We start from the raw sequence: 144,179 nt of genomic DNA on the forward strand, positions 1-144,179 counted from the left end.
AGTAATTATGTTCACTGTAAAAAGCAGCTAGATTTCAAAATGCTGCAAAGATTTAGTACAAATTGTGACATTTATATACAAATATCTATAAATTTTTGATTTAGAGGTTTTGAATGTTATATATTTATTAGTGTTACATTAATTTATGAGTGTCCACTTAGCGTTAATTTTCAAGTGTAAAATGCTTTGATAAATTACTTATAAGATTGATTTTATGCAAGAACAATGTGAAACAACTATTCTAAACATGAAAGCTGTTACATTATTACATTTACATATACATTTATTGACAAGTGTAAGCTGTAACACTGATCAGTTTTTGTGTGGTGTTAATATACAAGAACTGTAGTGTAAGTGGATGTTTTACGAGTTTAAGCACAGAATATCACACCGTGACCGTATACTTTAACAATTCTTTATTTGAAAATGATCTGTAAAAGGTTTCAGATTCATGTAATGTAATTGCTATATATTGAAATATGTCCTCAACAATGATAAACTTGGTGTATTAATCTAACGTTAACTCTTCAAATGGATGAGTTATTAATGGGAAAAGTATTTATTCAGCATGGCTCTTTTAATAGAAGAATAATATCATTTGTATAAGTAGAGTGTGTTTAATGTTTCCTCAACAACAGCTGTGTTGACAGTGTGATATTATTATTGTTATTATAAGGTTACTTAATGATCTGACCCTATTTATTTATGATATAACATTATACTTCCTCCACTGTTTCTATTGATAAGAACAAAAGTTCTTGGACTCTCTAGATCACCATTCTATTGATAAGAACAAAAGTTCTTGGACTCTCTAGATCACCATTCTATTGATAAGAACAAAAGTTCTTGGACTCTCTAGATCACCATTCTATTGATAAGAACAAAAGTTCTTGGACTCTCTAGATCACCATTCTATACACAGAGTCCACATTGTGTTACATTAATTCATATATGTTGATGTTGTGAAGGCCTTATTAATCACATTAAGGGATGCATGTATATATTGATAGATTTTATGATCTTGTGTAAGCTTAATCAAGTGGACAGGATTTCGTCTCTCGGACAAGCACTGATCAGTGATACCAATTCAATCCTTAGACATCTCTTTATCTGATCTTATGATCCATGCCTGTCCACAAGACATGATTGTAGTCAAATTCTTCAATCCAAGTCCTGTATCAATGGCTCATTAACCTGTCCAGTTTTTGGATTTTATTGTTCACTTTTTCGATTACAACGCCCTGACTGTTTGCTTCTCGACTGATCCTTTTTTAACTTTAGCCTCTTTTTTTTTTTTTTTACAAAAATGAAGTATTTTCTTTTCTTTTTCATGAGTACGACATGTACATGTACTTACATTTTATTTTTGTCAATGATGACATGTTTACAATTTATTGATCTGAGTGTAAAACCCCTCATCCCAGTGCCAGTATTCACATACTAGACCATGTACATATATAGACCATGTACATTATATAGAAGGTGTATATTATATAGACCATGTACATTATATAGAAGGTGTACATTATATAGAAGGTGTACATTATATAGACCGTGTACATTATATAGAACGTGTACATTATATAGAACTTGTACAGAGAACAGTACTGTTGTTAATGAACAAACTCAACAGTCACATGGTTTGAAGGGCTTAGATTATTTTGTTGATGGTTTGGGTTTATTTTTTATTTACCAGTATTTTAGTGTGTTGTTTCTAGTCAGATCATTCGAATACAATGTGTACAAGTCTGTCATCCTAGAACACTGCACAGGTCTTGTAATCTAACTTATATGTACTAGGTCATAATAGGAGAGTTAAGTCATTGCATTGCTTTCAGGTTATCCTAGTGCAGTGTTTGTATAAGTCATTCAAGTTATCGAGCACAGTGTATAAGTCATTCAAGTCATCTAGCACAGTGTATAAGTCATTCAAGTCATCTAGTACAGTGTATAAGTCATTCAAGTCATCTAGTACAGTGTATAAGTCATTCAAGTCATCTAGTACAGTGTATAAGTCGATCAAGTCACCTAGTACAGTGTATTTAAGTCATTCAAGTCACCTAGTACTGCATATATGATGTTAGAGTCATCTTGTACAGTGTATAAAGTTGATCAAGTCATCCTAGCTTAGTGTGTAAGGTTGTCAAGTAATCCATATACTATGTTTAAATCAGTCATGATCAAGTCATCCTAGTACAGTGTACAAGTCTATTAGCCCAGTACATTGTGTACAAGTCTGGTCATCTAAGTGGTGTATGTAATGTACTATAATGTCAGTCATAGTGGGAGAGCAAAGTCATCATAATGCATTCAGGTTATCCTAGTGCATTGTTTAAGTCATTCAAGTCATCTGGTATAGTGATTTTGGCACAAAGCAGTTTCTGCTTATTTGAGAATTTAGTATATGTATAATTATCAATAAATGATAAATTAGTTACTGCCAGATTTTGTCTATGGGGATGACCCTTGTGAGGGCTTTATATGACTGGATAATAATATTATCAGATAATAATTATCCTTTGTCATTGAAATTTTAATTTTGAATATGACCTACACTATATAACTTGCTAATCACAATCAACTTTTGTTTGTTATATCAATACCCATTGTTAATGGAAATGCATGGATCGGGGAGGGGGGGTGTGTCTTTTTGTGTTTGATGTTTGTTGTGTATGTTAAACCTTTTATATCAAATGCTTATACTACTGGGCCTTTTGAAGGACAATTATATACCTTAATTAGTTTTGAATGCATTTGGATCAAGTATTGCTCCACTTGGCTATTTTTGAGTCAGGTGATATACTTTGTCTTAATTGTAATCACAAACCAGCTTCAACAATTGTAAAGAAATCATTCTCCAGTATTTGTAATATAAATTGTATAATATATAATTTTATATTTACATACAAGACATGTTAGTATGACGGCCAAATAGAATCACTTTAACAGAACTTGACTCATTGTTGCCGCTTTGAATTTTTTATCAAAGCTAAAAAAAAATTGTGTTTGGTGTCTTGTATGTGTATTTGTTTCCAATGTATAATTAGTAAGTTTATATAAGTAACCTTAAAAGATCATGCTGTTGCCCCTGTATTGTCCAACCCTTACACTAATGCATTCCATTCTAACAGCTTTTATTTGACTTCTCCCAGAAAAAAAATTTTTTACTAGAACATGTATCCTTATTTTGATTCAGTTTTGGAAACATTTACTCCAGGCTGCCAAGCAGCTTTCCTTGGAGTTACAGAGAATCTGTCAATTTGTTTACATTGTGTAAATGTAATGCTGGATGAATGATACATTGAATTCAAAAGAAATAAATCATAAAAAATATATCATCTATCATTTTCTTATCAATTTATTTGTGTACCAGCATTTTTATTGTATATACTGATTTTTTATCCTTCAAAGAATATATAGGACTTGGTACACCACTTGGTACCCCACCAAAAGTCTGACTAAGTTAATATGTTTGTGTTTGTGTGTTTATCAAAGATAAACCTTTTCATAACAATATGCAGAGAAATTAGTGAACTAGGAATAAATTCAAAATTAGTAAATTTAATCAAGGATGAAAAAAAAATACCATGTAAACAACCCATAGATCATTCATGTATACACATAAATAATGAGAGACAAACCATTGAGTGATTATATTATTTATTATATTTATAATATATATATAGTGTGTGTGTATATTTAAAAGCTAAGCTTAAATAATTAAAACAGTTTGGCATAGAAAATATAAAATGCAGGTAGTTTTTTTTTATATTAAAAAAACCTTACGAAGGTGGAAAAATTCGCGTTGTCGGCAGGATTCGAACCTGCGCGGGGAGACCCCAATGGATTTCTAGTCCATCGCCTTAACCACTCGGCCACGACAACTCATACTAGAGGAAGTGATAAATTCTTAATAGTTGAGTAAGTAGGTTACCGAGGGCATTTAGAAATACTTGTGTGTTAAAGATCGATAGAGGAAACAAATTCTTTATTAAGTGTGTATAAGATTTATTACTTTATTTCATAAACCGTTTACTAGAAGATAAAAATAAGATTACAAAACACAAACCGTGGTGCAATGACCTAACAATGCATATTCATATCCCTAATATACATATCAACGATTAAAGGTATTATGCATATGCATACTTTAAAACCCCAAGCACCTGTGTTTATTAGGAGACAATTTTGTGTTTTATTTCATAATCTCTTTTATTAAGAGTTATCTTAATTTATTGACCATGCATTCTGTCAAAATAAATTAAGCATTATAGTAATGATTTACATATATACATTGTATCCCCTTCGAAGAGCGGCTTCGTTAAAAATATTAACATACTGTTTAAATCAAACCCTTGGGCATTTTACTCTATTTATAGGTAATTGTAATACATATGTTGATAAACAGACGCAGACACTTGGGGTAATTTAAGTTGTGGTTTTGTAAACAGTGATGAATTTATGAATTTATGAATAGTCTTCTCAGTACCTACAGGTACCTGTTATAAATACCTTCACCTAGCTGTGGCTAAGGAATGTATAGCTTTATAAAAAAAAAAACTTCGAGTATTTGACCAGGAAGGGATCAAAATTTTGACGTGCAAATAAAACCCTCTCTAGATCTACGTGTACATGTATAAAGTGATTTTTTTTTCTTCAGGGGGGGGGGGGGGGGGGTCCAGGCCCGACCCCCTCTCCTTCTCGAAATTTACAACTTTTCGAAATCGTAAAAATCTTAATCCGTGGAGGGAGGCCGATTTCATCTTTATTCACTTTTTTATGTAAATTTAAGAAAAATGTTTGCTGCGAGAAAAATTATCCCTACCCTCCCTTCTGTTGCTACGTGCCTGTTAGAGGTAGAATTTAATGCACTCATCATCTGAGTATTTATTGATATTTATTGATATCAAATGTACACACTGGTACGTGGCATATGAGCGGAATATTTTAATAAAAACATTCGCGTTGTCGGCAGGATTCGAACCTGCGCGGGGAGACCCCAATGGATTTCGAGTCCATCGCTTTAACCACTCGGCCACGACAACTGCTATTTACTTCCATTGGTGGCATTAGTCAGAATATATATTTTAAAAATATATAACAATGAAATAATACGGTTGAAGCTGTTGGAGTAATATATTCAGGGGTTGTCGAAGACCTTTAAAATCTCAAGTAAATATATATGTAAACAACTAGTTGGCACTCTGTTTCAATTCAATAATATATGAAATTTATATAAGGGATGATAGATCTGCAAATCATTTGTTTAGAATACGTATTTTTTAATTGCTCAATAGGGTCAGAAACACGTTCTAACAACTTATTAGTTCTTCTCCTTAAAAATCATTTAATATTCTTAGCCTGTTTGATTCAACGGAGTAAATACCGCGATATTTTTAAATACAAAGTGTGGCGTCTTTGTCGATTTTGTTATGACTTCAAATTGACCCTTCCCATTTATTAACCGATTTCTATGTTTACGTGTTCTTACATGTACTGATGTATTCTATGCTCTTATTTATTCAATTCTTATATATTTTTACAGATAAGTGATAAATTCTTAATAGTTGAGTAAGTAAGTTACCGAGGGCATTTAGAAATACTTGTGTGTTAAAGATCGATAGAGGAAACAAATTCTTTATTAAGTGTGTATAAGATTTATTACTTTATTTCATAAACCGTTTACTAGAAGATAAAAATAAGATTACAAAACACAAACCGTGGTGCAATGACCTAACAATGCATATTCATATCCCTAATATACATATCAACGATTAAAGGTATTATGCATATGCATACTTTAAAACCCCAAGCACCTGTGTTTATTAGGAGACAATTTTGTGTTTTATTTCATAATCTCTTTTATTAAGAGTTATCTTAATTTATTGACCATGCATTCTGTCAAAATAAATTAAGCATTATAGTAATGATTTACATATATACATTGTATCCCCTTCGAAGAGCGGCTTCGTTAAAAATATTAACATACTGTTTAAATCAAACCCTTGGGCATTTTACTCTATTTATAGGTAATTGTAATACATATGTTGATAAACAGACGCAGACACTTGGGGTAATTTAAGTTGTGGTTTTGTAAACAGTGATGAATTTATGAATTTATGAATAGTCTTCTCAGTACCTACAGGTACCTGTTATAAATACCTTCACCTAGCTGTGGCTAAGGAATGTATAGCTTTATAAAAAAAAAAACTTCGAGTATTTGACCAGGAAGGGATCAAAATTTTGACGTGCAAATAAAACCCTCTCTAGATCTACGTGTACATGTATAAAGTGATTTTTTTTTCTTCAGGGGGGGGGGGGTGTCCAGGCCCGACCCCCTCTCCTTCTCGAAATTTACAACTTTTCGAAATCGTAAAAATCTTAATCCGTGGAGGGCGGCCGATTTCATCTTTATTCACTTTTTTATGTAAATTTAAGAAAAATGTTTGCTGCGAGAAAAATTATCCCTACCCTCCCTTCTGTTGCTACGTGCCTGTTAGAGGTAGAATTTAATCCACTCATCATCTGAGTATTTATTGATATTTATTGATATCAAATGTACACACTGGTACGTGGCATATGAGCGGAATATTTTAATAAAAACATTCGCGTTGTCGGCAGGATTCGAACCTGCGCGGGGAGACCCCAATGGATTTCTAGTCCATCGCTTTAACCACTCGGCCACGACAACTGCTATTTACTTCCATTGGTGGCATTAGTCAGAATATATATTTTAAAAATATATAACAATGAAATAATACGGTTGAAGCTGTTGGAGTAATATATTCAGGGGTTGTCGAGGACCTTTAAAATCTCAAGTAAATATATATGTAAACAACTAGTTGGCACTCTGTTTCAATTCAATAATATATGAAATTTATATAAGGGATGATAGATCTGCAAATCATTTGTTTGGAATACGTATTTTTTAATTGCTCAATAGGGTCAGAAACACGTTCTAACAACTTATTAGTTCTTCTCCTTAAAAATCATTTAATATTCTTAGCCTGTTTGATTCAACGGAGTAAATACCGCGATATTTTTAAATACAAAGTGTGGCGTCTTTGTCGATTTTGTTATGACTTCAAATTGACCCTTCCCATTTATTAACCGATTTCTATGTTTACGTGTTCTTACATGTACTGATGTATTCTATGCTCTTATTTATTCAATTCTTATATATTTTTACAGATAAAGAACTGCAAAATAGAGCGCAAATGAATGGAAAACATCGCAAGGAAATAGAGAATTAGTATGTACATATGGAACATATCTAAAGGAAACCAATGGTGTCAATGACCCATTAAACACCCCCACCCCCCGAAAAATACATCGATAAAAAACACAACAAAAAACAAATAAATATAGATGTTTTACAAAATATTAGATTCCCTGTACAATATTTAATAGTGCAAAACTTCAAAACCTAAATGCAGCAATTTTATCAATATTTTACAATATATAAAGTGAAATCCATTTTTACTATCATTTATGATACTCATAGTTTTTTGGTAAATGAAATAAAAAGAGAAAATGTTTTTTTTATCAAATCAATGTTAAAAACTGGGTTTTTTTTTAATTATCAAGAATTCATAATGTATCAATTCAAAAAAAATAATTATTAATTTTTCCAGTTTCAAAAAAGCTGTACTTATATAACCTCAGGCATGCAGAGAAGGTATGTATCTAATTTAAATTTTGCTTTGCATTTTAAATTCATAAAACCGCACGAAAATACACTTTCGACTGTCACTTTATAAAACCGTATAGCAATCCCCCATTTTCAACTTTTCTATGAGTTGTCGTGGCCGAGTGGTTAAGGCGATGGACTAGAAATCCATTGGGGTCTCCCCGCGCAGGTTCGAATCCTGCCGACAACGTATAATTTTATCATAAAAATAAATATTTTAGAATATTTTATCAAATACATAAAGAAATGGATTAATGTTGTGTAAAAGTTAATTTCAATCCAAGGCAGAAAAAAATTGAGGTACAGCATATTTTATAGTTTTGAAACCTACATTTGAATGGTGTTCATTTTTTTTTTTTTTTTTTTTTTTTGCAATTTAGCCTTATCATTATAAAAATGTGTAACTTTAGTGTGTTTCGTTCATAGTAATTTTCGCCTCCGTCAAAATATATACTAAATGTAAAACCAACATTAAAATTTTCATTATTTTGATATACATTGCATTTTCAAAAGTACTAAGTATGTGGCTATGACAATAATGCAATTTTAAATTTTATTTATATGTGAATTAAGTATTTCAAATTTTTGTTTGAAAAGAGAATTTACAAGCGCTAGTTTTACATTATATTTTATCAAAAATTACCATGTGTTATCAGTTAGAATTCATTTCAGTGCATCTCTTTATGTAACAAAAGGGCTCCCGTTTAAATAGCAGCACAAATTTATGTAGTATCGTGAAAAGTAACCTTAATTACAAGATTGGTAAATCAGATTCTAAGAATGGCTATTTCATTTAACAATCCACTGAAGGGAAATTCAAATACATATAGTAGGTTTGCATATTTTACATATTTAGATTTCATTCCAAAGAACAACTGATTAAATTTTCAGATAAATTGAATAGTAGAAAATTCTTAGCTTATCGATCTGTTATGTACTTCCTTATGGTGTTTCGTTCATGATGAAATCATATCATTAATGGCCAGGATTCTGGTCATCAGTGCAACTTCCTATTTTTAATTAGTGCCGGTTAATCCATAGCTTCTTTGTATTCAGTACAATGTTCATATGCTTACAATCAATGATTATCTTATCTGTGAATTTCTTTAATGTTTAAGCAAAACTTATAGTAACAAGCGAGATGCAAAGCTCGCGATTCTTTGTAATGTAAGCCAAAAAGCTCGTGTTAGGTACACATGTACATTGTTCAATATCATAATTTCATAATATTTTGATACGTGTTTCTCTTTTTATTTGACCTTAAAAAGGGCAGTTGTTATATGTTGATTATACATGGGATCAATTTTTTCACTTTTTAAAAACATATAATTATCTGTCCCAATGTCACTACGCCATTTTGTGATAAGTTCCTTTGATCCCCCCCCCCCCCCCTCGCCGGCCGGTGTATTCCTTAGAGATAATCCGCCCGGACCGCCGATCGCCTTTTTTGGCACCTGCTGGAATTATCTTTATCGGAATGTGATAGGGTTCCTACCGATGTTTACGTAGCACCGCCTGCAACTGCTCAGAGAGTGGAAACATCTACTGCCGAAACACCGAAGATACCTGAACAATTTGTAGATCTGGCGAGTTATTTATAGCTAACTTTTTTCTCCTCCTCCAGTTCTCCCCAAATTGTGACCTTGTGCAACGGTTCTAACGAATGTAGGAAAATCCCAAAGTTTACGCGGAGTTTGTGGGGTTTAGGAATATTCGGTTCATTTGACTTTTTTTATCAGTGTTTTATTGTTTTACTCTGTCAAAAAATGGCTACGATGAACATTCAGCTGAACAAACAAAATGTTGGGGAGCCGTGGGGATTCAGGCTTCAGGGGGGTCAGGACTTCCGCCAGCAGCTCATGATAAAAAAGGTAAGTGACTTACAGACCCGGGGATGGGGGGGGGGGGTGGGGGGTGGGGGGCAGGCATCTGCTTTACACCTGAATATGAGATGTCTTACGAAAGTTCAACTGGGTTTATTTCCGAATTTTTTGTTTAATTTTTTTGTTTAAATCAAAATGTTTTATGTTATACAAATCTTTATGAAAATTTTTAAGTTCTGCATGTAGTCATTGTTTCACAGATTGCAAGAAACCCTAACAACAATACTTGACCTTTCTGAAAAAGTTTTTACGTACACGAGAACAATTGTATGTTCGCTCCGCATTTTCAATTAGCGATTGTGCTTGAGCATAACCTCCAACGAGAAATAGAAAAAGTAGAAGAGTTGCGATTCCATCTTCTTAACCGAAATATATGCCCGGGACAGATACTGATTAGGGGTATTAGTGATTAACAATGTGAGATTACGTCACACCTCAGTTAGACCCCATGTGTGACGAGGTTTATACCCATAAACATGTACTTTTGATTAGGCTGTTCTATTTCACGTGTGATATCTGACATTCCGTCGAGCTGTGTTTCTGTCTTCCAATCAGTAATGTGCTCTGTACCGCTGTGTTAACAAACTGTGCTTACTGAAGCATGACCTGTGTACGTTATCTTCATCAATCACATAGAAAGTCAGTCAGAGCCCCACCCCAGCCGAGTACACACAGCCATCAGGCACGCAAAGTACCCCCCCCCCCTAAAGCGTGTAAAGCGGACGACCAAGCAGCGTCCCCCTAGCCGAGTACACATGCACGCGAGCAGGCACACGACGAGCGCCTGCCTGTAGATTATCAGTACATTGATTACTAAATGTTATCAGCAGAACGGTGGATTTATCCGACTCTTGAGCAAATTTTATTGAACTGGGTGTACTCTACACTTGGGAAGAGATAACTGAACAAGTATCAAAGACACATGCTTTGTCAAATATTTCGGGTTTTTTTGACACACATATATTTTGATTATGTGTTTTGAACCCTCGTTCCCGGGGAATATTATATAAATAGTGCCTGTTTGGGAGGGTAACAGCTGAAATTGACACCCCGAGAAAACCATTGTCAACCTCCACTTCGCGTCGGTTGACTGTAGAATTCACGTTATTCCTATATAAAAGCAGTAAAATTTTCTTAAAAATTAAGACATTCAGCATAACAAAATAAATAGTGCCTGTTTGGGAGGATAACAGTTGAAACTGACACCCCGAGAAAATCATTGTCAACCGACGCGAAGCGGAGGTTGACAATGGTTTACCCTCCCAAACAGGCACTATTTACTAGTATATACTAGTAAATGGACATTGAAATAACAAAAAAGGCAAGGTTTTAGGCGCTTCACGGAGAAGAAAGGACGAGTAAACATAGAACCATTTGCTGCGCTTTGTGTGGTGCAAAATTAATAAAATCATTCATTATTACGATGAGTGATGGTGAAATTCCACCGAGGGGACAAGGTTCACGGTCTAGGACGAGGCTCTTCCGAGTCCTAGACCGTGATTCTTGGCCCCGAGGATAGTGAAATTCCACCGAGGGGACAAGGTTCACGGTCTAGGACGAGGCTCCTCCGAGTCCTAGACCGTGAATCTTGGTCCTAGACCGTGAATCTTGGCCCCGAGGGTAGTGAAATTCCACCGTGGGGACAAGATTCACGGTCTAGGACGAGGCTCTCCCGAGGTGGAATTTTACTATCCCACAGGAGTATATAATGAATGATTATTTTTCTCGCATTATTTTATATAAAAAAAACCCAATGTCCGACAACTTTCTCTTACGTCGTTCAAAATTTATTTGCGATTTATTCTTCCGCGCGTAACAAATAGATCGACATAATATTTTAATCAGAAAATGCTAGAATGTAATCGGGTTAGCAAACAATTGTTTAACTGGTTTGCTTATTCTATAATTTTTTATTTCCTTACAACAGACGATGCTTGTTTAAGTTTTACAGCGGCGTAGTAATACACAGTGTAAGACAGAAAAAAATCCGGCTCACATTTGTGTCTCACACCGGACAGACCGATCTCACACCGGTCATAATGCGAGAAACAAAATTAACAGAAACAACAGTTCGATGACGTCTTCTATAGTTTGTACGTGCGTCACATGCAACGTGAAACTTTAGGATTTGGCTCCGTGCCGTGCCGTTTTCTTTTCTTCCGAACGCGTGTATTATTATAAAGAATATATCAACAGATCTATAAATAAACAGAACCAAGTCTTATCATGCTTTTGCATTGTCTGATGTATACGCAGTAATTGACGCGTGCATTATCCCACGCCGTGGATCTCGGGCGGTTAATTCCTTTCATCGAGTACCAATATAACAAGGGTCAGTCGCGATCATATCCGTGTAGAACTGTAAGGGATTGGAATTTCCATTGTATGGTGGCATAGATCTGCCACCACTTGTCAGATAATTATGTCGACTTGTCAGATGAATATGTCGACTTGTCAGATATTTATGTCAACTTGTCAGATCTTAATGTTGACTTGTCAAAAAAACACCATATTGACTAGAAACTCAATATTTTGTTCTTAAAGAGTGTTAGTGCCACTAACCGCCAGTTACTTGGCATCATAATATCTGACAGGTCGACATAAAGATCAGACAAGTTAACATAATTATTTGACAGAAAAAAATAATATGGCCACCAGTTTAAAGAAAATTATCATTCATATTATAAGTCGAGGTGTCAGATAATGATGTTGACTTGTCAGATATTATGTCGTCTTGTCAAATAATTATGTCGAATTGTCTGATAATTATGTCGACTTGTCAAATGATTATGTCCACTTAAAAGATGCTTATGTCGACTTGTCAGATTCTTATGTCAACTTGTCAGAAATTATTATTTCAACTGGATGGCACAAATTTGGCGTGGAAAGGTTATCACGTGGATAAGTGACAAGTCGACTTAAAGAACTGACAAGTCAACATAATTATCGGACAAGTCGACATCAAGATCTGTCAAGTCGACATAATTATCTGGCAAGTGGTGGCATATCTATGCCACCATACTATTGCTACTGGATAATTCAGCTACTATATTCTGATTTAGCTGAGTTTTTGCCATTTTACTTTCTTCGGGGATCTTGCTACATATCGATTCATAATAAGTTTATTGTCACATCAGTTGACATTTCTTAAGTTATAGTCTGTCTGATGAAATTTATCAAATAATAAATAAATAAACTGAAAAGATCAAAACAAGGGTTGGTTTAAAATTGTGTATAAACGGATTAAACTCTAACTTCAAGAATGTAATAGATGGTTTAGTTCGTGTGTTACATGTACATCTCATTCTATAAAAGTTCGTATGTTACATCTCACTTTAGAGTAATTCGCGTCTTACCTGTCACTTTGTAGAGGTTCGTGTTACCTGTCACTTTATCTGTTTATGTAGCTCGTGTGTTACCTGTAACTGTATGTACGTTACGTGTTACCTTTGACTATGTAGTGATTCGTTTTTTGGGAGTTGATTTTAATCAACTCTCCTATGCAGTTACTCTAACAAACCGAAAGTGAAACAGTGTTTGGACCAAAGCACAAATCATCGCCGCTGACAAGAATTAGTTCTTGAGAATAATTGATAAATCCGAAATAATGTATGCCGAAGCATTGTTCTTAAAGGAAACATATTCATAAATACCTTTTAAATGGTACGAACAATTTAGATATTTTTTGTAATTGTATGTATTCTTACGCCAGAGTTCAATATAGTCTCGTTCAACTGGACGCTCGGCTGTCTCCGTAAATCTCCGACAAGCAGAGAGTCTCTCTTGTTTGTCGGAGATTAACGGCGACAGCCGAGCATTTGGTTAAACGAGACGAGAGTTCAATATTGCTTGGATCCATAAATTTTCCAGATTATTATAAAAATGTGCGTAATTCAAATACAGATTAGAAACTACCTGTATAAATAACCGTCGATAAAATCAACTCCCGTCAGTTCTTCGGTACTTTGATTTCTTTATGTAGGTAATATAAAACTTGTAACCGTAATGTAGTTCGCGTGTTACCTTACCTGTCACTCTATGAAAGTCCCGCTAACCTTGTCACTGTAAAGTTGCTAGTCATGTGTCACATGATAGTCATACAAAGCTTGTCATTGTTATGTAATCTGTACCGTGGCTACCTGTCAAGATTACACATTAAGTTTTTAGATATTTTGCAAATATATGAACTCTCAAAGTAACAATTGATGATGAGATTTGTATTATTTAATTCCAGGTACAAGCTAACAGTCCATGCGCTGGTCGTCTATCGCCAGGTGACGCTGTTGTAGGAATTAACAACTACAATGCCAGGGAATTGACGCATGCGCAGGCACAGAACTTAATCCGACAAAGCGGAAATAACCTTCAATTAACGGTTCTCAGGTGATTGGTTGTTTTTTTTCAAGTTTCAATAAATGAAATGACAGGGATGGTTAGCTATAGGCAAGATTGAAATATAAACCACCAAGTTCGTTATTGAATCACCCATAGTAACTCCAGTTGTTCTAAAAGCCGAGGAGTGCATAAGCCGAAGTTTTTATATTTAAAAAAAACACTTCGAGACCGAAAAGGTTATTCTGTAACATTCACGATAACAAGAACTTTATTTCTGTTCTACTAACAGCTCAGATTTCCAATTTCTCGTTTCTCCTGTAGAGAGACGATCTATGTTGTTTAGAGGGCTGTTCCGTATAACCCCAACGGTTTTTTGACCGCCAGTTCGAATGAAATGCGGGCGACATTCTTTTGCGTTAGGTTTTCATTAATAAATGAACTTTACTTATGTATAGAATATCATTTGAATTTTAAGGGTAATATAATACCATTATTGATATCACACGCTATTTGAGCTATGTAAAAGCACGCAGGGTAAATGTGTTAGGAACGTCCTTGGGACAGCCTTACGTATATACGGAGCTCTTGGAAACAAACATGTGAGACAATATATATGTACAGATGGTTTTGACCGGAACTAAGACATAAGAATGGCCATTGACAATCGCAACTTCTCGGGCCTTTCCGGCAGGCTCGGAAAAACACCTCGAATGTATTTACATCACCGGATGTTAGAATTTTATACAAAATGGAGTCGCTTCCCATTAAATTAAGTATCGGCTAGACAGTCTTGTATGTCGCTTTTGTGTTATACTTTAGTGTATATCGTTTACTTTAATGAAATATAGCTCACATCTCAACAGATCGTGAAATGTGTTGTATTTATACATGTTATATCAAGTTTTATAAAAAAGGGGGGTTGTCATGGACGCCTGGGTAATACATTCGAGGTGTTTTTCCTAGCCTGCCGGAAAGGCCCGAGAAGTTGCGATTGTGGCCATTGAATGATAAATTCTTAGTTTAAGATAATAAGTCCTCAAAGATCTATAAACAAAAAAAACTTCTGTAAAATTAGGGAAAAATTAGGTAGGCAATTTTTCGGTTTGTAGGAAAGAGTTTATAATGGTAGTACCTTTTATTTCCTTAAAGACCAGTTGTCAGCTTGGTCCTCTCACATCACATGAAATCACGTATGAACATGATTTCCAGGTATTTGGACATTTTACCTACATCAGGAAACTTTAGGTGAACGTTCTTGAAATAAGACTGTTATAACCAGTCCAATTAGACAAATTAATGTGATATCAACCTTTTAAATGAGTCTTATCTCATATTCAAATAACTGATTTCTGTTAGCAGTCAAAGGTTGGAAGAAATATTCTCACATTTATTGCCATCACGGTTATCGGCAAATCAATTAGCGATATCAATTTATTATGGTATAATTGTTTAAAGTAGACCAATATCTGCATTTACCCCTGATCGTTGTGAAGAGTGAACTATGATAAATTGGTAGTCTTCAAGTACCAATGATAATTGAAATATATAAAACAAAACACGGTACTCTTCCGATTTCTCGGTATTAAAGCCAAAAAATTCGAGTCTTTTATTTTAATATAGTAGTATAGATGAAATATTTTTCAGTAAGGTATCATTAGTTAACAAGTCCCAAGATTTGAAAATCATGCATCGTAGCGAGGCGGGATGTATTAATTAACACGCAACGATGATGAAACGGGTTGCCCTTTCTACCCACAGTCCTCTGCGTCTCCGCACACAGCCAATGAACTTTGAAGGAAGTTTGATGTGTTCCCAACTTAGCAAATGACTTCATTTTAATGTTGACATGTGGAAACAGTCATGCTCATATACAATATGCTGATAATCCTTAGAAAGCACGAAGATCGGAGGGTCCTGATTAATTCTGTCTGATCCCGACTCCCTATGATCTCCCACTCCATTAATTTCCTCAATAAGATACGTCTTTCCTTAGTAAAAAATAATCGGATTAGAGAGATAATAAGAGGTAATGATAAATTAAATTTTTTGATAAATAATATGATTTTTACCTAAGTAACACACATATAAAGAAACAGTACAAACATTGATTATTTCATGTAGTCTTTCAGTTTAATATATCATCCATGGATTGTATTTATTTCAAAAATTAGATTTTCTCAGAAGGGTTAGACGAGGGAGAGACAGAAAAAAAATCACAATTCACGGAAATTGTTTCCAAAAGATTGCTGGGTGCCGTGGAGATTATTGATGAAAGGATATGGTCTCTAAGGGAACCAGAACAAACGAGAGTTATATATTAACGCGTGTCTATCTTTGTTACAGAAACCAAGGAAGTGGACTTGACAGAATTGAGTCGCTCAAACCAAAAGGACCTGTGAAATTTTCTCCGTGGAGGCAACAGTAGATACTGGACACCTGTGCACGGGGTGGTTCCTGTATACAGTGAAGTAGCGTGATTCACGTTCTGTGTCTATCGTGCACGAGATCTTGCCGGATGGATTACAGTGATATTATTTTGAATTCGCCATTTGTTTTAAAAGACCTGCTTATTTTACATGGGATATACAAAGTTCATTTAGTGTCTGTGCTTTTAATTCTAGTATTTTAATTTATTGATTTTTTTCTCAATTTAAAAGCATTTGCCTATAAAGTCTGAAAATCTATTAGCTCTGTGTGAAAAAACCTTTAAAGTATTCCCCGTTTTATTTCATTATTTCTCACATTTTAAAAAATTATTTTGCTTTTTTTTTTGCTTTATTTGACGTTTCCAAAATGCTACATTTCTTGCCTTTAACTCCATTGCATTATTGTATCGTTCAAATGTTGATGATGACGAAATTATGACGTAATGAAACGTCATTTGTGATGATTGTCATGGACAGTAAAATGTTTTGACTGTTAGATAATCAGGCCGAGAGGTGCAATATGGTCAGGTGTTGTCAATATTCATAGAGTGTTTCTGAGTTGTTTTATTTGTCTTATTATAACAGTTTGTAAATACTGATGATTGATCATCTAAAGGAGAGTTTTTTTTTTAAATAAAACGAGATACATATTTTTAATTTGGAACTCTTGATGAGACTTTGACGCTGAAACACGATATCTGAACAATGTTGGAAGATTCATCGCTATCAGACGTTATAAATGGTGCCTTTCTCAGGTGCTGATGACATTCACAACTGAGGAGACATTTCTCAATAAATCTACTAATCAAACGCCCAGCCTTCGAACATACGCAGCATATATAAATCAGCGGATGTGTTGAACCTTTGTCTTTGACTAACACGCGCTACTCATCCTTCTACATTGTATAACATTTCTTAATTTTCTGACTGTAAATATTATCAAAGCCATTACGTTTCTGTGATTTAAGTTCATTAACGTATCGGGCCGCGGGGTAATGGATTGAATATCCGGTCCCCTCATTAAGCCGCCGTACAGCTTGGAAAAATAGCAATAGTTCTATAAGTGATGGAGAGCAAGGATATTTTCCAGCTGTTTGTGTCTCTGCCAGCCCTGGTTATCAACATCATAGCTCTCGTAGTGTTACTCAAAAGCCGAAAACTTCCCTACCAAATAAGGATTCTCTCCCTTAATCTCTGCAGCGCGGATTGTCTCTCTAGTCTGTTCCTATGTATAGACCGGCGGGCGTTCGAAATCATTTCTGGAAAAATACTGGAAAAATATTTCTTAATTTTGATATACGCGCAAACTTCTCTAATTTTTATCACCTACTTTAATCTGGACCGATTTCTAGCCTTCATGTTTGCGATGAAATACTACAACTTTTTATCAGCGACAAAAGTGAAGATCGCATGTGCCCTCGCCTGGGTAGTGGGTCCCCTTATGACAAGCCTGCAATTCTGCGCCATGTCCTATGTAGATTTCTGTGACAAAGTGTACACTGGAGTCGCAAGTGCGATTTCTGAATACTTTTTCTTTGCCATATTCAGTTCCAACTTGTTCATGTTCGCTTACATCGTCTACAAAATAAGGGTGTGCATGTTTCGAGTGGGACCTACACGACTCAGCGCCTTCAAGCCCCAGTCTCGGCCGCTCTGTCATCAGTTAGCGGGTCAGAGAACGTTTAGGAAGATCGTTGTCATCACGGGTACCTTTTTGAGTCTGTACGCGCCAGGTATGGGGTGGACACTGATTAAACCCTTCGTTTCCAATTCCAAGGTCGTACTCTACATGAACATGTGCACAGGTATTTTCTTTACAATCTCCACTATTCTAAATCCGATTTTTTACGTTCTTCGTTTTTCTGAATGTCGATTTCAGATTCTTCTATTTCGACACTTGTGTAATAGAGAAAAATACGAAGAAGTTCTAAGAGAGCGCAACAAACACTATGCTACATACAGCATTGATCACTCATTATCGCAACCCGAGCAACCAGATATCTCAGCAAATCGCCACTCGTCGACGCACCTTTGATAACGCACGCAGCGATCTTACAAACTTAGCAACCGACAACACTGTCAGCACAAACAACTATTATGACTATTGCGATGTGATATCACGACCTCAGCAACCGGACATTACGATAGTGATATCACAATTTGTGCGATTTAAAAATGCAACACAGTGTTAGTACATGTAAGTGCAACTTTGACAAGGTGCGCGGCAATATGACGACATAGGCGCCTGACAATGCAGTGATATAACAATTTGTTTGAAGTTTGGCGAGACGCGCAAAAATATCATAATCCTAGCAGCCGTATACAATGCACTAATATCATGCCCTGGACATCTTTGACAAGGGGTGCAACAACATCAGAATATAAGCAATCTGACGACGCAGCGATATGATATCTGAATTCAAGTATCCATTCAATACTGCATGTGATTCTAGTAATCACGCAGTGATATCTGAATATTCAAACAGCCTTTCAATACTGTGATTCAAGTAATCATGCAGCGATATCTGAATTCAAACAGCCTTTTAATACTGCGATTCTAGTAATCATGCAGCGATATCTGAATTCAAACAGCCTTTCAATACTGTGATTCTAGTAATCACGCCGCGATATCTGAATATTCAAACAGCCTTTCAATAATGTGATATCCTGATCTGATCAACTTTGACAAGGTACGTACCAATATCAGAATCCTAACAATTTGACAACACAGTGATATTACAGCTTGTGCATCTTTGAGCATGCGGAGCGTTATCCAGGCCCTAAATCTGTCACTCCGTGATAGCGCGTCCGGTCTTGGAAATTGCGAGTGTACTATTTCGTCGGAAATCTCACGACAAATATCAACGTTCTCTAAACAAAATTACAATGAACGATGAATGCTTGAAGAAAATACTGATGACCAAACAACCCATGAGTCGAGCAGCAGTTGGTTCACAATTCTTAATCACGTTGAGAACGACGTCGCACGGCGATGCTAGTCACAAGTTACATCAAGTTATGACAGACAAACAAACGGACCTCAGAAACAAGACTTGAGCTATACATCCCGCGGTATGGAGTATGAATAAACAGAGGAACGCAGTCTTCTTGTGATTTTGGAATCTGCATTTCTTTATGTGTTTAACACAGGACATAAATAATTCGACAGTAAAACTTTCGCTTTTGTGAGTGTTAAATTGTTTTTAATCTTAATAAAGAAATAGATCAATGGAAAAAAATATTTATATTCTCCCTCACTGCGTTCGTCCGAATATAAAACAATAAAGTGCTAAATGAATAAAAATCAAGTACTACATAGGTACGCTGCTCACTAGCGTTATTTTATTTACACAAAAACCGTAAACACGTAGCAACAACAATCTGCCAGCCCAAAATCAGCGCATTCCATATCATCCGCCATTTTACCTTACTTAAATCACAACTAGCGAGCGAGCTTAGAGTGCCCCGCCAACGCATGGTCCTATGATGTAATATTACCTGATCACGTGACCCGAAACCTATTCGAGTACGTATGAAAACTAATCACGCACATAATTCTAATTATCAAATGTAAATAACCAGCAGACAAGAATTTAATGTAATTACTGGTCAAAGATAAAGAGAATAGCGTAAACAATGCCAAATAATCACAACAACCATAAAAAACGAACAGTTTTCATACCATTACCTAGTTTCTCTTACAGCGGCGTTGACCTCCTACAGTCCCTGTCCCGCCAAAATGGATACACGGGCGTTTTAAAAAGGATCCCCCCAACCCCCATCCACCCCACAGATTAAAACCCCAATAAATAAACCCATAATGTATGGTTGACTTTCCTTTTGATAGATGTTCCTTTAAAGGATAGCACACCATGTCCCTTTTCTAATATCTAAAAATTAAAGGAAAATTTTATATTTATGTAACAGCCCAACACACTCTTACATATTAAAAGAGGTTGGAGATAGTTTTACATAAATTGCTATGGCGTCGAAATCAAATTGAAAGTGGAGGGAGGTCAGACTTATCAAAAATCTTGTCAAGCAAAAAAAAAAAAAAAAAGAAAAGAAAGAAAAAATTTTAAAAAATGAAAAAAAGAATCATCATAATGGCGAGAGTTTTCCGTGTCTAACTTTGTCTAAAAAAGGTGAGGGGGGGGGGGGTATAAATCGTTGACTGACAGTTAAAAAACAGATAATAAGGTGGAAGGGGTCCTGTGATTGACTTAATTCAAAAGTTGTTCAGATGTGAAATAGGGTTTTACCTGAATATCTCAAAAAGTACTTAGGCAATCGCAGTGGAGTTTTCATAACAATGTTTTTAATTTTTACATTGATTTTTAGTCTGTTTTCGTGGCTTTATTAGCGATTTTGATATTTTACTTGATATTTTACTTGACAGTAAAACCGTGAAAAACGACAGATTTTCCTGGCAAGTAAAATATCAAAATCGTTAGAATAAATGCCAGGAAAACGTCAGATATTTCGGACTATTAGAACAGAACTCACATTTTCATCCAATCAGCAGTCGCTAAACATTCTATTAAGAGAACTTCACAGCGACGTCATGTTTACAATTGAGAGATGAAAATTATTTGATAGGCGCAGAACTTTTTATCAGCCAATGAAAAAGTGGATTATGTTCAAAGTAAGTTAGATCATATTAGGGTCTTCGAGCCTCAGCTTCGCTCCCTTCGCCCACTTCTTAATTGCGTAACTTTTACTTAATATGATCCAATTATTACACAGATCTCCATAATATAAAAATTTGACCGACATTTATCCGTTATTGCCACATGCACGATGTCCCGCATGACCGTCACGTGTAGCGTTCTACCCGGTGAGTAAGCGACACGTTGGTAGCAAGGGGTAAATAAAATCAAAGTACTGAAGAACTGACGGGAGTTGATTTTGTCGATTTTTATATATTTTAAAATCAATGATATGTTATTTAGCATGACAAGTACATGAAGTCTCTACTTTGTATTTGAATTACGCACATTTTTATGATATGAATTTTTTGACTTTTTCGACAGGAATGTCGAGAAACCCCCATATGAATAATGTTAAATAATATTTAAAGATAAAATTAATTCAATCAAACTATGTATCAGTAATAGAATTATTTCTCGAAAATTGTATGAATCCAAGCAATATTGAACTCTAGTCTCGTTCAACCAAACGCTCGGCTGACACCGTAAATCTCCGACAAGCAAGAGACTCTCTGCTTTTCTGAGATTTACAGAGACAGCCGAGCATCGAGTTACTCTGACGTAGGAATACATACGACTACAAAACATATCTAAATTGTTCGTACCATTTAAAATCTGACTATTTTCAAGGTATTTATAAATATGTTTTATTGAAAAACAATGCTTTAGCATACATTACATCGAATTTATCAATTATTTTCAAGAACTAAAGTCTTGTCAGCAGTGATGATTTGTGCTGAGGCAATCGCAACTTCTCGGGCCTCTCCGGTAGGCTCGGAAAAACACTTCCGAGCCTGCCGGAAAGGCCCAAGAAGTTGCGATTGGTGCTTAGGTCCAAACACTGTTTCACTTTCGATTTGTCCGAGTAACTGCATAGGAGAGCTGATTAAAATCAACTCCCAAAAATGCTTTGAGTATCATGAAGGGATGATTTTGGTCAGGATATGGCCAAATCCAATAAAGCCTTTTGGTTAATTGTTGTCCTATACTCTGTCCCGAGTTTTTGCTTCCACCACTTTTTGCTAGATATTTCGATAATCATAAATACCTCTGTGCTCAAACTACGTTCACCCATATAAAAAATGTCCAGATTATCCGTTTTGAAACGCCCCCTCTACCTCTTCAGGTTTCAATACGCATCCAAAAGTAGAAAGTCGACGGGGATTTTGCATTGCATCAGCCATTAATAAGCCCGGATGATAACGTTGAAAAATTGCGCGAGGTATCCCGAGTATTTCCGAATGGAGAAAAATGTAAACATTTCCCATTATAAATCTCCGTAAGAAATTTGTTTTCGTTCATGTGAACTTTTATGAGCAAAAAATGATAATTGTTTAATGAAGATATATTGGACATATTCCCTTTTATCGATTTCAACTGTATTTCTTTCACAGGTATGTGTATTTTTATTTAGAATCATCAAAAAGTGGTGGAAGCAATAACTTGGGACAGACTATAATCCAACTAATGTTAACGTTTTCAATTTAAAATGCTTAGCGTTAGCAAATAATGTATTTTTTATCTGCAATGATCGCTACCTTTATAACCGGTACCCGCATTAGACTCATCAAAGAAAGCATAACGTAGTTGAAGTTTGCCGGTTTCTTTCAATCACAGTTTTCTGTAATACAAAGGAATTAAATGATTTTTATTAGAATTAATCATTTAATTACATTGTATGCTTATCCTTGTTTTGTTTTTTTTAAGTAAGCGTGGAATGAAAATTCACTGGGGCGGGATATGATGAAAAATATGACGATGACAGCAGAGACATACATGACTGGTCCTCTGTCTCTATCGTACGAAAGAGACAGAAGACCAGTATATCGCGCATATCAGACAGGCATTGCCAGTCTAAGGTATAATAAGATAGTATATGCTCTTATTTGTGCGTGCGCAAGTTCTGTAAATACACTACCACCTCATGTTATACATATGTTATACATATGTTATACTGATAAGCTGACGTCAGGCAAAGAAGTATTGAAATTGAAATTGAGTCCGACATTTTCATGCATGGTTATTTCGTGTCGTCAGTGGTTTTTCCTACAATTATGTTGATTAATGAAGAATTGGACCAATCGATAAAATGGGTCGTGTGGATTTCAGTCCTGTCTGTTTATTCAGAGCTATGAATTACAGTCAATTTCCATAAGAAATAGAGGAAATCATATACTTGGTAGATGTAAATATTTTACATGTATGTAGGCCTATAGCCTGTACTGTACATGTACAGATAGAAATTGCCCTGTCTCGCCATATGCCATGTATCTCTAAAAAAAAAAACTAAATTGACAATCAATATATATCTATGTATTTGAAAATTTTCTTATGAAGATGGGGAATAAGATGGCGCAACTTCCCATTTGGTTTAGTCGTAAAATACAATTTCAAAGTTAACATTTTTTTTTCAATTAAATATATTTGATATGTTATAATACAAGATTACAAAAGGGAAATTTCTAACTATATTTGGTTTGAAATATTTCAAAAAACGATAAGAAATTAATAAATGCTAAAGTTTTGGTGGTACCAAACCCCCAACCTAAAAATTCAAGTAATTAACATAAAGTTGCAAAATGTCTGGTGCTCTATCCACTGATCGAGCCATTTCATTTACAACAAAGTTCATTGTTTAAATGCTTTATTAGACGTTGGCCACGAATTTACGGACGTATTACTTTTCTAAAACGTTCAATTGTTGGCGTACAAAATGACATTTTTAAAGTATAGTGGGTCATCTCTCCACATTTTTGTTAATCAAAATCGGTTTAAATTCCATTAAACCGCATTTAGACTATGACAAAAATATGGAGCTACTAAACCAAACTTTAAGTTTTTGTAAAAACTACTTATGCAAGCGGAATGTGTGCGCACGTGGAAGCATTTGCCGGATGCCTCATATGGACACAACAGTGATCGGCCGAAGCCGATCACAACAAGGACACAACAGTGATCGGCCGAAGCCGATCACAACAAGCATTCTGAGAGTATTGCATAAGCAAATTGTGAAAACAATGCACTGTTATGCAGAATATCGAACCCGAACATTAAAAAATTGGAATATAAAAAATTAATTTTCTAGAAAATATGTCAACCAGACGCTACAAAAGTGTAAACTTGATCTGTAGTTTGACATTTTGAAGCTGTTCAGCAAATTTCAAATTATTCCTCAAACCCATAAAGAAAAAAAGTGTGGAAAACTGAAGTGGGACAGACAGACGGACGGACAGACGGACTGACGGACGCAGAGGAAAGCTATAGTCCCCTCCGGTGAAAACCGGTAGGGGACTATAATAACACTATTTTTGTATGATTTGACACGCATACGCCAGTTTGAACAACCTATTAGAAGTATTTTAAATATCATAAGGGTTACAAACCGATGTTACATTGAATAAACATTTTCATTCCTCAAATGGGCATTTTACACGCCTTATTCACCCATCTTCTTCCTTTATGATAACTCCACACATGGATTTTCGTGTTCAGTCTAAAACAACAGAGGCTTGTGTAAACCCCCCCCCCCCAAAAAAAAACACCAAAAAACAAAAAACAAAAAAGAAAAAAAACATCGTTAAAATGTGGGTACATTGGAGGGAAAATGTTATTTTTCCTCCTTCGCTAGCCAAGGGGCACAGGCACTTGTTTCTGAGAAATATTTTTACCCTATAGTATAATAATATTATACTATAGGGTAAAAATATTTCTCAGAAACAAGTGCCTGTGCCAAGGGGTTTCGGTCCACTTCTGTTCCCCCATTAACCCTTTTTTCACACACCTGTGGTAAAACGTACTCTTTGACTTTGTAAACTTTTTCAAACCATGACAGTAAACTACTGCGACTAAAAAAAACCTTATGCCAAGAATTATTACAAGATATGATGACAGGTTTAAATGAGATCCGCTCCACTGAATCAGATCTAAATGGTCACATGACAACAAGATGTCGGTATACAGCGCTGTGCTGCTGTTTAGTTTCATTTCAACAGGCGCTGCTGTACTAACCACCAGTTTGAACGGAGTATGGACTTTGACGGAAAAAGAAGGCATTTATAAATATTTATAACCTTTTTTAATAATAATTATCTTACTAGGATAAACTGTCACCTGGTCACGTCCCAATAATCTGATAATCTCAGACTCGGCTCGACTTGATATTTGGAATGACTCCAGTCTCACCTCAAACGTGAACATCACCGGGCTCAAACTTTCACATAAACATCCCATTTCCTGTGTGAAAATTTTTTTAATTCATTGTCATTGAACCAAGAGATATTCACCTGTCAGCCCAAATCGTTCTTTGATCTATCAACATGGTGTCATCCTTTGTTACTTCATTAACTTTATATTGACTTCTTTGTCATAAGATATGTTTTTCATGATGATTTATTTGTATTTTATACTGAATACAGAACACAACATCAGCATCACCGGGCAAGTTCCTGGCAGCATGTACACCGCTCTGATGGATCATAAAATAATCCAGGATCCGTATTACCGTGACAACGACATCCGCTACCGCTGGATTGGTCAGGCTGACTGGACGTACAGCCGGGTATTCAATGGTAGGGAGGCTGGTCACTGAGGATGTAGCTACATGTATGTGTGGTCTCCAGTGAAGGCTTTTTAAAAAAAATTATGGATGGAGTTAGGTTTTTGATACTCAAGAAATGGGGGAATGAAAATGATAATGATGAACCAGTGTTGGTAATTGTTTAAGGAATAAGGAGTATTATGAGGTGATAATGTTGGTTTGGGCATGATCAAATCCAATAAAGCCCGGCGGGCGTTACGTTAGATTTAATAACACCCTGACAGAAATTATTACCTCTTAATATTCAAAGAATGATTCCTTATTACTTATATCTATATAATTTTCAGTAGTTGTAGGATTAGAATTAGAATGAATGAATGAAAAAGTATGCAAACCGTGTTTGTGCCCTGACATACTTCATTTGAATTTTATATTGAAATGTATAGTACAAAATCGATTCGTAGTGTTATCACAGACAAAGACACTGGAAAATGTAAATATATAAATATAAATCGTCAAGTACAGTACTCCCAAAATAGGTGTCCAGTGTTGCATGCCTATACAATTAACTGAAAAGTAATTTCCATTGATTTTTAGGGATTTTACTCAAATCAATAGTATAGACTGTCATTGGAAGATAGCACACTAATTTGAATCAAGCAGCTCTGCTACTTTATTTTGGTGAAAAAAAAAAACTATGAAGAAGTGATGAACTGTACATGACTGTTTATGACATGTTTATGATAAGTTATCTCTGAATTTGAGTTTTGTTTTTCCCTCTCTGTGTCAGTCTCATCACAAATGATGTCAATGGCGAACATAAAACTGGTGTGTGAGGGGCTGGACACATTCGCCACGGTAACCATAAATGGACACTTAGTGGCAGAGACCAACAACATGTTCGTGAAATATGTGATGGACATAAAACCCTATGTAAAGGTACGTCACACTATGTTAATGTAAGTCACACTACATTAAGGTAAGTCACACTATGTTAAGGTCAGTCACACTATGTTAATGTAAGTCACACTATGTTAAGATAAGTCACACTATGTTAAGGTAAGTCACATTATGTTAAGGTAAGTCACACTATGTTACAGTAAGTCACACTATGTTAAGGTTAGTCACATTATGTTAAGGTAAGTGACATTATGTTAAGGTAAGTCACACCAATGTTTAAGTAATTCATAACAAGAGAATTAGGAGAAGAAGTATCAGGAAACGATCAGATTACTAAGTAATCTAAAGAAGGAGAGGACTTCTGCCTTCTTGTCCACACTTAATAATGGAAACCATTTGATCATACAAACTATTTTATACACTATTAATCTTTTTACTTGCATCTTTAGTCTATTGATTTAGCAAAATACTTTTATATATAATAATTGGTTTCAATTTTAAAAGCTTGTTTCTTTTCATTTAATTAAAGGATATGTTAAATGAAATATGCTAGAGATACGTAATTAAAGTTTAGGTATTTTAGATGCATTGAACTTGAATAAAATAAGAAATGTAGAGGAAGAAAATAAAGTTACTCCCCTTGTATGATATTTCAATAGATGTCACTCTTCCACAGCTAGGAGAGAACAGTATCAGTGTGTCCTTCAAGTCGGCGGTCAAGCAAGCAGCGATTCTGGCCAGCAACCACAGCTACTTGATCCCGCCCGCTTGTCCAGTCCCTCAGTACAAGGGGGAGTGTCACGTCAACATGGTCAGGAAGGAGCAGTGCTCCTTTAGCTGGGACTGGGGGCCGTCATTCCCCACCCAGGGGATATGGTAGGTACAGTCAGATATACAGGTCAGGAGATTACCTGGCAAGTTTTTGTTTTTAGAGGAATGCTTTCAAAAGAGATAGCTCATGGTCTAAATTAGGCCAAATAATCAGTGTTTTATTGTCTCTTAGGTTAAGAATATCAAAATATAATGTGACAGGCAAGCATTTTATTTCATGATATAACTGGTTAAAGCTGAACACAGCTTGTAAATAGGCACCGTCACACAGGTATAGGTAACTCTTGATGGCTCGAAATGCAATCGCTTTAAGTTCATGAACTCTCGAAGTGAATCAAGGGTCCCAAATTTTTTCCCTATATAAACACCCGGTAGGAAAATATACTCTTGATTTCTCGAACTTTTGATCTCTCGAAGCCTTTGATCCCTTGAAGTTAAATTGTAGTCTCATTATTCCTAATCTGTTGTTTTTACTATTGATACCTATAAGTGGCTGTGTATAGACAAATGTTACCTAACTAACACCTTCTTGGTCAGTTAAATGGCGTTAGACACCGGACCCGAGTAACAGGTGTTTTTATTCAGGCGACACTTCTCTTGCCTGCAAGGTGATAAGTGTTCAATGATTGACCATACAGTTACCTAAGGCCTAAAAAAGTAATAAATAATGGCGTGTTTCCGCTTTCATGCTGAAAAAAAGTAGGACAGTTATGACAAGGAATTTAATATTAATAAGTAGGTTGAAAAAGGACTATACCGGTATATGATAAGGGCCTAAAATGGCCCCCTAAAATGAACATCATCATTTTACTATCATTCCTTGTTTTCTTAGTACAGATATGTATGTGATGTGCTTACATAATATTCATTTTGGTTCAAGTGCCCACAATTTAGAAATACCGTATGACATTGTAAAGACAACCTTTTCCCGCCATTTTTGCATTTTTAGCGTAAAACAGCTTGTTTTCAAGCAGTTTTTCCTTCCGAAAACATAGAGCACATTCTTGAACAAATAAAATATTTTAATCAGAGATGTATCTAGCCAAGACTAATAAGTGACAAAAAAATGTTCCTTATTCAAGCATGCACTCTATATTTCCCATTCGTAAATAGAAAAGAAAAATGTCAATTTTTGGCTGATTTTGATTGAATTATAGAAATGGCGTCACTTCTGACGTCATATACTGCCAGTGAGTGCAAATAAATCAAATAAATAGATGAAAAATATATTTTATATCAACTCTTCTAAAAAAATTAGTTAACATTTTATTTTACCGAAACACTTAAAAAAATGGCGAATTATGGGGGCCAAATTTAACTCTTATCATATATAGTTCTTTGTTTATATCTTTTTCAAGTGATTAATTTTTCCTTTATTGGAGTATGTATTGAGCAGTATCAATATGTGCCTGTTAGATACTGACAATGCTGAACGTTAAAAATGAGAAATGTTTTAATATCTTCCCTGACTATTAAGCTGACCTAAAGAAAACAAAAATGATGATTTATATTATTCAGACACTTCCTCTGCCAGTGATGAGAGCATCATTATTATCTACAACACACATAAACACACAGCCATTTTGAAACAAAATGTGTGAGTTACTTAGCTTTGAAAAGAGAAACTGCTACAAGCATTTTTGTGACCAAATCGTATAAAAATGGAAAATAAAGGATTACCTGTCAAAAATCCTTTTTAAAAAGTCTTAAGTCAGGGTTAAAAGCTAGGGTTGGTCAGGAAAGCGGCAACAAACCAATTTTTTTCTTAGACCTTAAACCTATGATTAACATCAGCCATATGAGAATATAATTTGGAGACGCAGTGAAAATGAGAAATTGAGACGATAATTTTTAGCCATAGTCAAAATTTATGAATTATGAAATTGTAGAAGTTATGGATATTAGCATCATTGTCATGAAATGATTATTGCTGAACAAGTTCTTACAGCTGGTGAAGGACTCGTACAGTGGGTACAGTGGGTACAGTGGGTGATACTCAGTTATCAATGTTACAACATGTCAATGCAGTTAGGTACATTTAGTACTTAGCAATCTAGTCAAAATATGATGCTTAGAATAAATAGTTATCGTGACTTTATTCTATATCTGTTTTTATTTAGTTTAAAAACATCCAGATATTTATATTTAACATGTGCCTAAGGTAAGTACTAAATAAATAGCTTTATTATAACATCTAGTAAGACTAATTTTAAAACCCGTCGGTCATCCTGGAAAATTCCAACTCATAAAAAATGGAACTTTTGATCCCTCGAAGTTTTTCCTTGGTCCCATCGACTTTGAGCCATTGATAGTCACCTGTATATAAACTGTTCAATTTCGTTACACCCTATTGCATACCTAAAACTGGTAGTTTACCTGTGGTATTCCTTGGATTTCATGCATGTTTTTTTTATTTATGTGCATATTCTGTTTGTAAATAATGCATTGACCTGTTTAAGTATTCTCCCGGCTTAAAAGAGTGCATAAGATTTAACAATTAATTGTGACCTTATAACACGGTGAGGCAAGATGCAAGTCCACGCAGGTAAGACCTCTACAGAGTAATATTTTAAACTGTTAAGAGGTCTGCGGCTTTTGTAAGGGTTGTAAGGATAGTGGTGATGAAAGAGAAATATTGTGGACAGTGCCTATTTATGAGCGGTGTTCAGCTTTAAGGGAAAGAAATTGAAAAATTGCATTATTTTCCTTCACATGACTGTTCAATAAAAATGCATTAAAAGCATGTAAGAAATTTAAGAAGTCATTATTTGCATTTCTTTTACTTAATTTGTGTCTGTATCAGTAAATGTTCAGTGTAGTATGCTCAGTATGTTTCATTTCTCATTTGTACATAGGCGAGATATTTACATAGAGTCATTCAACACGACAGCCATTCGTAGCTTCACTGCTGAAACACTGAAAGGTATCAGAAAGATCTATATTGTAGATATTGAAGATCTAGGATAGTAGATCTAGGTATCAGAAAGATCTAGACATTGTAGTTCTAGGATAGTAGATCTAGGTATCAGACAGATCTAGATATTGTAGATTATTATGCCTTCTGTCAGTTTGTCACTATATATTCAATACTCATCTATTTTCGCATAGTATCAAAGGATTTATATGGCGTAAGCATACTATGCCGAAATAGAGCACGGCGAATATTTTCCACGAAAATCTTTCAAGCGCCGACAGCGGGAATCGAACTCACGACGCTAAAATCATTGATTCTAGCATGAAGCCCAACGCGTTACCGCTACGCTAAATTAGCCGTTATTACGAATACCGGTATTTAGGTATATAAAAACTACATATATACGACTGACATCAAGCAATTAAAATTATTCATTTTTCCAAAAAAAAACTTCATTATTGACGGTATTTTTAAAGTTAAAGTTTCCTATAAACTTTTGAACAAATTGATTGAACATTTTTCAAAGAAATTCTACATGAGAATCACAAAAACGCTTTTTTAAATGACGCTTGATAAAGAATGTTCAAGAAAAAAATTCACTGAGATTTCGTCTGCTAAACATTTCGAGTTTTCTCGGTAAGGCAAAACGTCTCTCTATTTCTTAAAAAGAACATAAACCTTTGTTGACTTTTTATTGTACAACAACTTGTTGATTAAATAAACAATCAAATCAATTGATTACCGTACACGTAATTTGAAAACAACAACAAACGCTTGCTTTTCCGGTGATTATTTTAAGGGACTTGTCAACACTCGAACGTCAGAGCTACTTATAGCAAAGCACGTCAGTATATTTAACAGTCGGCATAATAATAACAATAGTGTTGTGTTGTGCATGTACTATGCCTAAATAGTAGTCAGGGTTTGATACATAGTGCACTCGCCTCCGGCTCGTGCACCATGTATCAAACCCTGACTACTATTTAGGCATAGTACATGCACAACACAACACTATTATATAAATAGTAGATCTAAATATTAGAAAGATCTACCGTAGATATTGTAGGATAGTAAATTTTGATATCAGAAAGATCTAGATATTGTAGATCTAGGATAGTAGAGCTAAGTATCAGAAAGATATCAGAAAGATCTAGATATTGTAGGATAGTAGATCTAGATATCAAACAGATCTAGATATTAAGATATAGGATAGTAAAGCTGTACAACAGCCTTGCTGTGCAATAACTTTCCTGTACAATAGTCTAGCTGTAGAAAGCCCTCCTGTACTATAGTCTAACTGTACAATTATCTAGCTTTACAATAGCCTTCCTGTATAATATCATAGCTGTACAAGAGCCCAGGTGTACACTAGCCTAGATGTACAACAGTCTAGATGTACAATAGTCTAGCTGTACTCATAGTATTATTAATTGAATAAATGTTGAATAAATGAATTAAACTTTGTTTGGAATGAAATGTTGAATAAATAAATTAAAACTTGTTTGGAATGAAATGTGTTTAAATGAAATGCTGGTGAAAAAATTTGAAGTGGCAATTGAAACCATTTATTAAATAAGATAATGTGAATGAATGATATTTGTGATCAATTCTCTTTCGTGTCTCAATATACATGTGTCTTTGTTTGGCTGTTGCAGACACTGATGGATCATGGGTAATTGACACAGAGGTACTCTTGGATGTTCCTGAGGGTGAGACAGTAGAAGGCTCTGTCAAGATCCGGTTTGATGTCACAGGCATGGGAAGCAAGCAGGTCCATACGCTGACGTCAAACAACAACAAGATCAAACAGAGGCTGCAACTAGACAGGGTAAGTCAGGGGAGGTTTCAAAACCCCAAATAAATGTTAACAACAGATGTGTCAGGAGAGGCTTCAGTTTTTGTAATAAACCGACAGGGATATGTCCAGGGAGGTAGCGCAGCCCACAGGGTAAGTCAGGGGAGGTGTCAAAACCCCAAATACACAACAACAGGGTACATCAGGATAATTCTCACAGCCTTTAAAATAAACAGTGACAGAGTATGTCAGGGAGGTTTCAAAACTTCCACATATACACACTCAAACTCAATAAATGAGTGCAAATACAAGTGGGTATTGGAGGAAAAATGAAACAGTGTCCTCATTGGTGAAATATTGTTTTTTCAAAAGATTAATATATAACGTTTATTTTTCTAAATTTTTTTAAACATCAAAGAAAGCATATTTTTGTGAGCTCAGTTCAAACATAGACCATTTTTCTGTGACTAAAGTGCCAGGAAATATCCGTTACTAGTCCACCCGTGGCTTGTAGATGCTTCAAAGAAACATAAAAAGGAAAGGATCCTAATAAATTTTATTTTTGATATGAAATACATAAAATAGCTGCAAACCAGTATTAGGCTTTCGCTGATAATTCCCATTAATTTCTATCTACTGTCAGCTAAAAGAAACGACCCAAATATGTTTTTTACAAAATCAAATGACATGTCATATAAACTAATCATACAAACTATTTCATATTTGATAGACAAAGACTAAAACTACAGGTTTGCTAAAATTTTATTAATTTAACTAACACTTAAACATCTAACAGTTTAAACAAAATAAAAAGCATTGATAAATTTTTCAAACAGAGATTAAAAATAGTACCTCTAATGTAACGAACATTACGGAATTAAACAATTGTTATTTCAAAATTATAAACATATCTAAAATGTCATCTTGCATAGTATTTATGTTCATCCTAGAAATACAGTGACTGATACTAATCCCATTTTTGATTAATATTGATAATAATATTGATACTGGTGGATATATATATCGATTTTATGTTCATTTGTGTATAAAGTATTGCACAGAAATAAGTTAAGGTACATAAATTTTAAAATAAGTTTAATTTCTTAAAGCACGTGTTTTGTTTTTGGAAAATGTAGTACACTTCCGATTAATTAATTACAAAGATATCTATTTGAAAAACCCAACAAATTGTTTGTAATATAACAGAGACCAGTGTTGTAATTTTCGTTACAATTAGCAAAATGTATCAATTTAATTAAATTCTTCATGAAACTTTTTGTTTCTTGTAAATGATGAAACATTTAAAATAGAAGTAGCAACTTCAACATCAACAAAACCATATTAGCTTAGATTAACAAATTTAAACTGTTTTTGAATCAACTTTAGGAAATGTCCGTTACCTAAAGATTATCGAGTTTTTTTCCCAAAGTTCGTTATCGATTAGAAATAATCTTCCAGACTTTCCCAAGGGTTTTGAATCTTGATTTGGCCATATTTTCTGTTAACAAATTAAAAAATTAAGCCGTTAATCATTTCCTTTAGTGTGAAAATGTCAATGAAATGTTCAATACTTTCGTATGAAATGTACGTTACTCTAGTTTACAAGGATATAATTTGAAGATACTCCAGTATACTCACATATTTTCTATTGATAAGCATAACATACTTTCAAAAATATATAAATATGTGTTTATACAGGGTTTTTTTACAGCCTTTATTTATACTTTTGGTATTGTGTGTTTTAAACGCGGTGAATTATATTTGTAATTATATATGTGCATTTCCTACGTAGATCTACGATGCTATTTATGAGATAAATCCCACTTAAGTAGCACGAAATTAATCAAATATGATACTAAAATAAGAATGTGTGTATGATTTAAATTTAAAGCTATTTATAGTTTCAGTATTTGTTAAAAATTACAATGCTTGTCTATTGAAATGTTCGTTACAATAGGTAACGGACATTTCATTCTTTTTTGAGATATACTACAACGATATAAATAAACATAAGGATTGTTTATAATATTAGAACTGATCAACATGACATTTATTTTATGTACCCATTTAAAATTGTTCGATACACATAATATAAACTTAGTCTAATAAATCCTTATGAAAGTGTATGCAACTCACGAGTATGACGTTTAGATGGTTTTAGCAGGAATCATGCTGTCTAATTGCCATTGGCACTAATAGTGGATGTTGATGAACCAACAATTAGTCGTGTGTTTTATAAGCATCAAACAATTTGAGCTAAGATTGAAATTACAAAGGGAATCGTGAAATACCGTAACGAACATTTCGGTAACGAACATTTAGTAACCAACATTTACCTGCCTAGGCGGCTTCAAAATAAAATTGTAGTGTTAATCAAAGACAGTTTTTGATGGCAACAAATACTATCGTATGTTCAATATTCACTTTGAACAGTTGTTGCATTTACTTCCTCAGTTTCGGCAGTAACGAACATTACAGTCTTAAATCTACGCTCAGACTTTTTTTTGTTTTTCGTACTGATATGATTAGACAAAAGGAATTACATTAAATGTTTTAACATTTATGTAGACAAAAAGACCTCGCAATGTTCTTAATACGGTTTTTTGTATTTTTTGATAGAATTTGCAACTCTTGCGATGGTTATATATCTAATGTAACGGAGATTACACCGAAACTGGAGACAATGTTCAAATTAAAATAAGTAATTCTTGGACTAGTGAAATTAACTTATTGTCTTTTAAATTATTAAATTTTCTTACTGAAAAATAGTATGCAGGAACTTATTCCGCACATTGTCCAGATAATATGGCAAAACAGTCTCTTCAAAATGAAATTCCAAAATGGCGACAGTAACGAACATGTCAGTTTGAGCATTTTATATAGATTTCTCGCTGAAAATAAACACATTCCACTGATCTTTTTAATATGTGTTTTGGAAACACTTATGGACTAACTTTGTATTACAAAATCAATTACAATTCTGCTGATTTTAATTTTTTTGTAATTTCATGGCGACATTAATTGCACCCATTTATTGAGTTTGAGTGACAATGACACAGTATGTCAGGGGTGGTCTCAAAACCTGTAATATACACAAAGAGAGGGTTAGTCAGGGGAAGTCTCTAAATCCATAATACATACATACACTGACCGGGGTATGTCCAGGGAGGTCTCAGATCTAGCTATTTCATGCATTGATAATGACAAAGTATCATGTGGCAAAAGAGGTATCAAAATTTATTTATTTGCAAAATGACAAGGTGTGACAAGGAGGTCTGAAAACTTATTAATATACATAATCGATAGAGAATGTTTGGGAGATTACAAAACTCATTTATAAACACACCGGCAAATTATGTCAGGGTAGGTCTCAAAACACACTGATATACTTAAAAAATGACAGAATGTGTTGGGGGTTTCTAAAACTTCAATACACAATAACAATTGTAACAGAGACACTTACTGCCTCTGCTGGGGTTTGAACCCTGGTCCTCTGGTATGCCAGTCCAGCACTCTACCAATCCAGCTAAGCGGTTAACCCACTAGCCAGAGCTAGTAAGAATACCATGTACCTGACTCTACCACACAATGTTAAACTAAGATAGCACATGAAGATATGTCAGGGTAGGTCTTATTTAAACCCCACAAAATAGGGTTTATATAATTGGATCCAGGACTTTGTTGTACAAGAGTGGTGGCCAAACTGTTTTGGAGCACAACATATCTTTATCAACTATACGCTCCTTTCATGAGTTCTGATGGTGAAAAAACATAGTAACAATGTTAAACTAAGATTGCAAATTAAGAGGGTATATCGGAGGAGGTCTCAAACTCCAATAACAATTCTTAAATCATTTTGTTCTGTACATGTTTTTTGATCCAGGACTTCGTTGTACAAGAGTGGTGGCCAAATGGTTATGGAGCCCAACATCTTTATCAACTCTACGCTTTCTTCACAAGTTCTGATGGTCGCACCCTATCGGCAAAAAAACTGACCATTGGTTTCAAAACAGTGGAGCTGATGCAGGACTTTGTGTCTGGAGATCCTAAACAAGGTGTTAATCATTTACTATACAAGTTTATCTCAGTTGTCATTCTAAGCAGTAGGGAGGATTCTAGTATTGAATGTTTGTCTGACAGCTCAGTGCATTTCATTATTAACTTAATGATATTGTTCAAAGAAAAATATGATATTTTTCAAGGATTTTTGTTTTGAAAATATAATGAGAAGTATATTCATAAATATAGTTATACAAAGTTGTATGATAGAATTATATAAAACTAAATGTATAATTTAGAACTGTAATATATCTAATTTTGTAAAATGAAATATGCCTTTCAAAATGTCATTCAAAGTTTGATTTGTGAGAAAGAAATAATAGTAATTATTATCAAAATCTTAATTTAAAGATAATTGGTGTATATTTTTAATCGACAAAAATATTTCATAACAGCCATATGATAATGATGAAGTAAAGGTTTTAGTAATTCTACCTCATTTAAACATATTATACAACTGTGATGTTCAATATATTAAATGGATCAAAACATTCTTCAGTAACCATTGCCTTCCTGTTGCAGGTAGATCTTTCTTCTTTAAGATTAATGGAGTGCCCATCTTCCTGAAGGGCAGTAACTGGATCCCAGCGGACAGCTTTCTTGAGCGGGTGACCAAAGAGAGGCTGAGGAACCTGCTCCAGTCGGCCAGGGATGTCCACATGAACTCCATGAGAGTGTGGGGAGGAGGGGTAAGTCAAAGAAGGGAAGTGTTAGTAAGAGAGGGAGGATGGTAAGTCAGAGTAAAGAAAGGTAACCTAGTGGTAAGAGGAGGGTAAGTCAGAGTAAAGAAAGGTAACCTAGTGATAAGTGGAGGGTAAGTCAGAGTGGAGAAAGGTAACTTAGTGGTAAGAGGAGGGTAGTCCGAGTGGAGAAAGGTAACTTAGTGGTAAGAGGAGCGTAGTCAGAGTGGAGAAAGGTAACCTAGTGGTAAGAGGTAAATAAGTCAGAGGGAAGAAAGACGAAAATACATGTACATAGTAGAGAAGTGGTAGGAAAATTAGAAGGAGAGGGTAAATTAGTTGGGAAGAGGGCAAGAAAGGTGAGGTACATCAGACTGCAGGTAGATAAGATACAGGAAATGAGGCAAGTCAATTGGGATAATAAGCTGAATTTATACAGAGTTTTAGCATACTTCGTGTTGCAAAACTTGACAAATTGTGTCTGTCAGTTTACGGTTCAATAAGAAGGATTGATCATTTGTTTTATCAAGAGTTATTTGTCTTATCTTGTTGTTGATGCCCCTTAATTCTGTGTCTCTGGTGGTCTACAGGTGTATGAGTCGGAGGACTTCTACGAGCTGGCCGATGAGCTAGGGATCCTGATCTGGCAGGACCTGATGTTTGGGTGTGCTATGTACCCCTCAGACCCCCAGTTCCTGTCCACGGTCAGCGACGAGATCTCACAGCAGGTAGAGGAACTGGTTTATTCTGCCAGGGATTCATTTATTGTTGAACTTCTCTAATAATCACCGACTTGATGGTTTTGACATTATGTGTGAAGGAATGGCCTCCCTTAAACATATTATTAAGGCATTAAATGTAGTTACTGTAGTATATAAAATTGCAATTAAAGACGAAATGGTAAATAATAAAATTTTGACCCATGAAGTTGTCTAAGTTCCGCTCTAAAAAAAAGCACAATTTTTTTTCAAGTATCAGACAATGGTTAATAAGTTAGATCACATAAGAGCATCTTTTTTTTAACAAAGTGTCAATTTGAAAGTATTTAGTTTTTGTCTTTTAGGTCAGGAATGCTCATAAGATATTATAATCCATCACTACTTCTATTTATCACTGCCTGCTACAGAATGCCCAATATCTTGGATTATGTATTTGTTCCAATGTATCCAACATACTTATACAACTGAGGTGTAAATTTTTGTATATCTCAGGTGAAACGTCTCAAGTCGCACGCTTCCTTACTTCTGTGGAGTGGGAATAACGAAAACGAGAAAGCTCTACGACAAAGCTGGTACCCCGAACCATTATAAATTCAATCAACAATGTCAAATACACACAGATATTTGTTTGTTTTGTGTTCCTTTGTTTGTTTTGTGTTCCTTTGTGTTCAGTTTAATCCATATTATTGTAGAATTATTTAAATCCATGGGGGCAATTTTAGTGGATTGTGGGTTTTTTGTTTATTCGTGAGGATATAATTTTGTGGATGCATCGGTTTTCAGTTTAAAGTGGCGTGGGACATCTGTTATTATTAACGTGGATGAAAGTACATAATAATTAAAATACTTTCACCGGTTTAGACTTTTCAAATTTTACGATACATGTATTGAACCAAAAAAATATTTGGAGAGGTAAAAAATGTAAACCCGGGCCCAGCAGGATTCAAACTCATGACTTACAGATTCATAGTAAACCCTTTAACCCACTGTGTTACGCTGTTAGACGGCACTTTTGGGAAAGAAACTACTTAATATATAATCACTTCATTTTATTGCTTATTTCGATAAACAATACCTCATAACATGGAGGTGTCCCATACCACCTAAGTAAGAAAGATAACTCTTCTTAATTTGTTTTTGCTGAGAGTGTAAATTTGTGGGGGAGGGCTATCCAAGAGTATCAGAGCCACCATGAATTTCAATGATTCCACAGTATTGTCACCCTCTGATGAAGTAAATCGTTGGTGTGTATGTGATTATGTCCAAGCACTGGTAGGGACTTGTACGCCATTTGAATCTTTTCCACCATTTGTAAATATTTTAATTATAACTTTACAATTTTAAATCAAGTGTGACTTTTACATTTTTGTTGATTTAATAGAGGTGTATACTAAACCATTTTTTATGTGTATTATACAAATCATTTTTTGCACCACAGTTGTAAATTTTTTACATTTTTTGTTGAGATAATACATGTGTTTTATGCTTTTTAAAGAAAAATACAGATGTAATTAACGTTTTCCTCTTTGTAGGTAAAAAAATATTTAACCTGTACCTCTTAATTTGTATATTTTATAAAGATGTTAATTATTTTGTAGCAGGAATCCAGAAATAAATTTTACATGCAGTCTTTATATATCGGACAGATATAGTGTAGATGTTTTTACTTTTTGTATTTATATGTGATATATATATATATGTAAAGATATAACAGTGAAATCGTTCCATATTTTATAGGTACAACACAGATGTAAACTTTACGCTTTACTACAAGGATTATGTTACTCTGTATCATGACACAATTCAGCCAATCGTCCAATCAGAGGACTTGACTCATCCCTTCATTATGTCCAGCCCTAGTAATGGAATCGAGAGTTTACAGGAGGGCTTTGTTGCCAAGGAACCATGGAGTGAGCTCTATGGTGACAGTATGTAGGTTTTTTATCTTTTGAAAGTGAATTAATTGTACGCTGCTGTTTACATGGAATGTTCTTTATCTCTTTTCCTTGATGTGATATGACCCTTTATTACAGTACACAATTACCATTACATGGAATGTTCTTTATCTTGATGTAATATGATCAATGGCATTGATTACAGTACACAATTACCGTTACATAGAGTGTTGTTTATCTTGATGTAATATAACCATTGGCATTTATTACAGTACATGACTATCGTTACATGGACCCGTTCTTTGACCAAAGTGTGTACAGGGTCCCCAGGATGGCCTCGGAGTACGGCCTCCAGTCCTTGCCGTCGTACGAGACTCTGGCCGAGGTTTACGCCGAGGAAGACATGGACCTGTGTTCCGACATGAGCGAGCACAGACAACATCACCCACTGGGTTAGAACTATTAGGTTTCTTTAATTGATTTCCCCTTCACTGTACTGTAGATTTCTTTTATTTCCGTGATTCAAACATTTTGCATCAAACTGCAAGAATATAAAATCGCAAACGCTGAATTTTTATTATAGTTTCATTTAGTTTATATCTGTCCGAAAAATAAAAGCGAGATTTTAAAATCCGCTAGAAGCTTCTCGCTATTTTATGCACATATTGATTCCTCACGTTTAATAAATTAGGAATCTACAGCATTTTGGAGAAAATAGAATTTGGAACATTCTAATTTTTACTGTTGGAGAAGGCTTGAAGTTTTTTTCAGTGTGGGGTTGTCTGTGTATATACAGGTAATGCTGTTGTCTGTGTGTTTACAGGTAACATTGATGTGTGTGTGTTTACAGGTAACACTGCTGTCTGTGTGTTTAAAAGGTAACACTGTTGATACTGTGTGTTTACAGGTAACACTGTTGTCTGTGTATTTACAGGTAACATTGTTGTCTGTACGTTTAAGGTAACACTGCTGTCTGTGTGTTTACAGGTAACACTGTTGACACTGTGTGTTTACAGGTAACACTATTGACACTGTGTGTTTACAGGTAACACTGTTGACACTGTTTGTTTACAGGTAACACTGAAAAAAGTTGTTTGTGTATTTACAGGTAACACTGTTAATCATTTGTTTACAGGTAATGTGCAGCTGATGGCTGAAGTCATTCTCTACCTGAACCTACCTAATTCTCCAGACAGGAAACAAAAGTTCAAGGACACAATTTATGTCACACAGGTAAATGGGGTCAAAGATGAGTCCATTTTATTAACTAATTGTCTTTTTTTTCAATCTTTTATTAATGAATTGGGATTCTAAACGCTTGTAAAAGTAATTATTAGTTATGTGCAATCTGTGAAAATATGGTATGAATTTTATTTCCTCGATATCTTTCTCAAGAATATGATTATAGGTAATGGACGAACTAACTGTCTTTACCCCCTGTTCTTTCTCTATAGTTATTGTGGCATATTTTTCTGTCATAGATTGACCAGGCCATTGCAATGAAAACAGAGACGGAGCACTACCGGCGCTGGCAGAACCGACTGGATGAGAGTGGGCGGGGTAACACAATGGGGGCCATGTACTGGCAGCTCAACGACATCTGGCAGGCCCCCACCTGGTCCTCCATAGGTACCCAAATTTTATGATCAGAAACAGGGTTCCTCAAAGGTAACATTTATAATGGGAAATATGTTTCTCTCCCCCCCCCCCCCCCCCCCAAAAAAAAAAATAATAATGAGATGATCTATCATAGATACCAAAATTCCTCCCCCCATCCCCCAAAAAATCAAAGTACTGAAGTACTGAAAGCCGGGCTCCTTTGATGTGTCTTTATGCATATTGTGTTGTAAAGACTGAAATAAATCTCTCCCTCTCCTTCTCTCATGCTTTTAATGTCAGCAAAGCGTCAGAGAGCGACCAAATTTTGTAAGCAGCTATAAACAAAAATATGTCTGTCTAGTAGAAAAAAGTTCAACAGTTGCTGCCTAGAATTTTGCAACAAGCGTTATATATTCAATCCCCATTTCTTCAACACGCAGCAAAGTAGTTCATGGAAATTCATGCGCATTGTATGTGTCCAAAATGCATAGTCTTGTTTTCAAAACACGTTATTAATAAAAAAAATCTAAAAAAAAGATAGACAATTCTCTCGAAATAAAAAAAGAAACAAAATGCCAACACTTTTGACAAAACATGGCTTTCTGTGTAACGGTATAGCAGAAGCTTTTACTTTGACGCTGTTTTGTTTTTTGTTTACTTTTGAAGTTGTGCTATTTATAGTAACATTGGCGATTTGCCTGCCTAAAGCAAAGCCCAGCTAATAATAATGAAACACTTTATGCGCTGTTTTAAAATTTTCATATGTACAAGAAACATCATCATCAGTGAAATAGACGTCAAAGTACTGATATAGACTGAAAATAAATTAAAAGTTCAAAGGTCATATTTCTAAAAGTAGGGCATAATTCAAAAACTCAAATTTTGAAATTCCTGAATGGCAATGGTTAATTATTAAAAACAAAGTCTGGTAGAAGATATGTGAGGCAAATGGAAGTAAATGTCAAATTTTATGCTCTTGGTCTAACATGACTACCACAATGCAATAAACTTTTTAAAGTGAGTGGAAAGCTTTGGCATTCAAAGAAACCACAATACATGCAGAGGGGAGGTCAAAGGTTACATTATGAGTTATATTTAGACATCATTTAAGTGTGGCTTAAATGTGTAACGGGGCTATTATCAGGTATAAATAACATCTTCTTTTCAGAGTATGGAGGAAAATGGAAGATGCTCCAGTACTTTGCCCAGCACTTTTTCTCTCCCCTGCTTATCTCCCCTTATGAGGAGAGTGGCATGGCCAAGGTTTACATCTGTGTAGATGAAATCAAACTCCATGTGACCAGACACCCCCACACCCACCACCTACAGTTTGTGCCCAATCCTCAGCACAAGGCCGGCTTTCTGTTTGGTTCCCCGGTGGATTCCAACCCCCAGCCCCACTCAGTGGGACCGAAAGGCACACTGTATATCTCCATGTACTCTTGGGCTAGCATGGAACCACTGTACAACTGGACTCAGGAATACCAGGTGAGGGAAGCTCAATAACTGGACTCAGGAATACCAGGTGAGGGAAGCTCAATGACTGGACTCAAGAACTGGACTCAGGAATACCAGGTGAGGGAAGCTCAATAACTGGACTCAAGAATTGGACATCGGGGGTTTCAGGTGAGAAAGGCTCAGTCTTGGACCCAGGAATACCAGGTGAGAGGACTAAACAATACCATTTGAGAGTAGCTCAATAACTGGACTCCGGGATTCAGAGTGAAGGCAGCAATGCAGTTCTTGGTCTCTACTATCAGTGAATTCAAATTTTGAGCATACTCATCTCAAATTTTACGCACAAGAAATATTAAGAGCAAATGAGTAAATTTGATTAACCAGTACAATCCAAAAACATTTCTTCAGGATGGGATGCTATACTTGCCAATTATTTTTGTTGAACTCTGTTCTATTAAATGCACTTAGTTTTTATAAGCAATCCACCATTATTTTGTTACAGATGAATATGACATCCCAGCTTGTCTTCTCAGCCAACATTAACAACATGTTACATCAGGCTGACTGCATCAGAAGACAGAACTGCTTCCTGTTCTATCACCTAGGCAACCCTCAAAATGGCCCCACAGCTTGGCAGGCTCTCTCAACCTTTAGTGCAGTGATTGGATTAAAGAAAGCCAAAATACAGGTCAAGCTTGCTACATGAATTACACAATTTTCTTTTTACTTGTACAACAAGTGGATATAGTAAATGAATTTTTATATCTTTAGGTTACAAACATCATTACTGTGAAGAAAGACCAAGTTTTCAACATTACCATCAGTACATCAGCCATCGCTCCATTCGTCTGGCTAGACACCCCTGGAGTTCAAGGTCGTTTCTCTGACAACGGGTTCCTCATGGTTCAGCGAGTGAAGCACCTGCAGTACTTTGCCTGGGAATCAGTGGACCAGAACAAACTGGACGGCAGTTTGACCATCAAGTCCCTGATGGACATTTACTACTAACTGATGAACCATAAAGTGGTGACAATGTGCCATAGAAAGGGTCAAGTGCAATTCCCTCTGTATTCAATGGACCAGGACTGTGATAGATTATTGCTCACACATATATATGTTTACCTCAATATCTATACTTACGTGCATCAACTTTTTTCATTTTACCAGAGCTGCCTGAACTTTTGAGACCACCCCTAAAGCTCACACACACACACACATGTATATCATATATACAATATGTATATATATATACACACATGTATATCAATGTTTTTTATGATGAAGGTGCTCAAACCATTTTTCACTTTATATACAATTGATTTTAAAGCTTTAATGTCTGAGTCTTTGTATTTGCAATACAAACACTATGATGAAAATCAATGCCAAGGATATTGATTGTTTTGAGTAATATTTAATACCAGTAAACTTATATCTCCATAGTCAGCAACATGTTGTTATTATCATTTATTAATTCATTTTTTCATATTGTAAAACAGGAGTAGGGACCCCAGAACAATAAACTGCCATGTATTGTGAGTGAATTGGCAGAACAGAGTACTGTGGTATAGGACTCCAGTGCAGTTTATTAGAAAAAAGGAACATCAGCACATTACTCTTATTTAACATTTAACTGTTATTTATATTTGATAAAGTTATCAATGTTACAGATTGACTATGAAATGTATCTATCTCTATATCTTTGGTAATGTTGTACATTATTATCGAAACAGTAACTTTATCCCAAGGGTCGGGTCACGTCAGGACCTGAAGCGCTGATTCTTTGGATCAAGTTACTATTATGATGATAAATTTATTATAATTATAGTTAGTTAAATTCTTGTCCGTATCATGAAGCACAAAACGCATGTGCTTATCCCGAGTTTCTGTGGTGCTAAGAAGATGAGAGCCATTAACACGGGATGGGACACTTGCCATCAACATAAGCTGGTACTTAAGCTGGTACCCAATTCCAGCTGGGTGGACTGAGACAAGGTAGATAAGGTGCCTTGTCTAAGTGCACAACACACAGCGTAAAGTGACCACAGCGGGATTTGAACCAGGGACCTTTGTGTCTACTTTGTTATTTATTGTGTAGTACATCATCAGTTTCAGAGAATGGTGATGTGGATTTGGAAAACCACAGTGTGGTGATTTGGAAAGGAGGATCACATTCTGTAAAATTAACAGTATGAAGACAGGATAATTGATGGATATATAATAAAGTAATAAAGTAGACTACTACATGTGAGGTTATGAAGTAGAAAATAACCTTGGTCCATATGACACGTGCGTTTCATTTTATTTAAAACCATTTTGTATCCTTGCAACATTCTTGGGGTAGAATGGTGCCACATTGAGAGGGGGGGGGGGGGGGGGGGGGGGGGGGGGGGGGGGGGGAGTGTTGTGTTGTGAATTAGAACTTTAGAATTAACAGAATTTTTTTTTTTCAAATCTTCAAAAACCATAACAATGACCTGGAAAGCTGTTACTTTTGTGGATTTGATCGGGGGGGGGGGGGGGGGGGGGGGCAATTTGGGTGGGGTGATATTTTTTTATTTTTACATAAAGCTGATTTGCTATTGTTGCTCAGGTGAGTGATGTAGCCCATGGGCCTCGGTTACTTTCTGCTTAGATAATCAACTTTGAAGGTTCTTAATAGTTACTAAAAAGTGAACACATTTCATTACTAGATTTAAATCAGAAAATACCCCAGGGTTGTAATACAAACAACCTAATTTAACAATGGTTTTGCTACCTTGGATTTTGTATAGTTTAAAAAGCATCCTAAATAGATAATAATGATTTTAATCAACAGTTTTACACGTACGTCAAGTTGTAGGCGTATAGTGCGCCGTTAAATATTCTTTTTATTTTTTTTTTTCAAATATTGGACAGTTTTGGATAGAAAAAACATGATTTTTTAATATAAAAGTTCAAATAATTCATAGTTCGATTATTCAAAAAAGAACTTCGATTATCACATATAAAAAAATTCGAATTTCTCATATCAAATCCAGGAGACGCTGTATTTTAAATATTTTTTAGGTATATTAAAAAGATAAATTTTCAATAAAAATCGATTTTCATTAAAAAAAAAAATCGATATAAAAAAGTTTTGATATAAAAGAATACATTATCTAGCTGTAGCTGATGTCAGTTAGTATATACTCATCATTTCTTTATATCAGAAAACGATTTTCTGATATCAAAGAATCCAAGAGGCGTTGTTTTAATATTATTGACGTATTTTTTGATATCTCAGAATTTTTTTATCATTAATTTGTTTATCTAAATTCAAATTTTTGATAACAAAAATATTAAATTTGTAGCAGAGACGTATGTTTCTGTATTTGTAGATATCAGACAATGTAACCTCTAAAATATATTTAAACGGCGTTTCATAATTCTGATATATCAAAAAATCAATTTTAATGTTTAATTTGGAATATGGGATAAAATAAATTCTGATATCAAACGATTTTTGGTATAAAAATTCTGTTTTTTTATATGAAGAATTAATTTCTTAGTGTATCATATAAAATGCCCCAAAAATATTTTTAAAATGCGTCTATCTATTAATCAAGTTAGTGTCACTACAAAAATTTACGAATTGTTTCTAAACCTGTAAACTACTTGTATAGGACGATGACTTATAAATAATTTGTTAGCATGCAAAAATCAATCGGTGCACATGATCTTTTTTGATGCACTTGGTCACATGACAACAAGATGTCGGTATACAGCGCTGTGCTGCTGTTTAGTTTCATTTCAACAGGCGCTGCTGTACTAACCACCAGTTTGAACGGAGTATGGACTTTGACGGAAAAAGAAGGCATTTATAATTTGTAATGTATTTTATCAGTGTTTACGGTGTGATGGTTACATTAATTTTCGCCCTTTTACAATTGCAAACAGTTTCGCCCCCTCTTGAATTCGCCCAGAAGCAGCTGTGTTTACAGAGATTAATAGAATCATTCATTATTACGAGTGTGGGATAGTGAAATTCCACCGAGGGGACAAGATTCACATTTTACATTGATATTACATTAGACCGTGAATCTTGGCCCCGAGGTGGAATTTCACTATCCCACACGAGTATATAATGAATGATTATTTTTCTCGCATTATATTAGCTTAAAAAATGATGTTTGACAACTTTCTGTTATGACGTTCAAAAGATTACTTTCGGTTTATCCCTCCGCGTGCTTCAAATAGTGCAAGTTAAATGAAAGCATACGACAGTTTTTTTCAATTAAAATATGAAAAATTGTAATTGATTATGCAACACAATTACTTAATGGATAATCTCAATGCACCATGTTGCATTTCCCTACAGCAGACAACGTTTGTTTACGTTTTAAAACAGCGTAGTAATACACAGTGTAAGACAGAAAAATCTCACACTGCTGTCTCACACCAGACAAACCGATCTCACACTGGTGATAATGCGAGAAATAATTAGAAACATAGGAATTTGTCCAGTCTTAAATTCGCTGCTGACAACATGGACAACGAGAGCGAAATGAGCGAAAATCGAACTGGGGGCAAATATTTCATTGTATTCAGTAATCCCAATATTACTACAAATTATGCAAGAAATATCCATATTGGTCATCCTTTGATTATCTACAGGGTGTCGTTTTTAGTTATTTTATTAACTTTAATTATGTTAATTAATTAAGTCCTTCATAAGATGTCTTCTTCAAGATGATTTATTAGTATTTTATACTGACTACAGAACACAACATCAGCATCACCGGGCAAGTTCCTGGCAGCATATACACCGCTCTAATGGATCACAAAATAATCCAGGATCCGTATTACCGTGACAACGACATCCGCTACCGCTGGATTGGTCTGGCTGACTGGACGTACAGCCGGGTATTCAATGGTAGGGAGGCTGGACACTGGTACTGGGGTGTATATAGATATATTGTACAGTAAAACTAGATTAGTACAAACATGGATATTGTGGAACCTGGGATATATAGAAAACTGTTGCAAAGTCTCTTTTGGTGCTTTAATTATGTACATAGCAAAGTAAATCTGATGGTTGTTCCAAGGACTTTATAAACAAGTTTTACTGTATCTTAATTAGGCTTAGTGAAATCTGACATAAGTGATTTCAGCATGCATTAGACACTGTTGGATTTTTCTTTTGATCAATATTATGGTTCGAATACAGATAAAACTTTTTTTTGTTAAAGTTATCCCCTTGCTTAATCACTTGAAGAGAAAAAATCAATACTTACCAAACAAGAAATGTCTGCAAATACTGATACTTGAAAACACATGTACAGCACTCCTAAAATTAGTATTCACTGAAAAGAATGCAATAAAAAATGCCTTATTTTAAGCAAGTACTTCATTCTGCTGTTTTGTATTCAAATCACTAGAATATAAAATCGCAAGCAAAAATTTTTGTTGTTATATGACATATAGTTCAAAACAGTTTGGAAAATAAAAGCAAGATTTTTAAAGTCGGCAATGGTTGTTTCTCACAATTTTATGCGGATATTAATTCCTTGTGAGTAATAACAAAAAGATTTTTTTCTACAGTATGAGAGATTAAATTTTACTCAAAATCAAGACTGTGGTCTAGCTGCCATCAGGAGGGAATCAGCTTCACTACTCAAGGGTTTTTGTACACATTAATTGCCATACAAGACACAATTATGTTTGACTATTACGGTAGATATCTCTGAATTTGAGTTTTGTCTTTCTCTCTGTGTGTCAGTCTCATCACAAATGATGTCAATGGCCAACATAAAGCTGGTTTGTGAAGGTCTGGACACATTCGCCATGGTAACCATAAACGGACACTTGGTGGCAGAGACCAACAACATGTTTGTGAGATATGTGATGGACATCAAACCCTATTTAAAGGTAGGTCACACATAACACCCTATGTTAAGGTAAGTCACACATAACACCCTATTTAAGGGTAAGTCACACATAACACCCTATATTAAGGTAAGTCACACATAAAACCCTATATTAAGGTAAGTCACACATAACACCCAATGTTAAGGTAAGCCACACATAACACTGCATGTTAAGGTGAGTCACACATAACATCCTATGTTATGGTTAGCCACACATAGCATCCTATGTTTAGGTAAGTCACACATAACATCCTAAGTTAAGGAGAGTCACACATAGCATCCTATGTTTAGGTAAGTCACACATAACATTCTATGTTTAGGTAAGTCACACATAACATCCTATGTTAAGGTAAGTCACACATAAATCCCTATGATATTGTAAGTCACACATAAATCCTATGTTAAGGTAAATCCCACCATGTTAAGGTAAGTCACACCATGTTAAGGAGTGTTTTGCTTTCTTTTCAACTCTTAAATAATAGAACCTATTGAACCGTAAGCTTAAAAAAAAATCATTATCTGAAAAACATGTTGTTTTTTATTGATTTTAGGGTAAGTTTAATGCAACTTATTTTTTTCTTTCGCATAATGAATTCATTATAATCGGTTTATCAAGAAATATTTTGATGATTGCTAAAACGTATATAGAAAATAAAGTTACTCCTCTTGTATGATGTGTCATTAGATGTCACTCTTCCACAGCTAGGAGAGAACAGTATCAGTGTGTCCTTCAAGTCGGCGGTCAAGCAAGCAGCAAATCTGGCCAGCAACCACAGCTATCTGATTCCGCCCGCTTGTCCGTTTCCTCAGTACAAGGGGGAGTGTCACATCAACATGGTCAGGAAGGAGCAGTGCTCCTTTAGCTGGGACTGGGGGCCGTCGTTCCCCACCCAGGGGATATGGTAGGTACAGTCAGATATTGAGGTCAAGGAGAAAAAAACTGCAGAAATATTGTTTTGGGGTTACACGATCAGGGGAGAAAACTCATGGACAGAATTAGGCAAAAAATAATGTTTTCTAATTTCTAGATAAGGCCAAAATATTTTCTAAATGTAATGTGGCAGGCAGGGATATTATTCTGATTGCAGCAAGATTTCTTAAGGGAAGAAATTGAAAAATTCTAGTATTTTCCTTTTTAATATGGAAAAAAATTTGATTAATGCAACAACTTTTGATATAATCATAGACATATAACGAACCCTTCGTTATATGTCTATGATATAATACAATATAAATGTCTAATAAATGTAAACCTTTTCTCATTTAGTCTACAAATGTGTCTCATGATTAGTCAATAATAATGGTAGGAAAGCATTTTTGATTTGTCAAAAACTTACTGTCTTGTTTCTTAATCAAAAATTTTTTATTTTGAATATGTATCTGTACCAGGAAATGTTAAGTGTGGAAAGTAATATGTTTAATTTTACATCTGTACATAGGCGAAATATTTACATAGAGTCATTCAACACGACGGCCATTCGTAGCTTCACTGCTGAGACACTAAAAGGTATCAGAAAGATCTAGATATTGTAGATAAAGGATAGTTGATCTAGATATCAGAAAGATCTAGATATTGTAGATCTATGATAGAAGATTTAGATATCAGAAAGATCTAGATATTGTAGATAAAGGATAGTTGATCTAGATATCAGAAAGATCTAGATATTGTAGATCTATGATAGAAGATTTAGATATCAGAAAGATCTAGATATTGTAGATCTATGATAGAGGATTTAAATATCAGAAAGATCTAGATATTGTAGATAAAGGATAGTAGATCTAGATATCAGAAAGATCTAGATATTGTAGATTTATGATAGAAGATTTAGATATCAGAAAGATCTAGATATTGTAGATAAAGGATAGTAGATCTAGATATCAGAAAGATATAGATATTGTAGATTTATGATAGAAGATTTAGATATCAGAAAGATCTAGATATTGTAGATAAAGGATATTTGATCTAGATATCAGAAAGATCTAGATATTGAAGATCTATGATAGAAGATTCAGATATCAGAAAGATCTAGATATTGTAGATATAGGCTAGTACATCTAGATATCAGAAAGATCTAGATATTGTAGATAAAGGATAGTACATCTAGATATCAGAAAGATCTAGATATTGTAGATCTATGATAGAAGATTTAGATATCAGAAAGATCTAGATATTGTAGATCTATGATAGAAGATTTAGATATCAGAAAGATCTAGATATTGTAGATCTATGATGGAAGATTTAGATATCAGAAAGATCTAGATATTGTAGATAAAGGATAGTACATCTAGATATCAGAAAGATCTAGATATTGTAGATCTATGATAGAAGATTTAGATATCAGAAAGATCTAGATATTGTAGATAAAGGATAGTAGATCTAGATATCAGAAAGATCTAGATATTGTAGATCTATGATAGAAGATTTAGATATCAGAAAGATCTAGATATTGTAGATCTATGATAGAGGATTTAAATATCAGAAAGATCTAGATATTGTAGATAAAGGATAGTAGATTTAGATATCAGAAAGATCTAGATATTGTAGATTTATGATAGAAGATTTAGATATCAGAAAGATCTAGATATTGTAGATATAGGCTAGTAGATCTAGATATCAGAAAGATATAGATATTGTAGATTTATGATAGAAGATTTAGATATCAGAAAGATCTAGATATTGTAGATAAAGGATATTTGATCTAGATATCAGAAAGATCTAGATATTGAAGATCTATGATAGAAGATTCAGATATCAGAAAGATCTAGATATTGTAGATATAGGCTAGTAGATCTAGATATCAGAAAGATCTAGATATTGAAGATCTATGGAAGAAGATTTAGATATCAGAAAGATCTAGATATTGTAGATATAGGCTAGTAGATCTAGGCATTAGAAAGATCTAGATAGTGTACATCTAGGATAGGAGGACTAGGTATCAGAAAGATCTAGATATTGTTCATCGAGGATAGGAGGACTAGGTATCAGAAATATCTAGATATTGTAGAGATAGAAGAGTAGATCTAGGCATTAGAAAGATCTAGATATTGTACATCTAGGATAGGAGGACTAGGTATCAGAAAGATCTAGATATTGTAGAGATAGAAGAGTAGATCTAGGCATTAGAAAGATCTAGATATTGTACATCTAGGATAGGAGGACTAGGTATCAGAAAGATCTAGATATTGTAGAGATAGAAGAGTAGATCTAGGTATCAGAAAGATCTAGATATTGTAGATCTATGATAGAAGATTTAGATATCAGAAAGATCTAGATATTGTAGATATAGGCATTAGAAAGATCTAGATATTGTAGATCTAGGTTTGTAGAGCTTGTCTTGCCATGATCAGGCACTAGAGCACCTGAATAGAAATTCAAGGGCTCCGGGTTCGAACCCCAGTCTGTTTCATCCAGTCCATGAATTACGTGTGAATCATATGCAGAATAAAATTTTGAAGTGGCTGCAGACTTCAGGCTTGCACTGGATATTTTGAATGGTAAACTTACGATCCTTTTGATCCGATCTTTTATCTTTTGCATATATGTATTTTGAGGCATGTTCAACAGAGAGTGCTTGCAAGCGCTGGCTAAAATTCCCTATGCCAACAACACAAATTTTGGCAAGTGCTTGCTCTGCATGTTGAACATGCCTCTCTTTGATCTGTTGCAGACACTGATGGATCATGGGTTATTGACACCGAGGTGCTTTTGGATGTTCCTGAGGGTGAGACAGTAGAAGGCTCTGTCAAGATCCGGTTTGATGTCACAGGCATGGAAAGCAAGCAGATCCATACACTGACGTCAAACAACAACAAGATCAAACAGAGGCTGCAACTAGACAGAGTAAGTCAGGGGAGGTTTCAAAACCCCAAATAAATGTTAACAACAGATGTGTCAGGAGAGGTTTCAATAATTGTAATATACCAACAGGGATATGTCCAGGGAGGTAGCGCAGCCCATAGGGTAAGTCAGGGGAGGTGTCAAAACCCCAAATACACAACAACAGGTGTTTCAGAGGTAGTCTCAAGCTAACAAATAAAAGCAATGAAAAGGTAGGTCATTGGAAGTCTCAAAACAATGACTGGAGAATGTCAAGGGAATATCGGTATTTAAAGCTGAACACCGCTCGTAAATAGGCACTGTCCGCCATATTTCTCTTTAATCACTGCTGTCCCTACAACCCTTATATAAGGGACAGACCTCTAAACAGTTCAAAGTACTTGGCTGTAGAGGTCTCACCTGTGTGGACGTACATTTTGCCTCGCCGTGTTACCCGGTCGCGATGAAATTATCAAATTTTACGCACTTTTTGAAGCCAGGAGAATACTAACATCAAATAAATTGGTCAATGCATTATTTACGAACAGAAAATGAACATAAGATAAGAAAAAAATGCATAAAATCTAAAGACCACGAAAGGAATACTACATGTCGGCCACGAGGTTCAGGTGTGCAATCGGGTGTAACGAAATCGAAGGGTTTATATACCAGGTATCTTTGTGACGGTGCCTATTTACGAGCGGTGTTCAGCTTTAAACAGTCAATTAAAGAAGTATGTGAGGAGTGGTCAAAAACCCCTGAATGCACAAAATCACGGTATATGAGGGGAGGTCTCAAAACCCCAAAATACATAACAATAGGTGTGTCAGGAAAGGTGTCAAAATAATGACTGCAGGGGAATGTCAAAGGAATATTTGAACAATGGCATGATATGTCAAGAGAGGTCTCAAAACCCTAAAACATTCACAATGCTATGTCAGGGGAGGTCTCAAAATCTGCAATATACACGATGACAGGGTATGTCAGTATACAATGACTGGGGAATGATAAGGAAGCTATCTCAAAACATACCTTATCATGTTATTGGAAGTGTCAGAGCAAAAAATTAACAATAAAATCTATATTATTTTGATCCAGGACTTTGTTGTACAAGAGTGGTGGCCAAACGGTTATGGAGCACAACATCTTTATCAACTTTACGCTCCTTTCATGAGTTCTGATTGTAAAAAAACATAGTAGCAAGATTGCAAATTAAGAGGGTATATCGGAGGAGGTCTCAAACTCCAATAACAATTCTTTAATCATTTTGTTCTGTACATGTTTTTTGATCCAGGACTTTGTTGTACAAGAGTGGTGGCCAAACGGTTATGGAGCCCAACATCTTTATCAACTCTACGCTTTCTTCTCGAGTTCTGATGGTTGCACCATATCGGCCAAAAAACTGACCATTGGTTTCAAAACCGTGGAGTTGGTGCAGGACTTTGTGTCTGGAGATCCTAAACAAGGTGTTAATCATTTACTATACAAGTTTATCCGCAGAATCATTCTAAGCGTAATTAATTGTTCACACACAAAATAATTCAAAGATTTTATCTTTTATTGAGAGAAATTTTAGTCCATAAGTTAATACATGTAGTGGTTATTATGATTCGCCAGCAGTTTTCTAGTTAACTTTTTAATTTTGAACAATGAAAAATGCCATTGTTATTTAAAGTTTCTATTTTATCTACTATGTGAGAGCCTACACATGTTTTTTCACTTTCCTAGAAATATATATAATGCTTTTTCAAAGTAGGAAATGGTAGTACATTGTATAAACTCATTTGAAATTGAATGTATATAGTACAATGTAATTTGATCAAACTCTTGCAGGTAGATCTTTCTTCTTTAAGATTAATGGAGTGCCCATTTTCCTGAAAGGCAGTAATTGGATCCCAGCAGACATCTTTCTTGAGCGAGTGACCAAAGAGAGGCTGAGGAACCTGCTCCAGTCGGCCAGGGATGCCCACATGAACGCCATTAGGGTGAATGGAATTGGGGTAAGGTAAATCAAAGAGATGGAGTGGTAAGCAAGATGCAAGGAGGGGTAAATTAATAAAAAGGGTTATAAGTCAGAAGAAAGATAAGTCGGAGGGAAGGGTTGTAAGTCTGATGTCAGGTGAAGCAAGTCAGTACAGAGATAGAGTAAGTACATGTACATGAAAGAGAATCAGTTAGAAGTGGAGGAGGATAAGTCAAAGGGGAGATAGGTAGGTCAGTAGGAGACGGGATAAGTCAGTGGGAAGTGAGGTAAGTCAGTGGGGTAGGAGTAAGACAGTGGGGTAGGAGTAAGACAGTGGGGTAGGAGTAAGTCAGTGGGGGTGAGGTAAGTCAGTTGGGTGGGGTAAGTCAGTTGGGTGGGGTAAGTCAGTGGGGGTGAGGTAAGTCAGTGGGGGTTAGGTAAGTCAGTGGGGTAGGAGTAAGTCAGTGGGGTGAGGTAAGTCAGTGGGGTGGGGTAAGTCAGTGGGGTGGGGTAAGTCAGTGGGGTAGGAGTAAGTCAGTGGGGGTGAGGTAAGTCAGTGGGGTGGGGTAAGTCAGTGGGGGTGAGGTAAGTCAGTGGGGGTGAGGTAAGTCAGTGGGGTGAGGTAAGTCAGTGGGGTGAGGTAAGTCAGTGGGGTGGGGTAAGTCAGTGGGGTGGGGTAAGTCAGTGGGGTAGGTGGGTTAAGTCATTAGGAGAGGTGAGGTAAGTCAGGTGGAGTGGTAGGTTAAGTCAGATGGAGGTGGGGAAAGTCAGTGAGGAGGCTGGGTTAGTCAATGTGGAGGTAGGGTAAGTCTTTAGGGGAGGCAAGGTTAGTCAGAGGGGAGGGGAGGTAAGTCAGTTTGTTATGTTAGTTAGGAGGTGGGGTATATCAGTGGGAGGTGGTGTAAATCAGTTGAGGTTAGGTAAGTAAGATGATAAGTGGGTAAGTCAGAGGAAAGGTGGTATAAATCAAGGGGTAGGTGAGTATGTCAGTAAATAAATTAAATAAGTCAATATGCTGGTAAGTAAATGGGGAGTTGGGGTAAGTCAGAGAAAATGAGGGGTATTTCTCCTCTTTTGATGTTCAAGCATAAAAAATGTAAATTGTGGTTCATGTACAAACAATATCTGCATACAGAAATTGCCTGTTGGTTAATAGTTCTATAAAGAAGCAGTCATTTCTCCCATTCAGAGTTATTTCTAGTAGCTGGTGGATGCTCTTTAATTCTGGATTTAACATTTGTCTACAGGTGTATGAGTCAGAGGACTTCTACGAGCTGGCCGATGAGCTAGGGATCCTGATCTGGCAGGACCTGATGTTTGCGTGTGCCATGTACCCCACAGACCCCCAGTTCCTGTCCACGGTCAGCGAAGAGATCTCACAGCAGGTAGGGGAGCTAGTTTAGTCTGCGAGGGACTTTTTGTTGTTTTTTATTGTTGGACTTTTCTTATAATCACTGACTTCGTGGTTTTGACATTTAACCAAGCTATGTGTGAAGGAATGGTCTCCTTTATACATGTGTAGGAATTAAGGGGGCTGGATGGTCGTGGCAATTTTTAGACTATATTAATCTCTTAAGAAGAAGAGCTCTATATTCAGATATAACAAAATATTCAAATTTTACCTGAAATATTTAGATTTGGTCTTTTTTAAGATAATTATTATAGTTTAAAACTAAACATATCATATCTGGAAATTTAGGGAAGATCCTGATTGCTAATATCTTGACCACCAAGTCTCCTTAAATGTCTATTACATAAAAAGTTTGGTAAATTATGAAAGTCGGACCCATGACGTTGTCTGAGCTCTGCAATAAACAAAACCACAATTATTTTAACTAAGTATTACACAATCTAAAATAAATCACATCAGAGCATCAACAAAGTGTCATGGTAAATTTTTGACCATAAAATTCAATCACTCCCTCTTCTATATATCACTGCCTGCTACAGAATGCCCAATATTTTGGATTATGAATCTGTTCCAATGTATCCAACATACTGATAAAACTGAGATGTCAATTTTTGTATATCTCAGGTGAAACGTCTCAAGTCGCACGCTTCCTTACTTCTGTGGAGTGGGAATAACGAAAACGAGAAAGCTCTACGACAAAGCTGGTACTCCTAACCATTATTAAATAAATTCAATCTTCACTGTCAAGTGCAAACAGATTTTTCCCTTCATTGATTTGTGTGAATGGAGATTTTGTGTTTGTTTATATCCATATAGCCATCCTCTAGTGGGGTAAACTCTTGATGCATTACATGTTTTTAGTATTCTTTTGGGTTTTACATTGTCTGACAATTAATGTGATGGGACTTAAAATATATAACATTTTTTGTAAATATCATGCATGTGTTACCTTTACACTTTTGTAAGTATGATGATGTGAACTATAAAAAAATTTGCAGAAATTAACTTTACAATATTTCATAGGTACAACACAGATGTAAACTTTACGCTTTACTACAAGGATTATGTTACTCTGTATCATGACACAATTCAGCCAATCGTCCAATCAGAGGACTTGACTCATCCCTTCATCATGTCTAGCCCTAGTAATGGAATCGAGAGTTTACAGGAGGGCTTTGTTGCCAAGGAACCATGGAGTGAGCTTTATGGAGACAGTATGTATGTTAAATGATTCTCAGTCTTCTGATGTATTGTGCATGTCTGTTATAAAATTTAAAAATATAAATTGTGCATCGCGGTCTTATTATCATGCTGTGGCTGTGAATTTACAGCTTTGGCATTTACATGTACATGTATATAGATTCAGAACAGCTACTGCGGAGTTTGATGTTTGTTATGCAGCGAGATATTCAAATATAAATATTACGTCCAAACATAACAATTATTTAGATGTATTGTTAACTTAACATAAATCAAACTTAATTCCTTAAGAAAAAAGTAGTCACCAGTATATGACCATTACAGCTACGTGTAGTTCATGATTACTATAACTTAGTCCTGTTCTTTATCCCTAATTTTTAGCTCACCTGAACCGAAGGTTCAAGTGAGCTTTTCTGATCACCCGTTGTCCGTCGTCCGTTCGTCCGTCTGTCTGTCCGTCCGTCTGTAAACTTTTCACATTTTCAACTTCTTCTCAAAAACCACTGGGCCAAATTTAACCAAATTTGGTACAAAGCATCCTTATGGAAAGGGGGTTATAAATTGTAAAAATAAAGGGCACAGCCCTTTTCAGAAGGGAGATAATTGCGAAACAGTAAGTATAGGGTGCATGTCTTTAAAAATCTTCTTCTCAAGAACCACTGCACCAGAAATGCCAATATTTACACAAAAACTTGTATATATAGTGAAGATTCTAAATTGTAAAAATCGTGACCCTTGGACAAAAACTGGGGCCCCAGGCGGGGTTCAAAGTTTAACATAGAAATACATAGGAAAATTTTTAAAAAATCTTCTTCTCAAGAACCACTGCACCAGAAATGCCAATATTTACACATAAGCTTGTATACATAGTGAAGATTCTAAATTGTAAAAATCGTGACCCTCGGATCAAAACTGGGGCCCCAGGCGGGGTTCAAATTTAACATAGATATACCTTAGGAAAATGTTTAAAAAATCTTCTTCTCAAGAACCACTGCACCAGAAATGCCAATATTTACACAAAAGCTTGTATATATAGTGAAGATTCTAAATTGTAACAATCGTGACCCTCGGACCAAAACTGGGGCCCCAGGCGGGGTTCAAAGTTTAACATAGATATACCTTAGGAAAATGTTTAAAAAATCTTCTTCTCAAGAACCACTGCACCAGAAATGCCAATATTTACACAAAAGCTTGTATGTATAATGAAGATTCTAAATTGTAGAAATCGTGACCCTCAAATCAAAACTGCAGCCCCAGGCGGGGTTCAAAGTTTAACATAGAACTACATATGAAAAATGTTTAAAAATCTTCTTCTCAAAAACCACTTCACCAAAAATGCCAATACATACACAAACGGTTGTATATATAGTGAAGATTGTAAAGTCGTGACCCCTGAACAAAAAGTGGGGCCCCAGTAGGGGTTTAGATTTTAACATATATAGGAAAATGTTTTAAAATCTTCTTCTCAAGAACTATAGTGCAACTGTTTGGGATATTACTATGCATACATGTACATCCTTAAATAATGTAGATTCAAAAAATTGTAACTCCTGGACAATTGATGGGCACCAAGAGGGGTTCAAAATTTAAACATTTTAAAAAACATAAAGGAAAAGTTTAAAAATTTTCTTCTCAAGAACTACAATGTTTTAGTTTGTGGAATTTCTATGCCTTCGCTCTATGCCTTCGCTCATGTAGATTCCTAATTGGTAAAATCGTGACCCCCGGACCAATACTCCCCCAAGATGGGGTCAAAGTTTATTATAGAAATATAAAGGTAATGTTAAAATATCTTCTTCTCGAGAACTACAATGCCTCAATTTGTGAGATTACTATCATGCATACAACCTTGGATAATGAAGGTTCGACAGTTTTAAAATAGTGACCCCTGGACTAATACTAGGGACCCAAGATGGGTTTAAAGTTAAATGTAGAAGTACCGGTTTACATGGAAAATGTTTAAAAATCTTCTTTTCGAGAACTACAATGCATCAATTTGTCAGATAACTACGTAAGCACCCTCAAATAGTGTAGATTCGAAATTATAAAAGCTGTGACCTCAATCTAATACTGGGGCCCCAAGAGGTGTTCAAAGTTTAGCATAGAAATATAGAGGGAAAATGTTGAAAAATCTTTTTTAGGGAACTATAATGCTTCAGCTTGTGAGATAACTATGCAAGCATCCTTAAATAATGTAGATTCCAAATAATTAAAACTTTAGCCCTGGACTAATACTGTGGCCCCAAGAGGGGTTCAAAGTTTAACATAGAAAGATATATTGAAAATGTTTTTAAGAAGTTTTTCTCGAGAACTACCATATATACTCGCCTATAAGTATTGTTCGCCTATAAGTCGGTTGCCATTTTTCAAGTTTATTTTCAAGATTTTGTCATTGACCCTCTTATAAGTCGGGTAATTTTTTCTGGATAATCAGTCTACAGATTGCCAATCAAATAAGCACATTTTATCAAGCATGACTATATTCTAGATAAAAAATATTGGTGTTTGACCCCTCTGTTATCATTTCTAGATGCAATGCATTTTAAAAGTGTTGTGTTCAATTAAGACATCTATCCTGAATGAATAACTTTCGATTTTGGACGCCATTTTTTTTTATTGATACACTGATGAAAACTTGGTGTAAGCTATAAAAATATTTAAAATACTATTGAAAATAAAATGATAGTGGTTTTGATCCCCGATTGACTGATTATGATGGTTTAGCCCCTTTTAAAAGTGGTGTGTTAGCTTGTGTTGTTTTAGGTGACATGCCACCTACTGCCACCAATATAGCTATTATCACCTCATGTGTAATTTATTATGAATAATTATAAAACGATCTTTATTTTTTTTTAACAGACCAGCAATTATTCTTGTGTATAAAACAGAAGTTGCTGTTTTGTAATCCCACTAGATCGCTTTTAGATGCCATGTTTTTTAATAGTTTTCTGTAAAAAGAGTTATCTTTCTTGAAGTTTGTAACTTACGATTTTGGACGCCATTATATTTTTTAAACACTCATTACAACTAGATTATAGCTAAAAAACTATTTTAAATGCTACTGGAAATAAAAAGACAGTGATTTTATCCCCTACTGACTGATTAGGGTTGGCAAAAAGCCTCCTAAACTCAGTGTTGGCTTGTGTTGTTTTAAGTACAGTTATACATGTACCTACAGCTATTATCACCTCAGGCGTAAATAATTGCCTGTTTAAATAAAAAAAATGCTATCAAATACACCTTGTTCATATTTTAAGAAATACAGTTGAAACTTTCAATGTATTTATTAAGTGTTTATCTTTTTAGTAATTAAAAAATAAAAATGTCAAGTATAGGGATCGCAAGTCAAAAGTTGGAAGCAAAATGGCACCCAAAAACGAAGTTTTACTCAGTGGAAAAATTATCTGATTGTATGTCATGCCTATAAGTCGGACCCCTACTTTTTATTCAAATTTCTACTCCCAAAATACCGACTTATAAGCGAGTATATACGGTATAATGCTACAGTTTGTGAGATTATTATGCAAGGATCCTCAAATTGTGTAAACTCTAATGTAGTGAAACCAAGAGTTATCTTTCTTGATGTTCTGTACAGTCTGAGAGTTATTTCTCTTGAAGTGGAACTCTGCTACGTTCAGTTTTTCAGGTTGTGTACGTGCGGTCCTACCGCAGTGCTACACATTTTCATTCCTATGTTACTGTTTATGTTGTTCAAGCCAACTATAAACCTCGGACCATAACTGGGTCCCCAGAAAGGGGTTCAATGTTTAAAATAGAAAAAGCATATGCTACGAAATGTAATGTTACAAGGAACTGCTGTTCAGGTGAGCGATGTGGCCCATGGGCCTCTTGTTTTATGTGATATGACAAATCAATTTTCAGTACATGACTACTGTAATATGGACCCGTTCTTTATCCTCAATTTTTTGTTGCAGTATACAGTACTCGCAATAACGTTGTTGGTACAGTTTAACTTTGATATCTCGAATACAATGGATATGTTGAAGTGATTTGTAAGTCCCAACACCACTTATTTTTTTAAGTATTCCACCCTCGATATCTCGAATTATCGGATATCTCGAACTATTTAAATAGTCCCATCTAGTTCGAGATAACAAAGTTTGACTGTACTTATGACCATTTAATTCACACTTTTTCAATTCCTTGAAGTAATATGACCCTTTATTACAGTACACAATTACCATTACTTGGACTATTCTTTATCTTTATGTAATACAACCAATGGTAATTATTACAGTACACGACTACCGTTACATGGACCCGTTCTTTGACCCGAGTGTGTACAGGGTCCCCAGGATGGCCTCGGAGTACGGCCTCCAGTCCTTGCCATCGTACGAGACTCTGGCCGAGGTTTACGCAGAGGAAGACATGGACCTGTGTTCCGACATGAGCGAGCACAGACAACATCACCCACTGGGTGAGAATTATTAGGTTTCTTTAATTAATATCCCCCTCACTGTATTTTGTAGAAAATAGAATTTGGACATTCCAATGTTTATTGTTGGAGATTAGCTTGATGTTTTTTTAGTGCATGAAGTAAATTGGTCAAATGTCATCAGGAAAAGAAGTGCCAGCTGTTGTCGTTGGGTTTTTTTGTTTGTTTTTTTTTGTATCTGAGTTATTACCTGGGCAGGTGTTAACAGGTAACACTGTTGACTGTGTGTTTACAGGTAACATTATTACCTAATCAAAGGGATTTTGTTGTTTTATTACAAATTAAATATTTGCGTCTATTTTGAAGTGCCGGTCAATAGACTGCGATCTATTAGACCGCCGGTCAATAGACTTCGATCTATTGGACCGCCGGTCAATAGACTGCGATCTATTGGACCGGCAACGTATTTCAGAACGCGGGTATGTTAATGTTACATCCTTTTGATAGTTCTCAGGGAATGTATATTCCTTTACACAGACGCTGTTTTTAGTACTTGGTGAAACCAAATTCAATGCTATATCAAAATGGAGTATCAAATAATCAACAGTTTTAAAGCCTCATATAAGGTAAAAGACTACATGGATTTAAAATCTAAGGGGTTGAAGACTCCCCCTTTTTTGTGTAAACTAATATTAAATTGAGATGTTGTAATGCATGCAACAGGTTTTGTGCACGTAAAAGATGAAAAAAAAAATCTTAGTATATTGCATAATGGCACGAAAACCATCTGCAATATGCAAATTATAAACCCCGAAAAGTAAAAAAGGAATTAGGTAATAAAACAATTATTTAATGCTTGAACAGTCAATAGACCAGAATTTTTTTCCCTTGGTGCAGGGAACAGCTCAGTATGATCTATTGCCCTCGGCCGTTGGCCTCGGGCAATAGATCATACTGAGCTGTTCCCTGCACCTCGGGAAAAATATTCTGGTCTATTGACTGCTCAAGCATTAAATAATTGTATACTGTTGACTGTGTGTTTATAGGTGACACTTTTGTATGTGTGTTTACAGGTAACACGATTGTCTGTGTTTTTACAGGTAATACTGTTGCCTGTGTGTTAACAGGTAACACTGTTGTCTGTGTGTTCACAGATAATGCTGTACTGTGGTTTCATCAATATTCAAGGGTATCAATTTTCGTGGATGAAGTATAAATCACAGTTTCAAGGATAGGTAAATTCGTGGCCAATGACCCTATAAATACAAAATGTTAATAGAAATTGCACTTCAATGAACATTTAATTTCAACGAAATCCACGAAAATTGATATTTAATGAATATTGATAAAACCACAGTAACACTGTTGTCTGTGTATTTACAGGTAACAATGTTGTCTGTGTGTTGACAGGTAACATTATTACCTAATAAAAGGGATTTTGTTGTTCTATTACAAATTAAATATTTACGTCTATTTTGAACTGCCGGTCAATAGACTGCGATCTATTAGGCCGCCGGTCAATAGACTTCGATCTATTGGACCGCCGGTCAATAGACTGCGATCTATTGGACCGCCGGTCAATAGACTGTGATCTATTGGACCGGCAACGTATATCAGAACGCGTGAATGTTATAATGTTACATTCTCTCTCAGGGAATGTATTTTCCTTTACCTACCTTTACATAGACGCTGTTTTTAGTACTTGGTGAAGCCAAATTCAATGTTATCAAAATGGAGTATCAAATAATCAACAGTTTTAAAGCTTTATATGAGGTAAAAGACTATTTAAAATCTAATTGGTTGAAGACTCCCCCATCTTGAATTGAGATATTGTAATGCATGCAACAGGTTTTGTGATTGTTAAAGATGAAAAAAAAACTATCTGAGTATATTGCATAATGGCACGAAATCCATCTGCAATATGCAAATTGTAAACCCCGAAAACTAAAAAAGGAATTAGGTAATAAAACAATTATTTAATGCTCGAGCAGTCAATAGACCATAAATTTCCCTTGGTGCATGGAACAGCTCAGTATGATCTATTGCCCTCGGCCGTTGGCCTCGGGCAATAGATCATACTGAGCTGTTCCCTGCACCTCGGGAAAAATATTCTGGTCTATTGACTGCTCAAGCATTAAATAATTGTATACTATTGACTGTGTGTTTACATGTAGCAATGTTGTCTGTGTCTTTACAGGTAACACTATTGAGTGTGTGTTTACAGGTAACACTATTGACTGTGTGTTTACAGGTAACACTATTGACTGTGTGTTTACAGGTAACAATGTTGTCTGTGTGTTTACAGGTTACACTATTGACTGTGTGTTTACAGGTAACAATGTTGTCTGTGTGTTTACAGGTAACACTATTGACTGTGTGTTTACAGGTAACACTATTGACTGTGTGTTTACAGGTAACACTATTGACTGTGTGTTTACAGGTAACAATGTTGTCTATGTGTTTACAGGTAACACTATTGGCTTTGTGTTTACAGGTAACAATGTTGTCTGTGTGTTTACAGGTAACACTGTTGTTTGTGTGTTTATGGGTAACACTGTTTCTCTGTGTTTACAGGTTACACTGTTAATCATTTGTTTACAGGTAATGTGCAGCTGATGGCTGAAGTCATTCTCTACCTGAACCTACCTAATTCTCCAGACAGGAAACAAAAGTTCAAGGACACAATTTATGTCACACAGGTAAAATGGGGTCAAGGATGAGTCTATTTCATTAACCAATAGTCTTTTTTTTCAATCTTTTATTAGTGAATTTGAATTCTAGACACTAGTAAAAGTAATTATTAGTTTTGTGCAATTTGTAAAAATATGGTATAAATTCTATTTCATCAATGTCTTTCTCAAAAACAGATTCTAAAGTCTATGATTATAGGAAATGGACAAACTTCTGTCTTTCTCCCCATTCCCTCAGTATAGCTTTCATGGCATATACTTTCTGTCATAGATTGACCAGGCCATTGCAGTGAAAACAGAGACGGAGCACTACCGGCGCTGGCAGAACCGACTGGATGAGAGTGGGCGGGGTAACACAATGGGGGCCATGTACTGGCAGCTCAACGACATCTGGCAGGCCCCCACCTGGTCCTCCATAGGTACCAAACATTTATAATCAGAAGTAAGGTTTAGCACAGGTAAAATGATAGGCCATCAATTGGGTCTCATCTATAAAAGGTACAAAAAATGCCCCCTCCCATCCACTACAAAAAATGAAATAGTATATGCCCTCTTAGAAAATTTGCTGTATTATACATGTATATAATACAAGAAACATTTAATTTAGTGGATTAAAGGTCAAAAGTACTGATATAGAAAATAAATGCTAAAAGTTCATAGCTCTAAAAGCAGGTCATGAAAACTCAAATCTGAAAGATCTGAATAGAAATGATTAATAAAATCAAAGTCTGGAAAAAGATAAGTCCGGCAAATGTAGACAAATGGAATTACATGTAAATGTACAACGTTAGGCCCTTGGTCATTCTACCATGACTACTGTTATGCAAGAAACTTTAAAGTGAGTGGAAAGCTTTGGCAACACTACAATACAGACTGGGAGGTCAAAGGTTAAATTAGGATTTTTATTTAGGCATCATTAAAGTGCACTATATGTGCAATCAGATTAATTATTAGGCATATAACTACATCATTTTTCAGAGTATGGAGGAAAATGGAAGATGCTCCAGTACTTTGCCCAGCACTTTTTCTCTCCCCTGCTTATCTCCCCTTATGAGGAGGGTGGCATGGCCAAGGTTTACATCTGTGTAGATGAAATCAAACTCCATGTGACCAGACACCCCCACACCCACCACCTACAGTTTGTGCCCAATCCTCAGCACAAGGCTGGCTTTCTGTTTGGTTCCCTTGTGGATTCCAACCCCCAGCCCCACTCATTGGGACCGAAAGGCACACTGTATATCTCCATGTACTCTTGGGCTAGCATGGAACCACTGTACAACTGGACTCAGGAATACCAGGTGAGGGAAGCTCAGTAAGTGGACTCAAGAATTGGACTCAGGAATACCAGGTGAGGGAAGCTCAATAACTGGACTCAAGAATTGGACCCGGGGGTTTCAGGTGAGAAAAGCTCAATCTTAGGCCCAGGAATACCAGGTGAGAGGACTAAAAAATACCATTTGAGAGTAGCTCAGTAACTGGACTCGGGGATTCAGGGTGAAAACAGCAATGCAGTTCATGGTCTCTATATTCTATTCTATTCTACTCTATTCTCTGTGAATTCTAATTGTGAGCAAACACATCTCAAGTTTTATGTACAAAAAATACCTTGAGCAAATGAGTAAACTTGATTAACAAGCACAATCGAAAAACATTTGTTCAGGAAGGGATGCTCCACTTGCCAATGGTTTTGTTGAACTTTGTTCTATTAAATGCACCTAGTTTTTGAAAGCATCTAATCCACCATTATTTTGTTACAGATGAATGTGACATCCCAGCTTGTCTTCTCTGCAAACATTAACAACATGTTACATCAGGGCGACTGCATCAGACGACAGAACTGCTTTTTGTTCTATCACCTAGGCAACCCTCAAAATGGCCCAACAGCTTGGCAGGCTCTCTCAACCTTTAGTGCAGTGATTGGGTTAAAGAAAACCAAAATACAGGTCAAACTAGCGACATGTATTACTGGGTACATGATTTTTTTTTAACATGTAAACCCAGTGGATAGAATAAAGGAATTTTTATATCTTTAGGTTACAAACATCATTACTGTGAAGAAAGACCAAGTTTTCAACATCACCATCAGTACATCAGCCATTGCTCCGTTCGTCTGGCTAGACACCCCTGGAGTTCAAGGTCGTTTCTCTGACAATGGGTTCCTCATGGTTCAGCGAGTGAAGCAGCTGCAGTACTTTGCCTGGGAATCAGTAGACCAGAACAGACTGGGCAGCAGTCTGACCATCAAGTCCCTGATGGACATTTACTACTAACTGATGAACCATAACGTGGTGACAATGTGCCATAGAAAGGGTCAAGTGCAATTCCCTCTGTATTCAATGGACCATGACTGTGATATAGACTTATTAGCTCTCATAGACAATGAAGTTCAATTATGTCAAGGTGTTCAAACCATTTTTTCACTTTGTATTAAAATAATTCTAAAGCTTTGTCTCTTTGTATTTGCAATCATAAAATTTTGATAATGCAGTCTTTATTAAAATTCAGAAGACCACGTCCAGTAAATTAATCATCAGTGAAATTGAGAAATGCAATGGGTCTGTCGATACCTTTAAATCCAAGTGCTTAGAACAGTTTCTTGTAGTCAGTTATGTGTATTAAACAGGGTTCTCATAAATGCAGGAAACTGTAATCAGTTTCCCAATGATCAGAAGAGCAGCGTCATGAAAACTAGAATCCTCATTCGTGTTCCTGGAAACATTTTAATTGAGGAGACAATAGCGTTGGATTGTTTTCTTTCTTGTTCAAAATGTTTAGAAAAAACATTAATATTTCCACGAAAAAGTGCTAGATCATTTCCTATTTAGAAATAAGTTATAAAAGGAAAGATCGTATTGCAAGTTCTTCATAAAAAATTATAATGAAAGGGATATAACTCAATTCTCATTTTCAAATTTAATTTTCTTATCAACTGGTCCATAACTATCCCAAAACTAAGTTATTAATCATCAGAACTTAATGATGGCATCTTTTCATATTATGCATATTATGTTGCCAGTCGTATCTAAATAAAGAGATATCTGACCTGCACAGAACAAACTGTCTTGCAATGTTACATAATATTTCTTCAACTATAACACAAAGTAAATTTGATGAACAATTAATTTATTTCAAAGCACATCCTCTCTTTTTATCACTGGGCAAAAATGAAATACAATAGGTTGACCTTGGCATGTCAAAGGGGTCAAGGTTATCAGTCATATATCTTACACCCATCACCTCTACATCAATGGCAATACATTTACACATCATTTTAATCATTCATTTTTAGACCTTTCAATTATTTGTCTTGACAATGTGAAGAAGAATCGCTGTAGATAAATTGTTTAGAAATCTGTGGCGGTATTACATGTTAAACATATAACACAATCATTCCGTGTCAGCTGGTGTAGGCCTTAGGTATGTGAATGATCGACTCAGCTTCTGAAATGAGACAAAACTCAAGGTTACCAGACAGCAATATTCTGTTCTCCTTTGTGAAAAGAGTGACAGTAGCGTTACTCCCACTACTGCATGTTAGGAGAAAGTGGATGTTTTAAGGACAATAAACCTGCTATTTTTTCTTTAATCTGATAATAGGTGTTTGATAATTGGTACATGAAGATTAAAGCAATTTTTAAGCCCTCGTTACCTGATTGCTGTAAAATATTGTCTAGAATTATTCCAAAGAAGGACTGGGGCTTTCTCTCTGGGGATGTTGCATGGTATTTCCTGCAATCAAATTGTGAAATAGTTATATATAATTACCCTATGTAGAAGCTTCCAAGAAATCACAGTCCAAATCAAAAGGCCTGAAGGACATGTAGCATCAAAAGAATATTGTACTTTAAAATTTAATCAAATATAATCCGCACCTTTTCCTGAAAGGCATAAATTGGAAATAACTACTTTTTCACCAATTGAAAGTCTTACTTTAAACAAGAAATTTTGATAGGTATTTATTTTAAAAAAAAATAGAGACTAACCATCCTACATGCTTCATACACATTGGACATACACAGATGGTCCAGTGGTATCCGGGAAACCAGGTCATAAGGTCAGATGGCTAAAAATAGATGTGTACACAATAATATATATATACTCCTGACCAAACACAATAAAAAATTGCTTCGAAAATCTGTGTTAATTTGATATGAGGAAAAATACAATTAATTTTACTTTGCAAAGATCTGGTTGGCCTATTTTACTCAGAAATAAACCTACCTTGGACACTCAGAAATAAACCTACCTTGGACACTCAGAAATAAACCTACCTTGGACACCTCAGAAATAAACCTACCTTGGACACCTCAGAAATAAACCTACCTTGGACACCTCAGTAAGATATAAACCTACCTTGGACACCTCAGTAAGATATAAACCTACCTTGGACACCTCAGTAAGATATAAACCTACCTTGGACACCTCAGTAAGATATAAACCTACCTTGGACACCTCAGTAAGATATAAACCTACCTTGGACACCTCAGTAAGATTAGCTTCAGTGGCAGAGATCACCTACCTTGGACACCTCAGTAAGATTAGCTTCAGTGGCAGAGATCACCTCAAAGAAGGCACCTAACAACAGAAATCATCATACAGAGTTACTTCCCTTTCACACACATCTGCTATGGTTTGAATGAAGGATCTACAGCTTGTAAATCTTGCATTCTATATCTCAAACAATTGTTACAAGGCACAGAATTAAATGTGAATTGTATCTGCTCTCAGGCCAAAGGTATTTGATTCCCTGCAATTTTCATAAGCATATATAACTTATATGTTTAATTCCTATTTCAACATGTTTTAAGATAGGATAAGAATGAGGAGAAAGCACTTAACTTAATGTTGTTTTTAAAACTTGGTCAAAAAGCATTCAAAACTATTATTTCAGATATTAAAAACTTAAAGAAAAAAGAGCATGTTTAAAGATTTGTAATGGGATAAAAGAAATGCATGATGATTGACCAGACATTGATTTGAATCCATGACACCTGAATATTTAGTGCTGAGCTATCTGGCGCCAATTTTTGAACTGGTCTGACCATCACACCCCCCCCCCCCCCCCCAAAAAAAAATTCTTTGCCCTTTCAAGATTACCTGGGTAACCCCAAATTCTTCCCCAGGCAGGAGTTAACCTAGCTAGCTGTCACTTCCTGGGGTTGACACTGCACTAAATGTAGAGGGATGGTAGAAATAATGATGGACCAGACAAAGATTTGAACCTGGGCCTGATCCGTCATTATTCATCCCATATCCTGATACATTTAAGGGCCATAACCTGCCCCTGAAACTAACAGTCATTAAGGGGGGGGGGGGGTAGTAGTTGGGGCTAAATGGACCATGGATAGCTGGGTAGCTTACGTATGTAGTGGTAGAGCTCCTGACAAAAGTTGTAGGGGTCCCATCTTCGATTACCAGTCAAGCCATTTGTTTTCAATCAAATGTATGTAATCCCCTCTATATACTTCAATTATTTTAGGATTTCTAAACAACTCAGTCGATAGAGCATTGGTTTTTAAACTAAAGGATCCTAAGTTCGAGCCTAGTTGTGGTCATTCCTCCTCGTTTATTACAATTTCAATATTTCTTAATGATATTTTAAATATAAGAGTGCAATTTTAAATACCATCTGGGTTTTTAAACAACTGTATTAGCGTCCCATTTCGGCCAGCAATGGTGTCATTTCTCTGTCTGTGAGCTACTTTACTGGGAACTTGGATTATGGCTGATGGGTGAAGGATTTCATGTCCACAACTTCTGCATAATATAAAGTCTACAATATGAAATAGGTGGTAAATGCTGGTCTTCAGAAGAATGCGAAGTGTGACAACAATTAAAGAGTATTTCATATCTACCAACGTAATCTCCTGGTACTGCTTTGACAGATTTGTCTAAGAGGTACGCTAAGAAAACATAACAAATAAATTTTACAAGCTCCCTATTTGTCGAGTTGGACATCGTGGTTCGACATTTTAACCGCAGTGCATTCTGGGATTTGCTTACTAAAAATTTGACAGTTGTCACGTGGTTGATCGATTTCTGCGCTAAGTAGATAAACACAGCTGTTCCTATTTCTCCCACGTATAGTGAATGATTAGGAAGAAAATTTACCTAACTTTCAGGATAAAACCCCAAAATTTTAAATTCTTTTGATATTGAAGATCGTTACAAATAAGAGCACAGTCATATGTTTATACAGTGCGAGTTAATTTATGGCAATAATAGTCATCAATTTCATTGACACCGAGGGAGGAAGAGCGGCTATTAGATCGGCAATCAACACGAAGCGGCGTAAAATGATTGACATGTCCGACACAGATAATGCAACACAGATTCTGGGCTCTGTTGACAAAATTAATCGGGGCTCAATAGTTTAAAGTTTTGCTTTTGATAACTATGATCTGTAGAAACTGTTTTATTTAACTGAATAAACAAATAAAGATGAAATAAGGCCTAAAATTGGCTGACGAAAACTACAAAAAGACCTTCACCTTGGGTCTTATTTTAACCATCCAATCGGATCTTGGAGGTGTGTGGATTTTAACCAATGAATGCGGTGAAAAATGTCACAAGGTTTTGTTGATACCAGAAAGGAAGCTCCGCCTATCTGCTACCAAAACAAACCGGCGCAAAATACCGGCATATTGTATAGGATCTAACTCGCCAATCTGCGATCGTTTTCAGCCTTTATTGACACTTTATGCTACATTTTTTACTGTGATATGTTACTTTGGAATATGATTCACTCAAAACTCTAAGATGTCTGGAAATCGACGACTTGCAAAGAGGTCTATTGTCGGAACAAAAGTCTGCGCCCTGTGGAAAGATGGAAGGTTTTATCCAGGGGTAATTACCGACCACTCGGGCGAACTTAGCATCGCCGACGAACAGAAATACACCGTTGTATTCGACGACGGATTTCAGAAAAGTGTGTACGCAAGACATATTATTGGACATGGATTTCAGCAGATCAATTCGTTTCGCCTCAAACACGGACAGAAAGTGTTTCTGACGGCACACGGCCGAGAGGTAAGCGGGGTAGTCGTCTGTCACGACACAGATAGCGACCAAGTCGTGGTGAACGTCAAACTGACAGGCGGGGAGGGAGTTGACCTGGAGGTCCGATCCGAGGACCTGAGACTTCTGGAGAGTCGGAAGTCGGCCCGCCTCGTGGACCAGGACACGGACTACTCCAAGCTGGCGGACATCTCCGTGGCGGAGTCCAAGAAACGTCCCGTGTCAACCGTCATCGACGTCCCCAACGTCAGAGCGCAGTGAGTGGCAAAAAATATACTTTGCCCAATCTATTTACAATTTTATTCATTTTTCAGTTTGATATCAGTTTTTTTAATTGATGATTACTGTGGTATAACATTTGCTTTTTTAAAACAAAACTTGATTTAAATAATGAAAACTTATTAATTTTTAAAATTCAATTTCAATTCTTAAATCAAATCAATCAAGTTAACTTTTTTTTTTCAAGTAAAGAATGTTGTTTTGAAACAAAAAGTCCAAAGGTCGCAGATCCCACGTTGACCGACTTGTTTTGATCTCCTTTAGTGTTTTGTAAACAACCATTCCATGGTCACATGACAGGGATTTAGGATGGTCAAGCGTTAATCTCAGTGCTTGCTGTATTCGTTTTACTGCGACTGTCATTTTACTCGGAGTTTATTTTCATAAGTATACATTTTTGCTTTATTCACCTGACACATTTCAGGAAAAACAATTATGAATACATTTCCACCGCACCGAAAAGGTATAAACATTGATAATTTAAACATTGCATAAACGGAATAAAAAGCCGGCAGGACGATCTCGATTCATGGCCATTTTCCAACTTCATTTAGAATCAGCTGATCGATTGTATTGGAATGGAAAGCGGCTTACGTTGTGTCTATATATAGATGTTACAGGTGCATGTGCAATATGGCATTGACTTACCGGTAAATGAAGTCAGCCTAACTCACGCGCGCTTGTACCTCGTCCCCATTAGATGATCCATTACATACATGTACGTGTACCCCATCCCACACGGCAACGGGAAATGCTGCAGCAATAATGTGACGCAACGCGAAATTTATCCATTCATCTTATGCATGATTATCATGACCACTCTCAAGTGTAATCAAAATCAATTTTTCCGGGTTCTATTAATAAAAAAAAATCATAGCTTTGCTTAGGCATCATAGATAAAAAAAAATACTTGATACGTAAAGTTAAAGATACAGAATAACTGATCATATGAACGATTTTCTGCTGAGTTATTCATGTATGTATAGAAATTAGAATGGTAGCAATTTAAAAGCTCTGTGACTCCGGCAAAAGGAAAAATACGTGATTCATAAAACGTAAAGTTAAGGATACTTATATTGTATGCCAAATTTGCTGGTTAAGTTGTATATAGAATAAATCGTAAATATAGTACAGCTGTTTGATGATGATTGTGTGACGATGATTGTGTAATGTGCTGATTGCAGACGCTACCGACGATCGTCGTCGGACCAGGAGGATGACGACGTTAAGGGCGATGACGTGGAGATGATGGACGAGACAATAGCCGCGATGGTGCTGACCAGTCTGTCCTGTAGCCCCGCCTCTCCACAGTTCCACGGCTCCTTCACAGGTGCTTGTTACGTAACTTTCAGAGTAAACCTATGTCTGATATCTATCTGATAAATTTGCATCTTAAGTACCGGTAGATTAATTCGACGTTTTGCAACATTTGATTGATCGAGTGTATTATGTCTTTGTAGAACATGGCTTCAAGTCCACCACACTTTCCACAAGCGCTAACAGCAGTGGGTTCCACTCAGAGAGGAGCGACCCCTCGCCCCCCTCCCACCACCTGAGTGGGAGCGCTCCGGCGGAGTTCGTGGTGGGGTCATTCCACAAGGATGATGGGATCGACATCGAAGATTTTGAGGACGAGACCATAGATGTAGACACGGTTGAACCGAAGAGAAAACGACAGGTAACAGAAGAGAGAGAGAGAGAGAGAGAGAGAGAGAGAGAGAGAGATTTAACACCCCACAGATCACAATCCCTGTATACGTACAATTAAATCTACAGTCTATCTTCTTTACATAAATTGAGGTTGATGTGAAAAATTCAGCAGAGAGAGAGAGAGAGAGAGAGGGGGGGGGAGTTGAGAGAGCGCACGTAACAGCCTCTTTCATTTTGTACAAGTCTACAGCGCCGAGCTTCTTTACATATGTTGAGAAAGTAAAAATGTATACATAACCCATGGAACAAAGACCAGAGCGCTGACCTAATTCTTGGTCTATCAGCTGATTTCACCACGGGATGTTCTATTTTTATCCCGGCATGCTGACCTAATAAACAACAGGTATACCTTGAGTTGTGTTATTATCTGTCTGCAGTCATGCGTAAAATGAGTGATTGATGGTATTAAGCAGTGTTTTTATTATTTTAGGTTTGCGAATTTGTGTCACATTTCACTTCCCTGGATTCATTACGAACCCAGATCGACTTTCATTGATCAATATTTAGCCCTAGCTGTTTTTCCTTTTCCGATTCTGACTGAGGCCCCACTTGTTTGGGGGTAATTGCTTTAAAAGTGTAAGGCGCGTAAGTGTCATTTAGAAATATATATTTACATAAATTTAGTGACGATAATTAAATGTTGGATTTGTAAGCGATGACAACACACAGTGGGCAGGAAACATACGACACACTATAACCATATGTTTATTATTACATTAAAATCCCCCGTGTAATTTGCATGCAACCCTTACAAATCATATTTACCACTTTCAAGCATTACTCAAAATAAAAAAAACCCCAGATGTCAAGTACAGTGAATATGCGGTATATTGAGATACAGAAGTAAACAATTCTAAATGGAGGGTTCGATGTCTATTTTTAGACATGTTCCACATGCGTTGACATTCAGAGGTCGTGGACTTAAACACCCACCCCCCGTGGTTGTCCTCCGTAACCTCCAGATAAATAACAGGGTCAATAGAATCACTATTATTAAAATGAACAACAGCGGTGCCTAAAAAAGGGGGCTGCATGTAACTTACAACAACAACAACAAGAAAACACTAATTTTAAACAGCCGGATATCTAAAGATGTCTAGCTCTTATAGAGCAGCCTCTTTGAGCGAGCTTTAGTTTTTACAAAACTTGCATATAACGGACCAAATAGGAAAACAATGCAAGGATCACATTGAGCAAAGCGACAAATCGGAGACCCGTTAAGCAGAGCGGACGCTCGGGAGCGCCTACCATAATTCCAAATCTCTATAACCATGCAGCTGAAATCACAAATTTCAGCGATCGAGCGTTTGCGAGCACCCGCTCATGCTGCTTACAAACAAGACCTGGCCAGCCTAGCATTAACCATTAACTACCTGTACTTTCTCTGTTTAAAGCTGCTTGATCCGATTTTATATCAAATTTTATGCACGCTTTTAAACGATGGTTATACTTAGTATATGTATTATAATAGACATTGCAGCAGTTTTTTCTAGTCAATTTAGCTAAATTTCAAGAAAAAAAAAAATACGTACAAATTTGCTAATAAACAAACGACATAAAAGGGTACCGCGTTATTTCGCCTCATGTTAAATTTCACCCCTGACGACGAGACGGGTATGGTTGTATTACGACTTTAACATTGCATTAAATAAAGGTCGAAATGATCAGACAAATTACAAATAAACGTGTACGTTTTGTTTGCTAATATTTCTGAAGTTTGCTTTCTTTACAATCGATGCATAGCATGCGGGTTGAATAACCCCAATCATTCGGGGGACGAAACCAAACGGTTTCCTTTTCTAAACATTCCCGTGATGCACTTTGGTTTGTTTTTTCGTTTGCCCAAAAAGAAATTATTTTATTTACTTTGAATATTTCTAACTTTGAAAGGAGACTGATTCTGCTCGTGTAAATAGGAGAAAGTCCATAACTTTCTAAGATAAATGGTTTGTATGGAAAAAAAAATTTGATACCGTAATAACAAAAAAATCGGACCAAGCAGCTATTTAACATTAGTGCAGAGATCACACTGCGACACAGGTCCGATTCGTGCGTGACATTCCGGAATCGTGGTCCGAATTCCGTGACTAATGACGTCATATCCCGCTTCATTCATAGATATTCATAATACAGGATTCTCCATGTAACACATAGATTATCTGAATGAGAGAGAGAGAGAGAGAGAGAGAGAGAGAGAGAGAATAACAACGACCTATACCCAGTTAACACCGTATTTAATTTATGCTTTAATTTTGTAATATATTAAACAAGACTCACATGAATGCTTTTTGTTTTATCCAGACACACCTTCGCCTGAGGTACCAGTGTACCTTCCCCGGCTGTAGTCTGGTCACTGATACCTGTGCTAGTATCGAGAAGCACGTGCGCACAGCTCACCTGGGGTAAGTCACTACATCCTCATTACTTCACGTGGAATATATTTAACTTGTGTATGTAGCTGAGGTTAGCGTTACATGTAACAATATTAACATTTTTGTCCGTTTTGCAATGGCTAATGTGTTATTCATTTTTAAATAAAAAAGCGCTCGATCATTTTTTTACGCAGATGAAATATCTTTATGTATTGGAAAACGCATTCGTCATGGCTAAAAGATTTATAAATGTTTTGATATTTATTTTTCCATTCACAGAGGCTCCGAGTCTGACGATAGTCGGTCGGACGGGGAGGAGGAATTTTATTACACGGAAATCGAGGTCAACGTGGACAACGTGACCCAGAAATTCTCCGAGATGTGCACGTCATCCCCACCGGAAGTCGTCGGTCCACTTTCTCCCTCCATTCCGGTGCCAGATCACGACTACCAGAAAAAGGTATCTAAGATATCAAATTAACTTCAACTCCGAAACTACCAATTCCAACAGGCATAGATGCTGACAGCTGCTTTAATTTATAATTTCAGGATCACAACACAAAGTTTCAGGCGTCATCCGTGCCATCTAGCGGCTTCTTTCATCAAGGTATTACCCCAATGTCTTTCTCCAACCCCCCTCAGATGAAGAGATCGATGTCATGGCAAAGCAGTGCGCATGTGTCGTCACCTCCAACCCACTCGGTAATTTTTTTTTTTTTTTTACGTAAATGTTCTGTTCTGGTAACGTTGATACCGGTAAAAGCAATCGACCATCTATAATTACCAATTGAGACTATGCAAATCAAATTAATGATTTAATAAAAGTTAGAATACTACCATCCATGATTTATTAGACGTGACATACACGTAGTAAGATATAAAGTACAACCGGGGTCAGTGTCATGAGTTAAAATGCTGTTACTTTGTAGCTCTCTCCCCCGATCCGAGTGACGAAGCCCACCCCACAGGAGCGCTTACATCAACACCAGGCGCAGTCGCCCAAGTCTCACCTATACTCGGTCTCCCCCAAAACCACGGGGTTCCACAAGAAACCGCGCAGCGAGGTCCGGAAATGCCGGAAAGTGTACGGGATGGAGAACAGAGACCAGTGGTGTACCCAGTGTAAGTGGAAGAAGGCCTGCTCCAGATTCGTGGATTGATGAATCCGGTCCGTCTTGTCTGGAATCCGCGCCATGTGGACAATTTTTACATTTTGCGAAACCATGGACGCTTATTTCCAGAGTAAAAGGAAATATGAAATAACGATATCTCCACTGCTGAAACTTAATGTCTTTTATGACATTTTGTTATTTGCTCTATAGACCAATGATTAAACATGGTTTAAAAAAAAACTTGTATGGCAAAGTATATGTTATACACTTATGAATAGCCATGCAAGGCGTTGCACTTTGAAACTAAAGAGGCGCAACTGTTTTCTTATATACATTTACTACAATTTGTCTTTAAAAACCTAGATAATAACTTTTTCTTTCTTTTTTTCTTTCTTTCTCTATCACTCGTCACTTTTTTCTTTCTTTCTACTTTTATTTTTATTTGAGTGATACTGGGGTTGACATTGATTGCGTCATCTGTGTACACGTCATCCACGTAACACGCTTCACTCGAAATCTTGTCATCAGCTATCTCAGGTTGTATTTTGTTACCGATTATATTTGAATATAATTATTCGACTTTGCAGTGCTTTTTTTAAGTTTTGTTGGTTATTTTACAAATGTAGTGGACTTAAATTTTACGAAGTTCTTGTTGAACTTTGAACTTTTGAACCGAATGTCTTGGTTATCGATTAAATGTATCATAGTGAGCCTTTTTACGGCGTATATTCTAGTATTTAATATTATACAGGTATATTGGATTTTATTGCAGATCCGTTATAGATCAGTTATTTTATAAGCCGTCTTTAGATTATCATTTTTAATTTTAACTACTCGGAACTACTGCTTACCAACAGATTGTTGATTTTTTATTTAGTATAAAGGAGTTAATCCTGTATGGTCGACTAACATAGAAATACCGGTTTTAGTTTCCTTATTTTAAAATCATTTTAATTATCTTTTAATTTACATTTTAACTGATCTCAAAGTTGGTGTAGCATTGTAATTATGACGTCATGTAGCCAGAATAATATCTGTTTCACTATTCAATCATTGTTGTGGGCGTGTGTATACAGGCGCCCTATCTACATTATCATTATATTACTGATATGTTTTATATGTCGTCGTCTTTCATCGAGTATCACCGGTCTTCAGTGGGAGTGTAAATATATTCACAATAAATATTCCATAGATATATCTAACTGATTGTCTGTTTTTCTTTTTCTTTATACCAAATGTGAGAATTACAAACCTAGTCTCCATTTTCCGTGGGATGTTCATAATAAGGAAAGCTGCTGACATATTTAGTTATATTCTTAGTGACATACGCATTAAGTGTGCTATATGGTCGTCACCTACACTATATTAATCTCCATATGAAGAAGAGCTAGCTCTTTATTGGAAGTTTTTCTGTGACACCCCGTGACTTCTACTTTTTATGGCAGTACGTCACAACATGGGGATTTTAGCGCATTATGAAACAGTTTTTACATCCATTTTTTGTTTATCTCTGTGGCGCAGTGGGTATTCCTTCAGTCTACCAACTCGCAGGTTTCGAGTTCAAATACTACAGGGGTTTTTATTTTCATGAACAGCGGTAAACTTTTAAAAGTTGATCCCCCCCTCCCCCAAAGGGAGATTTTGGGGGCATTTTCAAGTCGAACACATGCTAAAAATCCATATCTTTAAGTAATTTAGAAGAATGGGCTTGTAGGCAGAACTTTTCCCAGGTGTGTTGAGGACCCTTAATGCTGGTTTAAAACAAAACAGGTAATATTTTTGTTGCGCAATTTGTTGACCCTAGCTCCAGCCTCCTTAACCACATGTATTGTTGATCGACGCTTAATCCGGTCCCCAAGACAGGAATTTGAGAATATTAATAAGAATTTCTAATTTATGAACTATTCAATTAACACTACACCATGAATTTGTTTGATTGATAATCGGAGAAATTAAGATATAGGAAACGTTCAAAGTAATTGAAAAGTCAAGATTTTAATTTTTACTCGAGATTATCATAAATTGGTGATTTAGGAGGGAAATCTTTGATTGACTGCTGCATCATTGATTGTTGTATAGGTGACGGTGGGACCAGGTAAGGAACTCAACTTTGGTCTTTCATCGGCGCTAGCAATAATACGATAATACGTACAACCGTCGACAAGAAAAATGGTGGATTGGCGCTTTTAGCTTATGCTTTGCCTACATATCGTAATAACTCGACCATTTCCACTCGTGAAACAAAATATTTAATAACCATTTCCGAATAGATTCGATTGCATGCTGTGACAAAATAGCACTTTATCACACAGCGGGATGACGGAGTTCGTTCAACCACCCTGGATACCCGGCTGAATGTTTATTGTTTAAGGTATACGGGGAAAGACTTCGAACACCGCCTACCTCAGCGCCGCTCAAACACCGTCTATCCCACTGTGCTGCTCGACCAAGGCATACCCGAGCGCCACTTGAACTCTGCCTACCCCATAGCGCTCCTGAAACACATAATTCCCCACAGCGCAACTCGAACACCGCCTATACCCCACATCGTCACTAAAACACGGCGTTCCACATCAATGCTCAAACGCCGCCTAATCAACAGCGCTGTGTAAACACCATAGTGCTTTTCAATCACTGCCTACCACAGCGCCACTCGATCACCGTCTACCACGGCGCCACACGATCGAGACAACGCCTACCCCACAGCCAATCGATCACCGTCTACCACAGCGCCACACTCGTGTCAAGACAACACCTACCCCACAGCGATATTCAATCATCGCCTATTCCACAGGGCTACTCGAACACCGCCTATACCACAGCTCTAACACCGCCTACCCAAAATTAGCGCCATTCGCCAGGGCCCATAAAAGTTAGACAAGCTCGCTTTTGATGTCAGTCTCACTTTTACAAATGGAATAAATATAGTGGGAAAGTGGGACTCAGATTAAAAGTCTAACTCTTCCACTATATATTATTTTATTAATAATGAGACTGAGATCGAAAGTGGTGAGATCCAAAGTGGTGAGTTCGTCTTACCTCGGGGAGTTGGGTCCGGAGCCATAAAACTTACACGACAAAAAAAAATATACTGTGTAAAAGTGAGACTGAGATGAAAATTGAGCTCGTCTAACTTTTATGGCCTTCAGGGCTGGGACCTTCAAAGTTAGACGAGCTCATTTTTTTTATCCCATTCTCACTTTAAATAAGTGTCTAAACTGAAAAAATGAGACTAAGATCAGGCTCCGATTTCACAAAAAAAACTTAAGTCAAATCTCAGACTTAAGTCTGAGTTTTTTCTCAAATATTTGAGTTTTTTCTCAAATTTGAGAAATCTCAAATATCTGCATTTCACAAAAAAATCTTAGTCGTGTTTTTTACTCAATTTGAGAAAAAACTTAAGTTACCTCCATAGCAGACTTAAGTCAAATCTCAAATATGAATATGTCATTAACATCATTAATTCAGTATTTTATTGTCTGTAATGTTCATTTCTTAGATCTATTCCACTCAATAATCAGCGAATATGCAATGTTTCATGCAGGTTTGATAAATATTTTTTTCATTAAAAAATTATAATTTTGGCGGAGTTATCTCCCTTGACAAACATGTAAACAAAGGGAACTAATTCATTTGTTTGTGTTAAATGGAATAACTGTGCAGTGATACTATTTTCTAATGATTTTAAGGTAACCATAATGTATTTAATGTGGTCTTTTGTTTACTGTATGATATATAAGATCATGTTGTTATGAAATCTATATTTAGCATAACAAAGAGTACATTTTGTGACTGATTAACATTTTATGACTCTTGTTGATTTAATCCGATTTTCCTCTGTTTACAACACTAGCAGACGATTGTTTTTATTGAAAATAAATTTTAAAAAACATAGAAGTTATAAGGGGCCACTTAGGACAATGAAAATTCTTGACTCAGCTAAGTAAAAAAATCAACTCAGCTGAGAATTGACTAAGTTTGTTTTGTGAAACGCAATTTGAGTAAAAACTCAGCTGAGTAAATTCTCAGGATTTGAGATTAAACTTAGGTAAAAACTTAAGTTTTTTTTGTGAAATCGGAGCCAGAAGTTTTATTGTCCGGGGCCAAGTCCTCCAAATCTGACTTTAAAAAAAAAAAACTTCGCTGTGAAAATTGATCGTCGTTTTTAATGTGAGGCATTTGCCTCCATTGCGCTACAAGCGTGACTTCGTGTCTAGGCTTTTTAAAATATTTTTTCCCCTTTTTTTCATTCCCCATCCGTACCCCTCGATCTTTTGAAACATTTTAGTGATCATGATCACAATCAATATCATGGCGGTGTTTAGAAACACAACGTCGTCGACCAGCTACTAAGCGAGGCCTACTGTGCGAGAAGGAACAATAAGGTAGAAGCTTCGATTGTATTACTATCTGATTATTATATTTAATTATGTCATAATTGTCGCAAGGGTAAAAGAGACTGTCATTTTGCTTTCTTTTGAAGTCTACAAAATCAGAATATTGAAAATTTTGTGTAACGTTCATAAAATGAAAGTCAGGTCAAAGGACTAAGGCATAATTAATATTGAGGATTCTCAGATTTATGATACTCTTTATACAAATTTTTCTCTATTTATGCCAGAAAAGTAAAATGTGCCGATTTTATTCTTTTCCGGATGTGAAACGATAACAAAGATTTAGGGAATTTTTTATGGATAAAAATAGAACTGTGGCTAGCAACTAGCTCTTATAAACGTATATAAATAATGGACGGAAATAGTACATGTATGCAAATTATATTAACATTTTTTAGGTTGTTTATTTATATTCCTGAGATTTGTCATCACATATAGAATAATTACAGTATGTTGATATGCTGAACATTAGGGTCTGAGGGTGTCCAGGTGCAGCAATGAGGGGTTTGGAAATTTTATGATGTTTGAATATTGCAAACATTTGAAGATATGCAAAGTTTTTTGGATTTTGCAATGCATTTTCAAAACCTTGGTTTAGATGCTTTGTGATCACACATAATAATAATAGACAGTATTTAAATGTTAAAACACCCTTAAATAGTGGGAGCAGCAAGGCATAATATAACCTATGTTAAAAAATACAAGTAAAATGAATAAAAGTTGAATATTGGGGTTACAATGAATAATATCAGCTGAAAAAATTCTTCCCTATCATGAGTGATGCGATATTGACAGCCATTTTGTTTAACAAAGTTAGCAAAGTTTAATCAATTGTTGAATGGTTGTTGTTTATCAGTGTTTACCATTTTTAACTGCCTCCGAACTTAAAACATCGGTCTTATTTGATTGATAAATGAAATAAACACACAAGCATCACACAACATACTTTTATATTACTCAATTAAATTTCATTTTCTAAACTGGCGTTTTAAAATTTATCACACACGTTATGGCCTGCAGAGTTTTAACTTTTACCAGAATACATAAAAACTACTGGGGATCGCCGGTTATCTGGCACATTTCGCCAACTCTGAGGGTAGGTCTCTAGGATCTAAATCAAGAAACAGCTTTTTGTGTGCAATAAATAGAACAGCAACATAAGGAAATAAATTCATGAAGAGGCCTAAATATAACCTCGTTGAAACTGATATAAATGCATGTTATTGAATCTATTCCAGGATATTTTAAGATTTTAAAGTGATATGTTTTCATCAGAAAGAAATCTTGGTTTTTTTAGGTATCATCAGAACTTTTACAATTAAGTTGTGTCATCAGGAATAAAAATGCCGAAAATGAATGTACTGACCAAAAAGGATGAAAATACAGAAAACGTGGAAAATGTGGAGCCCAAAGGAAAAAATAAGACCATCAAAACTGGAAAGAAAAGCAAAAATAGGTTGGCAGAAGGGGACTTGGATTTGGAGGGAATCATAAAGGCGAATCAAGACATGACACTTGTTCCCAAGAAACAGCAGGTGGAAAACTGTCCACACATGGCCAACAAGGAGGAGCACCAGTTTATGTGTACAACGTGTCGCGTCATTTGTTGCGAGCCTTGTCTACGAATGAATCACCATGGCGAGCAGCATCGCTGGTGTGAGTTGATGCCGTATGAACCGTCAGACACAGAAACCACACATTTAGAAATAGAGGAAGAGCCTATACCTGTGAATATTCGTGGGAAGAGACGTCTTCCAGGGGGATATGTTAGCACGAGGAGAATCGGCTCCAGTCGCAAAAAGGAGTCGTGTACTTGTTGTCGTGGAACCCATAAACATGATCCTAAAAGTTTAAAGCGTTTAGTGCCCATTGACTCGAGCCGATTCAATAGCAATAGGATAACTATCGCACATTCACGGCACTATGATTCTAGTGAGGACAGTGACTGTTCTATGTCCACTGACCGGGACTGGGAGGAAGAAACCAAGTTTACTAAAAGGAAGCGCAAAAAGAAAAACAAAGGTCGAACTTTTCTGGACCAAGGCCCAGAGGACATTCAAACTCTGCCGCCGCGGATGACTTTCAGTTTTGCAAGTGAAGACAGTCTGAAAGAAATTGCGCGGAAAGATCCTGATGAATTTTTGGAAACTGTTAAGGTCCAAGAGGCTGAGAGAGTGTTAAGAAATATTGTGAATAAAGATGGATTTGACAAAGAGAAAGTGAGGGATTTTCTGAACTGTGAGGATATAGAGACAGAGTGTGCGTACTGTAGTAATGAATGCAAGAGATGGCAGATATTTAAGGAGGATTTAGACCGCGAAGCCATTCTGTATTTGAAGGAAAACAGTTTCGATATCCATAGTAACGAGCAAAATGAGATCAACAAATATGCTGACCTCAGGGTCAATGAGTTTGTGGATGAGATTGATGAAGATGAGTATGAAAGTGAGAGGGAACGTGATGATTTGTTGGATGAATTTGATTCTGACGAAGGTTTCACAGACGCAGTGAAAGAGTGGCTTAAGCTGCCTCCACCAACTCGTTTGAATTCTATTGAGGAGGCCTGGGTGGAACTTTCAAAGAGTTCTGCTACAGGGGTTTTACACAGGCTGGCCCCGACAGAGCGGAAACGATTCATTGACCAAGCAATAAATCTGATAGAAAAACGGGAAATTGACAGCATTGACAGAAAATTCCAGCCAATGGAGAGCAAAGACAACACGGAAGACTTGGGACTGAAGCCAAGTGAAAAAGCGGCTGAACTAGAGAAGACTTGTGAGAAGATTCTCTCGGGTATTGCACAGTTGAAAACAAGGTTTCAGAAACTTTATAAGCGTGTGATGAGTTACCGTGGGGTAACAATTTTTGCGGACATAATTCAGACAAAGGCAGATAAATTAGGAGAGGAAATTATTCTGGATATAGCGAAATACAATCCAACAAAACATGGCATGGAACAATTTTATTTAACAGAAGAAATAGAGGCCGCTCTGAAGTTTATACAAGCTAAGACTACGTCTGCTGAATGCCCAGATACCAGCATATTAAGGAAAGTTCTCAATACTCGACTTGACAGTAAACTACTGAAAAAGCTGCTCATCAAGCAGGAAAGAGAGAAATATTTCCCCAAGAACTGGAGAAACCCAGATGGATCTGGAAGAATGAAAACTGACACTGAATTTATTACAGAGGTGAGAATGGAGCAAGAGTCGAGAAAATCTCAAGCCATCCTAACACAGGTCGGTGAACTGATGAAAATGGTGGAGTTGGGTTCTGACATTTATCCATTTATTGAGCGCAAAGAAATTGATCCCTTTGGTCCCAAAAATTGTCCTTTGGACATTTACTCAATTTGTCCAATTTCTCCAGCCTTGACCTGGATGCACAAGGTGGGGTCAGAAAGCAATCTGTTGGTGACCGTTGGGGGAAAAGTGGTGAGGGAGCTCGATTTCAAAACAAGTGTCGACTGTCTTACGATGGATAAAAACCGCGAGCTTTTGGCCACGGACCCACTGGGCAAGCGGTTGATGAAAGTGACAGACATTGAAACCATCTCCACAATCCACACATTTGAAAACTTGATCCCAATTGGTATTTGTTGTTCGCGAGACGACAACATTTTGGTGACTTTGTGTGAGGCTTACTATGATTACAATGTTACTTTTGAAAAAAGACGGCTCTTGGCCAGAGTGTCCAATACAGGAGAACATTTAATGGAAATCGAGTTTTACGACAAGGGGAAAACCGAGCGATTCTTTGTTGTTCCCCGCAGAGTAGCTGAGAATAAAAACGGGGATATAATTGTGGTTGATAAAATACAGAGAAATGAAGGGCGGCTACAGTTGTTCACCAAGGATGGGAAAGTGATAAAGACGTTTGACGGCCACAAGGACATTTTTGAACGAGCTTTTGACCCCTGGGATGTGGCGTGTGACTATCAGCAACGTCTCTTGGTGTGTGACTACACCAATAACAAAATCATAATATTCCAACCTAACTATGACCTTTTCAAGGTCATTGCCTCCTATGATGGAGGATTAAGGTACCCCCTTTGTATGGGCCTCGACTCCAGCAGTCGAATCTGGGTGGGGGGAAAGTTTGAAAAAGTAATGGTGTTGTCATATGACAAAGAAATCGATTAATTATACAGAATAACAATGATGAAGGATTTTGTAAGTTCTTTTTATTGTTTTCTAAAGTCTGTTTTTAATCAGTAACTATTTGCTGTGTATTATGTGTTTTGTTTTGTGTGCCATTGTTAAAGTTTACTCTTGTTGACAGATCTCAGAAACTTTTGTCACCAAACAGTAATACATACTGTAAAACTCTTTTTCTTTCGCGTGTCACAATTTGCGAAAATGGGTAAAAAAATGTTGCATTTTTAATTTGGGTCATTTTGCGATTTTAAAAGTGTCTTAGAAAATGATACAGGATATAATTTCTGCGTATTCAATATTTTGCAATTTGAAAGAGGTCGCGAAAAAAGCAAAAAATTAGATCATTGCAAAAATTACCAGATATACGGTAGTGCATGAATTTTAAGCTTTCCAAGCGGTGCCCTGGTGGCCGGGAAATTGCTCGAATATTTTCAAAATCATCCTTACCTACCTTGTATATACTAGTACATGTATAAAGGTAACAATGTTTGCATAGAGGCCTCTAGGTAAGAGACAAGGGTCCAAAGATGGAGCAAATAGAAAGCAAATACTGTAGTGTCAATGTCTCACTGGGTTAACAGGTGTGTGTGATTGTCAGTCGATATACGGGTCTCAGTAATCAAGTAGTAAGAGTTCTAACATTCTTGCATCCTCTTAGTATTTTTTGGGAAACAGTCTTCATAATTCAAAATACTTTTCATACAGTCTTATTGCAATAATGCATTCTCTTCTGGATTAAGCTAATTGAGATGCTTAAAAAACAGCTAAAAATTAGATATTAAAGATGAAACCAGTAGTTGTTAAGATCTTTAAGATGCCTCACTACACCTTGAAATAGTTTCTCAAATTTGCAGAAAATTACTTGATTATGATAGAAAGCATGATGGATAAGAAGTATAAATATATATGTCAAATAGGCGAAAAAATGTGCAATTTTAGATTGAAAATGATATTTTCAAAAATGTCATTCTGTAAACATGAACAAAATTTAAGCCCCAGGTGGATTCGAACTCATGACCTGCGGTTCACAAGCATGATACTTTAACCACTGAGCTATGACGATACACATCTGAATCGATTGATACAAACATTTTAACAAAACATTTAAATCGCCATCTTGTGACGTAGAGTCTTAAAAAGTATAATTCTCGGTGTAGTGAAGTACCTTAACCTGAAAACCAAGTATTTATTATTGATGGACTAAATGATATTCATGTTAATGATTAATGCCTCTTGTATTACTAGCATTAGATTTTGAGGTTAGAGGAAGGATAAGATCTTTTAATAAAGAATGGTTTTAATTAAATCATGTTTTGTACATCATATGTTAATATATCATTATATTGTTTTGCTGTGAAATTGTTTGTCATGTACAGAGACTTTTGTAATAATTTTTTATTAGAATTTGATCTGTATCTTTATTTTTTAATCTTTAAAGTGGTAAATCTTTGATTTCCTTCTATATATGTTTACATATCTTAAATATTTACTTATTTATAATTATACTGCAGGGACCACGACTGTAAATTTTCTATTCTAAAATTTTTTTAAAATAACATACTCTATACCCTCCGCCCGAAGCCCTTTAAAGGGATATTGATTATGATAACAATGACGACTAACATTGTAACCCAAAGATTGTTGTACATGTTAACAGTGTTGTTTGATTTTCAAATATTGTTAAAGCATTGTTTTTCCTTAATAAATATAATAGAGAATACAATATTGTTTTTTTTTGCTTTATAAATATGTATTCCTTGGACGGTTCGGGTTTTGAGCCTACTCAAATCATCATCACCAAATACCCACTGGTGATCTCATGTCGTGATGAGTACTAGGTGAGATTTTCCATTGGTACCAAAGTTGCTGTCATCACAATCCGATTGAAATACAGGGGTGTGTTCAGCAGAGTGAGTTCTTGCGAGCGCTCGCTTAATTTGTGTTGCAGGTATAGATAATTTTGGCGAGCAACCGCTCTGTTGAACACGCCTCAAATCTACAATAGCACACAAACAGTTCGATCAGAAGCGTGTTCAACAGAGCGTGTGCTCGCGAGTGCTCGCCAACATTCCCTATACCCGCAACACAGTTTTTGGCGAGCACTCGCTTTAATTTGTGGAACACTCCTCAGACCAGGACCCATTGAGGCTCATGTTTCGTGACACTAGAATGAACTTGGATTTAACAAATCAGATGGAAAGTTATGCCTTTCTGTAATTATTCTATAGTAACAATTTTACCGCCAAAATCGTAACGGTTATTGTGATTGGTTGATTTTTCATGAAAATAATAAAATTACGTCTTACGCCATTGAACTTTACCCTAACTAAAGTGAGTCTCTCGGCACTTTGTGCCATATTGTAGAGATCTGTCGGATTGCTGTCACCACATTCTGTGTCTCAAATAACTTCCAATGAAAAACAACATCGTCTTTTTTGTCAACAATTTTTTTTACTTTAAGATACCGAAATTGAAAGTTGTTCTAAATATTTTTTCTCAGAAATCGTGAAAAATCTTCTGAAAATTTTAATGGAAGCAAACATGAAAACAATGAAAAGGGTATCACAATTTGTAGCATAGTTACAAAAAATTCTGAAGCAAATTACATGTAAGACTATTATGGAAACAAAATATCATAACAAGATATTAGCATTGTTCATGCAATAACGTATTGCACAGTGGGGAAAAACACGTCATTGAATTCCGGTACCTCGAATCTAAATTGCAACACTGCATGCTGAAAGAAAATGTAATTAACGTGTAAATTGTTTCTTTCTTTGTGAAAATAAACAAATGGCGCACTATTTTTTCTAAATCATTGACTGAACTTTTATTTTATTATCAAAATATTCCTACCCTAGGTTTGAATAAAGATGGAATCAAATACCCTGAACGATTCAAGCTGCATAGCCGGACTTTTTGGCTAATACAGTATCAAATAATTTTCTACAAACCAGTATCTTAGAAAGTTATTAACTTTCGCTTATTTAAACCAGCAGAATCATTTTCGTTTCAAATTTTAAAAAAATTTAAAGTAAATAAAATCTTTTCTTTATGTATTTCTCTTCTAAAAAAATCAAACCAAAATGCACCATGGGAATTATTAATGTGGCTTATAACCACTCCATACAGCTGAAAAGCATCGGCCCTATTCAGAATCAGTTGTGTGGGTCGAGAATTTTATGAACAGTAATTCTGTAAGTAACCTCCTTCTGCTGCTTGCACCAACGCACAGCTTCTCCCACTTTTATACACATATACTTTGAAAGTCCATCCAAATGGGGCGTTGGATTATTTCATAATAAACATTTATTCTTAAAATTTACAAAACAAACGTCACAGCTTTAGTTCCAACTGTCAGATTTTGTGCCGCTTGTTCACAAGAAAGCAAACAGCGTTATTATATCAAAGGTGGAAATGGTTGGGAAGATCTTGTCTTGAACAAGTAGTTGAATACTTTTACTATGTATCATTAAAATTCTGGGAGAATCGATGGCAGTTTCTTGTGTACTGGATGCAAACGTTTGCAGGAACGAATTCTGGACACGGAGGAGCAGACACAAATGTTCGTCCAGGAAGTCAACCTCAAGTCCGATTGGGTATCTCAGGAAAGGTTGATAGAACTCAACCAAAACAACAGAAATATAAGGACCAGTTTGACTTATTTTCCATGTACTGTGTATTTTTTATTTGTACATATAATGCAGATGTGTATTCACCAATTAGTGCTGTTGAGTCATAACAAAATATGTATATATAATTTTTAGTTTTGAGGCACTTGATGAACAGTTTGTTATTGTCCTTTTTTTTATTATTAAAAAACCTTTTTAATAATCTTTCAATTTAACAACGATGCTAAAACAAAACAGCTCAAATTATCTGATTTGTGTCGATGTTGCGACAATATTCTTTATTTACTCAAAAATTATGCTCTAATAAGGTTGATGATAATACTGTTAGTAATACATTGACTTTTTTCTGTAGAACACAGTGAACATCGCTGTGAAATTGCATCTATTTAACAACAAATTCAGTTCAATTAAAATACTATTAATATTTCACGATCACAACAGTACTAGCTGTAGCCAACATTTACATTGGCTTAGTACGTGTAGGTTTCCAGAATAATCTTTTTTCTTGTATATTCACCATAATTCAATCATATTTTTCAAGCTTTTATCATCACCAAGTCTTCTTTACAGACATAATTACTCAGATATTATTTTAACTCTTGTCTTCACCATTAGTTCCTTGCAATTTCTTCACCATTAGTTCCTTGCAATTTAATTCTTCACATTTTCAATTTTGCTACCCTTTTTTTCCCAACGTGTTATTAGCAACTTTCATTACTAAAATATTATTGTAACTTCTAATTTCGTCAAATCTTCATCACAATTCACGATATAACTAACAAGTACCCCCTTTATAATATCCGCTTGAAGATCTCAAAGGTCACGCAAGACCCAAGACAATTTCACTGTTTTAAACATTTGCTCATGATAACCTCTCTGTTGCGGGCTGGCCGACAGGCTTCAAAACACCTCCAGAATTGATAAATAAAATCACCAAAAGTAACGTTTTCACAATTTATATAACACGAAATTTGAAAACAATTTCATGGGCTGATAGTCGTCGTCAGGACACTGGTACACCGAACTTCACAGGTCACTCCATTCCTGTACACTAACACTACTCAGTATTCGATATTCGGGACCTGCGTACACAGAACATACACATTAAGTTACACATAAACAAAGTTCCATACAAGTAATGACCCACATGACCCACCATACATAACAGTGAGACAACGTGGTACACGTGGCAGCGCTGCATTACATTTACTTGCATTTCACGATACATAATGATAAACAAATTACTTTACACGTAACTTAAAGTGCTGTAACGACAATTACTTGCCAATGACACTGTTAGAGTCACTAAACACGACATACACATTACTACTCAAATTACGGCAGCCCTATGAATATACTCTACTCACGACAATGGATAACTAAAGAAATACTAGTAATGAACTATATAACGAACATAACAAACGAATAACTGACGAAAGGGATATTCAAACAATACAAATTACAAATAAAACACACTGAAACAACAAAGTTATCCCAGGACCATTTAATAAACAAAAGAATGAGAATGAATAAGTAAGTTGGTTTACTCACCTCAGAAGCCGTGTCTGTTTTATAAAATTAGAGAATTGAACTACAGAAACTGATAATATCAGGAAGAACGTGCAGGTGATTTTACCCGGTCCAAAGAGGCCCAAAAACCTAAACTCAGGTGGATATAAACAGGTATCGATGGGTACCAGAAAGGGTAATAGAATTAGAGGTCCAGTACAGGATAACTATAAATAAAAGACAAATTAAAACAGCATCGTAAATGTAACAATACCTCCCCTTTTACAAGAAGTGTACTTCCGAACATACATTTACGAAAACCTAAAACCAACGGTTCATAGTTACACAAAATAACACATATTCATTGTCTACTAAGATAATCTGCACCCTGATTATCCTTGCCTCTAATTGAAATGACTCGGTATCTATATGATTGAAGACCAAGTGCTTATCTCATGATTCTAGCGTTGATCACCTTAGCCCTGTTCAAATACATCAACGACTGGTGATCTGTTTCTATTAGAAATTCACGACCATATAGGTACAGTTGAAATTTGTTAACCGTCCAAACAATTGCTAAGCATTCCTTCTCGATTGTGGAATATCTGAACTCACTACCCTTTAGTTTCCTGCTGGCATTTTCTACAGAAAGTTTCAATCCGCTTTCATCGTCAAACTGCATCAGGACTGCACCAATTCCTCTCTCAGAAGCATCCGTCAGAAGAATAAATTGCTTTAATAAACATGTTAAGAGCAACAAAATTGATAACAAAATTGGAATGAACTTCTTGTAAAAGCTAAAATGTCCACGAACAGATCTTAATTTACGTTTTGTGCAAGATACATGTACCACCGCTTCATCGATTGTCTTTACCTTGTCTGATTGTGCTTTCAATTGGTTTTTACCTACGATTTGGCATAACGAAACGGAAACTACGTGCAGCTTATTCCGGATAGTTTGATTTGAGTTTGCTATAATATCATGTTCAATCAAATGTGTATACCCTGGATCGTCAGATAACACATCATCAAATTGGTTCAACAGAGAAGTTACCTTCTGCCTATCTTCAGGGCCCAGCTCTTGGTTGATGTCCACACTCGATAACTCCTCCTTGTCCCCGACACTTGGTAATCCATATTATTTGACGTCTTCACCTTCAGGGCAGTCAATCACAGCAGAGCTGACTAAAGCTTCATCTTGGTTAACATTCTGTAGATCAGCATTTCTGTCAATATACTTGGTCACCATATTTACATGAAACGTTTTTGATTTACCTTTCACATCAATCTTATAGTCTTCTTCTTGGCCTGAAGTTGACACATGACATAGTTTCGGTAAAGAGTCACCAGTTTGCTGTTCTACTTTTTTATTCTTTGGAGTGATGTTCTTGCTTGAAATTTTCGGCACTTTGAGCTGAGAACGCGGTTTGAGTTTTGCTTTGGCTTGCATTCGGATTTCAGCAGCATGAGTCTCTGACCATTGAGTATCTGGATCTCCTGGTGGCCTCACTTTTCCCACGTTGCCAATCATGAGATCGTAAACCGGCTTTTCCATACAACATGCTTCAAATGTTCCTGTAATATAGGGTGTGTCAATAAAAAAAGAAGCAACAGGTACTCTAATAGATGAACCGTCTGCCAAAATGCAGGTTTGAAATTTGTTTTTAATCATATCCCCCTTATTAACTTTACTTGTTCGGACAACTATTCTACTGCATCCTGTGTCTCGCAATACTGTAACTGGCTCTCCCTCAACATACCCTGCTGACGATGGCATGTTGTGCTTCTGCTGACGACAGTGTGATGAGGACACTGCTGTAGGGGAATCAAGTTGAAGTAAATCGATATCAGTTTTAATAGGTATTGTAGTAACAAAAGATACCTGTGTTGGAAGTTCTGCCTCTACTGGTGAGGTTTTCTGATAGTCCCACGGTTCTTGGGTGGTAACAACGTTAACCTTTGGTTTTGGTTTGCACTCTGATGCAATGTGGCCCATTCTGTTGCATTTATAACAACGTCTGTCGGATTTTGGAACAAACAGTTTTCTCGAGTTCTGATTACTTTTCTCACCTGAACTGTCATTCGGATTTCCAGGATGGTTTACTGTTGGAGGCTGGGATCCGTTAGCTTTAACATTGATCAAGTTGACAGCATTGGTCATTCTTGCTTCCCCATACTGGTCTGCCAACTGTGCCATGTCCTGAATACTCTTTGGCGTTCTCTCTTTCAAAAACAATTAGATCTCTATTACAAACATTAAGAAACTGATCCCGTAAAACTAAATCAAACAATGCTTCATAAGTTTCTGCTATGTGTGCCATTTTCAACCATCTCTGCAAATAACTACTCATTCTGACAGAAAACTGAACAAAAGTTTCGCCAACGTCTGGCTTAGCTAATCTGAACTTTCGTTTAAAGCCATCTTCTGTAAGCTCACAACGCTGAAGGAGAGCTAACTTCAACTTATCATAATCTAAAGCATCCTCTTTGGTTAACAATGCATAAACATCTAAAGCCCTACCTTTCAAAAGTGCACTTAGACTCATAGCCCACGACGTTTTTGGCCACTGCTGTAATTCTGCATATCTTTCAAATCTACGTAAGTAGCTATCCATTTCATCTTTGCCATCTTCAAAAACCGGGATCTTTGGTCCCTTAAACTTAACACTCACCTCATCAACACCTGCAGCTTTTAACTTTTCTTTTTCATGCATCATCTCCATTTGCTGCTGATGAGTGGTCTGCTGTATCTGTAGTTCTTTGTCATATTTTTCCGTCAATCTCTTAAAATCCAGCTCCTCCTTCACTCGTTCCCTTTCCGCCTTCCTCTCTTCACGTTCTATTTCTTGTTGGAGCTTAACAAAGTCTCTAAGAGTTTCCTCCTTGTAACCCAAATGACACTCCATAATCAATGACCGATTTTAAAGACTGTGACATGATGAAAACTCAAGAGACAATAACTCATACAGACAACACACTATGTGACAACTGAAAAAATGGAAACTTCCAACATACCTGTCGATACACACCTGAGTTTGATAGGACACCAATACACGATAGATATTATATTTCAAACGAGATGTGAAAACGTTAACAACGTACAGACACACCATTTACTGAGGCAATGTATCCACGACGTTATTTCAGTGTCAACAGCTGACCTCTAGGTCCCGAATAACTCTGTCAAACACATTCCTACAAAAAAATCAAAAATAAATATAAGTACATACAAACAATTAAAAAAAAACCCCAAAGAATTTTGTCCAAAAAAAAAAAAAATCTAAATGATACAATAAACAAATAAATATAATTTTGAACAGTTTTATCAGTAGATAAAGAAATTCAAATTTCAAATGTTAATGTTATGCTCAAAACGAAAACAAGAAACTGTCCTTCCGTCTGGTCAACGGATGGACTTCAAACTCGACTGGATGATCCGTCTAGATGCATTTCTCTCATAACATCGAATTTCATCATCCCTGGTAGAATGATACACACAGGAGATAATGTTCTGGTCATAGCGTGCTGACTTTCCTGCATCACATGAAGTCGATGAGGGTCTTTAAAAAATCTGTTGGTAGAACGGAGCACTCGATGATCCAATGAAGATTGATCCGTGCATTGAGGTGGTCTGCGCCAAAACTGTCGTCATCATGTTGAAGTGGAGGTTTGTCTCTGTCGACTAGATTTGAATCCCACTTCTGACACCATTTGTTGCAGGCTGGCCGACAGGCTTCAAAACACCTCCAGAATTGATAAATAAAAACACCAAAAGTAACGTTTTCACAATTTATATAACACGAAATTTGAAAACAATTTCATGGGCCGATAGTCGTCGTCAGGACACTGGTACACCGAACTTCACAGGTCACTCCATTCCTGTACACTAACACTACTCAGTATTCGATATTCGGGACCTGCGTACACAGAACATACACATTAAGTTACACATAAACAAAGTTCCATACAAGTAATGACCCACATGACCCACCATACATAACAATGAGACAACGTGGTACACGTGGCAGCGCTGCATTACATTTACTTGCATTTCACGATACATAATGATAAACAAATTACTTTACACGTAACTTAAAATGCTGTAACGACAATTACTTGCCAATGATACTGTTAGAGTCACTAAACACGACATACACATTACTACTCAAATTACGGCAGCCCTATGAATATACTCTACTCAAGACAATGGATAACTAAAGAAATACTAGTAATGAACTATATAACTAACATAACAAACGAATAACTGACGAAAGGGAATTCAAACAATACAAATTACAAATAAAACACATTGAAACAACAAAGTTATCCCAGGACCATTTAATAAACAATAGAATGAGAATGAATAAGTAAATTTTGGTTTACTCACCTCAGAAGCCGTGTCTGTTTTATAAAATTAGAGAATTGAACTACAGAAACTGATAATACCAGGAAGAACGTGCAGGTGATTTTACCCGGTCCAAAGAGGCCCAAAAACCTAAACTCAGGTGGATATAAACAGGTATCGAAGGGTACCAGAAAGGGTAATAAAATTAGAGGTCCAGTACAGGATAACTATAAATAAAAGACAAATTAAAACAGCATCGTAAATGTAACACTCTCAACTAATATGTTTTCCAATATAATGTCGTCGTTGAAGATGATAACTATACTTGATAGAGATAGGTAGATTATACTTGAAAAAAATTGCAATACATTTGCTTTAGATAAGTACATTTCATTTTCCGAATTAGTGGTTCATTTTGCGAGCAACAATGCACCCCCCCCCCCTAAAAGTTCCACTGGCGGGCTTGTTACCTTCAAGTTGGTAAATTCCATTAGTTGACAACCTAAAACAACCAATGTATCAAGACGATTGTTTCCAGTGTATTTCCATTTCATTGTTCATGACCATCATTCTTCTCCATTAATGCCACCAAGGCCATCATTCCATTTTGAAAGGAAAGTTAAATGCCTTTTGGTGGGCTACATTTGCTCTAAACTTTTAAATTTTGTTTTCGGTTATGTGAAAGATAAATGGATAACTATCAATTGTAATGATAGACTAATGTTTGTCTGAATTATGTTTTCATCGTTAATTAAGAAGACCATGATTTTCTTCTGAGACAATTTATTAAAACAGTTTCGTTTCATAATCCTTTGTTAATTTTTGGTCTTTATGGAAAAAAAAAACCACTTTTATATAAGATATGAATTATGTGGTGTAACAAAGATAGAAGACTCTTTAATTTGGACTAAACCAGCATATCTTACAACAGAAACCAATGGAAACAGAAACATATATTTATTTTAAGAAACTTATGGAATTCTTTTTAACAAATGCTTAAAATTGTTATTTAAAGTAGTCCGAGTATCGCACTACGTCATAATACGGATTTTACAATATTGGTTCGACTTTTACAAAGCGTTTTTGATACCCGGTATTGATTTTGCTCTACATCGCTGTTGTAAACAATGGCAATAATAAGCAATTAGAACGGTAATATATGTATTTCATGAGAGATATAAATGATTAATGTTGAGAAACTCGATTCTGTTAAAGTAAAATGAAAAACGAAGTTTCTGATTAACCAGGATCACAGGTATGCTTATATCTTCTTTGTTTTGACCCCCCCCCCCCCGAATTTTTCTTTTTCTTTTACTAAAACCGGTTTAAATTTAGAGACAGAAGCTATTTCGAGTTTAATCAATCATCAATTAATTAATGTTTAAATGATATCTAACATTGTTGACAGATCTAGGCAGAAAACTGTAGCAAAATGTGATTTTTACGGAATTTTCGTCAGGGTCTACTTGGTTTGGAGCTTATAGCGTGAAAAGTAATCCGTCAACATATAATTTATTTTACCAAATCTTTTTTCTAAGATGTCAATCTATAGAATAAACACCATGAATTTAAGTTTGAGCCCATAAAATAGTAACAAAATTACCAAACGCGATACCAGCATTGCATTTTTTGTATTCTATTTTGATACATCAGGTACATAAAGCGTACTTACTTACAAAAATTTGCGCAAAATTATTGATGAGATATGGCTTAAATAAATATTTATACTCTATTTTGTCTGTTCAGTTCTAATTTTCCCAAAATTGGTAATTATTTTTAGGAAAAACGGACGTCTGGCAAATTTCATAATTGTCAATAATTTTCGCAAAGGGGTACACCCTTCTGAGAGGTGATAACAAACAAACTAGCATGTAAACATACATATTTTCTTTTGTATATGTATTGCTAGAATATATATTTATCATTTAAAGCTACGCTATTAATGACTGAGCCCATTTAGTGCCGAGTATAGGACTACCTTAAAAAACTAAAAATGTTATGACTCTTATTTTGAGATTTGATAACAATTTTGCACTGTTATTATGTAGGTAAAACAATCACCAAGAACTGAAAGGTGAAATATAGTATAAGTGTTTAAGGTTAACTTTCGAATAAATGATTTAAAAGAGAGATGTATTTATAATTAGTCATTTCCTTTTTCAATCGGTGCAACTCACCAATTGTCTCCATAACCGTAAAAACTTAGGTGCGCGTGTCTAGAATAATTCTCAGTCAAAATGGTTGTATATGTGTTGATAACTTTCCACACACCAAACATTACTTGCATTAATAACGTGTGTCTTATATATCCCGAAATAATCGAGGAACAATGTTAATGTTAAAAATCTATGTACAGCCTACTCCAGATATATTGAAATTCAGGGGACCACGTTTTAGAAAAACGTTAAAAAAAAATTCAACAAGAAAAAAACATGGTCTCTTGTAAGAAAAACTTTTTAAATGCCATTTGACCAGATTAAGTTGATATGACAGATACAATATATTCACCAAAACTTTCGTAAGGCGCCCTATAAACCTATTTAGTGTGTTTTTATAAAAAAAAAACCCAATTAATTTAAGAGTATTTTAAGTATGATAGTATAGAGGACAAGAGAGCTTGATTTCATTTTACCGAATAGTAAATGAAATTCTTCTCAGAATATTTTAATTACGAAAGTAATTCATAAATTACTTTCGTAATAAAAATTCACAAACATTCTTAAATATGGAAAGTCTCAAACTACTTTTAAAGTTAAAAAAAACAAGACCTAGGAGTTACTTATACAGTTTATTTACAAAAATATATACAGGTATACATACATTTATAATAACAAGCATGTGCATGTGCCTTTTGTTGTCGTGTTTAATGAAAACAAATGTACAATTTGACAAATACATTTAAGTACATTGCAAACTTCAGTCATACACACTGTGAATCTTCAAAATTCGTGGGGGCTAATTTTCGTGGATTGCTTAATTTTACAAGTTCATGGGGACGTATTTTCCGGATTCTTTTTTTATATCTTCCAAAGAATTATGACTTTAGAACACTTATTCAATAATTTTAATAACTCATTATTCAATTCGTGGATGAGATGTTCCAACGAATTCCACGAAAATTGAGCCACCACGAAATCTAATGATTCCACAGTATTTACGATAACTTTAAAAGACAAACAACTGATATATTTACGATAACAAAAATATTGACAGGCCAAAATTCAATATTGTTACATTATTTATTTCTCATATTCCGAAATTTTATCACTTTACTTCCATAATACCTAGTCGCAAAGAGATTGCCCCTAGTGTCCACACAAACACCATATGGATCGATAAAACTACAGTCTATGTAGCCTAGTAGTTGTCCGTCCTGATCCAAGATGTGGATAATCTGGTTATACCAGTCGGATGTCAGTATCCAACCCTGGCTGTCTGTTGTGATTCCGAAAGGTTTAAATGGTCTACAGCTATTTTCAGAGTAGATGCCTTTGTATCTAAACCGAAATTTACCGGTCTGATTGACAACCACAACCGCCCCAGCAACGCAATCAGATACGCATATATCCAGGTTTCTGTTCTCACTGATGTATTTTATCGAAACAGATGAATATAGAGGTAAACCATCAGCATCAAATTGTACGGTTTGTATCACTTTATATCCACAGATATGGATGACTTTTGCATGATTATAATCCTCACTGTCCATGACAATCAGAAGACCACCTATGGAGCTACCAGAGACCGAGTGAGGTATCCACCCCTGTAGTTTGGTCACTGGCTCTATATTATCTGTATCATTTACCAAGTTCACAGATCTATCTTAGCAATCGGTTACGCATACATCCAAATTTCTGTTCTCACTGATGTACTTTATCGAACCAGATGAATATAGAGGGAAGCCATCAGCATCAAACTGTATGGTTTGTGTCACTCTATATCCACAGAAATGGATGACTTTTGCATGATTATAATCATAACTGTCCATGACAATCAGAAGACCACCTATGGAGCTACCAGAGACAGATTGAGGTTTCCACCCCTGTAGTGTAATCAATGGCTTTATACCTGTATCATTTACCAAGTTCACTGTTCTATCTATGGAATCAGAATATGCTAAATATCCATTCCGGGTCACTGTAATGTCCATTGGCCAGTTACCGGACTTGGTTTTAATTGATTTCACTAGTTTTCCTTGCGAGTTGTAGAGTCTTAAAATTTTGCTCTCACCACAAATCCATACATATTCATCATTCAAACAAAATACGCTACGAACTCTTTTCGAATCTTTATTTGCGATATCTATTTCACTAATGACGTCTGCAAACAGTCTGTGTTGGTAAGTGGGTTTACAGAAAATATTCTTCCTTGTGGGAATATTTGGTATAGAAGCTGCACTGTTGACAGGAAGTAATGTTCCTAGTTCATTTTCTCTTTTTAAAATTGTGAAAAGCGACATCCTTAGAGTCGTAAAAACTGTTCAAGCGGCCAATAAAATATATTGGACTTACTAAATCTATAAAAGGTTCCCCACTGTCATTGAATAAAATTAACTATACTTTAGGTTTTTGGATTCATGCAAGAGATCTAGAAGTTTCTCATAACAGACTTAACATATTTGTTTGTAACAGGTTTTGTAGTGGAGAGATGTACCGGACTCTCGCAAAGATTACACCGTAGCAAATCCTGAAGACTGAAGACAGGATACACAGGGAACACCTAAATTTATAATCAAGGTTGATACTTTAAAGCGTTCAAACAAATACAAGATAATTTCAGAATCAAACATGCTTTAAAACCTCAGCTTTTCGTCGAATGTAGATTTGTTTTCTTAATTATCAGTTTTCGGTCAAATAAGATTTTTTATTTGCAGAAAAGTTTGCCAAGGATTTTATTTCAAAAAATAAAAAATAAAAGGAAAAAATTACATACGTTTATATCAAATTGAATGGCTTCATTCATATACGACATTTAAAATAATTTTCAAACAAGATTCGTAAAAGCTAACTCAGAAATAACCAAGACTTCATTAAGCTTCTTTAAGTGTCATCATACATGCTATTTCCAACACATTTTTTCCCATCATATCTAAGCTGCAGTTAGCTTTTCTGATCGCGTCAGTTAAAACTTTAAATAATTTCATGTGTTTTAGGGGCATTTTACAATATCTTATCAAACTTTGTACAAAACTTTATAAGGCAAAGGAAATGAAACATCTATTGGTAGCTCGGAAAGAATAGAAAAAGTTTGCTAAATGACGCCATTTATTATATTCAAAAACAGTATTTCGCTATTACCTAAAAATAATGATATGTAGGAACAAGCTATTTTGTTAATACAGACAAGATAACAAGAAAACTTATACACAAACAGTTTTAAAACGCAATACTAACCTCTTCTGCTCAAGATGGCAAATCCGGAATTCGACATGTTCAGTGAAGCGGATACTCAGAACATTCTCTTTAATTGATAAGGAATGTTAACAGGTGCTCGCTCTGCTGAACAGGTCGAGCCACCTTTATAAAATACCCGAGGTAAATACATTCAGATTCAGATTTATGCATCGTCGAATCCAGTCGATTTGCATTTTTACATCATCTTTTGATGCAATTATACATGTATATATGTTTAGAAATAGATATAAACGTTACAGAAAAAATGACATTATTTTCATCTGCCTGTTTTTCTCAAGGAAAACTTTGAATAAAATCCCTTTTTTGAATTGCAATTTAACATATTTTTCGGACTAAAATTATCAATTAAAAAATTCATATTCAGTAGGCTAAAACTGGTTATTTTACTTTTCTGACTTTTTAATTTTTTTTACTGATGTCAGATAGCTCTACATTTCTTAAATGGCATTCACGAGTTATGGTACACGACAGGGACTCACCCAAGTCCACAAGATCGAAAGTTTTCAGCTAAAGTCTTCCATCATACGCGATTGAATATTAGCTGGGGTTGCACACGTTTTTTAATCATTTCACAATTGGCGCACGAGCAGAAGCGACCAAATATTCGTGCGACCGAAAAAATTAGATATGAATCGCCAATTGTTGCCGAAATAATCGCATATGAAAAATGTATTCGTACGAATTTCGCACGATCTAAGCGAGCGTTGTGCGATGTAAACGCATCGAATCTTGCGATATATCTTGCGTCTATATGCGACTGTTGTACAATGAAAGCAAGTGTTGAAAAATAATACGATAGGAACGCGCGAGAGACTAGGTGATCGGGCGATTGAACGTGCGCCAATGTGATTGGACGTGCGATTATGCCTTCCATGGTACGAATGATCGTGCGAGTCAGCGGGGGCATGTACACCGCCCATATTCAGTAGACATAGTTGGAAGCGATAAAGGTGAGGCCCAAGAAGGTACAGATATGCAGCAGCATTTATTATTATACCTCAATATGATTATTCTATTATATCTGATTGGTCTAGAAAGTGACGTGACAGGGAGATATCATAGGAATGAAAAAGCAGATATGAGCATACGATGTAGACACATATGATTAAATCAAAAATATTTAATCATTATGATTCTCTTTATATCTCAGAACCAACTAAACTATCTATGATTTATGAAAGAAAAGTGAGTCAGTTGCACGGGAAATCAAACAATCACGACGTTAATGTTGCAACTGTTGAAAAGTAAAACATTATTAGAAATCAACGTATTTTGTGTAATCATATGTTGCTTGGTATAATAAAACGTTTATTGCATTAATGATCAGGAAATATGAGGATTTATTCCCCAGAAAAAACCAAATTTCTCTCGGGCGAAGCCCTCGGGGAATATGATTTTTCTTGAGGGAATAAATCTTCATGCATGTATTTCCCTCACCATCATGCAATAAATGAATAAATGTTAATTTTGTTCTGAAACAGAGATACTTATACAGGGTATATATACTAATAGCAAAGCATGGCATATTGAGGCTGATAAGTCGTGCAAGGATAGTAAAACGTTGCAAGATTACATGGGATACGTTGAGCAACAGTCTCACGGTCGCAAAAAAGACGCATAAACACCAACGATTTATCTTACGATCTTTATAAATCGTGTATCACTCTTGCGAGTACACAAAATGTTGTAAAACGTTCGTAATAATGTTCGTGCGTTGCACTGAGATAATTTGGATCGCGTTGAGTCGTGTCTGAATTGTGTGCATGTCCACTATTCAGAGGAGACTTGATGCGACCAGTAAAACGTATGCAGCGAATGCGAGAGCTCGTGCAACGTAAGCGAGGGCTCGTGCAACGTATGCGAGAGCTCGTGCGAAGCTCAAAAATTTCGATCGCAAAGTGGTGTAAAGTGGTTGTGCGCCAATTGTGAAAGGGGTTTTAGGAATAGCATTCGCAGTAGTGTTAGAAAAATCGTAGAATTAATTGACAATTGCAACTACCTTAATTCTATTCTCTTATCAAGCAGCGGAACAGAATCCTTAGACCACAGTTACAGTTATTTTACTTCCCATGCCTAATAAAACATTATTTACATTGAATGTAGCAATTTCTGTCACTCATGTTTGATGAAGTTACTGGGTTTTAGGGTTCAAAATTGATTCGTAATGTTATCACAGACAAAGACAGTTGAAAATGTAAATATAAAGCTATGATTCATGATCACAGAATCTAATTATACCTACGTCACTTATAATCTGTGACAAGGCCATTGGCTAATATTGGTGTTTTGGTAAGACTTAAAATAATAGAAAAGAGCATTCTCTTTTCTCTAATGAGTAATAAACAAGTTAAAAGCTGTCAATGTGACGGCAAACTGGGTTTTTTTTAATAAATGAACAAATTACCGGTAATATTCATAATCCATTTGTCAACTCTGATAAACACGATAAATCCACAGAAATGTGGCACTCCATACGCAATATTTTGCCAAAAATGATTATGTTCTGACAACGGCAAACAATTGTCATATAGAATCAAGATCAACGCAATATGCACACCTCTGATAAATGTACAATTAATCTACAAAACAAAATCGTCATATCTTGCAAACTGTAGTAGAGGCTATTCGTACAAAAGGGATACCCACTTTTACATGCATTATTCTGCGAATTCAATAGCTGGTATTTTTGTTCCATAAATTATCAAAAATCAAAATCCAAGTTAAATGTACATCTCTGATAAATGTACACAATTGATCTGCAAATCGACAACTTACTAATTTGAAAACTGTAGGAGGAGTTATCCGTACAACAAGGGTACCCTTTTGGCAGTCGCCAACTCGCTATTTTCACCATTTCAATTACCTGATATTTCCTTTGGAAAACCCGCTTAAAAATGTTTAATCAAAATCTCCCATTAAAAAATTTCTATAAAAATGCATACTAGTTGAGGTAATGGAAAATATTTCTAAATGTTTGCATAAAATGATATGCTCTATTCATCGATGCATAAACTTTATTTACGTAAGGCCGTATTTATTAAGGTAGATCGACCCAACATTAAATTTTGTTCAGCAGAGCGAGCATATGTTGACATTCACTATCGTTATAAAAGAATGTTCTCCAGCGCATGCTCCATTGAACATGGATCCGGTAGAGGAAAAATCCTTGGTCGCCATTTTAAACTTAAAAAGGTTTGTATTTTGTTTTTACGATCGATGGTTTAGAAAACTGTTTGTGTTTTGTGGTTTCTGTTATCCTGTCTATCAAACAAACTGGCTTGTTCCTATATATCCTGATCAGTTTTGGTGGTAGCAAAATACTATTCTTAAAAATGATAAATGACGTCATTAAGCGAGAATTCCATTTGACTCTTTCGGGTTATCCATGTTTCTATACCTTAGAAAGCTTTGTACTAGGATTAATTAGATATTGTTCAGAGCCCATGAAAATGGCTTTAAATATGGCAAGTTTACATAGGCACGATCAGAAAAAGCTAGAATAAAATCTTTTGTTGAATATGTTGAGAGAGAGTATGCGATGACATTCACTGAATCCGTCGTCGGAGTATATTTCAGTCAACTTGTTAGAAAATTATATTAACAGTCAAATATACATATGTATGAAGACAACATTTATTTTCCTTTGTTTGGTTTTTCGGTGTTTTTAAAAAATGGGTCCTTAATTTGAAAAAAAAAACTGTAGTTAGGTTAAGGTTTAGTTCTGAAATCACTTTGTACTGTTTGGACGCTTTATTATAAAGCAACAACCTTGATTATTGACATAGGTGATGGCTGTGGACCCTGACTTCAGTCTTCAGGATTTGTTACGGTGTATTCTTTGTGAGACCCAGGTTCCCTCTTCCCACTACAGAACCTGTCACAAACAACTTTGTAAGGTCTGTTATGAGAAACATCTCTTGAAAGAATCCAAAGAACACAGACTTTATAGCCCGCAAGGAAAACCAATGATATCAATTCCAACAAAGTCCGGTAACTGGCAGATGGACATAATGATGACCTGGAATGGGGATTTAGTATATGCTGATTCTACAGATAGAACTGTGAACTTGGTAAATGATACAGATAATATAGAGCCAGTGTTTACACTACCGGGGTGGATACCTCAGTCTGTCTCTGGTAGCTCCATAGGTGGTCTTCTGATTGTCCTGGACAGTGATGATGATAATCATGCAAAAGTTATCCATTTCTGTGGATATAGAGTGATACAAACCATACAGTTTGATGCTGATGGCTTCCCTCTATATTCATCTGGGTCGATAAAGTACATCAGTGAGAACAGAAACCTGGATATATGCGTATCTGATTGCGCTGCAGGGGCGGTTGTAGTGGTCAATCAGACCGGTGAATTCCGGTTTAGATACAAAGGCATCATCTCTGAAAACAGTTGTAGACCATTTAAACCGTTCGGAATCACAACTGAAAGCCAGGGTTGGATACTAGCATTCGACTGGTATAACCAGCGCATCCACATCCTGGATAAGGACGGTTGGCTCCAATGCTACATTGTCTGTGATTGTTTTGACCCATATGGTGTTTGTGTTGCCGATAAGGGCAATCTCTTTGTGGGTAGATATTATGGAGGTAAAGTGATAAAATTCTAGTGTATTTGTAATCAAACTGTGTAACAATATCAAATTTTGGCCGATCAATATTAATTGAACGAACAAATGTTTCAGTTCTTGTTTTTTTTAGAGTTATAGTAAATTGAAAAGCTGAATTTTTCAATTATGTATTTCTATGTATTGCTCATACATTTGCTTTAATTAAACACGACAAAAGCACGTACGTTTTAATAACAAATGTACATACCTGTATATATTTTCATAAATAAACTGTGTAAGATATAAATGGTATTTTGTGCGATTAATCTTTTTCAATTTTATTCAACCCATTGATGATGCTGGTGTAGTCCAAATTAAAGACAAATGTACTCATATTTTGTGCAAAAGTTCATTTTGTATAAATGCCAAAAATAACCAAGGATTACTTAACAAAATTGATTTTAATAAAGTCATTATTTTCTATCTAAATAAAAATAAAAACATCAAGCTGAATGTGCAGCCATTTTGTACATTTGAGGATGAAAATGTAAACATTTTTAAATCTGGGTTGTTTCTGTCCAACATAGACCAAACCTGTTTCAAAATGATGAAAAAGCAAAACAATAGGAAGTTCTACATGTTGTTTTGTTTACAAAATATGCATACAGGAGCAGAACAATGCCTTTTTATCACTCAGAACTGCACAGCTATAAACTCAAATTCATGATTGAAAAAAAAATGAAAGGAAAACATTTGTATTTTGAGAATAAGGGTCAAAGAGGTTCATTAGACCGAAGATCCAGTGGTCCGAAGTTTCATTAGACCGAAGGTTCAGTAATCCGAAGGTTCATTAGACCGAAGGTCCAGTAATCAAAAGTTTCATTGGACAGAAGGTCTAGTAGTCCGAAGGTTCATTAGACAAAAGGTCCAGTGGTCCGAAGGTTCATTAGACCGAAGGTCCAGTGGTCCAAAGTTTCATTAGACCGAAGGTCCAGTAGTCCGAAGGTTCATTAGACCGAAGGACCAGTAATCCGAAGTTTCATTAAACTACAATATTTCGTGTTTATATATAGACGATCACAAAAGTAGTAGCTGTATTTATACTCCCCATGGAAACTTGAATTCTTTTTAACGAATGCTTAAAATTGTTATTTAAAGAACTCAAAATGTTATGATTCTTATTTTGAGATTATATTTTGAGATTTGATAACAATTTTGCACTGTTATTATGTAGGTAAAAACAATCACCAAGAACTGAAAAACTGAAAGGTGAAATATAGTATAAGTGTTTAAGGTTAACTTTTGAATAAATGATTTAAAAGAGAGATGTATTTATTTAATTAGTCATTTCCTTTTTCAATCGGTGCAACTCACTAATTGTCTCCATAACCGTAAAAATTTGGGTGCGCGTGTTTAGAATAAATGGTTGTATAGGCGTTGGTAACTTTCTATACATAAAACATAACTTGCATTAATAACGTTTGTCTTATATATCCCGAAATAATCGAGGAACAGTGTTATTGTTAGAAACTCTACGTATATTTTCTTTTATCAAGGAGTAGGACTCCAGTAACTGATTGCATTGAAGAGATTAATAAAATGATGAAACGTTCTGAACTTTAAGGGGAACAATTAAATTGGTCTAATGTATGCATAAAATCAATGTAGAAAAGATAGTGAGACTGGATGTTGAGATTTTCTTGGTTTAAAGCCTCATTTCGACCTAAAAAAAACATGGTTTCTTGTAAGAAAAACAATTTTAATGCCATTCGACCAGACTAAGTTGATATGGCAGATACAATATATTCACCAAAACTTTCGTAAGGCGCCCTATAAACCTATTTAATGTGTTTTTATTTTAAAAAAAAGCAACAATTAATTTAAGAGTACTTTAAGTATGATAGTATATAGGACAATCACGAGAGAGTAACACGTAAACTCTTGATTTCATTTTACCGAATAGTAAATGAATTTCTTCTCAGAATATTCTTATTACGAAAGTAATTCATAAATTCTGGATTGAAATTTAAAGGGCTTTATATTTCAATGACATTTAAGAAACTGATCGGGGTCTGTTGAGACAGTTTAATCAAAATCAGAATCTTTTATCGATGTAGCGGACCCAAGTTTCAAAGTTCAAAAATCCGACCGCCTCAATTCAGATATAGTATCCACAAACATTCTTAAATATGAGAAGTCTCAAACTACTTTAAAAGTAAAAAACACAAGACCTAGGAGTAACATATACAGTTTATTTACAAAAATATATACAAGTGTACATGCATTTATAATAACAAGTATGTGCATGTGCCTTTTGTTGTCGTGTTTAATGAAAACAAATGCACAATCTGACAAATACATTTAAGTAGATTGTAAAATTCAGTCATACACACTGTGGAATCTTCAAAATTCGTGGTGGCTAATTTTCGTGGATTGCTCAAATTTACAAGTTCACGGGGACGTAATTTCCGGAATTTTTTTTTATATCTTCCAAAGAATTATGACTTTAGAACACTTATTCAATAATTTGTGGATGATTTCAATTCGTGGATGAGAGGTTCCAACGAATTCTACGAAAATTGAACCACCACGAAATCTAATGATTCCACAGTATTTACGATAACTTTAAAAGACAAATAACTGATATATTTGCGAGTCCATAAATATTGACAGGCCAAAATTCAATATTGTCACATTATTTATTTCTTATATACCGAAATTTTATCACTTTACTTCCATAATACCTAATCACAAAGAGATTGCCCCTGGTGTCCACACAAACACTGTTGTGATTCCGAAAGGTTTAAATGGTCTACAGCTATTTTCAGAGTAGATGCCTTTGTATCTAAACCGAAATTTGCCGGTCTGATTGACAACCACAACCGCCCCAGCAACGCAATCAGATACGCATATATCCAGGTTTCTGTTCTCACTGATGTATTTTATCGAACCAGAAGAATATAGAGGTAAACCATCAGCATCAAATTGTATGGTTTGTATCACTTTATATCCACAGATATGGATGACTTTTGCATGATTATAATCCTCACTGTCCATGACAATCAGAAGACCACCTATGGAGCTACCAGAGACCGAGTGAGGTATCCACCCCTGTAGTTTGGTCACTGGCTCTATATTATCTGTATCATTTACCAAGTTCACAGATCTATCTTAGCAATCGGTATATACTAAATCCCCATTCCAGGTCACCGTTATGTCCATTGGCCTGTTACCGGACTTGGTTAATTTAATTGATTTCACTAGTTTTCCTTGCGGGTTGTAGAGTCTTAAAATGTTGCTCTCACCACAAATCCATACATATTCACCATTCAAACAAGATACGCTACGAAATCTTTTCGAATCTTTATTTGCAATATCTATTTAACTAATGACGTCTGCAAACAGTCTGTGTTGGTAAGTGGGTTTACAGAAAATATTCTTCCTTGTGGGAATATTTGGTATAGAAGCTGCTCTGTTGACATGAAGTAATGTTCCTATTTCATTTTCTCTTTTTGAAATTGTGAAAAGTACGGAGGCCCATTTAGGACCTATCAAAAAATATTTTTGAATTTGATATAACGGATTCTTGAATTTGTTAAAACGAATTTAAATCGTTATAACGAATTGTTGAATTCGTTATAACGAATTAAATTTGTTATAACAAATTTTAGGAATTCGTTATAACGAATTTAATCTGTTATAACAAATTCACTGAATTCGTTATTTCAAATTTTTAAATCTGTTTTAAAAAATTAAATTTGAAATAACGAATTCTTGAATTCGTTATTTCAAAGTTTTAATTCGTAATTTCGGTTTATTTCAATCGGTTATAACATATTTTCACCCAATTTGTAATAACAAATTTCATGTTCTCGGGAAGAAATTAAACGGGCGGACTTCATTTGTCCAATATCGGCGTACGACGAAACGGCGAAATGGTAAGTGAAGTAAATTGGCGTAAGAAGAAAAGTGGAGGAATGTATTGTCACAGCTGTTGCTGTAACCATGGTAAGAGATGTTACAATTCCAAAAAACACCTTACTTTATCGGCTTTGCTAGTAGATAGAAACAAAATATTGAAGAACTGCTATATATGTAGCAACGCATTTTCACCAAAAATATTGTGCAGGATATACAGATATACAGGTTTCTGCGCAAAATTCCAAAAAATTGTTTAGTCAATGCTATTAATTATTGAGCATGCTGATTTATAAAAGAGTACATGCAGCCCAGGCAATGTCGAACTTAGGTCATAGAATTAATTTACCAGAATTTAATGCAAAAACCGCATCGAAATCGATGCAAAAATAATGGAGTTACGCCTCTTTAAAGTGCCTATTTTTACCTCTTTTAGAAATCTAATCAAGAGAAAATAAAACTAGGCGATAACAAGGCTTCAGTGACGTCACGAGACCAACACTAGGGAAATTTCCTTACAAAGCTATACAAAATATATTCAATTTAACAGCAAAAATGATTGATATAGGTCTGATGTTTTGACGTATTTAGTTATTTTATGTATTGTAAAATTAGAAAGTTGTATCCGTAATTATTTTCTTACAATCAGATTTCTTTTTAAACGATTTTAAAATTTGCTATTCTAATCGCCTTTTACCGATGAATAGGATATCTTTAAACGCTTGCATGGGCAGATTTATGTTCATTATTCATATTTATTTTGGTCGGAGCGTGTTCAAATCCAATAAAGCTTGAAGGGAGTTATGATAGATTTGATATGCACGCCCGACCGAATTTATCACCTCATAATATTCAAAGAATGATGCCTTTTTGCTTTTAATTATATTATTTCCAATTTCTACACTTCAAAACAACATTTCAAAACCACTGGTTTTTTTTTCATGCATAGCACAAGTTATGTATTATTGCAGCAAATACCGTTTTTCGGTTATGCTGTAGGACACGCTTATTTTGTGTCGCTCATTTTTTATGAAATAATTAGGCCATAGGTTTCAAAATTGATTTGAAATGTTATCACAGTAAAGGAGACTTGAAAAATATAAATATGATATTTTTTATGACATAGCCAGGCATTATAACCAGGATGTGCGCATGCGTGAACCAACTTTCCATCGGGATTGGTAAACGTTTGGGATGAAATTTGATAGTTTCTTGGAGAAACTTCGAACTGATGATAGGTGCCAAAAAACAAAAAACCGCGACTTTTATATCATATAGTCATTAAAAGTGATAGGAATGTTATGTACCTTTGGTTAACACTAAAAAAAAGTTAATTAAATATTTGCGAGGACAATAAAGGCAATGTTACAGGAAAACAATAGACACGTAGCTTCAAACGAGTGGGTTGGTGGGGATGGCAGGGAGAGGCCTGTCCCCATGCAGTTGCCCCCCCCCCCCCCCATTTTCCTAACATTTTCGGAGCATATAAAAATTTGAAAGTGACTGGGAGGAAATCAACAGTGAAATTGAAGTTTGAAGTAAACTTAGCATTTCTATAGCTACCCCCACGGTGTACGATTTTCGAATTTTTTAAAAACTTTTTTTTGGCATGTTAAGAATTGTTTGGCGATTCTCCCATATCCCATCTCCCTTTTTTCACTTGTTTCACTTGTTAACGATGCCACGTGCCTGAACAAAATATCACGGTTTCCTTATATATACCAGTAAAAAAAGAACTGGGTTTATATATAAACCAATATTACTGTATCTCATACAATATACCATTCAAAAGGTTCTATAAACACCTACGCTTAAATTCAATATAAAAAAATCAAGGTTAGGAGGAGAGGGATATTTTTTTTCAGGGGGGGGGGTTATTGGGGAGGGGTAGGGGTGGTCAGATCCCATGTAGCTCTATCCATAACCCCTCACCAAGATTTGTGTGTCCATCACCAGGGTCTGTATACCCATCACCAGGGTCAGAGTACATATTACCAGGGTCAGAGTATGTACTACCAGAGTCGGTGTACGTATCAACAGGGTCTGTATACGCATAACCAGATTCAGTATACCCATCACCAGAACACCAGTGTCTCAATACTTATTCCGAGGGCCAATGTGTCTTTGTGCTCATCACCAGTGTCTGATTACTCATAGCCATAAATTAACGTACCATCACCAGGGTCTCAATGCCTATCACGAGAGGCATTGTGTCTGTGCTCATCACCAGGGTCTGATTACCCATAACAAGAAATCCAAGTAACCATCACCAGGGTCTCATTACCCATCTCTGGGGTCAATGTACGTTTCACGAAGGTCTATATGCCTATCACCAGGGTCTGTATACTGTAAATTCCTTATATTACGCGAGTACTTAATTCCGCGATCCCGCTGGTTTGTATCAAATCCCGAAAATATAAAATCGCGAACGCTGAACTTTCTCCTTAATTTCTTTTAGTTTTCAACTATCAGAAAATAATGGCGAGATTTCAAAATCCGCGAGGGATGCTTCTCGCGATTTTACACAGATATTAATTCCTCGCGTTTAATTAGGAATTTACAGTACTAGTATTATTAGGGCCAGAGTGCACATCACTAGCGTCTGTATACCAATAGCAAGAATCAGTATACCCATCACCAGGGTAAGTTTACCTATAACCAAGGTTAGTGTTCCCAATTACAAGAGTGTGTACATGTATACGCGTAACCAGAGCCAGTATACCCATCACCTGTGACTCAATACCTATAACGATATAGGTTTTGAGACCCTGGTAATGGGCAGACCCTGGTGATACGAACACTGACCTTGGTGATTTGCATTAAGACCCTGATGATGGGTTCTAATGACTTGGTGATATGCACACAGACCCTGGTGATACGTACACTGACCCTGGTAATACATATAGACATCCTGATAATCGTAATATTGACCCAGGTTATTGGTATACAGACCCTGGTGATACGAACACTGACCCTAGTGATACATACATTGACCCTGATGATACGTACACTGACCCAGGCTTTTTCTATGCAGACCCAGATGATGGACACGCAGACCCTGGGGATACGTACACTGACCCTGGTAATAGATATAGACATCCTGATAATCGTAATACTGACCCAGGTTATGGGTATACAGACCCTGGTGATACGAACACTGACCCTAGTGATACATACACTATGCTATTAAAATATTTAAAAATCCTAATCCGTGAGGGTATGGGGAAAGGCGTACCTTTAACTTCAATTCTACAGTTTATTTCCTCCCTTTCATTTCAATTTTTACCTGGTCCCAAAAACATTAGGGGGAGGGGGGCTCCTTGTTAATTCACTATTTATATGTAAATTTAAGAAAAATGTTTGCTGCAAGGAAGCGTGTGCTGAAAGGGGTAGTCTAGCTCGTCCCCCTGCCCCTGTTGTTTGTTGTTGCTCTTTTTTGTTCTCTCAAATACTAATATATATACAACAATTTGGTGTAAATCTAATGTACACAACATTCCTATCTCTTTTAATGAACATTTATAATGTAAATTTCGAATTTTTGTATACGTTTTAAAATTGCGCGAATATCAGTTCGAAGTTCCTCCAAACAGCTTTTGAATTTCCTCCCAAACGTTTACCGAATAGTCGATACACGCATGCGTACATCCTGGTTATAGTGACTGGTTGTACTATATAAAATCAAAGTACTGAAGAACTGATGGGAGTTGATTTTATTGATTATTATTTATTTTAAAATCAATGATATGTTATTTTGCATGGCAAGTACTTTCCTATATGTATTTGAATTACGCACATTTTTAATAATATGAATTCTTCCACACGAATTTCGTGAAAACCCAATATGAATCATGTTGTATAATATTCAAAGATCTATTCTATCAAACAACGTATCAGTAATCGGAATAGTTATGAGAAATTGCATGGATCCAAGCAAAATTGAACTCTAGTCTCGTTCAACCAGACTCTCATCTGTATCCGTTAATCACCGACAAGCAAGAGAGACTCTCTGCTTGTCGGAGATTTACGGAGACAGCCGAGCGTCTGGTTGAACGAGCTCTGGCGTAGGAATATATAAAATGTACGACTTCAAAAATTATCTAAATTGTTCGTACCATTTAAAATCTAACTATTTACAAGGTATCTATAAATAAGTTTTCTTGAAAAACAATGCTTAAGAACTCATTACGTCGAATTTATCGACTAGAACTAAATGTTGTAAGCAATGTTGATTTGTACTTAGGTCCAAACACTGTTTCACTTTCGGTTTGCCTGAGTAACTGCATACATGCAGGAGAGTTGATTAAAATCAACTCCCAAAATAGCATATTCTATACATCGTTCTGATGGAAAGTTGGCTCACGCATGCGCACATCCTGGTTATAATGCCTAGCTACATCATATAAAATATTATATTTATATTTTCAAGTGTCCTTTACTGTGATAATTTCATAATAAACGAGCGACACAAAATGGGCGTGTCATACAGCATAGCCGAAAAACACTATTGGCTTCGCTGCGTAATAATACAAAGCATGTGTAATTCATTTAAAAACAGTGGTTTTAGAATGTTGTTTTAATGTGTAGAAATTGGACATAATATAAATATAAGTATTAAAGTAATAAGGAATCATTCTATGAATATTATGAGTTGATAATTTCGGTCAGAGCGTGGTCATATCTATCAGAAATCCCGTCGAGCTTTATTTGATTTGAACACGTCCCGGCCAAAATCACCTGAGACTAGTAATACTCAAAGAATGATTCCTTATTCTAAATCAATTTTATTCCAGACCGGTATTTTTTTTAAGTTTGACGTAATCCCACGGTTTGGTGATGTAATGAGATGAAAAATGCAGCTATATGTTAATAAATCAGCATACTCATTGATTGATAGCATTAATTAAACAAATTTTTGGAATTTTGCACAGAAACCCGTCGAAACAAATCTGTATATATTGTATTTTTGGTTCTTAAATATTTTGTTTCTATCTATGTAGGAATTCTAGCAAAGCTGATAAAGTAAGGTGTCTTTTGGAATTGTTACATCTATTACCATGGTTACATTTACTTTATTTAATACCATTTCGCCGTTTAACGCCGATCATTTGATCAGTGCATTTCGTCGTACGCTGATATGGGACAAATGAAGTCCGCCCCGTTTAATTTGTTCCCCAAAACATGAAATTTGTTACCACAAATTGAGTGAAAATATGTTATAACCGAGTTTAAAAAACCGAAATTACGAATTAAAACTTTGAAATAACGAATTCAAGAATTCGTTATTTCAAATTTAATTTGTTAAAACAGATTTTGAAATAACGAATTCAGTGAATTTGTTATAACATATTAAATTCGTTATAACGAATAACTAAAATTTGTTATAACAAATTTTATTCGTTATAACGGATTCAACAATTCGTTATAACGATTTAAATTCGTTTTAACAAATTGTTGAATCCGTTATAACAAATTCAAAAATATTTTTTGATAAGTCCTAAATGGGCTTCCGTACTTACTGCACATTGCACATTTGTATATAATTCTATATGTATTATAATTTGTATTCCGATGAGTTGTAAAGCTCAAGGATAATAAATTGAAATTGTTTTTACGTCAGTTTACTTCATTTACCATTTCGCCGTTTAACGCTGATCAATTGATCGGCGCATTTCGCCGTACACCGATATGGAACAGATGAAGTCCGCCCCGTTTAATTTGTTCCCCAAAACATGAAATTTGTTACCATAAATTCGATGAAAAAGGTTATAACCGATTTTAAAAAATTCGGAATTTAAACTTTGAAATAACGAATTCAAGAATTTACGAAAGCCCTGAAGGGACATGTTTTTTTTTTAAAAAAGCAGAAAGTAATTCGAGATCTCGAATTACACAACTCGTTCCCACAGATTATCAACTCGTTCTCTCGGATTGAGAATCCGTTATCACGAATTACTAACTCGTTCCCACAGATTATTAATTCGTTCCCACGATTTAAACAATCAGTTCTCTCGGATTGTAACTCGTTTTCTCGATTTAGAGAAATCGTTTTCTCGGATTGTAATGCGTTATATCAAATTATACACCTCGTTTGTTTACAGCGATACACTTGTTTGATTTGATAAGCCATTAAAGTCCTCCTGGCATTGCAGCACACGTTTCGTGTCAAACGTAAGTATACACTTGATACTGACAAGATATTATAGATACATGTATAATATACGTAATAGGTTTATCTAAACGTGCTCTTTTATATAGTTACCTTGTTTAATAAATAAACTCGTGTTGATAGGAATTTGTGATTTGCAGAAATAAAATCATTTTGTATGAAGAAGCTGACTTAAAACCTGCGATATATATCAATCATTTGAAAGACAATATTTTTTTTTTAAAATCACGTAAGACATATAGAGTTTAATCTTTATAGTTTTTAGTACAAGTAAATAAAGAATTACAAACAATTATTTATATTTACAACCTTTTCAGGGCAAAAGTAGCTCCTGTTAACACCGAAGCCTAATTTTCTTGGAATTTTCCAACGGTGCTTTTTCGCATGAAAAGTAAATGAAAACTCTGGTAAGGGTCGAAATACATAGCTAATTGTTTAAATAGTAATAGAAAACAAATATTGAATCCACCTATTTATGACAAGCGAAAGGTTGAAGATGATTTGCTGTATACATGTACCTATAAGGTTAAGATGAAGACAAAGTAACACAGGTAATATGTCATATTAGCAGGGATGTCAATGACGAGCACAAGTCATGATTCCAATTACTATAACATATGTTCTAGCTAGCTACAAAATGGTACGAGTATTGGCGACAGTATTCCCCCATGCCCGATTTATCATTTTAAAGAATTTCATTGATATTTATTGAAGTAAAAAATGCCCATTAGGGCAAAATATTGATGGGTGTAAATCATTAACTCTAACATTTTAATTATTTTAGAATCATGGACAGTCCGAATGAAAGTGAACATGAGTCAGTTGCAATCATTGATTTTTTAAAATCAAGAGGGTTGAACAAAGACTCATTGCATAAAATAAAAGATGAAAAGGTAAGTTGTATCAATTAGTATTTTAATAGACATAAAAACTTGTGCATTACCAAACTTTGTAACATAAGACTTCTATTTCGGTATATATCATCTGAATAATCCATATACTTACACATGTGCAGTGTATACCATGTGTAACCTGCAGTGACATAATTGTTTTACAAAGTTTCATAGAAGTTTATTGTTTATATATTATTTTTAGGTTGGGGTTGGGGAGGACTCAAATTGCCAGCACATTTATGATATATTCAAAATTAAATTTCTATTTGTTGAAACTTGATAGTAATTTGAATTTAAATACTTGCTTGATTATATTGTTTATTACTTTTGGAAGTATGTCACAATATGTAGGGTTCCCATACGATCTTAAATAGTCAGATATAAAGTGATGAAATGTAATAATTTTAATAAAAGGTATATGGCATTTTGAGAGTTGTTGCAAAGTTTGTGCCTATTTTAACGATAAAAAGCTTTCTATTATAACTCATGCGGGATATGATCATTGCATAACAAAATTACATAATCCGCGTTAGCGGGTTACGTATTTTTCTGCAATGTTGCCACCTTCATATCCCGCATTAATCATCAAAGAAAGCATTTTATTGTTTATATTTATATTTTTCATTTAGCACATTAATGAATTGATAGTAAAAAGGAAGTTAAATTAACTAATTTACTGTAAATAATGATTATTTCGTGCATTTAGTGATTTTTTCCTTAGATAGCTGTAGGTTTTGAACAATCGATAGACGGGGCGTGTATATTTCGATCTGGCTGTTTCTATAGAGATGTGAATTAAGTATAAGTTTTCATAAGAAATAGAGAGAATCACACTCGGTAGATTTAAATATATATGTTAAAATCTTTGCAATGTGTAATTATATATCACTACGATTCATTTGGATTGCCGGCGCGCTAGGTTCCGTTCGTTATCGAGAGCAAGGTTTTAAAGCCTAGATTGCCATGCTTAACGCGCTGGAGTGAATGAATTTTAATGTGCTTTATAATCAAATATTTACATTTTCCAGTGTCTTTGCCTGTTATAACTCTATGTATCGATTTTGTATTATGTATTTCACATGACGCCAATTCGAGGCGCCAGCGAGGTTTGCTTATTCATATTTAAATATTTAATTGTACGATGACTTAAAATTATATAAAAAAAATAAATTTGCTTTTATTTTAGGAATAAGGAATCATTCTTTGAATATTATTAGGTGATAATTTTGGTCGGGGCGTGATCAAATCTTTCATAAAGCCCGATCAAAATTATCACCTCATAATACTCAAAGAATGGCTCTTTATTCTTAAATAAAAGCAAATTCATATATATATATATATATATATATATATATATATATATATATATATATATATATATATATATATATATATATATATATATATATTTAATGTCTAACATATTGCCACAGTAAAAAAAATATTGTAGATTGTGCATGTTACAATCTGGATATCATTTTTTTGTATGCACCATTCTAACCTCCGGATACACCCTTCCACTAAGGTGAACAAAAATTCCCATGTTTTTTAAAAAATGTTTTAGTCATAAAAATAATTATACAACTATTTTATGTTTTGTGTGTAACAACATTTTAAATTTCTTTACAGATAGACTTTGCAACATTTATCGATTTAAGCGACGAGCAACTAAAAACAATCATTCCTGTGACTCTTGGTGACTTGCAATGCTACAAAAAGATTTTGTTCTGATGCATTAAAAAAAAATAAACAAAAAGCAAGATGTACATCACTGATCCAAAAATGGAAGAGGAAAACAAAAGCCGCAATGAAACTGAAAACGGACAAATCTGACAGTACGACAGGGAGTGACGATGATGGCCAACCCGATCGTCGACGTATAAAATTAGTTGGAAATCAAAATGCTTCAAAGATGGAGAGGAAAATAGAACTAGGATGGTTTGATTATGATTTAAGAGTATGGAGTATCATCAGGTGAAAACATTAATCAAAGGAGGTGGTACAAGAGGTGTAAGTGCTCTTAAAACATGGAAACCCAAGGATATTCTAGAACATGGGAAAAAAATCTTCTTTCCAAAAGGTGTTTCTAAACGAGGAAAACTGTCCGATTTTAACTTTGAATTGAGGGACTTTTCAGCGCAAGCAATTCCCAGTGAATCAACAGTTGGAGATATGTATGAGTCCACTGATGTAAAAAATGCTGCGGTACTACATATTTACCAAACGAAAGGCGGATCAATGTTACGATTCTGACGAAATGCATTTACCAAAATTAAAATCTTCAAAAAACTTAAAAGCCAAAAACAGAGTATATTCCGATGATGAGGACAGTTTACCTGAGTTAGAACTTTCAGCAAGGAAACTCCAAACGTCTGATGAAGGAAAATCGCCCAATTCGCCAGGCTTTGAGTTAACCAAAGGAAAAACTACGCCTACTTTGAGGAATTTCAATACCGTTGAGGAGAAACATCTGTATAGCTTGCCAGATTTGGAGATACCTGTAGAAAATACTACACCACCTCCGGGTAAACCTCAGTCAAATGTTGAAAGACACTTGCAGAAAAGTGATACATCAGTGGTTTTTGGTCCAGATGGGCCATCAACGTCAACGACATACATGATTGTTGACAAAGATGTAAATTTTCGTCTTACAGACGAAAATGCTAATGTTGTGACTGTGAACAATCCATCAGAACTAGTGTCTTTTTACATAGGCAACTACGGCTCAGAGGATATTACTTTACCATTGGATTTTGCGATCGAAAATATCGGAGAAGATCTTGCTATGTCGTCATACACATCAGTTTCAACCGCTCGGAAAGTAAGATTCCATCAAGGGAACACGTACCAAGAGTTGATTGACCATTACAAAAATAAAGACTTCAGTATAGATGTGGATGAAAGCCTTTGCAAAATTGAGCGGGTATTACCCAATGGAGAAACTGAGAAGGGTGAAGGTATTGGGCTACTAAGGGATATCTTCACCGAGTTCTGGGATGGATTTTATTCCAAATGCAATGGGCATGATGTTAAGATACCCGTTCTTAGACATAATATGGGTGAGGAAGAATGGAAATCAGTCGGTAGAATTATCGTAGAGGGATACGCACTGATGGATTATTTTCCAATAAAATTAGCTAAACCATTATTTGAAGATGCCCTCTTTGGGGAGAGTCGAGCAGATCTAATAGAAGAATTTCTTCATACTGTATCCCCTGTGGAGCAAACGGTCCTAAGAAGTGCTATGGACAGTTTTAAAGATGTCGACTTCGAGGAGCTTTGTGACATACTGAGTTCCCACGATTGTCTTAAACTGCCAACATCTGAAAACATTAGAGGAATTATCAAGGAAATTTCTCACAAAGAAATTCTGCAGGAACCAAAGTTTGTAATAGAATGTTAAAAACCAGTCTTTCAAACAGCTCTGCATATCACAAGTTCAAAGCTTGACGAGATCTATGACAAAAAAAAGCCCACAGTGAAAAAATTGCTGCAACTCATGAAATTTCCCTCAGACATGGATTTCATTCAACAAACAACAGCAAACCATTTAAAGCGATTTGTTAGAAGCTTGGACAAACAGTCCCTAGAAGCAATTATCAGATTCTGTACCGGTTCAAATATACTTGGGGCGGACATAAGTATTGAATTCAACAAAATGAGTGGCTTTGGAAGAAGACCTACCGCACGGACCTGTGGTTGTGTGCTTTCAATTCCAACAACATATGACAGTTTTACAGAAATGAGAGAGGAGTTTAATAACATTCTGTCAAGCAATGTGTGGGAAATGGGATATGTTTAAATTATGCAATTTAAATTTGTAGGGATCGTACCTGAACCAAGTGTGAGAACGCTCACTTTTTCTCGTAAATTTTCCCTAAACGGGCAATAGTATTCTATGATATTTTTGTTGCTACTGGAATTTACCAAAAGTTTTGTTTGGAAATTACATAACATTGTGATTGAAACTGTCAATATCAGTTTTTTGCATTGAAATTAATATTGTTTTCAGAAAGACTTTTAATTTAGTTTTCGTATGGTTTAAAAAGAATGAACACATTAGTTTAATCTTTTTTATTTTGTGTTTTGCAGTACATATTGTTTTAAAGAAGACAATGGAAAAAAGAAATTTTGCATTTTATTGTATTTGCTTATTTAGAAGTTAAGGTAGACAAATAAAATGTTTAAAATTTCAGATGAGTGCTGCAACAGAGACAAAAAACAGTTTTGTATGTGTGTTTTAGTTGTTTTCCCTAAATGGGCAATGGTATTCTATGGGTTTTTTTGGTTGCGATTGAATTTTCACAGGATGAATGACCATCTTTAAGTCCTCCTTAAAGATAGCTTAAAGGTGTTTAAAGGTAGCTTAAAGACGATCTTTAAACCACCTTTAAGCTACCTTTAAGCTATAAGTATTGCTTAAAGGTGGCTTAAAGAAAGCGTAAAGATGGCTTAAAGGCAGCTTAAAGACTATCTTTAAGCCACCTTTAAGCTACCTTTAAGGACAACTTATAGGTCCTTAATGTCCAAACTTCTTTAAGCCACCTTTAAGCCACCTTTAAGCTACCTTTAAGCCACCTTTAAGCCATTAAAAAAAATTTAATTCAATATTGTGCTTAATTTCCAACAAAATGTATTAACTTTATGAAAGAAAAGGTATTAAAACGGTTTTTGTTCTAGAAAGAAAAGAAAAAAAAAAACACAAAAAAAAACGGCCACGGCGAGAATTGAACCCGGGACCCTTAGTTTACTAGCATCACAACACATCCTCTGCGCCACGGCAACTTACATATCTATGAGCGTTTTTATATCCTATATATCAGTGGATATTGAATCACTATTGAATGTGTTTGTTTGAAAAGATTTTGACAAACCATTCAGTTTGTAACAATCAATTATATCTAATTTATAAATTACATGCATGCATGTATTTAGAATGAAATACGGAACTTGGGCTTCAGTGAACAAAAATATATTATACCTAAATGGAAACCGTTAGGTTCACTATAGTAGGCTTTCTTAGTTAATAAATTTAAACCGAGTAGATATACGTTCATCTAATTTATAGCTATAAAAATGTAAGAAAGAAAATGAAATCATTTCTTTTATTAAATGCATTGATACTATTAGGGTATTTGTTCAATTTCCCGCAATTTCCCGGTTTTCATGATCGCGGCGCCGTTCCAATATTTTTTAATATTTACATGTAATTGTATGTACATGTACATGATTTTTAAACTATCAATTCCATAACAAACAAAATTACCAATTACCGGTGACGTATTTACTGCATGTGGCAATTGCAAATGACTTGTACATACAATTGTATGATGTGGCCGGGTATATTTGACATATTTACCCTTATACATATATTTAAATAATCAACCCCTATTTATGATCACCGGTACATTAATTAATTAGCCTCAATATTTTACTCTTACATACATGTATCGTTAATTTGTAGACGTAACATCTTTGAAACCCAGAGCTAGGAAATAATACTTTGAAAATGAATTACAAATGTAAATTAACTTTTATTCACTAGACTTATCGTATACTCGTACATACTAAGATTCAACGCCTTTAGAAACCCTGACGTGCACCTGGGCACACGACACACCTGTTGTGTATATCTTGTATATTCTGTGTTAGTTCCAGGGGTTTTCTTAAGTTGGACAAACAATAGACTTTAATTAGATATACACAAACATGCACCTGGGCACACGACACAACTGCTGTGTATATCTTGTATATTCTGTGTTAGTTCCAGGGGTTTTCTTAAGTTGGACAAACAATAGACTCTAATTAGATATACACAAACGAACAAAACTATGTCTAGACAAACAAAGCAGTAATATCCTGCCCGATATAACAAAGGCAGTTGAGAGTATTTTCATCTTTAACATGTATCTAGCAGATCTAGAGTTAGAAATAATGAAAATTGAAAAAAAAATACAAACCTTAAACCGATTAACGAATTAAATCATGCCTTTTATTGTTCATTATCTTTATTTTGTTTAATAAACGGATGAACTGAGAGAGAGAGAGAGAGAGAGAGAGAGAGAGAGAGAGAGAGAAATTTTTTTCACCGATTAATTTATAATAGGAAACAAACATATTTTAATTAGTTTTATGCACATATTAAGATACAGAGACTGCGCTCATACCTACAATAATTTTGAAACCCCCAAAAATTTATAAAGAATTTTATAACGGCAATCTGTGTCCATCAGAGCGGTGCTGATGATAGCGATCTGTGTTTAATGGAGCGACGATTAAAACCGCCTGGAACACCCCTCCCCCTCCCCTTCCTTGGAAATTATATTATCACTCGGATGACCCCCTCCCATCTCTATAAAAGAGCTTTTGCATTTAATATATGTTTTTATTGTTCAGCTTGATCAATATTGACTTAAAGGCCACTTAAAGACAGTGTAAAGGCAGTGTAAAGAGAGCGTAAAGGCCACTTAAAGATGCTTAAAGGTGGCTTAAAGGTGGCTTAAAGGTAGCTTAAAGAAGTTTGGACATTAAGGACCTATAAGCACTTGCTTAAAGGTGACTTAAAGGCGGCTTAAAGGTTGTATAGCCTTTAAGCTCCTTTAAGTCACCTTTAAGCCACCTTTAAGGACTTGCTTAAAGATGGTTTTTCGCCCTGTGTTTACCAAGAGTTTTGTTTGGAAATTACATGATATTGTGATTAAAACTGACAATATCAGTTAATTGCAGTGAAATGAATCTTTTTTCTCAAAAACCATTCTTAACAACATCACTCATTGATATTGTAAAATCATTATCTATATTTTGGTTTATGTACAATCATCAGAGAGGATGGTTGTTTTTTTTTCTATGGTTTCAAAAAGAAAAGAATAAATACATTTGTTTTTCTTTACTTTGTGTTTCTCTTTATTTTTTCAGAGAGGACAATTGAAAAAGTTCATGGTAATGTAAATGATCTTTAATTATATGATGCATGAATTCAGAGAAAACCCCAATTTGTTATAGTCGCTTAAGGTAATTCTGAATAAAAACTCCACAACGAATAGAAAAAAACAATTTGTATCTTGGTATACAATTCCAATGTTAACAATTTTAATTTTTTTCTTTCAAAATCCTGATACAGTAAATGATTTTATTGTTTGCATTACATATGTCGTTTCATTACTCATTTAAAAAATCAGTAAAACGCTTGCTTAAATAAACAGTGCAATTGCTTAATTAGTTTAAAGTTGAATTAATTTGTCATTTTTATTTTTAAAAAAGCACATATCATACTACAGTAATTCAGCATTTAGTACTCTCAATACTTTGATTCTTCTTACCAAAACACGGAATAAGCTATAATTTAAGGGGTCTCAGGGGAGAATGTTTCAAACATACGATTTCCTTTACTTATGAGAAAACTATGTGCAAAATATAAAGTAAAATGACCGGATAGTTTATCTGTTTGCCGCGCTCAAATTCTGGTCGTATGTCCGATTCATCACCGACATTCTATATAGGATTATATAGGCAAATGAGGGTTTTCAATTTCAATTTCATATTTAAAAAATTACAAACATACGATTTTTCTTTTAATTTTCAGCGATGAAAGGTTAACGTATGAGTAAACTTTTTGCCAAATTAAAACGAAATTGACCGGATGGTTTTTATGCTATCCGCCCTCATAGTTTGATTCTATAAACGTGCCGTGCCAGCCATTTTACATATAGAAATGTATAGTAAAAAAAAAGATGTTTACGAATCAAATTCAATTTTTTTGTAGTAGAAGAAAAATACCTTTCCACTCACACAGAACGTAGAAGGATCGCGTATATGTTTTTATTTTGCAAATTATAGTTTTGATTTTAATTATTGACGCTGCAATAGAAAGTGCACGACGTTTATTTTTGTCAATTGTTACGTCAGAGTATCAACTGACGTCATCGTAAGACGTTGATTCCACCGACAATACCGTCGATTTTGAAGAAGCAGCGATATGATTAAAATACTTCTGACATTATTCTAACGATTATTTACACTAAATATAATTTTTTGATAAGTCGTTTTTTTTAACATAAAACGTTACATGATAACCTGTATTTTTGAACATTTTACTTTACATTTGCATTTTACGACAGTAATGCGCAATACCCTGCGCAAAGGGCGCAAAATTTTAAACCTGCTACCGACCTTAATACAGTCACTATTTTTAATAAAAATGTGTTAAGTCATATCACCATAATTATCACTCACTCTGCAATTTACTGTGATTAGACCTATAAAACTAAATCTCGTAATGCATGTAAAAACCAAAACAACCTACGTAATCTTACCGTTGACTAGCAAGCCTATTATGAAAATGCACTGACGCAAAGAAATATCAAGCTTTTTTCGCTCACCAATATTTCTTAGTATTCGATAATCTTCAACCAACGCTATAATGTTGGTATATTATAGTATTGGATGATTCATTTTTGACGTGGTCGTAAAAATAACTACCGCCAGCTGAGCAGACAAATTGAATAACGCGCGTTAGCACGTTATGACAATTTATTTGCTCAAATAACGACAGTTATTGTCATGATGACGTCAAAAACGAATCATTTATGTTATCTCTACTACATGTACTATAATAAAATAATGGACTCGAATTTTTGACCTTTAATACCGATAAATCGAAAGAGTACTGTTTTTGTTATATATATTATAAACATCATTGGTACTTGAAGATTATCAGGTGTTTTTTTTCTCAATCAAGCTTTGCTTATTAATAATCAACGAACTTTCCTTAAATATTCCGGATATAATCTCCATTTTTTTACGGGAGGCTCTTTACTAAATGTTTCCACAATATCACATTTGCATGGATAAACTGAGATATGATAATACAAATACGTGTAAATTTTCATTGGAAATTTGCTTTATATTTTGTTCATCAAAGAAAATAAGGGAGATAACTCTAACACAGTGCATTAACAATGAAAAATCCCGAGAATTCAAAATGTCAACATATGGTGTGTAATTTGAAGCGAGTAAATACGTTGGTGAATTGGTGAAAAAGTGAAACAATTCTTCAATAATATGAATTAAATTTAGATGATAGGTGTTTACAGCCTCAAAATCGTTTGTTATGAATAATTCGATTGTTATTTTTAATGCAACTTCATTGAATTTCTTCAAAATTGTTTCGGAGCTATTCTTCTATTTTCTGCTACATTACGGGTATATGTCGAAATTTGACGGAAAAGACCGAGCGGTGTTCCAGACTGGGGAGTCGTTTTAACTGTGGTTAAGGCCTGTCCCGAGACACAATTCAATTATTCTAACTAAGCAGAGTGTAGTGAATTAATAGCATTAGTGTAGGCTTAAATCTTGGTTATGCAAATGTCAACCATACGTTGACAATGCGTCGTTGTATCTATTTTGAAAATGTCCGATATCATATACAATGTCAACCTGTGCACGCACGGGTCAAAGTCTAGTTTAATGCTTATATTTATATACATTCCTTTACTGGTGAAATGTTTTACTTAATTTAATAAATCGGAATGAATAGCAAACCACGGATAGAGTAAATTAGAAACATCAAGAACATCTGTTTCTAAGTAATAGTAAGATTATATCAATTAAAATTTACGCGTACATCTTACTTACTATGCTCTAACTTACCTAGAACATAACCCACTTTTTAATTGGCTGATCAAAAGTTCTACGCCAATCAGACATTATCTTTCTTTTGTTAACTGTTGTCTTAGCTGTCAATCGAAATGTGACGTCCCTGTGAATTTAGAAAAATTCTTTACGATTAAAAACATCCTTAAGGAAGGAGTCTTCTCGTTATCAAACATACTTCTTAAATAAGAAAGTCACGAAATTTTGACACAGTCAAACGGATCATATTACCAATTGATTCTATCAGTTTAATCAAATTTGACCTTTTTGTTTTCGCATAAAGGTCAGGTCAAGGTCACTACCTTTTTCCTCAACGTAAAGGATGATAAAAATAAGTGTAGCTCTTTGTATTTCTGTAGACATTTGTTTCAAATTTGAAGATTCTATCATTCAATGAAATGATATTATAATAATACCGGTATCAGAATGTCTATCAGCTTGTACTACTAAATTGGAGTAAATTGATATTGCTTAGCCCGCATTTCCTCTAATTTTCTTAAATTTTGATTATTTTTTTATGCTTTCGATAATAAAACATTTCTGATTTTATGTATTATGAAGACTTTTTATAAAGATATAAATTGACAGAAAAGCTAATATATTGACCATTTAATGAGAGATAAAAACTCATTTTAGAATCTTTTCACAAGAATCAATGTATAGAACGGGCGCTTACAAAAATGTAATTTGATAGGCAATTCATATTTTAAAAACATATTCTGATACGGGCGCTTTAAAAAGCTTACAAAAATGTAATTTGATAGGCAATTCATATTTTAAAAACATATTCTGAAACCGAAGTATCATAACATTAGTTCACAGTAGTAAAAAAAATCCAACATTAATCTTATTGTTTTTAATCTGCAGCAATTCCTAATTGCGAAACATGTGATATGTTCCTACGCCAATATTACGCCAAAAATATAGTCCTTGTTAGATTAAAAACATTGATTACTTTTTTATGCCAAGTTGTATGATTAGAACAAAACCCACTTTTTTGTCCAATCAGCAGTCGATTGACAACTAAGAGAGCCTTAAACAAAAGAGAGATAATATCCGATTGGCGCAGAACTTTTGATCAGCCAATGAAAAGTGGATTATATTCTAAATAATTTAGATCATACTAAGTAAAATTTACGCGATTAAAAACGGACTCGGTCGCTTTGCTCCCTTTGCTTCCTTCCTAATCGCGTAAATTTTACTTTAATATGATCTAACTTTTACAAAAAACACTACGTATATTGCATGCGTAGCCATGTGTTACCCGCGTAATATGTCCTAGTAGAATTCTCTTATAAAAGTGTAACAGCTGTTTAGAACTACACATATACCCATCAAAATATGCAGATTACAGGCAAATCTAGTGCATGTATTCTCTTGAATGCAGGCGCTCCTCTGGATCCCCTGCGTTTGAAAACAAATTGCATGTATCAAAAGTTGCACAGGATCATTTAATTGATTGCTATATAAACAAGAATGTATTCTGAGGGTACAATCTCTTTTTGAATAAGGATGTGATAGAATTTATTTATCATAAACTTTTCAAGATCAAGTCCAAATCTCAATATATGTTATCGGTTTTTTGATACGCAATTTCACCTATATGGTTATATGTTTTTTTACCAAAACAACAGTTGAATAAGGGAGTGCACTAAATAGGTACACATACTTAATATTAAGTTTGAATTCATTATTATTCATTTGAATAGATGACTTCACATATTTAATCTAATAAATTAATACTCTCTAAGTAAATAAGTACTATTACTTATTCGAATAAGTGATAATAGTCCAGGCTTGGGGCGAATTACATTGTAAAGTAATGCATTGCATTACCATTACTTCATGAATTTGGACATTAAATTATCATTACCATTACTTAATTTTCTTGAAGTAATGCATTGCGTTACCATTACATGAGTAAAGTAATGCATTACCATTACCATTACTTTGTTGAATTTTTCAAAGTTTCAAGGGTTTCATCTTTTAACTGCATTATGCCGGGTTTGAAAATCTAAGATATAAGTATTCAGGCAATAATAGAAAAAATACATGAATCTTTATTTTCTATTAGTCCAAACTATTGTACTTATAAAAACAGAGAGAGAGAGAGAGAAAGAGAGAGAGAGAGAGAGAAAAAAAAAAGAGAGAGAGAGAGAGAGAGAGAGAGAGAGTGTGTGTGTGTGTGTGTGTGTGTGTGTGTGTGTGTGTGTGTGTGTGTGTGTGTGTGTGTGTGTGTGTGTGTGTGTGTGTGTGTGCGTTCGTAAACACTGGCAACTGAGAGCCGACGTCAAGTTACACAGCAACAACTGAGAACACAAAATTCAAGTGAGGACAAAAATCTGGTCCTCAGTTGAATTTCACCTTAGAAATGCTTAAAATCATGCCATAAACCATATATGTGAAAATTGGTGCATGGACCAGTTGGAAGTATTTTTCCGTTTTGTGTATGTTGTGTGTGTATAATTATCAGCCCGTCAGCATGGCGGTATACACACCACGAAGGGTAACACGCATGCGCGGGTTAAAACGGAAGTTTACATTCTATCTGGATCATATAAGCGCTTGAAAACATACAGATATCAAGGACGATCAATGTCGCGTAAAAAGATAAAGGTAAGTATTATTGGTTTTTAAAAAATATTCTATCGCATAGTGTGTGTTATAAATATGTTAAGGAATTTATTCAACAAACGGAAATTTACATCCATACTTGTTTTTTCGATTAAATTGAATCATACCTTCAGTTACAAATACAGTGCAAGAAGCCGTGTATGATCGATACAAACTGGTATAATGGTAAATTATTTCCAACAGTATAAGTCAGTATTTACTTAAAATCGTTAATATTATACATGTACATAAACCATCACATACAATTTCATACAACTAACTAAAGACGTCACAACAAAAATTGCTCATTATCCTCTATAGGCATCCATATTAACAGCCATTGTCTTTGCAGGATGATCATTGTATTCATTTATTACATACAGACGATGTGCAATTTTCAGAACAATATTAATTAATGTGTTATCAAACGAAAAGCTAGGTATGCACAATAAATGTGCCATACAAATATTAATTGCATGGCGTTAAAGAAAATATCCAATGGCATGTAAACATGAAATCAGAAAGTACTGGGGACGTGTAGAGGAAAATAAAAGCAATAATTTCATTTTAATTAAGAAGTTGCTAACCTAGCTATTATGACATGAAAACGTGTTATAACCATTATAGTTTGTACATTGTTGATTTTGAAGTAGTTTGTACTATGTAAACACAATATATCAACATCATTTTTCCCCAACACCTCTCCCTTAAGTAAATTTTAGATCCGCACCTGTTTGCATATCATTACATCATACAACTTATATATGAATTAATATGATATCACAGAAATTTGTCCTTTTTTAAATGAAAATATATCAACGAATCAATTTAAGCTATATATGCACAATCAATATAACATAGCAATTGCAAGGCGTAAAAGATTATTAAATGAAAAGATACCAACGAATTTAATACACACATATAAATATAAAGACTCAACAACAAAAACACACATTGTAACCGGCGGTTACAATGTGTGTTTTTGTTGTTGAGTCTTTATATTTATATGTGTGTATTAAATTCGTATATAAGTTGTATGATGTAATGATAACCGCTGGCAATTGGAAAAAAATGAAGGCATTACAATTAGCGTCAATTATCAAAATGTAATTATGTAATGACTATCACTAAGTATCAATCATTATATTTTTTGTGAAATATATCGTTGTGTATGATTTTAATTTTTGTGATTGATTACAGTACCGTCAACGCGAATCCCGTATTTGACCGTGCTCCCCCCGCGGTTATTTAATCCTTTCCGCGTTACACCATCGCGGTTAATTCATCGCGGTCCTCGCTGCAGCCATGTTTAAACCGCGGCGGTGTGACCTACCGTTGAACAAGGTGATCGGAGATTTTTACCTGTATGCTATTAGACAATAAGACGGCCACCTAACACTGAGAGTCATTATATACTAGCCATGTCTGATGTATTGTTTCCATTTCACATATTAAAATGATTACGTATTTTAATGCACGTTTTCAAAACTCCTTATCAATTATTTTAGAGATATTTTAATTAAAGAATCATCTGCATCCGAAATAATTTTCATGTAACTGTTGATATACCTAATATTTCAAAAATATTTAATCATTTTTATAATGTAATCTACATGACGGAGAGGGTTAGAACTATAATATATTATTTTTTGATTTTTTTATGATTTTAAACATTTCCGACTACAAAAATGTTGTAATCCATATCAGTTTTTAGCTCGTTTTACGGCACTCTCTCGATGCTCAAGACAATTAATCTAGTCCGTGACAGGCACATGCTACACGGAGAACGGAGTACCTACGGTCAACGGCATGATATGAAAATTTTACTCAACCCGTAAAATACTAAATTATATTGACATAATTTTATGTGAGTTCAATATGAAGCTACAACACAAATGTACATGTAGTATCAGCTGCGAATACCGTTTTACGTAACCGCCCCCTCCACCTCTTCAACGTTTTAATGACTGTGAAAGTACATGTAAATTGTACTTGACTTTAGTCCCAATTGTTTAACACAAAGGTGTGAAACCATCCCATTGACAGGAAATCACTCTACGCTTGAACGCACAGAATACACTGGTACATGTATATGAGACAGGTGGATAATCTGTGTAACGAGTGACCATAATGAATTTCATCTGTTTTTCAAACAATTTTACTAACAGTATTAACAATAAATAGTTATTCATTTTACTAGTATGTGTTTAAATGTTAAACGTGTTTAAAATGCACCGCCTCCGCAAAAAACCTAAAACCTTCAATATAGACTAAACGAGAGAGAGAGAGAGAGAGAGAGAGAGAGAGAGAGAGACTCTGTCAATACTCAAGACAATTAACCTAGTCCGTGACAAGCACACGCTACGCGGTGTACGTATACCATACGATCAACGGCAAAATATGAAAATTTCACTTTACCCTTAAAATATAAAAAGATATTGATATCATTTTATGTGTGTTGAATATGAAGCTACTACACATATGTCGTATCAGTGGCGAATTATAACGTTTTTTGTACCCCCACCCCCTTTCCAACGTTTTAATGACTGTCAAAGTTAACTGTATTTGTCCCAATTGTTTTATACAAAGGTGTGAAACCATCGCACTGACAGGAAATCACTCTTCGCTTGAACGCACAGAATTCACGGGTATGAGGCAGGTGGATATTCATTGCAACAAGTGACAACCAGGAAATTACCCGTATATCAAACAATTTATCTAACAGTAACAATATATTATTGCTTCATTTTACTGCCTTCTTAAACTGTAAAAGGTGTTTAACATGTCTCTTCCCCCGAAAAGAGAGAGAGAGAGAAATAATTTTCTTTTTAAATAACGTTGTATACGAAAAAAACTTCACAAACACAATGTCAAGCATTAAATTAAACATCATAAACAGTGTTAAATACTTTATTGTTAGACAAACTTCTTTTTTTTCCTTTACCTGAAAACTAATAGAACGAAACTGTTTTCCTTTATCAAGGAAGGAGCACGTGGTGCAGCTCGCGGGCTGATTTGATTGACAGGTGAAGCACGTGGACTCAGACTAAAACTGCATTATGGATTCAATCACAGTGTATACGGTCCCTATTCTTTTATGAATACTAAACTTAGGAAATTTTTATATTAGTATATATCAAATGAATGCAGTGGCGTCGTGAGGGGGGGGGGGGGGGCTAAAGAGCATAACCCCCCTCTCTCTCTCCTCTCTCTCTCTCTCTCTCTCTCTCTCTCTCTCTCTCTCTCTCTCTCTCTCTCTCTCTCACAAAAATATCGTAGATAAAATCAAGATCGGCGACACTCAATCAAGAAGCCTCCTCTGTGAGATAGTTGTACGGTTAGACAAGGCCGTACGCAATTTGGAGATTTTCTTTTGTCTTGAATAGGTGTGAAAACCCCTAGAGCATGTCGTTTTCTACCCTAGGTTTGTTAATCACTATACACAGGAAATGATCGCGACTTATAATTAATATACACACTAAAGGAAATGTGTACAAAAATAGTAATTGGCATTTGAATTTTTTTAAGGTAACTCGAGATGTATGCATTTAATAACATGTACAACTTCCCATGTTGTTTTGTGATGTAACAACCTCATTCCATTTCATGTAAAGAAATGTCTATCTTCACGCACACCAGAACGATTAGCCATTGTTTTATGAAAATCACAGAATATAGTGTAAATATCTTTTCAGGGCAACACTTAGTTTAAAACTGAATACAACCCGTGCGATGTGAAAAATCATACAATTTTAATTATGAGTACCTTTTTCCTTTGTGTTTTAATTAGGAGAACTGTTTTCCTTTGAACATTTAAGTGTGAGCATGTGTTTTTATAAGGCTACAACTAGTCGGTCTACAGAGCTGGTTGAAATCAATTTTCCGAACAAATTATAAAATTTTTATCAAAAGAATGACGCTTGTTAGAGCAATTATAAGGACGTGATTTTCCGTAATATGAGCGATTAAACCACTTTTAAAATTTGAATAAATTTTTGACGGTTTGATAGGATAAAAAGATAAAATGATATTGAAAATAAAAATATACATACCTGAATATTTATAAAGTAAAATATTTAATTTAAGTAAATAAGTCTTATTAATTTTACATTTTTTTTGTTAGATTTTAAAATTATAATTTAATCGTATATCGATACATGTATATCAATAAGTTGGTAAAGCATGATTTTTCAACCACCTGCGGGCATGGCTCATTTCACCTTGGATTGTACAGATAACAGCTTTAAATAATTAAAATTCAAATATTACCCCAGTATACCAAATAAACAGCGAATATTAAAAAAAATATTTACCTTCAAAACATGTGATTTTCTATAAAAGGATCATAATGATTATCTTTATGCATTTGTTAACTTGCATTTATGTTTAATGCATGTTATATTTTTTTTTAATCGAGGGAGATAACTCGTGTTCCTTTTCGATTCTTTTTAACACCTGTAATCGATCGTTCAAACCGCGGGGGTGTTGTCATTATGGGTGATTGAACCGCGGGGGCACGCGGTTTTTACCTGAGACAGGTGTTTAAACCGCGTTGCAATTTTGACCGCGGGGGTGCGCGGAAAATACGGGATCCGCGTTGACGGTACTGTATTTGTGGTGTATCTACTCGTCTGAGTTTTTAATAGGGTTTTAATGCATACAGTTTTTTTAAACACAATATATACCTAGATATCCATATATATCCATATCCATATGTTCATTCGCCCTAAAACGCGTTCGCCCTTTGACGCCGTTCGCTCTAATTTCCGTTCGCCCTGAAATGTTTTCGCTCAAGGCCCGTTTGCAATATTAAAATATAATTTTAAAGCGATTTTTTGTAAATAAAGTTTCAAATTATATAAGATAAAAAAACCGCATTCAGTGGATTCAACACATATTATAGTGTCCAGATTAACCTACGTGTAGCTGCATGGCCAACTTAGAAGATTAATTATCAATTATGAATAAGATTCTTTTGATAAGATTAGGGCTATAAAAACTTTTATTCTGAATCAAAATAGCCGCTGCTCGTATCCTCATTGGATTAAATTGTTTTCAAAACAAAGCGAACATATAGAAAAAAGCTTTCCATAATTTTCAGTTTAAATTATTAACCATTAATTAACATTTTCCACTGTTAAAATAATTACGTCTTAAACATTATAAAAAAGAATACTTTGATTTCAGTTAAAGTCAGTTATTTAAAGAAAATTTAGTTTTATTGAACAATTGTAAACATTGTTAACGGAATTAAAAACATAACATCGATGATAAATGTTGGATGAAAAAGATAGAAAAATGAAAACTTCTTTATTTTCTTTAACTGACTTTAATTGAAATCACAGTATTCTTTTTTTTTTTTAATGTTTAAGACGTAATTGTTTCAACATTGACAAGCAAAAAAAAAAGAAGACGTAAACCACTAATCGTTATAATGCCTATTTTGTTGATTTGCACCCCCCCCCCCCCCCCCGATGCTACGTTCCTTTATGGCGAATGGACTTGGGCGAACAGGTAGATGGGGCGAACGAACCCGGTACCTTTTTGCGCATGCGTTAAGGATCATCAAAATGGCGAAAGTTGACTGCATGTCAATTTTCCAACTAGTAAACACTAGATACGAAACACCTTACAATACCTTTTGCAGCTAGAGCCGTTGGAAGGTATTTATCCTTATGTTTGCCTGTGTGAAGGGAGGTTTAATCTATTTTTGCCGAAACGATCGATTCGGTAGGGGTACCATCCTGTCATGGGTCCTGCATGAAGTCCACTCGTTGACGTTGAGAGGATGTACCCAATCCTTCGTCGTTTTTAAACTCTCTCTCTCTCTCTCTCTCTCTCTCTCTCTCTCTCTCTCTCTCTCTTTTTCTGCTTTTGACGAAGCTCCCACTGGACACATTGAAACATTGAATGTTGTGATGCTCTAACCGTCAGGATTTGTTATACACAATTTTGGTGTAAATTAAAAAATAATGTTTGAAAAAAATTAATTTTTAGCTAAAGAAGAAACCCATTTTCACAATAATGAGGCTTATTGTTATTTCTTGCATAAACCCTTGACAAAAGTTGAGCTCATGAGACACATTACACCATCATTAAAAATAAAACACCCAATGAAATCGCAGCGTCTATTTGTTCTTTACATTGTTAAAGTTTAAAGGACGAACATTTTACAAACGCCCCCTTTTTTACCTGTACAAACTTCAAAATGATGCCGCTTGTCAATCAAGTTTGAACGATAGCACCCATTTCGATAGACGTGATTGTCCGAGCTTGATCTGGCCAGGTCCGCTGATTTCTGTTTGCTAGCAATTAACAACGTTATCTTTGATATCTTCCGTCACGTATAAAAAAGGGGAATTAAAATTGAACTTTTAACATTACCAATATTAACATGATTGTTTTATAGAAAATAAAAGTCAGTAATTGAAAATATGCAATTTATATTTGTATGTGACCTACTAAATTCCACGAAGATGCATAAGCAGTTCCAAAACATGTAAAAAGAAAAAAAAATTTAAACAATCTTATGAGCTACTAAAGCTGTATTTACTGGAAATACACTCAACTAGAACTTTTTGCACGAATACGTCACTAAATGGAAAACGAACTCCAATAATACTGTCATCGTAAAAAGGCTGAATTTACATTCCACATTCCTAATATATAGTGGTTTGAATTCTTATACAATTATATTTATTAAAATTGACTTCCTAAACAATGTCAAGTGCTAAACACAATGTACTGAGTTAAATTTTTAGAGCAGAATTAAGTTAATGATTTTTTTAAATTGTACTTTACACACGTGTAATTCGGACAATGCGTAACATTTCCATAACAAATTGCTTCATATCATTAGAACAACAACATATTCAAACTAAGACCAATTCTGACTGATTAATTATTAATATTTATTATAGTCCCCTACAGGTTTTCACCGGAGGGGACTATAGCTTTCCTCTGCGTCCGACAGTCCGTCCGTCTGTCTGTCTGTCCCACTTCAGTTTTCCATACTTTTTTTCTTTATGTGTTTGAGGAATAATATGAAATTTGCTGAACAGCTTCAAAATGTCAAACTACAGATCAAGTTTACACTTTTGTAGCGTCTGGTTGACATATTTTCGAGAATTTTTTAATGTTCGGGTTCGATATTCTGCATAACAGCTATGCATTGTTTTCACAATTTCCACAAACCGGTAGGGGACGTGTATTGCTTATGCAATACTCTCAGAATGCTTGTTTCCTGTGTATTAATTCGCTTCTTGCGTTTAATGATTAGCAGCGTTCACGACCGCTGGTAGACTGCAAGCCCCGAAGGCTTGTTAGAAATTAAGCCCTGCCCTCACCTGAGATTTACCACCCGGTAAAAATGTGCGGCTTTTAAGGACAGTCAAATGGTATAAACATTATTATGTTCCCCCACCCATAACTACTATTTAGACTCATCTATAAAGGTTATCTAACAGTTTCTTGTTGTTCGACAGAATGATAAGGGTTTTTTTCTGTTTACTTTTATGATCATCAGTTTAAAATTTGTGATTATACACAGAGAAAACTGTTTTATAAACTACCGGGATTTAATTACTATAATCTCTCAATCTTTGCAGTGTGGAAAACAGTATACAAACAAAAAAATGGATGTGCTTTAGCATATTGAAAACCATGTCAAGAAAAGATTGAAAAAGAGTTATAATCCCATTGAAGAGTCAAGGAAATGGAGTGAAAAGAATATTGATCCACCAGGATTTAATATAAGTTTATTTGAGAACAAAGGTAAGGAAAATTTTTTGAATTGCCCTAAATTAAACTTCTGAATTTTGTTTGGAGACCAATCTAGTTAGGGTCTTCCGTTTTCAACGGAAGACCCTCTTGTTATTCTTCGGTTTCTTTTTATTAAGGTCTTCCGTTTCCAACGGAAGACCTTATTGTTATTCTTCGGATTCTTTTTCTTCATCTTCTTCTTTTTAGGGTCTTCCGTTTTCCAACGGAAGACCCTTTTGTTTTTCTTCGGTTTCTTTTTATTATTATTATACTTTTTCTTTTTTTTCTGACTCCTTTTTTGCTTCATAACTTAAAAAGTTTTCAACCGATTTCAATGAAACTTCCAGAGATTTTAGCAAGTTATCGTCCCTCAAAGATGTTAAAGTCCTAAAGACAACGTCACTTCCGTTTTGGTGTGACGTCATTTTTAAAATTTTAAAAAAGACATTTTGTCCGGGACTTTTCTCAAAAACGCTTTAGGATAGAGGCTTGACATTTTCAATGGTTATGATTTGGTCAATTTACCTCTGTAATGAAGCTATATAATGAAAATCTGTCACTTGCGGTCGAAACTGGAAGCGAATCAAATTTTTTGAAAAAATGAATTTTTTGATCGAACAAAAAACGTATACGTATTTTGTAGAGCTTTTCAAGCTGAGTCTAATGCTGAAAACTGTTTAAAATTCGGAGGATGCATTACAGAGATATCGGGGTTTAAAAACTGATTTTCCCGGAAATTTTGATGCCGCGTTCTTGGTTTCAAAAATAGTGCAAAATTCACACTGAAAGTAACTTCTACTGTAACAATTCGTACTGATCATAAAACTTTATAAAAAAACAAAAAATTATAAGCATACTGTATAGTTTGCAAAGCTAAATACAAAACTTCAATTCGTTTTAAAATCGGATACTGCATTGCGAAGATATCGGGGTTTAAATATTGGTTTTTCCGGAAATGTTGATTCCTCGTTATTGGTTTAGAAAATAGTGCAAAATTCACACTTAAAGTAACTCCTGCTGAAAAGATTTCGTACAGGTCATAAAACCGAACTCCTTTTTTATATAGTTAATCAGAGTGTTTATTGAAACAATTTCGTTAATTCGGTCGATAATTACGTTGTTAGTTTTTATTAGTCTGATTAGTTTTAATCGAAATAATTATCGTACGATTCACCATGTCAACTCGCCATGTTTTGACTGCGAACAACAGCTGATAGCGGTGTGTCAGAAGAATGGCCTGCAAGACGGCGATAGTGGAAATTTCAGCTCAACTAACACATGACAGATTATAAAGGTATGTTTCAATACAGGATATGTCGTATTGACTTTTTCTTTTCAAAGTGTTTGTGCACTTTTCAATCTAATCCGACATTCCTCTGACTCTAACCTCCGCTTTTGACGTGCGTAACAATATAAAAAGCGGGCATTTGGGTCAGAGAAATCTCGGGATATTATCTGTCCAATGTATTTTCACGTGTATGTTTTGCACACTACTCGTTTGAATTTCTAATTATTATTATGTATCTGTATGTCTTATGACACCACACACTGTAAAACAGTGCAATTAAAAGGGTGGGGGTCCAAAGGCACACAAGAGTAGAATGTTGTAATTAGAGTGCATGTTTGCATGATGATAACTTTACCCTAAATATTTCAAAATAGCAGATCTTTACCATATTACCTCCACTTAATTAATGAATTAAAGAACTCAGACAGGCTTGTGCTTAATTAAATAAATATATTTGACATGGAAAATATTCAGTCTAATTAAAATTAGAACTTTTGCCTGGTTCGCCGTTATACATGATTATCGCCTGTGAAAGAGCATGTAAAATCAGAGTGCAAGATGAAAAGAACTTTAAGTTAACATTTTAGGTTAATGTTCCCTGATATCTATAAAACATTCTTCTCAAGATTTGATTATTTCACAGAACATTGTAAATTCTTTGAGATTAGGTTATCTTTTATATACCGGTATATTGAATTTTATTGATTCATTTTAGGTAAACTTTACATGCAGAACACATCTACATTGTAAACAGTTTTTAGCTCACCGAGACGAAGTCAAGGAGAGCTTATGCTATACCCTCGGCGTCGGCCTCGGCGTCGGCGTCCGGACCTGGTTAAAGTTTTTGTTGCAGGTCCTGTATCTAAGCTATTACTTGTCCTATCTTCACCAAACTTGCATGGGTGATGCATCTGGACCTACTTATGGACTTGAAAGACTTGGATGCTGAATCTGGGTCCTAAATTTCAGATGCTGGAGGAGGTTGAGGTTGTTGGACCAGGTTAAAGTTTTTGTTGCAGGTGCCCTTTGATAGCAATATCTTAGTTACTGCTGGTCCGTACATCACCAAACTTGCATGGATGGTGTGCCTTATGATACTGATGCACCAGACAGGCTTGAGTGCTGAATCTGAGCTATAGGTTTCGGATGCTGGAGGAGGTTAAGGTTTTTGGAGCAGGTTAAAGTTTTTGTTGTGGGTGCCCATTGATAGCAATATCTAAGTTACTACTGGTCCTAACTTCACCAAACTTGTATGGATGATGCGTCTTATGATACTGATGCACCTGACAAGCTTGAATGCTGAATCTGAGCAATAGGTTTCGGATGCTGGAAGAGGTTAAGGTTTTTAGAGCTGGTTAAAGTTTTTGTTGCAGGTGCCCTCTGATGATTATATCTTAGTTACCACTGGTCCTTACTTCACCAAACTTGTATGGATGGTGCGTCTTATGATACTGATGCACCTGACAAGCTTGAATGCTGAATCTGAGCAATAGGTTTCAGATGCTGGAGGAGGTTAAGGTTTTAAGAGCTGGTTAAATAAAGTTTTTGAAACAGGTGCCCTCTGATGATGATATCTTAGTTATTACTTGTCCTTACTTCACCAGACTTCCATGGATGGTGTGTCTTATGATACTGATGCACCTGACAGGCTTGAATGCTGAGTCTGGTTTCGGATGCTGGATAAAGTTAAGTTTTTAGGAACAGGTCACATGTTTAATAGATGATAGTACTATATCAAACTTGCATAGTTGATTTAACTGTAATATGAATGAATCGCAGAGGTAGCCTCAGATGCAGAGCTTGATCTCCATTATCAAGGATGCTAAAAAATAAATCTTAGTTATTACAGGTCCTAACTTCACCAAACTTGAATGGATGGTGTGTCTTATGATACAGATGCACCTGACAGGCATGGATGCTGAATCTGAGCCATAGGTTGCGGATGCTGGAGGAAGTTAAGGTTTTAATTGCTAGTGCCCTCTGATGATGATATCTTAGTTATTACTGGTCCAAACTTCACCAAACTTGCATGGATGATGCGTGTTATGATACCAATGCACCTGATGGGCTTGAATGCTGAATCTGAGCCATAGGTTTCGGATGCTGGATGAGGTTTAGTTTTTTGGAACAGGTCACATGTTTTATAGATGATAGCTTGCATAGTTGATTTAACTTTATTTTAAATTAAATGCAGAGGTTGCTTTATATGCAGAGCCTGATCTCCATTATCAAGGATGCTAAAGAAATCTCCTACCTCACTCAAACCAGCTCGATAGATAGATGTGTTTGTTGATAAATGATATAACATGATTCCTATGATATAGTATTGTATGATATGAAACAATATTGTTTGATAAGATACAATAGGATATCATATGTTATATTATAAAAAGTTATACAATACGATATGATATTGTATCAATTTTTTGGATATTTTATGATATGATATTGTATCATGATACTGTTATGTATAGTATTGTATATTATGATACAATATTGTGTAATATAATATTGTATTTTTAATTTATTATTTTATCACATGATACAATTACATAAGATATTGCAAAATATTATATTGTATCCTATGATACAATATTGTATATTCTATAATATTGTATCATACAATATTGTATAATATGATATTGGTTTCAGTAATATAGAATTATATCACATGAAATTGTATTATATGATATTGTGATATTATATAATATTGTATCTTACGATATTGTATGATATGATATTGGTTTATATGATATATTATCTTATCACATGAAATTGTATTATATGATATTGTAATATATATTATTGTGTCATATGATACAATATGTATAATATAATAATGTATTTTATAATATTTTGCTTTATCACATAATATTGTATCATTTGATAAGATACAATGTTGGAATCAAATTATATTGTATTATATGATATAATATCATATAATGTATCAAATATGTTTCAGTGTCATTCAATACAATATCATACTATATTATACAATATAATATGTTTCAATGTTATGATGTATTATGTAATATGATATTGTAATATAATACTATATTGTATTATATTTTATGATATTGTATTATGTGATCAAATACAATAAGGTATAACACAATACAATGTCATATCATACATTACAATATCATATCTCATTATTGTTTATTACGGTATTTTATTGTTTTATATGATATATATTATAAATATGACATGATACAATATTTAATTTTATATCATTGTATTGATTAACATATGAACATATGATTATCAAAAAAAAATTTTATCAGATGATATACGATATTTTGTCAAAACAGAATCCATGAATATCCAAGATCATAAAGTATGATTTTCATATAAAATGATAAAGGTGGTCTTATGAAGGTGATGTCTCATAATGGTGATGCTCCGTCTCGGTGAGCTTAGTAATCTATGATTACCTATGTTTACAGTAAGACAAATGTATGTAATAATTTTTACTACATGTGCCTCAGATCTCTCTCTCTCTCTCTCTCTCTCTCTCTCTCTCTCTCTCTCTCTCTCTCTCTCTCTCTCTCTCTCTCATGCTTTTAATCTTGGCAAAGCATCACAGAGCAACATCATTTTGTGCATATCTCTATCTAGGAAAAGAAATCAACAATGCTTTAAATTTCAAAATGAGCATGTATTATCGTGCAATCCCTCATTTTTTCATTGTGAAACTAAAATCCAAAGCTTTGTAAAATTGTTTATGGCATTTTATACATACTAAACATAATATTGTATTTAAAACCTGTCATTAATAAGAAAAGAGAAAAAAATCCTTGCTAAATTTATTTGCAAAAAAAAAAAACCCAGTAGAATTCATTTAAAAAAAAATGGTATAGTAGAAAATTATACTTTGAGGCTGTTCGGATGAAATACTGTAAGTCGTTTTAATTCCACCGTGTTAAATTTTCATGATTTTTACTAAAGTATCAATTGCGATGGTTTTAATTTCACGCTGGTTAAAAATTCAATTGATCAGAATAGAAGCATTTAAATTTCATAATATTTGGTTAAAGTGTTCAAACTAATGCTTCTTAGGAAAATCAAAAAATAGGGGGAGGGTATACATGTAAGGGTATTTCTAAGTGATGTGATGCTTTTGTCATGATAATATCATGTATATGTATGTAGTTTTGAATAAGGTTTCTTATTTAGGGAGGTTGAACAACAGTTGACCTCTAAAAGATTAGGTAAAGATGCTTTATTTATGGAGAGCCCTATAAATCTGTGTTAAATAGAAGAAAGTGGAAATGCTGGGTTCACTTAAATGGCCATATTTTTCTTAATCCTTAATGGAATTGGCATAATGAGGTATACTTTTTCTCAGAATAGCATAAGCTTTGTAAGTTTAAGACAAGATGACTTTTCAGAGAATGTTAGTGTAAGTTATGAACAAGACTACATGGTATTTTCAGATTTCTCATTTAACTGTAATTTTGAATGGATTTTGTACCAAAAGTAGTCTATTTTGGGAAAATGGATGATTTTGTTGGTTATACATTGTATATGTCATTACATGATTTATTAGCTATAATATACACGGGAAGTAAATGCCTTTTAAATGTGTAGAATGACCACCACTAGAGTAAATTGGCTTAGAAAGTAGGTATTTCCTATCCTGATGACAATTAATAGGCTTAAGTTAATTACCGAGATAAGAATTAATACTGCACAGTAAAAGAGTTTTGATCAATTGAATTATTTAAATTATAAATTTGCAGCAATTTTGCTGTCTGATTTCATGAAATAACATTAAGCAACCTGACTTATATAACTCAATTTTTTTAAAACAGCATATTTTTCATTCAAATAAAATTCACATGTAGACAAATGCAGTTATCAAAGTATACAATATGTCAAAAAACTCAAGTTTTTGCTCCTTCCTATCCAAAAGTGATATTTTAGATATATTTACAGAATTCAAAAAGCCATGCCCCCCCCCCCCCCCCCCTCTTTCCAATTGTCTCCATTACAATTACATGTTGGATATGTAATTGTACATTTGACCTTGAAAGAACATCTGCTATAATAATTACTCTCGAAATGATCAAGAAACAACAAATGTTTACCCTTTTATGGTATATATGCATCAAAAATGTAGGAAAACATGTAAAATTTGAACATTTATCATGGAATTCTCATCCGTCCCCAGGTACCCGGTTGTGTTTGAATTTCATTTTAATTAAGAGCAGACATCACACTGGTAGGTCTTACTATTTTAGCAAAGTTAAAAGGAGACTAGAAACAAGAATAAATAAGATATTCACTAATTTAAAATATGATTATATAAGCTTACTGTTTCATGAAAACAAGAAATCACATGTACGGCGGCATGTCTTTTTGTGAAAAAAAATGTTACATTACATCCATTTACCAAGAAAAGATCAATTTTCAATATCAGTGATGGTTGTTTTTAGATATGTGTGAGAAATGACTTAAGGGAATTGCCACAAGTTTCATAATATTAAGGTTAAAGTGTTCAAACTAATGCTTCTTAGGAAAATCAAAAAATAGGGGGAGGGTATACATGTAAGGGTATTTCTAAGTGATATGATACTTTTGTCATGATAATATCATGTATATGTATGTAGTTTTGAATAAGGTTTCTTATTTAGGGAGGTTAAAAATAGTTGACCTCTATAAGATGAGGTAAAGATGCTTTATTTATGGAGAGCCCTCTGAATCTTTGTTAAATAGAGGAAAGTGGAAATGCTGGGTTCACTTAAATGGCCATATTTTTCTTAATCCTTAATGGAATTGGCAAAATGAGGTATACTTTTTCTCAGAATAGCATAAGCTTTGTAAGTTTAAAACAAGATGACTTTTCAGAGAATGTTAGTGTAAGTTAAAGGTAGCAAGGGACAGTTTCGGATAAAGTACCCGTCAATATTTTTTGTAAAATTGAGAGTTGCTGTACTTAAAGGCTTATGAGTGTTGCTAAATTTCATGAAATGATTTTAAATGATTATCATTACATAGAGGGATGTCTCTTGTTGAAATTGATATTCAATATGTAGGCCCCATATGTTAGGTACATGAGATTCAGAAGTAAAATGTGAAACCTGCGGCTATGACTGTTGTGTTGACTTGAGACAGTGAAAATGCAAGTTACAGACGGGAGGGTAAATAACACAAAAAGTAGGTGGATGGGACATTATAAACTATACACCGGTAAGTTTCTGACATGTGATGGTGCAACATGCACATGGTACGGAAGGTCAACCCTTTGCAGGGAATTGGCTGGGGGAGGTCTAAAAAGCTGAAAAATCATGAAAAATTAGCAAAATATGGAAGGGTCAAAATCTCATTAAAACCAGTATGTAGAAAATTTTACAGGTTTTGACTAGTAATTTTCTTCAGAAATTGGTGTTTGGCCTTATAAAGAGTGAATTAAAGGTATTTGTGCTGAATGGGAACTGAGGAAATTCTAGTTACAGGGTTCCGAAAACACACGTCCCCAGGCTACAATGAAACGTATCAACAAAACTGTCCTGTGCCATCTAATGTCACGTATCGGGATATGTCATACTAATTACACGGCATGGTCAGTGTATTTTTTTTCAGAAATACTATGCATATGTTAATGTAAACACAGCTATTATTAGTACCGGTACATGTATTAACACAGCTTATTGATTTTTTTAATTTCAGCTATTGGTGGCCACATGGTTTTTACCTGTTGATTCTTTTCAGCTCTTGAGGTTAACCTGTCATCTCTACCCACATGCATATTCCTTAATGTGTTCTACAGACTATTTACCAGTAAAAATTAAATCGGATAATTCATGAACAGTTACTGTAATGGAACTTTAAGAAAGCATCATGCCTTGTTGTGGTTTGTGTTTGATAAGAAATTATAACAAACAAAATTATGGGTGTTTAAAGTAATTTACAATTGTTAGCTGTGAAAATTTGTTTTTCAATAAAAGTATGCAATTATGTTTCTTTTATTTTGTTTTTAGATCACCTGAGCCAAAGGCTCAAGTGAGCTTTTCTGATCACAATTTGTCGTTGTTGTAAACTTTTCATATTTTCATCTTCTTTTCAAGAACCACTGGGCAGATTTCAACCAAATTTTGCACTAAGCACCACCACTAGGTGAAGGGGATTCAAGTTTGTTCAAATGAAGGGCCACGCCCTCTTTGAAGGGGAGATAATTGAGAATTATTGAAAATTTGTTGGTATTTTTCAAAAATCTTCTTCTCAAAAACTATTCGGCCTGAAAAGCTTTAACTTGTGTGGAGGCATCCTCTGGTAGTGTAGATTCAAGTTTGTTCAAATCATGGTCCCCGGGGGTAGGGAGGGGCCATAAGAGGGGGATCAAGTTTTACATAGTTTCAGCTTTTACATGGTTAAGACCTAGTAAGTTGTCAGAACTTGTGTCCTAACCATTTGTATATGTATCTTTTATATATGTATACAATAAAATATGTTCAAATCAAATCAAGTTTTACATAGGAATATATAGAGAAAATCTTTGAAAATCTTCTTCTCAAAAACTATTGGGCCAGAAAAGCACAAATTAAAGTGGAAGCATCCTCAGGTAGTGTAGATTCAAGTTTGTTCAAAT

The 144,179-nt window shown here is 35.1% G+C and overlaps 10 protein-coding genes, 1 long non-coding RNA gene, 4 other non-coding genes and 1 pseudogene across 22 annotated transcripts in view; 9 read left to right on the forward strand and 7 right to left on the reverse strand.

Moving 5' to 3' along the window:
• The window catches only part of LOC128178615 (metal cation symporter ZIP14-like), a 40,843-nt gene extending 37,503 nt beyond the window's left edge, over nt 1-3,340 (forward strand). For all 3 annotated transcript variants that reach the window (XM_052845983.1, XM_052845898.1, XM_052846063.1), the window contains one exon: nt 1-3,340. This exon is cut by the window's left edge and continues 1,138 nt beyond it. The gene's annotated coding sequence lies outside the window, so the exon portion shown is untranslated.
• Nucleotides 3,341-3,803: 463 nt separating this feature from the next.
• Nucleotides 3,804-3,885, reverse strand: Trnas-aga (transfer RNA serine (anticodon AGA)). The gene has a single exon. It is a non-coding gene; the product is annotated as a tRNA-Ser (tRNA).
• Nucleotides 3,886-4,963: 1,078 nt separating this feature from the next.
• Nucleotides 4,964-5,045, reverse strand: Trnas-cga (transfer RNA serine (anticodon CGA)). The gene has a single exon. It is a non-coding gene; the product is annotated as a tRNA-Ser (tRNA).
• A 1,564-nt stretch (nt 5,046-6,609) lies between these two features.
• On the reverse strand, nt 6,610-6,691 carry Trnas-aga (transfer RNA serine (anticodon AGA)). The gene has a single exon. It is a non-coding gene; the product is annotated as a tRNA-Ser (tRNA).
• A 1,107-nt stretch (nt 6,692-7,798) lies between these two features.
• On the forward strand, nt 7,799-7,880 carry Trnas-aga (transfer RNA serine (anticodon AGA)). The gene has a single exon. It is a non-coding gene; the product is annotated as a tRNA-Ser (tRNA).
• Nucleotides 7,881-9,221: 1,341 nt separating this feature from the next.
• On the forward strand, nt 9,222-16,963 carry LOC128179401 (PDZ and LIM domain protein 1-like). The gene is made up of 3 exons (XM_052846842.1): nt 9,222-9,561; nt 13,808-13,956; nt 16,252-16,963. The coding sequence occupies exons 1-3, from the start codon at nt 9,457-9,459 to the stop codon at nt 16,331-16,333; spliced, it is 336 nt and encodes a 111-aa protein (XP_052702802.1). The 5' UTR covers nt 9,222-9,456; the 3' UTR covers nt 16,334-16,963.
• A 7,900-nt stretch (nt 16,964-24,863) lies between these two features.
• LOC128178299 (beta-mannosidase-like) lies at nt 24,864-43,873 on the forward strand. 3 transcript variants are annotated; one of them, XM_052845594.1, is made up of 17 exons: nt 24,864-25,092; nt 25,459-25,611; nt 26,371-26,519; nt 27,157-27,356; nt 30,167-30,234; nt 31,881-32,053; nt 35,904-36,075; nt 36,602-36,768; nt 37,350-37,487; nt 37,971-38,050; nt 39,216-39,406; nt 39,646-39,825; nt 40,509-40,606; nt 40,855-41,002; nt 42,141-42,460; nt 42,498-42,547; nt 42,933-43,069. In XM_052845594.1, the coding sequence occupies exons 1-16, from the start codon at nt 24,990-24,992 to the stop codon at nt 42,513-42,515; spliced, it is 2,358 nt and encodes a 785-aa protein (XP_052701554.1). In that variant the 5' UTR covers nt 24,864-24,989; the 3' UTR covers nt 42,516-42,547; nt 42,933-43,069. The 3 variants fall into 3 exon arrangements, with proteins under 3 accessions (XP_052701554.1, XP_052701401.1, XP_052701474.1); XM_052845441.1 differs by lacking the exon at nt 42,498-42,547 and adding an exon at nt 43,202-43,873 and having other exon boundaries at nt 24,872-25,092; nt 42,933-43,118; XM_052845514.1 differs by lacking the exons at nt 24,864-25,092; nt 42,498-42,547 and adding an exon at nt 43,202-43,873 and having other exon boundaries at nt 25,508-25,645; nt 42,933-43,118.
• Nucleotides 43,874-46,132: 2,259 nt separating this feature from the next.
• LOC128178482 (beta-mannosidase-like) lies at nt 46,133-66,287 on the forward strand. Of its 2 annotated transcripts, none has more exons than XM_052845712.1 (17): nt 46,133-46,262; nt 47,169-47,321; nt 48,168-48,316; nt 49,018-49,217; nt 49,755-49,822; nt 51,984-52,156; nt 53,427-53,598; nt 53,966-54,132; nt 55,343-55,480; nt 56,131-56,210; nt 56,530-56,720; nt 60,965-61,144; nt 63,704-63,801; nt 64,064-64,211; nt 64,771-65,090; nt 65,550-65,735; nt 65,826-66,287. In XM_052845712.1, exons 1-17 carry the CDS (start codon nt 46,160-46,162, stop codon nt 66,060-66,062), a joined length of 2,763 nt encoding a protein of 920 aa, XP_052701672.1. In that variant the 5' UTR covers nt 46,133-46,159; the 3' UTR covers nt 66,063-66,287. The 2 variants fall into 2 exon arrangements, with proteins under 2 accessions (XP_052701672.1, XP_052701755.1); XM_052845795.1 differs by having other exon boundaries at nt 46,157-46,275.
• Nucleotides 66,288-66,894: 607 nt separating this feature from the next.
• Nucleotides 66,895-69,803, reverse strand: LOC128179306 (protein cereblon-like). Its single transcript, XM_052846739.1, has 6 exons — nt 69,648-69,803; nt 69,419-69,565; nt 68,312-68,367; nt 67,776-67,855; nt 67,442-67,521; nt 66,895-67,233 (listed from the first exon to the last, which is right to left on the reverse strand). Exons 1-6 carry the CDS (start codon nt 69,748-69,750, stop codon nt 67,190-67,192), a joined length of 510 nt encoding a protein of 169 aa, XP_052702699.1. The 5' UTR covers nt 69,751-69,803; the 3' UTR covers nt 66,895-67,189.
• A 586-nt stretch (nt 69,804-70,389) lies between these two features.
• LOC128178795 (zinc finger protein 704-like) lies at nt 70,390-77,484 on the forward strand. The gene is made up of 7 exons (XM_052846182.1): nt 70,390-71,066; nt 72,273-72,418; nt 72,549-72,766; nt 75,100-75,200; nt 75,450-75,630; nt 75,720-75,872; nt 76,100-77,484. Exons 1-7 carry the CDS (start codon nt 70,552-70,554, stop codon nt 76,328-76,330), a joined length of 1,545 nt encoding a protein of 514 aa, XP_052702142.1. The 5' UTR covers nt 70,390-70,551; the 3' UTR covers nt 76,331-77,484.
• A 3,088-nt stretch (nt 77,485-80,572) lies between these two features.
• LOC128178223 (uncharacterized) lies at nt 80,573-85,004 on the forward strand. Its single transcript, XM_052845324.1, has 2 exons — nt 80,573-80,667; nt 81,974-85,004. The coding sequence occupies exon 2, from the start codon at nt 82,020-82,022 to the stop codon at nt 84,816-84,818; it is 2,799 nt and encodes a 932-aa protein (XP_052701284.1). The 5' UTR covers nt 80,573-80,667; nt 81,974-82,019; the 3' UTR covers nt 84,819-85,004.
• Nucleotides 85,005-88,737: 3,733 nt separating this feature from the next.
• LOC128178943 (uncharacterized) lies at nt 88,738-94,465 on the reverse strand. Of its 3 annotated transcripts, none has more exons than XR_008243037.1 (4): nt 94,362-94,465; nt 92,647-93,891; nt 90,593-92,197; nt 88,738-90,201 (listed from the first exon to the last, which is right to left on the reverse strand). XR_008243037.1 is itself a non-coding variant. In XM_052846418.1 (3 exons), exon 3 carries the CDS (start codon nt 92,169-92,171, stop codon nt 91,113-91,115), a length of 1,059 nt encoding a protein of 352 aa, XP_052702378.1. In that variant the 5' UTR covers nt 92,172-92,197; nt 92,647-93,891; nt 94,362-94,465; the 3' UTR covers nt 88,738-91,112. The 3 variants fall into 3 exon arrangements, 1 of the variants encoding a protein (XP_052702378.1); XR_008243036.1 differs by having other exon boundaries at nt 88,738-89,547; nt 90,017-92,197; XM_052846418.1 differs by having other exon boundaries at nt 88,738-92,197.
• Nucleotides 94,466-97,111: 2,646 nt separating this feature from the next.
• Nucleotides 97,112-99,032, reverse strand: LOC128179487 (uncharacterized). The gene is made up of 2 exons (XM_052846954.1): nt 98,188-99,032; nt 97,112-97,908 (listed from the first exon to the last, which is right to left on the reverse strand). Exons 1-2 carry the CDS (start codon nt 98,776-98,778, stop codon nt 97,555-97,557), a joined length of 945 nt encoding a protein of 314 aa, XP_052702914.1. The 5' UTR covers nt 98,779-99,032; the 3' UTR covers nt 97,112-97,554.
• Nucleotides 99,033-102,826: 3,794 nt separating this feature from the next.
• On the forward strand, nt 102,827-104,778 carry LOC128179078 (uncharacterized). The gene is made up of 2 exons (XM_052846606.1): nt 102,827-102,925; nt 103,519-104,778. Exons 1-2 carry the CDS (start codon nt 102,848-102,850, stop codon nt 104,353-104,355), a joined length of 915 nt encoding a protein of 304 aa, XP_052702566.1. The 5' UTR covers nt 102,827-102,847; the 3' UTR covers nt 104,356-104,778.
• A 2,212-nt stretch (nt 104,779-106,990) lies between these two features.
• Nucleotides 106,991-110,458, reverse strand: LOC128176022 (uncharacterized; annotated as a pseudogene).
• A 4,241-nt stretch (nt 110,459-114,699) lies between these two features.
• Nucleotides 114,700-117,364, forward strand: LOC128179721 (uncharacterized). Its single transcript, XR_008243126.1, has 3 exons — nt 114,700-114,789; nt 115,167-115,275; nt 116,905-117,364. It is a non-coding gene; the product is annotated as an uncharacterized LOC128179721 (long non-coding RNA).
• The last annotated feature ends 26,815 nt before the right edge of the window (nt 117,365-144,179 follow it).

Source organism: Crassostrea angulata, chromosome 1 (assembly GCF_025612915.1).
Source record: "Crassostrea angulata isolate pt1a10 chromosome 1, ASM2561291v2, whole genome shotgun sequence".
Classification (NCBI taxonomy): domain Eukaryota; kingdom Metazoa; phylum Mollusca; class Bivalvia; order Ostreida; family Ostreidae; genus Magallana; species Magallana angulata.

Bases quoted from the DNA above. Each gene is read 5' to 3' on its own strand.
- LOC128178299 (XM_052845441.1), top strand. From the start codon at position 24,990: ATGTCGGTATACAGCGCTGTGCTGCTGTTTAGTTTCATTTCAACAGGC. The intron at 26,520-27,156 runs GTACGTCACACT...ACTCTTCCACAG, and splicing joins ACATAAAACCCTATGTAAAG to CTAGGAGAGAACAGTATCAG. The intron at 36,076-36,601 runs GTGTTAATCATT...TTCCTGTTGCAG, and splicing joins GTCTGGAGATCCTAAACAAG to GTAGATCTTTCTTCTTTAAG.
- LOC128178482 (XM_052845712.1), top strand. From the start codon at position 46,160: ATGTCGGTATACAGCGCTGTGCTGCTGTTTAGTTTCATTTCAACAGGC. The intron at 48,317-49,017 runs GTAGGTCACACA...ACTCTTCCACAG, and splicing joins ACATCAAACCCTATTTAAAG to CTAGGAGAGAACAGTATCAG. The intron at 65,091-65,549 runs GTGAGGGAAGCT...ATTTTGTTACAG, and splicing joins ACTGGACTCAGGAATACCAG to ATGAATGTGACATCCCAGCT.
- LOC128179487 (XM_052846954.1), bottom strand. From the start codon at position 98,778: ATGTCGCTTTTCACAATTTTAAAAAGAGAAAATGAACTAGGAACATTA. The intron at 97,909-98,187 runs ATCAGTGAGAAC...TCGATAAAATAC, and splicing joins CATCTGGTTCGATAAAGTAC to ATCAGTGAGAACAGAAACCT.
- LOC128178943 (XM_052846418.1), bottom strand. From the start codon at position 92,171: ATGGCACAGTTGGCAGACCAGTATGGGGAAGCAAGAATGACCAATGCT.
- LOC128179078 (XM_052846606.1), top strand. From the start codon at position 102,848: ATGTTCTCCAGCGCATGCTCCATTGAACATGGATCCGGTAGAGGAAAA. The intron at 102,926-103,518 runs GTTTGTATTTTG...TTATTGACATAG, and splicing joins GCCATTTTAAACTTAAAAAG to GTGATGGCTGTGGACCCTGA.
- LOC128179401 (XM_052846842.1), top strand. From the start codon at position 9,457: ATGGCTACGATGAACATTCAGCTGAACAAACAAAATGTTGGGGAGCCG. The intron at 9,562-13,807 runs GTAAGTGACTTA...ATTTAATTCCAG, and splicing joins AGCAGCTCATGATAAAAAAG to GTACAAGCTAACAGTCCATG. The intron at 13,957-16,251 runs GTGATTGGTTGT...TCTTTGTTACAG, and splicing joins CTTCAATTAACGGTTCTCAG to AAACCAAGGAAGTGGACTTG.
- LOC128179306 (XM_052846739.1), bottom strand. From the start codon at position 69,750: ATGTCCAACTCGACAAATAGGGAGCTTGTAAAATTTATTTGTTATGTT. The intron at 67,856-68,311 runs GTAGGTGATCTC...ATCTATTTTTAG, and splicing joins ATCTTACTGAGGTGTCCAAG to CCATCTGACCTTATGACCTG. The intron at 67,522-67,775 runs GTTAGTCTCTAT...ATTTGATTGCAG, and splicing joins TGTATGAAGCATGTAGGATG to GAAATACCATGCAACATCCC.
- LOC128178795 (XM_052846182.1), top strand. From the start codon at position 70,552: ATGTCTGGAAATCGACGACTTGCAAAGAGGTCTATTGTCGGAACAAAA. The intron at 75,201-75,449 runs GTAAGTCACTAC...TTCCATTCACAG, and splicing joins GTGCGCACAGCTCACCTGGG to AGGCTCCGAGTCTGACGATA. The intron at 75,631-75,719 runs GTATCTAAGATA...TTATAATTTCAG, and splicing joins ATCACGACTACCAGAAAAAG to GATCACAACACAAAGTTTCA.
- LOC128178223 (XM_052845324.1), top strand. From the start codon at position 82,020: ATGCCGAAAATGAATGTACTGACCAAAAAGGATGAAAATACAGAAAAC.